This window comes from Staurois parvus, unplaced genomic scaffold (genome assembly GCF_062004578.1).
Source record: "Staurois parvus isolate SC_StPar_1 unplaced genomic scaffold, SC_StPar_1.0 ptg000746l, whole genome shotgun sequence".
In the NCBI taxonomy this organism is placed as follows: domain Eukaryota; kingdom Metazoa; phylum Chordata; class Amphibia; order Anura; family Ranidae; genus Staurois; species Staurois parvus.
This window is the reverse complement of record NW_028318542.1, coordinates 5,060,449-5,185,831: the sequence shown is the minus strand read 5'-3', so window position 1 is coordinate 5,185,831 and position 125,383 is coordinate 5,060,449. Positions and strand designations below refer to the sequence as shown.

The following is a 125,383-nucleotide window of genomic DNA, read 5'->3' as shown; positions in this document are numbered from 1 at the left end:
TCTTTCTCTCTCTCTTCCCTCTCTCCCTCCCCCCCTCTCTCTCTCCCTCCCTCCTCTCCACCTTTCCTCTCTTTTTCTCTCTCTCCTCTCTCTTCCCTATCTCTCTCTTCCCTATCTCGCTCCCCCCCTCTCTCTCTCTCTCTCTCTCTCTCTTCCCTCTCTCTCTCCCTCTCTTCCCCCTCTCTCTCTCTCCTCTCCGTCTTCCCTCTCTTTTTCTCTCTTCCCTCTTTCTCTCTTTTTCCTCTCTATTCCCCCACACCTCTCTCTCTCTCTCTCTCTCTCTCTCAGTGGGAGTAAGTCAGTAAGTTGGGGAGTGGGGGGTCAGTTTCTCTTTAATGCCTGAAATTGATTAACAAAAAAAATCAATACTTTTATAACTATTTTCCAAAAAGTATTTCCTCTATTTCTCCTGATAAAAGGGACCACAAGGCAGTACACGTTTTGGCACTGTAACAGGATGTGTGAATGGACACAAGGTCAGACAGATGGTAGAATTAAAGAGGAACTTCTCCTTAAGAAATGTGTAGTACAGGCAATCACAGACAGAATGGCAAAAACAGATACTCAGATATTTGCTTTTTTTTTTTTTCTTTGTAAACCTTATTTTTCTTTTCCTCCCATTCACAAGGGTCATTTTCACTAAGGGAAGATAAATCCATCTAACATTACTTTTTAGGACTGAGCCCAGAAGTCTGAGGCTACCTCCTGGAACATGTGACACCAACTTCCAAGGATGCAGCTTTGAGGCCCTGGTGACATCACCTATGTCTCAAAAAACTGGGAAGTGAAAAACGTCCATTTTATCTTGAAGTTTAGTAAATATATGAACCCCTTCTGCGCTGCCCTATAGCAGAAATACTATATTATATACACGTGATTTTGCAGTTCTGGGCAGGGGAGCACGTGTGCTGCTCATGCGCCCTTCTTGCGCCTCCATTCGTGACCTCAGGTGGCAATCACTGGGTCCTGGCCGGTGATTACTCGCCGGCAACCGGTGATCACCGAGTATCTCCAACGGGAGAGAAACCTGTGTATAAACAACACAGATCTCTCCACTGTAAACTCTTGCACACTGCTTTGTAAGGCTCTGCATAGCAGAGCAATACAAAGCAGTGTGCTTACAGTGGAAAGCACTCACACAGCACACTGTGAAACAGCACACAGCACACAGTTAACCCTTTGATCGCACATGTTAACCCCACATGACTCAACACTCTAGACACAGTTGGCATAATGGTCTATGCAGTGATTAGGTCTTCCCAGGAGCTGCATGCTATCATTCTCAAACTCAACGTCCACTGTCCATTACAAGTATTTCATCAGATGTGATCTGTATTAGCTTTTGAGAGCGGAAGAAAAAACAACTTATACCTCTGGGTCATGTCCAGGAATCCAAGGGCTTGAAGGAGTCCAAGGGTTTGTGGGAAACCTGAAGATTGTAGGAAAATCAGTTAAAGGGGTCCCCTGCATCTGAGCATGGTAGGAAAAGGGCCACTCTGGTACAGTACTAATGAAAACAATGCAAGCACAGTGTGAAAAGCAAAAGCTATGCATACAGTACATAACAGTGTGAAAAAAGTAATGTATCTGTTGCAAAAGAGGAGCCACTAGGAGTGACCAAAAACAGGTCAGTAGGTCTCAGCACAGTACAGTCTATGAGAAACCCAATAGAGACAGATTACAGAGAGGGATGACTAATATAATAAACCAAGCAATAAATTGCAAATAGCAACTTGCACTTCTTTTATGACAGCATCCCTGCCACGACAAGGTAGATTGGATCAGGAAATCAAGGTGAGCAGCTGGAGGAATCCCAGGGCCGGCTACCCAGGCAAGGGGGAAAAAAGTTTCTGATCTGGACAAACAGACAAATGGATGTAGGCACAGGACCACCCAACATTTGGCTCAACACTCTAGACACAGTTGGTGTTCTATGAAGTGATTAGGTATTCTACAGGAGCTGCATGCTATTGTTCTCAAACTCAACTTCCACGTCAATTACTAGTGTTTCATCAGATGTGATCTCTACTAGCTTTTGAGAGTGGGAGAAAAAGCAGCTTATATCTCTAGGTCATGTCCAGGAGTCCAAGGGCTTGAAGGAGTACAGGGGTTCCTGGGGAACCAGAAGATTGTAGGAAAAGTAGTTAAAGGGGCATGGTAGGAAAAGGGGCACTCTGCTACAGTACTGATGAAAATTACCATATGTTTATAAGACAAATATACATATTTTAAAAACTCAAGGCTTAGGCATGTTTGCATGCCATGTCCAAGTTTGATGTCACTAATTCACAGAGGACTAACTCTATTGCCACCACCACCATATGCCATACGTTGGTAGCAGTGGGGGTGTTTACATACACTCCTAGTAGCTGAAGCTGCCAGGGGTGTGTGCAGGGTTGGGACAAGGGGCATGAGCACCGGGAGCAACAATTCACTGCACAGGGGTGCGCAGATGAAATGCAGTGATGACACAGTACAGTGCTAGCTAAAGTCAGCCTGACAGAGGGCGGCTGTTCATTGAAGGTGCATGGCAGTGCACACATCACGGCTGCTACCTAGAACAGACTTGTTGAGCTGTAGTGGGGTGCCGAGTGCTGGAGTGGTCCCTATACCCAGCCGGCACTATGCTAGAAGCCACACATTCACACTTCTCTCTCTGTCTGGTAGAGTGATCCACCCAACTGATGATTTCTAGTCCTGGCCTCTGACATGACGTCCAGGACAGGAAGAAAGAGTGGTGCTGTGAGGGACTGTATGTTAGTCGGATTGAGTAAGTGAGCAACTAAGCAAAGCTTAAAGTGTTACTAAACCCACAACAGTACAATCAGTCTGTATATGCAGTAAATCATGCTTGGTATACTCACTGTGGAACCTAAGGGGTTAATCCTCTGCATTGTGTAAAAAGACTGTTTGATCCTGTCTTCTCTGATCCCTCCCTTTTTCCAAATTCCCTAATCCATCTGCTGATAGAACAGAGCCTTGGGGACACTTTGCATATGCTCAGTTTGGTGTGTATTGCTAGAGTGTTTTTTTTTTTATCTTGGGAGGGTGCATGTGATCAGCACAAAGCCAATCAGCACTGTCCAGAAAGAGGGTCAGAGGTCCTGCAGCCTCAAAGGACAATCAGGGGAGAATGAAAACTCCTCCTACAAGCTTTACCCAGTGCTCTTCAGGACACTGGTAGAAGTCACAGGACTGCTATAAACTGCTGATGAGAAAAGTTATTCATCAGTTTATATTTACTAAAATAATTGAATTTCCATGTTCTATGTTCTGTGGGAGACCAGATATAGTGAATGCAGGATCCTGGGTTTAGTAACACTTCAATAAAAGCAGCAGGCAGTGGAGGATAAATAAATGCAATTTTATGTAAACTTTGAGGAGGAACTGTGAACTTGAGGAGGAACTGAGAACTGGATTGGTTAACTGCTTGGGGAGTCTGGGGGCTCAGTAATGTGCAGCACAAAGGGGTTAATCTACTGCAAATGGTCACTGCAGCATTAGTGCTTGGTGGTAGTGTTAATGAACCTATTTGTGCTGCAGCATGAAGGGGTTAATAAATGCTCCCACTGTCCACTAATGCCGCACAAAGAGGTTAATTAACAATGGCCACCAATCACTAATGGGGAGAAATGTCTAAATAGCACTGCCACACTGCCCATCTGTGTAGAAAGAACAAAGTGGAATTCTAACATAAACCCCTAACCAGCCTTAAAAATGCCCCCTCACCCATCTAATACCTATACTGACTAACCTATTTTCAGGCCACTCCCATCCAGTCATGTGATCTCCCCTATGTGAGCAGGCAGCGTATGCAGGGGAGAGGAGAGCTGGGCTATGGGTGATGTCACCACTCCAGGTTTACCAGTCATTGTCAAACGCTCTTTCCTCTCCCCTGCAGCTGCTGCTGGTTGATACAGGGAAGGTCATGTGACTGGACCAGAGCAGTATGACAATAGGTAAGTATATACAGTGCTCAGCATACATGAGTCCACCCCTTTTGAAAAGTAAGATTTTACTCAATATCTCAATGAACACAAGAACAATTTCCAAAATTTTGACAAAACTGAGTTTTATAGAACATTTGTTTAGCTCATTACATGAAAGTGTAAAAATATAACTTACATTACAAAATCTTCAGTTTTACTCAAATTAGTTGATGCAAAAATGAATATACCCCACAACAAAAACTACTCCATCTAGTATTTTTATGACCTCCACAATTGTATGACCTCCAAGTAAGGACAGCATCAAGTCTTCTAGGAATGGAATGAACAAGTTAGTGATATATTGCAACATTGATGTTTTTCCATTCTTCAAAAACAACCTCTTTTAGAGCCTGGATGCTGGATTAAGAGCGATGCTCAACTTGCCTCTTCAGAATTCCTCATAGGTGTTCTATTGGGTTCAGATCAGGAGACATACTTGGCCATGGAATCACTTGTTCTTCTTCAGAAATGCAGCAGTGGCCTTAGATATGTGTTTTGGATTATTGTCATGTTGGAAAAGTGCACAAAGACCAAGGGCACGGAGTGATGGCAGCACCTCCTCTTTCAATATAGAGCAGTACATCTGTGAATTCATGATACCATCAATGAAATACAGCTCCCCGACACCAGCAGCACTCACGCGGCTGCACCAAAGGACACTGCAGTTTTGAATCCATCAGTTCCAAACACATTGATCTTGTATGCCATTCCTCTGCAGTGTATGCCGTATTGTGTCATGGGAAACAATCACCCCAGTTTGGCTTTCTACTAGCTAACTGCACTGAATTTGCATGGTGATTTTCTTCAACCCTTCTTATCAGAAGACATTCCTGTCGAGGTGTTAACGTCCGTGGATGGCGTGGACGTCTCTGTGAGATGGCTGCAGTTTCATCTTTCTTAAATTTTTTGTATAGCTTTTGCTACAGTATTCTGACTGATAAGTAAAGTTTTGCTGATCTTCTTGTAGCCTTCACCTTTCTTGTGTAAAGAAATTATTTTCTTTCTCAGACCTTGTGACATTTCTCTTCCATGCAGTGCCCTTGCTGACAGCATGAAAAGGGAGGGGTTTTCTTTGTTAAGTAACGCACTATTATAATCAATTGTCTGCTGGACACCTGTTTAATGAATAATTAGCCTCACCTGTAGTTGAATTCTTGTTACTTAGAATTTTGCTGTCAAAAATTTAGCTTTGCTCTTAAGACTTTAATTGGGGTATATTCATTTTTGCAACATGTTGTTAAATTAATTTGTTAGGAAAAATACTTTTTTTCTGTGTGCAAATTAACAAATCTTGTTTGCAATGAATGGCCCGCATTTGTAGGAGTATTTTGTAGTATAGAGAGACAAATCTGTTGAGGTGTACTCATTTATGCTGAGCACTGTACATCTTTTTTCAGTATAGGTGTTGGTGGGGGGTGGGGGAATTTTAAGGCCAGTTAGGTTTAAGCTGGAATTCCACTTTAAGAGGCCACCAATGAAGGGGGGTTTAAATAGCATAAAGCCACTGGCTACCATTGCCATGGGTTATTATTGCTGCTACTGATACCAATGCTGCGGATTATTATTGTAGAAATTGGCACCGATGTTGGGGGGTTTTATTGCAGAAAATACTTTGGAAAATATGCTGACTCTTTCATAATAAAGAAGGAAGGGGTGGGGGTTGCACTTTGCCATTTTTGCACTGGGTACCAGGTGACCTTGTCCAGTGTGTGCAAATCTGACAAGCTGACTGTCGGCTGTCAGATGGAAGCCATCCAGTGGCTGCACAACCCCTGGATCACTTTCACACACCCGTAACTGCTAGTTACCCTCCTACAGCACCTCCACAATATTTGCCCATCAGCGGACTTACATGGCAGGTGCCATCACATAAAAGGGAGGAAGATCAGTGAATGTCTGTTTGCTGACCTTCCCTTCCTGCTAATGACCCAGAAATGACATGTAAGATACCACATCCGGGTCCTGGTGTCTTTCAAACCTTTGATGTCTCATCAAAGAGAACATGAGTTGGGGGTACCTACACATGAAAGCGTTCATTGCAATACACGTCAGAGTGAAAGCAGTAATTCTAGGCCCATTATTCATGGTTAACTGATGACCTGTAGGGGCTTTCTAAAATCGCCATTTCATGGCTGCACACAATTTTAAGCCTTGACATGTTGGGTAAATATTTAATTGGTGCAACCTCATCTTTATTATGTTACGAGAAACAATATTGTATACTGCATTTGTGCTCCCTAAAATTACCTTTAGTGTATTTTTAACCAAAATTTTGCATTTCATAAACTGTTGCACTTATATTGTGTGATAACAAATTGGAACTATCATTATTTTATTCTCTAAGGTGTCTGCTTTCTGAAAAGATATACCGCTTGGGGTGTTTAACTAATCTTCAGGTCTTAAATGATTGTTTAATCATGTGTGCAAAAATCAAATGGCTCTGGCAGCAAAAGGTTAAATAAAAATAATCATAACAACATTATTGCAAATACAAATGTAGGCACTGTAGGTCTTTGACACGTTTCATATTATAAAACTGCCTTTTTATTGTTTCTTTCAAACACTACTGAACAATAACTAAAAAAAAAAGCAATTTTCTCAAAGATGCCATTGTGGTAATCATTGATGACGCACAGCATACAATGGAGGAAAAGTGTGGCTAGACTTATAGAACCTCTGCTGATTACAAGGATACTCAATGTACATGCAATCAATAAATAAAAACAAAAAACGAGCAATAAAGTGCAATAATCAATATAAGCTGCAACCACAAAAAGAGGATATCCTCTCTAGTATACAAATCAATAATATGTGTTGCACTAGCGAACAAATAAATACAATGCAACAAATTCAAGCCCCAGAAGACGTCTGTTATGACGAAACACGTAGGACGGAGCATTCCCTGTGATGTCATCGCATACCAATTTACCAGAAGTACAGTGTGCCACATTGTCTGGTGACTATATTACAACGCTTATGTTTTTATATTTGCTTGTAAGTATGATTATTTTTAAATAAATGATGGTTCTGGCATCTACACTATTCTAGACATATGCTTTGCTTTCTTATGATTGTATGTACACCTACAGTTGCAAGAAAAAGTATGTGAACCCCTTGGGATTACGTGGAGTTTTGCATGAATTGGGCATAAAATGTGCTCTGAACGTCATCTAAGTCACAACAATAGAAGAACACAGTCTGCTGAACATAATACTACACAAACATTAGATGTTGCCATGGTTTAATTGCACATAACATGTAAACATTCACAGTGCAGGGAGGAAAAAGTATGTGAGGCCCTAGCTTAAAGACTTCTCCCAGAGCTAATTGAGCCAGGAGTGAGCCAACCTTGACTCCAATCAGTGTGATGATATTGGACGTGTTGCTGACAGCTGTCCTGCCCTTAAAAAACACACACCTGTTTTGGGTTTATTGGTTTCAAGAAGCACTGTCTGATGTGAACCATGCCTCACAGAAAAGAGCTCTCAGAAGACCTACCATGAAGAATTGTTGACTTGCATGAAGCTGGAAAGGGTTACAAAAGTATCTCCAAAAGCCTTGATGTTCATGTGTCCACAGTAAGACAGACTGTCTACAAATGGAGAAAGTTTAGCACTGTTGCTACTCTCCCTAGGCGTGGTCGTCCTGTAAAAATGACTGCAAAAGCACAGCACAGAATGCTGCATGAGGTAAAGAAGAATCCCAGAGTGTCAGCTAAAGACCTACCGAAATCTTTGGCACATGCTAACATTTTTGTTGACACATCTACAATAAGGAAAACATTAAACAAGAATGGAGTACATGGGAGGACACCACGGAGGAAGCCATTGCTGTCCAAAAAGAATATTGCAGCACGTTTGAAGTTTGCAAAAGAGCACCTGGATGTTCCACAGCACTACTGGAAAAATATACTGTGGACAGATGAAACCAAGATTGAGTTGTTTGGGAAGAACACACAACACTATGTGTGGAGAAAAAAAGGCACAGCACACCAACATCAAAACCTCATCCCCACTGTAAAACATGGCGGAGGGAGTATCATGGTTTGGGGCTGCTTTGCTGCCTCAGGGCCTGGACGGATTGTTGTCATTGATGGGAAAATGAATTCCAAAGTTTATCGAGACATTTTGCAGGAAAACGTACGACCATCTGTCCGCCAACTGAAGCTCCGCAGAGGATGGGTGATGCAACAGGACAATGACCCAAAGCATACAAGTAATTCAACAAAACAATGGCTGCAACAGCAGCCTTCTGGAGTGGCCCAGTCAGAGTACTGACCTCAAGCCGATTGAAATGCTGTGGCATGACCTTAAGAGAGCGATTCACACCAGACGTCCCAAGAATATTGCTACACTGAAACAGTTTTGTGAAGAGGAGTGGTCCAAAATTACTCCAGATCATTGTGCAGGTCTGATCTGCAACTACAGGAAACGTTGGGTTGAGGTTATTGCTGCCAAAGGAGGGTCAACCAGTTATTAAGTCCAAAGGTTCACATACTTTTTCCTCCCTGCACTGTGAATGTTTACATGTTATGTGCAATTAAACCATGGCAACATCTAATGTTTGTGTAGTATTATGTTCAGCAGACTGTGTTCTTCTATTGTTGTGACTTAGATGATGTTCAGAGCACATTTTATGCCCAACTCATGCAAAACTCCACGTAATCCCAAGGGGTTCACATACTTTTTCTTGCAACTGTATATCCGTGGCCATCTGGGGAGCGGTCTGAGATGCTGATGTCTGGCTTGATATGATATCTCCATTTTGGTGTATTAATAAAGCGATGGCTGACCTCTCTGGTTAAGGGGTCAGTACATCTAATAAACACCCATCTTGTGTGCATGGAGGTGTGGGTGACACTGGTGATCACTGAAGATAGACAGATACCTTTGGAATGCACATCTTAAAGGAGACTTATATAAATCTACACTGGGAATACTATTTTCACACACTTTTGCACTTGGGACATTTATTTCATATTATAATTCAGCACTTGTTCACTTTATGCGTAGTATTTGTTATTCACTGAATTTATTGTTTATATGATATTCATTTGAATGTATTGCATTGTATTATGTATTTGCATTGTGTGTATTTTTCCACTAGCACAACACATATTATTGATTAATATAAGTGCATTACTTGCTCTTTGGGTATCTTATTGGACCTAGATTGAACTTAAATTAAAAAATTGCAATACATTCAGAGTGTTATCACAAAATAGCATCACATAAACAGCACATAGTACACAGAAAATCCATTACAATGTAGAAAGTCAAATAAATCAAAGGTCTAAAATCAACATAAACTTCAGTGATCTCGAAGTGCATATAATATAAAGCATCTGCACCACCTTCTGGACAAACATGGCATGTCCAATGGTGAGCGGGTCATTGACCCATTGTTGTCTCATTTGTTGACTTTTGTTGACTTTGTTCATATCCTTTGGAAATATAATCACCATTTGCCCTTTCATTATTACTTTGCATCTGCCCACTGTTGAGTATCACCAGTCCTGTTGGCCAGAGTCTATACCTCCAGACCTTAGTCCTTTTACATAGCCCCTCCTACTTCAGTGCTCTAAGAAATCCATTGTTTCCTGAGACTATCTCACTGAGAGCAGGAACACTTTACATCCTTAAGCGCTCCAATGCCTTCAAGGCCCCCAATGTAGTCAGCAGAAGGCTAAATTTAAAGACTATACATAGTTCACTAACTGGCAACCACAGTTCTCAGTATAATGCCAACCCTCTTTTACAAAGGCCTAGGCTTATCTCTCTTATTCCAAGAGCCCATTAACAACTTAGCCCTTAGCTGTGCTGGTACATGTTCTGGTTGCCTTTTGCTGTTCATTTAGTGAGGAGAGCTACAGTTTTTGCTGGTCTGGTTTGAGTTTACAGTAGTACTTTAAATATTTCAAGTGAAGCATCAGTGTATCGTTTATGCTGCTTTTTACTGATATACCCTGTGTTACCTGATCACCTCTTGCCAATATACATTCATGTAACCTATTGAGGTGTTATTACTTGTAATACATTAAAACAGAAATTAGATGGCAGTGGTCTGCTATTCAGGATTATTCACATTGATAGAAAAGCTCTCTGGAACTTGTATTTCTGAACAGCAGAACTTGGCTGATAGGTAGAGTGCCTAAGACTAAATTTCCCAGGAGAGGTAACATGTGAGCGGGGGCATATAATTATCAAAGCCTGGAAGATTGGCCAGGAGAGATTGAAAGAGAGATTGAAGGGGAAGGAGGTGTGCTGACAACTGAAGTGCTGAACTAGGCCGCAGAGCCTGGATTGGAGAGAGCGGAAAGAACTTACTGACCATCTGGCCTGCTACGCTGCAAAGCAGGTCACTCTGACAGCAGGAGCAGGAGCGGAACGCCAAGTCTGATCCAGAGGGCCTGTGGACCACATTGATTGGGTGAGGGAGACTCATGCATGCACAAAGTGAACATTGATAGCTTGTCACCTCAGTTATCTGCTTGCACATAGTTGTGAATATCACATACTGTTGCCCAAATTTGTGACAGTTATACCAGCAGCACTGATGGAATATATCTCCATTACAGTTATCACTCAAGCTGACCGCAGGAAATACAGTCACAGATCAAGACACAGCAGTGCAAACTAAATTATCAAGTCCATGTCCCTCTCTGCATATCAGGATTCCTACTATTGTTCATCGTTTCCCTTTGATATTTAGAGGGAATTGTTTTTGTAGACCTTTATGTCAGCTGATGCTATTTACTACTTCATTTCAATATTAGAGCTCCTAAAGGGAACCTTGCACTAATTTTTTACCATCAATCGGGGAAGTGTTAAATCTTCTTCTTTTCCTTCACTATCCTAGATGTGACCACTCTAAGGAACTACCATAACCCTTTGATGCAACTTCACACCCACTGGGCCCCAAAAAGCACACAGAAGACATTATAGAGCTCTTAAATGGGACACTACCAACTATAATTGAAAATCCTCTTCATATCAAATTTAATCCTTGTTATCTGGTTCTGAGGATCCACAGTGAGCTTATTTGTTATTGATAGTCATTCCTGCTCACTGGGGATTCAACAGTTCCCTCAAACTGGAGGAAGTGGATTATTTCTGCAAGTCTGTTAACATATACTGTTGTTTTATTGTGAATTTTGTTGCTTTTGCTCACAGTTGCCAAGAGTGACCACATTTGCTGCAAAAGCCTGTGTTATTTTGTTATTTTTGACTCAGGTACCTCCGTATCCAATACAAACTTCATTTTGATTTATGCTACTCTGTGTGAGTCCATTTTACAGGGGAGATTTATTTGGGTCACCAGAGCACAATGGCATCAGAAAAGGTTGGGCTTTCAAAGAGAGGTCCAGATTGACAAGGAGCCCAAAAATTACTAAGCAACCCTTAAGGGGGTAGTGCTACATTCGCTACAAAGCCTTGAGTCTAATTTCAGGGTGACCCTAAGGTACTGAAAAAGAACTAACTTTCCTCTGTTAACAAGATAGCAAAAAAAATTGGGATTTTAAAGGCACCACACAAAAACTAGACAACATTCTCAAAAAAATCATGTATTGCTAACTCTGTTAACGTACTGTTTAAAGAATTGGTCCTCTGCTTCCCATTAAGGATTGGCACCTTTGGGAAGCGGGTACCCAAATTTAACAGGTACCTGCTCCCACTTCCGCTGCGATCGCCTAGGTGATTGGAAGCGGACGTTGTCCTCCCCTCCTCCCTCCCTGTAGTCTTCTGGGACATTTGACAGGTCCCAGAAGACTACGGGACCATTCAGAGGGCGGCACTACTCAGGCATGCGCAGTGGGCACCCGGCTGTGAAGCTGCAAGCCGTCACAGCCGGGTTCCCACACCGAAGATGCCGGTGCTCTGAACAAAGGGAGGCTGGTGAAACGGGCTGCGGGGAGGACACCAAGGTATCGTGGGACAGGTGAGTGGCTGTTTTTTAAAAGTCAGCAGCTACAGTTTTTGTAGCTGCTGACTTTTATTTTTTTTTATTTTAACTGGAACACTGCTTTGAAGTCAAGGTGAGTAAGAACAGAGGTAAGAAGAAAGAGTCTGCTACAACTATATGAAGCTGGCCCTAGTGCTATATGGACTTTATTCCTACATTGGACTTGATGTCATTACATTTTTCTGTTTTAGTAGTGTGCTCCTTATATACAGGAGCTGGGGGTTTGCTTATTGCGCTGATTTTCCTCTGTACAGAGTTTCTTGTTTTTTCAAGTAAGAACAGAGGACCTGACATAATCAGCAGCTCCTGCAGGGGTGTGACTACAGAAGTCATTTCGGATTCAAGATTTTCACGTTTGACTAGAGTGTCCCTCAAAAGGTCCTAAAACCTAAGCCAGTCTACAAAGCAATTAGAAGGCTTGGCAGTCATCCAGATACAAAATAATATTAATTTACATATTATCCAGTGGAAGCGTCACCTGATAGAAGAAACCAAACAAGTTCATTATATTTAATCCTATTAGTACTGTAAAATGAGTCAGCTTTTTATCAGTCAAAATCCCATATCAGCAATAGGATGGGAGATTTCAGTGGACAAAGAACTCCGCTCATATTTCAGAAATGCAAACAAATAGTTTGAGTAATCCATTGAGTGTGCCAATTTCAGCCCTCCCGGGTTTTTTTCTTTATATATAGGCCTGTACAAGATCATAATATTATTACCTCCATTGCAGGAGCGGCATTGTGCCGATATGGAGATCTTTAGTACCACCACGCTGTTATTAATTGTCTGTTTGATCTTCCTGATCTTAAGTATCACACATGCCAGGAAGCACCAGAACAAAGGTAGACTGCCACCGGGGCCCACCCCACTGCCCATTATTGGAAACATTCTCCAACTAAATGGAAAAGAGGTCTTCAAGTCGCTCAATAAGGTAAGTTTACTCAAGACTGATTAAAGGTTTCAGTTACAAGTTGGAAGCTATAAAGCATTAGTTTAACCCCTTCACGCCTAAGGGTAAAACAAATCTTAAAGCCTAAGTAAAATTTTACAACATGTGTTAGTAAAACCGTACATATCTTCACAACTACTTCGTGTATCCAGATGTATTATGCCTTGTTTTTTGCAGGACAAAGTGGGTTTTCATTTGATGGTAAATGGTAATGGATATCACCTGATTTTCTTTTTATTATTAAAGGAAAACTGGTCCAAAATTGGAAAAACAAAATAATAATTTTTCTAAATTTAGCTGTGTGTTTCTTGTTACTACCATAACCTACCACCAAAGAACAACCCAAAATACATTTTCCAGCTCTTGATGATCGCAGCGATATCATATATATGTATGTTATTTGTTACCTGTACTACAGCTCAGAAACAATAGTGCGCATTTTGTTTTTAGTTTTTTACCTAAAACACACTGACACTGATACCAATTTATAAAAAAAATGAAAAACCCTTACCTTTGACCTTGACCCAAACACTAACCCTGGCACTGAACTAGATCAGACCTTGGTTTGAACTGGCACTGAACTAGATCTAGGTATTTTTTTTTTTATTTTTAAAATTTTTAGTTTTTTGTCTCTCTCTCTGCAAGTAGAGAGAGAGATGCAATGTATCTCTCTCCTCCATTCAAAGAGAAAAAAAAACAAGGGGGGCGGGCTTCACAGTGACTGATCACTTGGGGCAGCACAGTGGCTAAATGGTTAGCACTTCCGCCTGGCAGTACTAGGGTCCTTGGTTCGAATCCCAGCCACGGCTCCACCTGCCTGGAGTTTGCATGTTCTCCCTGTGCCTGCGTGGGTTTCCTCTCGGTACTCTGGTTTCCTCCCACACTCCAAAAACATGCTGGTAGGTTAATTGTCTAAATTGGCCCTAATATGTATATGAATGTAAGTTAGGGATCTTAGATTGTTCACCCCTTGAGGGTTAGGGACTGATGTGAATGTTCAATATATATGTGTAAAGCGCTGCGTAAATTGACGGCGCTATATAAGTACCTGTAATAAGTAATAAATAAATAAATCACTGTGATAGCATATCAGAGGCTATCACAGTGATCATGCGATCCAGAATTGGGAGTCCCAGGCCCTGATCATTAGAATGGGACACAGAGCTCTCAGTGACACCCTGGTCTTTGTGCTGGGAGTGCGCTGTGTGGCACACTCCCAGCACAAAGACAGGTACGCAAATATGCGACCCCATGGAAAAAAAGGCCAGCTCTGTGAGCCCGCATATTTGTGTGACGTCGGCATCAAGGGGTTAAATAAAACAAGTTGTCACTCTGCAGTCTATTAAGTCACAATATAACATGTTGCAGTGACCACATTTTGGCTTTTAATTCATGTATATACTTACCTATTTTCAGCCCACTCTGGTCCGATCATGTGATCTAGCTCCCCTGTGTCAGCCTGTGATGGCTGCAGGGGAGAGGAGGGACCACCAACAATGGCTGCATCATATGAGCCTATGAGTGGTATCACCACTTCCATCTTTCACAGTCATTGTTCAGCACTGTCTTCATTCCCCTGACTGACACAGGGGAGTCAGATCACATGACTGGACTGGAGTGGGCTGAAAATAGGTAAGTATATAGAGTACATCTATTTTCACAGGTTAGTTAGTATAGGTTTTAGGAGGGGGAGGGAGCATTTTTAAAACTAATTAGGTTTGAGCTGGAAGTCCACTTTAAGGGGAGCAAAGGATATTTCCTAAATATGTTCCATGATTTTGAATGGGTTTTTTTTTCAGAACACAACCCTCTCCTAGGAGTATATTTATACAACATTTGTCAGACGAATTTCATAAGCCTTGGCCCAGCCTGCACATATTTTCCCTGCATTTCCTCTAATAAGTTCATTTCCTATGATTGTCAGCTTTATCCAATGACCAAAATACTGTAATTTTCCTGATTGAGATGTTTCAGTAAAAATAATTGCATTTTGGCCACTGGATCATCCTGACAATCATGGAAATTATCGTATTAGAGGAAATACAGGAAAATATGTGCAGGCTGGGCAAATGCTTGAGACATTCATCTAACTAATATTTTACAACTTTTTAACTATGATGGCCTTCTGTAGCTAATTATGAACAGTCAAACTTTCTGCTGAAAATCAGGTTCGGTTCAGAAAATGTAAAACAAAAATGTGGGCTAAAAAAAGTTGTCTAAATACAAGAGGCAAGCGTATTCTTACTTTAAAGTGTTACTAAACCCTGCAATCACTGTTTTTGGTCTCCCACAGTACACACAACATGGAAATGCAATTATTTTAGTAAATATAAACTGCTGAATACCTTTTCTCATCAGCAGTATATAGCAGTCTTTTGACTTCTATCAGTATGCAGCTGAGCACTGGTTAAAGCTCGTAGAAGCAGTTTTAGTTATGCTCTAACTGTCCTATGGGGCTGCATGACCCCTGACCTTCTGTCTGGACAGTACTGATTGGCCTCCCAAAGAAAAAAAAAACTCTCCAGCAATACACACTAAACTGAGCATATGCAGAGTGACTCCTACAGCTCCGTACTATCAGCAAATGGATTGGGGACAGTAGAAGAAGGGGAGGATCAGGGAAGACAAGATCAAACAGCCTTTTTACACAATGCAGAGGATTAACTCCTTAGGATTTACACCGAGTAAAACAAGCATACGTTACTGCATATACAGTCTTATTTTACAGTTGCAGGTTTAGTAACATTTTAATCTTGGTGTGCTTTGAGAATTTCTTCCACTTTTGAGCAGTAATATCACATTAAAAAACTCAGCACTTTGCTCCTGTATAGGAGCTTCATATAATAAAGACCTGTCAGTGCAGGTCCCTCTCCTTGTGCAGGCTGACTGGTCTCGACTCCGCCCCCTCCTGTAGTTTTCAGCCAGCCGCCTGTAGTGGGTGGTCCTGTTAGGCCCCTTCCGTAGATCTACTCTTGGCACAGACTATGTGCAGCACAGTGATGATGTAACTGCTATTTCTTCAAGGTGTTATATGGGGTTGCAAAGGGATTTGGTGCACAAGAAATGGGTGTATTTCCTTTATGGCTGGAGGAATATATTTTATTGATCATTTTTGTGCCCAAAGTTAGGCTTTAAAGTTTAAATAAAGCCTTTTTTATCATTTTGGATGGTGTAGGGAAGGGTTAATACCTATGTAGGTTTCTGGTGTTTGTTTCTCTGCTGAGGAGATCCACTCCCTCTGTGTATTCTGGGGATCAAGGGCTAGGAATAGGAATAAAGGGAAATTTTCCAGTGGGGGCATTTTTTTTTGATGTAGTTAACTGATTTATTTTAGAGAGATCTCCTCTGACTTTTGCTGTGTCTCTAAATAGAAAGTGAAAGAAAATCTCTTATATGGAACACAGACATCAAAAAAAAAAAAGAAAACACTCATCAGGGATTTTACCAGAGGGATTTCTCCTCACTTAAAACCTCATAGGACAGTTGATATCATTATGGTTTTTAATATTATTTTTGCTACTATAAATATGTTTTACCCATAGCTCCAGTCTATTGCAATGTACAAATTATTCAAATAGCACTCTTTCTACTTGTCTGTGATTAAGGCTGGCCATACATTATACAATTATCTTCCAATTTTCTGCCCAATTTCCTTTAGATTTACCTTCAACTGTGTAGTGCAAGGGCCTGCCTAATTGGATACAACTGAAAGTGTTGTTTAGGTTTGTCCTCCTATTGTAAGTTTTTTGGTAAATCTAAACCAAAAATCTCCAGATAATTGTATAATGTATGGCCAGCCTTACAGTGCATTTAGAAAGTATTCGGACTACCTTCACTTTTTTCAATTTTGTTATCTTGTAGCCTGATACTACGGTTGTTTAAATTAATTTTTTTTCTCATTAATCTAGACTTAGTACCCCATAATGACAAAGTGAAACAGAATTTTAGAAATGTTTGCAAATTAATGAAAAAGGAAAAACTGAAATATCACATTGGCATTATTATTCAGACCCTTTCCAACAGGGACTTTCAAGCACCACAGTTAAACAATTGTTACATTGTGGCCCTTAGAAAGTCCCTGTTTCCAAAATGTGTGCTCTCTAACGTTCTGAAAATTGGGATAAAAGCACCATCATTTTTTTTCATTATGCTTGACCCGTAACAAATATACTCATTTGCAACAACACCTGAAATTTAGATCAGGTGTCTACCATTTCTCTTGATCGTTGCTGAGATGTTTATACACCTTGATGGGAGTCCACCTGGGGTAAATTAAATTGATTGGATGTGATTTGGAAAGGCAGGCTTCACAGCTGACAATGCATACTGTATCAGGAAAAAAGAAAAAAAAAGCCATGAGGTCAATGAAACTGCCTGCAGAGCTCAGAGACAAGATTATTGCAAGACACAGATCTGGGGAAGGCTACAATAAAATGTCTGCTGCACTGAAGGTTCTCCTAGAGCACAGAGGCCTCCATAATTTAATCAAATGGAAGTTTGGCACAACCATGACTCTTTCAAGAGCTGGTCGCCCAGCCAAAATGAGCAATCGGGGGAGAAGGACCTTAGTAGGAGAGGTGATCAAGAACCTGTTGGTCACTTTGACTGAGCTCCAGAGATCCTGTGTGGAGATGGGACAAAGTTCCAGAAGGACAGCCATCACTGCAGCCCTCCACCTATCTGGATTTTATGGCAGAATAGCTAAATGGAAGCCTCTACTTAGTACAAAACTCGTAAAAACCCACCGAGAGTCCTTTGGGTGCTTTTTTTTGCAAACTCCAAGAGGGCTTTTTTATATGTTTTACACTGAGGAGAGGCATCCGTCTAGCCACTCTGCCATACAGCCCAGATCGGTGTCTTCAATAGACACAAAGTATATAGCCCCCCTCTGTGTGTACCAAATGCCTCTACAAAGTAGCAGTCACATCATCACTGTGCTGTCTATAGCCTGTGCAGAGAGCAGAACTATAGGAGGGGGGCAGCTAGATCCACCCACTGCAGGCTGCCTGCAGAAAAGTACAGAATGGGGGCGGAGACAAGACCAGTCACCCTGCACAAGGAGAGAGAACAGAAGTGACCGGTCTTTATCACAGGAAGCTCTTGAACAGAGGCAACATTTCCCACTGGATTACTGCACAGATCTGGAGGAAATACAAAAGAAAAACACACCAAGATTACACACCGAGACTACATATGACTCTTGCATTTATTATTATTATTATTATTATTATTATACAGGATTTATATAGCGCCAACAGTTTGCTCAGCGCTTTACAATATAACGGGAGACAATACAGCAACAATACAGTTCAATACAAGAGGGTTAGGAGGGCCCTGATCCTGGGAGCTTACAATCTAGGATTTAGACATCATTTGCTTATTCTGGAGTTCCACTTGAAGGGAGAAGCCTTATTGCACACCTTAAAGTCAAACACGTACTTTAGTTCTGCTGGCAAAGGATCAGTTCTGTGTGAGGCAAAGGCTTTGATTGGTTTCCTCTGCCTCAGCAACCAGTTTCTTCCTTCCTTATGTAGAACACAGCATTGGCTGAGGCTAATATATTGAAGGGAAAATGGGGCAGAAACTCTGGAGGAACCTAGAAAAGGTAAATATTGAGGGAGGGGGTTGGGCGTAGGAAGTCAATGCTGTAAGCACAACCAGTGGACCCAAAGTCAATTTTTTGCTTTAAACTTCAGTAGCAAAACACTGATCACATTTCTATGCAAAGGAAAATTCTTCGAAATGTTGGACTGGCATTGGAAAAATGGAACAGCTGTCAAATAGTGCCGCAGTTTGTGATTTGCCAGGGTATTAAAAGCCACCAGTGTGGCTCTGATGGGAGATCTTATATGGAATGTGTTGCACTGTAAGCACCTTTTTGATATTTTAGTATACTGATTTCATAACATTTCAAGACAGAAATTAGGCACTTATGATCTTGTTTGTCCTGCAGCTGAGTGAGAAGTATGGCCCGGTATATACCATTCATATGGGCATGGAAACAGTTGTCGTGCTCTGCAGCTGTGATGCAGTCAAGGAGGCCCTCATTGATAACGCAGATGATTTTGGTGCTCGAGGACACATGCCTCTACTGGAAAGGATAAGCTCAGGAGGACATGGTAAGAACTAACTTAATTATGTAGCTGTCATTTTTGACAGTGCCTTCTTCAGACAGGAACTGCCTAACACCAGGGATTCCATTTCAGTTTACTACTTGTAACTAATAAAGTTAGGAACCCTTGCTCAATCTCCTACATAATTATTATTAATATTATTATACAGTATTTATACAGCGCCAAAGGGTATGCTCAGCGCTGTACAGTAGCAAGGGGGACAGAACATGAACAATACACGAATGGTTCGAGGGCCCTGCTCTTTCGAGCTTACAATCTAGGACCAAGTAACCACTTTCAGTACTCTCCGAGGAAGTCACGTGGGTGTGATGCAAGCATCAGAGTGGAGCTAGTGACGTCATCACGTTCAGACCTAGAAGTAAGAGAGTTTTGTCCAAAGCATGGCTGCTGAGCCAGGTTCTTAAAGGGGAAGTAAGTGCACATGATTTTACCTGTAGTGCACCATACATTGTAAGTGTATATTTTTAATTTTTTTTTTTAATAAAAATAATATTTTAGCATAAAGCACTATGATTCCTTTCATTTTTTTATGAGCACCTTCTTGTAGGGAATAAAAATATACAGGAAAAATCAGTTACCTTTGGAATAAACATTAAAAGCCAAAAAAAATAGGAGAGGAGAGTTAAAATGGTGATCCGTAATTTCAGCAGAAGATTGTAGAGACTAACCTGGTATCTATCTGCCTCTTAAAGGGGAAGGTGCATTTTAACTTATTGTATCTATAGGTCAAATGATAAGATGAGAGCTTAATGTAGCTGAGGGTGGATCACACAGGGAATCACGTTTATGACTTTGAAGTGATTGTGAAGCACAAAAGACCAGCATAACAATGTGGGTGAAATGGGACTTTTATTAGTGCACAATTACAGTATTTTATCCATATGCATATGGTGGTGCTGTATATGGAGGTTATACACATTGTATAAAATTTCAAGCACGCAGATTGATTTTTATATGACTGCTAATAATATTCATTTAAAAGACCAAGTGGTCCCTTGAGATTTCCCCTTTTATTATTTATATATTTTTTTATTTGTATCTATTAATAGATGGACCAGCTGGGTTAAAGTCATAGTATTTCTGGAGTTAGGCTTTAATGCATCTCTCAAACATGTAATTTGAAGGTCTGTGTATTTTTAATGTTATCCTTTTTTTCTTTTTTTGCATTTGTACATGTCCCCATGGCCCAGTTACCTATGACCTTTTTTTCCACCAATATTGTTATTGTATTTTTCAACGTACACGAAGAATAAGCACAAAGTTGTTCAGTTTAAGAGGTGGAATAATTAACAAAAAATAATAAATTCCTCATCAAGTGTGTAACATATCATGTGAGTTTAGGGTGAGAAAGGAGGAATGTATAATGTAGAAGAAAGGCACCTAAAGATCTGCAGTGCTGAGTCCTGTGATAATCGTGTAGATAAAGTTTGGTTCTTTTATCATCCAGGCCTAGGGCAGATGGGTCTTCAAACAACCTAGAATTTAGCTTTAAGTAGCTGTGGCTACATTGGCTCTCATTAGCCCCTTGCCAATGTATTCTACTTCTCTTGGTTCTGTTTGGTTTGGCATACCTGCCCAACCAAAAAAATAGTAATGTAGCCATAGACAGACAGACAAGTTATAAGAACTTGCTGAAAAGCTCCTAGTTAAAGCAGTATGTGGTTCCCTAATTCTGTAGTAAAGATGGTTCCCAGTCAAAAGGAAATATGTAGGACGTTGTATCTCATTTGTTCCATACAACATTTTCAGGAGTGGTCGCCAGTAATGGGGAACGATGGAAACAGCTACGACGATTTTCTCTGATGACCCTCAGAAATTTTGGAATGGGTAAAAAAAGTATTGAAGAGAGAATCCAGGAAGAGGCCTACTTCCTTATAGAAGAATTTAGGAAAACCAGCTGTAAGTAAAACACATGGGGGTCCAGTTATAAAGCGGTTGTATGACCCCAAAACACTAAACATTATTAAAACTGTTTTTTTTTAAATACAAAAGTGTGGTTAGCGCTTTCTTGCTTCATTACATCAAAGCAAGTGTAGCCCTATTCATGTACATAAAAGAGAGGAGTTTGGTTAGATAGAGAGTCTGGTCATGTGACCAGCTTGGGTTAGCATTGTCACCCTAACACGGAAAGTATGTTACTGTCACTACTTCCGGTAGAAAAAAAATAGACAAATGAAATGAATGCAACCACCACATCTAAGGACTGATAAGCTGCAACATACACTGTATTACATATCTGTTTTGGGGTTTATAAACACTTTAAATCTCAAACATTTGCAATAAATTGAAATATCAGCTTTGGTGGGAGAATCCCTCTAATGTTGTATATAGTAAATTAATTGTAATGATTTTTTTTTTTTAAATCTGTACTATCTCTCTCTTACAGGTAAGTCTCTGGATCCAACTTTCTATTTCTCCAAGGCAGTTTCAAACGTCATCTGCTCAGTGGTGTTTGGAAGTCGGTTTGAGTATGAGGACAAAACTTTTCTCAAGCTTTTGGGTTTTTTACATGAAATTTTTAAAGGTTTTAGCTCTGTCTGGGGACAGGTAAGTAGAGAGCTTTAGACCAAAAAGTAAATGTTTGTGTTAATCCAATTATATACAGTATATGTTGGGAGAATTTAGCAAAAACTGGCACATATGGAAAAGTGCTCCTGTTTTTAAATGAATATTGCATACACCTACGTGAAAAGCGCCAAATTGTTACATAAATATATTGGTAATTTGGCACACAGAAATTGAGATTTAGAAGAAATAGAGATCATAGAGATTTAGAAGAAATATAGCAATTAAGGGGTTTGAGTGCAAAGTAATAATATTTAAATAATTCTTGGACCCCAAAGTGGTTTTGTGAGAAAAAAAGTGGCACAAAATTTTTTTTGTCATTTGTGGACAAAAATATATAGTTGATACTAATGGGCTGTCTTACTAAAGGCACTGTGCACGTTGGAAGAGCATAGTAAATGAGGTGAAGCATCACTATACATAGAATACCCAATCACATGCAAGGAAAATTTAAAAAAAAACCCAGCATTTATGCTTGGATGATGGAAGTTAGCAGAGCATCTCCTCATTTATTAAGCTCTGGAGCAATTGCACTTGCAACTTGTACAGTCTATTTGCCTTTAGTAAATCCATCCCAATGCAACATTTTTTGGAATTGGTATGCTAGGCTTACTATGTAATTTCTCTCAGATAGGCTTATTGGTTTATTCATTTGGTGCACATATTTCCATTCTTGTTTCTGTGCATTAATTCTGATGGATGCAAGAATGTTCATTAACCCCATTGTTTATGTATCTTGGTCTTATTCTGAAAATATCTTTTAGATGTACAACGTGTTTCCCAAAGTGGTTGGAAAGATTCCGGGACCTCACCAAAAAATGTTTAAAGCTATTGATGGCATTCAGAAATTTATTGAAGAAAGGGTGAAAATGCATAAAGAAACCCTGGATCCAAGTTCTCCTCGAGACTTCATTGATTGCTTCCTCTTAAAGATGGAGCAGGTAAGGCAATTTATTCTGCTGGGGTTTACTTGGAAATTTTATTTTATGCTTGCAGAAAGATGGCAGATTGACAGTTGGAGTCTCCGAAAAATGATCATTTGATATCCGGTACCTGTTCTTTGAAAACTTAAAGTCACCATTAAATTAGGAAATGGACAATCTAAAATGTTGTTCCTAAACTCTATTTTTACATAGGGAATGTTAATATACTGTATGTGTAAAATATATATAACCAACAGCAAAACTAAAAAGTTTATCTTGCAACTAAGAGATAAGACATGATTAAAATGTGTATCTGAAGCCAAAGCTTTTTATTCAAGTAAAAAGAACCCCGTGCTATTAAAGGCATAGGATATAAAATCAATATATAGAAATTGAAAGCAGCTCCCACCGAACCCTGCAATCACTACACTGATAAATAAATAAAATAAAAGATAAAACAGGTGAAGTGCTTCTCACAAATATTATAACCCTAAAGTGTCACTGCTAAATAAATCAATATATATTGTAAGTGAAAAATCCAAATATAAGAGAATATATATATATATATACACCCACTCATTCACCTGCCACTTTATTAGGTACACCTGTTCAATTGCTTGGTAACACAAATTGCTAATCAGCCAATCACATGGCAACAACTCAATGCATGTACATATCTAGATGTGGTGAAGATGACTTGTTAAAGTTCAAAATGAGCATTAGAATGGGGGAAAAAGGGGATTTAAGTGACTATGAAAGTGGCATGGTTGTTGGTGCCAGACAAGCTGGTCTGAGGATTTAAAAAACTGCTGATCTACTGGGATTTTCACGCGCAGCCATCTCTATGGTTTACAGAGAATGGTCCAAAAAAGATAAAATATGCAGGGAGTGGCTGTTGTGAGGACAAAAATGCCTTGTTGATGTCAGAGGTCAGAGGAGAATGGGCAGACTGGTTGTTGCGACATTCAGATGGTTGGGTCAGAATTTGGCGTAAACAACATGAAAGCATGGATCCATCCTGCCTTGTATCAATGGTTCAGGCTGGTGGTGGTGTAATGGTGTGGGGGATATTTTCTTGGCACTAGCAAGGTGTACCTAATACAGAGGCCGGTGAGTGTATATTATAGATATATGAACACATTAAAACAAATATAAATCATATAAAAAGCTTAAGGATGTTTTTATCTATCTATATTCCTTTTACAAAGTTCAATGGCTACATCTGTGTATTGTTTATAGGCTGTGTAGTAGCAAAGAGCTGATTGTCTGCCTGTTTTCCTGACATCCCATGAGTCATCAGGAGGGAGGAGGGATTTTCTCAGCTAAGCACACCCTCTTCCCTGCATGCTTCAGCTAAGGTCAGATGGATTCCGAGATGTAAATTCTACAGAATCATCTACCATTATTCAAAATGGTCATGGCTAGAAATGCTAGCGGGGTGTTTTTCAGGGGGATCTCTCGGCAAACTAAAACATGGAGACATGGATGGATGGGGGAGATTGCTTTGAACATTAAAAATGAATTAAATAGCATTTTGGGTTTGGCTGCCCTGTCTGAATGGTCCCGTAGTCTTCTGCAACCTGTCAAATGTCCCAGAAGACTACAGGGAGGGAGAGGGGAGAACAACTTCCGATCACCTAGGTCATCGCACTGGAAGTGAGAGTGGGTACCTCTCAGTTTTGGGTACCCACCCCCCAAAGGTGCTAATCCTTAACGGGGAGTGGGGGGGACCAGTTCTTAAAGCAGAATGTCCCCTTTGAAGAGATTAAAGCGGAGCTCCACCCAAAGATTGGGTGGGTACCAACTGCCAGGGGAACGATGAGCAAGGTAAGTATTCCTGCTTATCTGGAGCATAAGAGATTGGGGAAGGGTACCAACTGTCAGGGAAACGATTAGCAAGGTAAGTATTCCTGCTTATCTGGAGCATAAGAGATCGGGGAAGGGTATCAAATGTCAGGGGAACGATGAGCAAGGTAAGTATTCCTGCTTATCTGGAGCATGAGAGATCGGGGAAGGGTACCAACTGTCAGGGGAACGATGAGCAAGGTAAGTATTCCTGCTTATCTGGAGCATGAGAGATCGGGGAAGGGTACCAACTGTCAGGGGAACGATCAGCAAGGTAAGTATTCCTGCTTATCCTTCCACCCCTACAAGTATTTAAGCCTTGTAGAGTGGATAGGACCCACTGCAAGGATTTATTTTCGTCTTCTCTGGTGTCCACTTAATAAAAATAATTTTTGTTTAACCCCTTCATTTCAAAAAAATCTTTTCCAAGCTTTGTAAAAGGTGATGTTTATCTTATTATAAATTACACAAAATTCCCTGCATAAAATATTACTTTTTTTTAATCTAACAAAAGTGGAGTTCCAGCAGTTTTAGTGTTCATTAAAATTCATCAGCTGCAGAAACTGTAGCTGCTGACTTTTAATAAACACACACTTACCTGTCCCGGAGTCCAGCGATGTTCTCACCCGCACCGGCCCTTCTCAGCTTCTCTCCACCACGGCGCCGGCATCTCAACTGTGGGCACCAGGCTGTGACAGCTTGCGGCTTCACAGCCTAGTGCCCACTGCGCATGTACGAGTCGTGCTGTGAATGTTCCCAGGAGACTGCCGGAGGGAGGAGGGGACCGAACGTCCGGCTCAATTCACCGCGGCAAAAGGTGCCAAATATGGCAGTGGAGAGGCGGGAGGAGGCAAACAAGCAGAGCTTCCACTTTTGAGTGGAACTCCGCTTTAAGGGCTAATTCAAACTAGATGCAGTCCAGTGCTTTTTTTCTGCATCAAAAATGCATGCATAGTGTTTTCCATGTATTCCAATGGCACTGGTTCAGACCAGTGCAGTCAGTTCCAGTCAGTTTCCAGTGCAGAAAAAAAAAGTAGAATGTGCTGCATTTTTTCTTCACAGAACCATACTGGAACATGGCAAACTGCATCAAAACTGCACCGGAGCTGTGTGTGGTGTGAACTGTAAGCAAAAATGTATCCGGCAGGGGCGGACTGACCATTTGTAAACTCGGGCACTGCCCGAGGGCCCGGGGCCAGTAGGGGGCCCCATGAGATGCCCCTGGTACCTTTTTCATAGGCTTTTTTGAGTTTGGGCAAAGACACAGGGGCCCCATGATCCCCTATTGCCCGGGGGCCCCATCAGTTGTCAGTCTGCCCCTGGTATCCGGAATGCATCTGGAGTGCATTTTTGTAGTGTGAACTGGCCCTAAAACTAATACTGGTCGGACTGGAAAGCAAAAACATATTTTTGACTTTTTCTGACTTTGACTTTGTTCTTAGAATGCATAGAATGGAATGGTGCAGGGCACCATTGCAAAACAAAGCCATGTTTTTCCTGTTATAATACTATGGGGAGTATTTACAAAGCAGTGAATGTGCCATTCATCAAGGTGAATTTAGGTGAATTGTTCCCTGTAAGTTAAACCATATGCACCTGGGAGATTCATTTAGAGTGAATGTCTGGTGAATGGCACATTCACTATTTTTTAAATATACCCATATGCTGTATGTGTTAATTTGGCATCTTTAATAATAGCACATTTTATGCTGAACAAAAAGGAACAAAGCTGCAATAATACCATTTCTGTGGGGTATACCGGGGCGAGAGTTAAAGTGATCAATAAAGACAAGTGAATACAGGATTTTGCCCAGCTCTTAACTTTGTTGCCATTTTTTCAACTACTATTCCTTATTAATTCTTTAGGAAAAAGATGTGCCACAAACTGAATTTCACAAGAAAGGCATTGTGAATACCACATTCGATTTGTTTGGTGCTGGTACAGAAACTGTCAGTACAACGTTGCGTTACGGACTGTTGATTCTGCTCAAACATGCAGATGTTGAAGGTTTGTCGTGTTTCTAAATTAAAATATTAATTTAAATTAGAAATAAAATTATATGACTAACAAAAAAATAGCACTTTTGTCAAGTAAATATGATTTTTATTTTTAACCAAGCAGTACATTGAGTAACATTGAGTATAGACGATAACACTAAGCGGTACATAATGATGTAGTATGGCAGTTCCTAAGGTCCCAAAGTTACAAAAAAAAGCTAAAGTAGACTGTACGGTGCGTTAAGACTTCAGTTTCTTGAAGTGGTGTCAGGGCTCCGGGAATGACCAGAGGTGTGTGGACCGACACAGGGAAACACAGACTTCAGGTATAGCGTGTAAACAAGATAATTTATTAAGGACAACACAAACATAAACGCAGTGCAACAACCAAACCCAAAACTAACACAAATACATACAACAAGGTGAAACAAACCCAAACCTAAACTGATATATATATATATATGTATATATATGGAGCACAGCGTAGTCAGGCGGGCTGGGTCGGTAGCTAACGGGCAAACAGGGTACCAGGAGCGAGCGGAAGAGTGGTCAGGAATAGCCGAGGTCAGGACAGGCGGAGATCGTTCAGAGTCAGGTTCAGAGTCAGGATCAAAGCAGGATCAGGCAGGAAGCAGACAGGATGCAGGTACAGGGGTGCATGGGAAACATACACCAAGGCACTGATCACAGGCCTGGTCCTGCTTAAATACACCTGCAATCAGCCTCAGGTGATGGCCTGACTGCAGGAGTGAGATTCTGGCTGCTGAGAGCACCCGCTGGTCAGCCTTGGTACTGCAGCCCACAAGGCAGGTGAGTCCCACCACCATTGGCGAGTCCATTCTTGACAAGTGGTACCATTATGAGATGGAGATAAAACTTGAGTATCTGTTTCGTTCTTACCAGGACCTTCAGAAGGGATCAACCCAAGTTAGAGGGTTGATGTTCATTCTGTCTGAGAGTCTGTTAAGGAAGATCAGGATTCTGCCAAGAAAGAAGGGGAATGAAAAGGGAAGAGATTTGGGGATTTGAAGAATGTGGAAGTAGAAAGAGTGCTGAATGGGAAATCAGTGGCAATAAAGGGTATGTGTTTGGTATGTGTGGAAAAAAGGTAGTGGAGAGTGAGAAGAGTGGGAAGGAGGAGGTGGGTGGAATATGGAATCTCAGAGAACGTAAGGGTAGCAAAATGTAAGGAGCACAAATTGAAGCTAATGAAGGGATGGGTAAGGAGGGGGGAAGGGTGTAGGTACTCCAAGCTGAAGAAAGGGCCCAAAACTTCAGCAGGAACCACCCTGTACACCCAAGCAAGCATTTAGCAAATGCTCATGTCCAGATTTTGAGTTGTGATCAGCCTCATGTGTCAAATAAGAAATATTTTACAACATATATTAATGTTTGGTATTCTGGTTTTGAGCCAGTGGGTAGAGCTTTGGATTTTTTTGTTGCTGTATTTTTAAGGTAAAACCCCATGATTACAGAACTTGAAGGCTATGTTCACCTTTTGTGAAAAAACATTTGCAGTTATTATTTTTATTAATGTTCGGGTAGACAGTTACTGAATGGCAAAAAGAATCACTGAACTACGAGAGCCTACAAAAGTTCTAATTATTTGCTGCTCTATCCAAACCTAGAATTAAATGTATTTGGCTTGACATACATTTTGGAGCACATATATGAGCAATAAGAGAAACCCTTAATGATGAACTCCAAACAGCTAAGTGCCCAGATAAATACTTATATGGTAGCTGTCTTACCTGCTAAAGGATTTATATTTATGTTCACCCGGTCTTGAGATTTACAACGCTCTGCTGCACAGCCAGGTTGGTGACTTCAGTTTTCTCTTCAGCTATGCACAGCTAGGTCACTTTCCTGCCTCCACCCTGGGATTGGTCAGTTAAGGAGCAGCAACAAACTGATGAACTCATCTCCTATTATCTTCTACTGTCACCATGTTCTTTGTCAGCATATATGAATGCAGCACACCTCAATGGTACCTCCAATTCCAATTAGTTAGCCAATCCATTGGTGATCCATCACTCTGGAAATGCTCTCACCTCCTTGATTTTCCAGCTGCTATTGGGTTCCTCCCCATGAGCACATCCCCATGCTGCAAACTTGTTTCAAGGGAAGTAAATTAGCTGGACATCAATTAAATCACGAATGCTAAAATTGTATAATTCAATAAGACAGGTTCACAGCGTGACCTCCCACCGGTCATCCACCTGCTCCAATGCGTTTCACCCAAAGTGCTAAATCATTGAGATATTGGTGTGTGGCCTGTTTATTTCCCTTGACACAGGTTTAGATAGTCAGTTCAGGCATTTATACTAGCTGTATTAAAAAAAACAAAGCTTTTACTTTTCTAATAATAGGGAACTACATTCATTTAATCTAGCAACATTTAGTTCTCATGTTATAAAACATTATCACAATAGCATAATTAGAGGGAACACACCACATAGATGTAGCACTACCCTCTTGAGAGCCGCAGGTTTTGGATCCCCTTTTACTTCCTGCACAGCCAGGCAACACACACTTTCCAGACACAATAAAAGTCCATGGGATTGGCTTTTAAGTTTTATTAGGGAATTTAACTTGGATAGGGTAAAGGGGTTATGGGATGCCCAACTTAATTGCAGAATAATAATTGAGGACAATGCTCTTCTCTAGATTACTACAAAAATGGAAATAATTTGACAGGAATTCTAGACAGAACAATGCGAGTCTTCAGCACAGTGGTAGCTTGCAGGAGCTCAGAGTACCTTTGAGAATATTTTTTTTAGCAAAGTCCCAACTCATAGGAGCTCTTAGTCCTAAAAGTGAACAAAATGCCAGCCCACCTGGCTTTGGTATATGATCCCAGGACAAGGGGCTGGGTAAGTTATAAACCTCCCCCAGAAGACTTGCCAAGAACTTACATCCAGCAGACTTCTCCCTTATAGGCCCTGGCAGGGACGGACTGACAACTCATGGGGCCCTGGGCAATAAGAGATCATGGGGCCCCTATGTCCTTGCTCACACTCAATCCACTCCCAAAAAAGCCTATAAAAGGTACCAGGGGCATCTCATGGGGCCCCCTACTGACCCCGGGCCCTCCGGCAGTGCCCAAGTGCTCGAATGGTCAGTCCGCCCCTGGGCCCTGGGGATGTAGAGGTACTCACACTGTTTTTGTCTTGCAGCTGTGGATAGAACTGCTTGGAGCTCCCTCCTTCAGCTCTCATCTTTCCTCCTTCAGCTTCCAGTCTCCAACCTCCAGTCTGGAGGCCAACCCCCCCCTTCTCTGGGGCCCCCTCCTAGGCTACACTGAATAACTTCTAAGCACTCCATCTTCCACCCGACTCCCTTGCTGGCCAGGGTCTGTAAAATATATGGGCTGGTCTACCACATCACCAGGCCTCCTGCCTGGAATTGGTCAGATTCCCAAAAATATGCAGATCAGCCCCTCCTCACCTCCGCCTTCTGACTTCTAAAAGCATCCCTAAGCTTCTAGAGCAGGGGGAGGTACCAGAGGACTGACCTGTAGAGCCCTCCAGCATAACCTGAAGCAGGGGCAGACTGACAACTCCTGGCAATAGGGGATCATGGGGCCCCTGTGTCCTTGCCCATACTCAAACCACACCCAAAAAAGCCTATGAAAGGTACCAGGGGCATCTCATGGGGTCCCCTACTGACCCCGGGCCCTCGGGCAGTGCCTGAGTTCCCAAATGGTCAGTCTGCCCCTGACCTGAAGTAACCCTCTGTCTAAACCCAGGCTTCTAGCAAAGTTCTAGATACTCTCAACAACTATGTACACTAGATGGCGGTACATAGATCAACCACATCTACTGGTATGCTAACAGAGGATTCAGCTACAGTACCCACATCTCAGCCGTACTGATACATTTCACCCTGATTGAGCTTAGTTGAAGAGGTAAGATCAAGGAATGTGGCTAAGATGTGGGGACTGTAGCCAAAGCCTTTGTTAGCTTACCAGTGGATTGTTGATCTATGTGGTGTGCGCCCCATAATTTTCCTATTGTGATTGTTTTATGGAGTGAGATATGATTCTGAGCAGCTCTATTTTTGACATGTAGTTACTGTAAAAACATTAGATAATTAGATATAACTGGCTGCCAAGCTAGCCATTCATTATTGTATAATTATAAACTTTTCAACTTTTTAGACTTTTTTATTTTTAAACTTTTAAAAATAATTTCAGAAGCTTCAGTGACCAAATCGAATAATCAATATTAACAATATTTTAGCTTTAAATTACTGCCATTGTTTTTCTTATTTACAGAACGCATCCACAAAGAGATAGACCAAGTCATTGGTCGGAACCGGGCTCCTTGTATTGAAGATCGATCTCGTATGCCATATATGGATGCTGTGATCCATGAGATTCAGAGATTCATTGATCTCATCCCAATGGGAATCCCACACAAAGTGACTCGTGACGTGCACTTCCGAGATTTCATCATTCCAAAGGTGAAACGACAAGCGACATCCTAGTTTCTTTGGCTAGTTTAACTAGACAGTACAAACAGCAAGGATAATATGCGAAGTTCAGTAATTCATAGCAACCAATCAGATTTCACTTTACTGAAGATAGATCAATAAAAAGGTGATTGTGCATGGTCTTTATTGGTTACTGCTTTTTGCTTTTTATCCTTAATAAGTAAACAAACCCATATTTACTAACTGTGCTCACGTTGGGATTTAACTAGGATGGGTCTTAGGGCCAAGATCAAGTTTGTCTAGCTGTTGTAAAATGCAAATAAATGCAAACTGGTGACAATACAGTCATTAACTAACTATATTTATATTTCTAAATGTCTAAATGAATTATTAATACAAAGACTTAGAGTATGCCGCTTTATATTCTGTCCTAATCGGGTTATACTAGTATGATCTTTTTGTAAATAAAACCCTACTGATTTATTAGGTTTTCCACTTAGTATATGGACACACATTTTCTTGGCATGAAATATTATGATCCCAATAATAATCAAATGAGACGTACTGGCTTAGGTTAAAACTCAAACTGAACAAAGCAAGAACAAACCAGTATTTATCTTATTGATATCCAGTATGAAGTATGCAGGTGTCTGAACTCATTGATCAATAGCAATCCTGTACTATGAATATGGGTCTGATTATATAGTTCTCAATCTTTAGAACAGAAACTACGTCAATGACTGACCTTACTAAATGTGCACTCACAGGACACTTTATTAGGAACACCTGTTCAATTGCATGGTACCACAAATTGCTAATCATCCAATCACATGGCAGCAACTCAATGCATTTAAGCATCTAGATATGTTGAAGATGACTTGCTGAAGTCCAAACCGAGCCTCAGAATAGGGAAGAAAGGGGATTTAAGTGACTTTAAATGTGACATGGTTCTTGGTGCAAAATGGGCTGGTCTGAGGATTTCAAAAACTGCTGATCTAGTGGGATTTTACACAACCATCTCTAGGGTTTACAGAGAATGGTCCGAAAAAGAGAAAATATCTAGTGAGCGGCAGTTGGGTGGACGAAAATGTCTTGTTGATGTCAGAGGAGAATGGGCAAACTGGTTGCTGTGATATTCAGATGGTAAGGTCAGAATTTGACCTAAACAACTTGAAAGCATGGATCCATCCTGCCTTGTATCAACGGTTCAGGCTGGTGGTGGTGTAATGGCGTGGTTGATATTTTCTTGGCACTAGCAAGGTGTACCTAATAAAGTGGCCGGTGAGTGTATATTATAATGATTCTTCTTTTCTAGGACACCACTGTATATACCATGCTCAGCTCTGTTCTCCAAGACCCCAAGCAGTTCAAATACCCCAATGAATTTAATCCTGGACATTTCTTGGATGAAAGTGGGAAGTTCCGTCGGAACGATGGGTACATGCCCTTCTCTTCAGGTATGCATCACTATATGGGATCAACATACCTACCTGTGTGCCTTCTACAGTACTACACACATACTATTACCTGTATCGTTGCACCTTGCAGAAAATGTTATGGCACCCAGGATGGATAGATGTTCAGAAAATTCAGGAATTAGTACAATGATGGAAACAAAAAGCAATTTTAAACAACCAGGTAACAGACATCATAGAGAAAGGAGAAAGATGAGCTGTACTGAACTATAATCTTTCAGGCACATTGGCTTCTAGATTTGTTTGGCCTTGATGACACTTTTGCAGTGGTGTCCGTTTGTTGTGTGTCACAATTGTAGGACTGGATCTCTAGTTTGAGCACCCAAATCTTTCATATTACAAAAAAGAGTCAGAGCAAGCTCTTACAGATACAAATTCACTGAATAGCCCCCCAAAAACAAAAATTGAGACAAAGCTGAAGATAGACTAACTAAAGAGCCCAGAAAGGGAACACACACCAGACTGGAAATCACTCAACACGTGTCATCATATACTGCCAAAGGAGCAACATTTTTTTTAAAAGTATCATCATCTGCTAGTGGATGGTCAGTTTCTAGGTGAAGTATCAACAAGCTACTGAAAATATGCATCTGGGAAGCTTCAGTTAGAAGGGTGCATTTTTGTCTCATAGGTCACTAGTTCACTGACCCCACTTACAACTAAATAGGTACAACATTACTGTACTGCCTGTAATTTAGATAATAAAAATTTACTTTAGCTAGCTTTTCAGAAGGATATTGCATTTGTGACCTGCTCCCTTTGATCCTTGAAAGATTTAAAACTTCTATGTCAACATGTGGAATTTTTTAAAAAAGAGCAAGTGCATTGCAAAAATAAGATGTTAATTCATTTCTTAAAGGTGCTTTCTGGCAGCCCTTTAGGTGGGCTTTAATGCCTGGGGGGGGTAGTGACTTTTACATCATGTAACCACTGTGAATGGTTCTCACACCAGTCAAAAGATTGGGAGCCTGTCTTGATGGCTCCTGACCAGAAGCCTTCACAGAGAGCATGTATGTGTTACGCCACTGGCAAGGGTAGAGTAAAGTAACAGTGTACCCATAAAAGGTGTTTTGTTGAATGTCACTGGGCAGAACTCTGGTTAAATCTCCCTGCCTACATTTTTTTTCTTCTGTCCCCTTAATCCATTTACTTTCTCTATATTTATTATAATGTATGCTAAGAAGAAATTCAGCAATGATGGTAAGGCCAGCACCACTATTAAATAAATACAAAACAATAAAAACAGCGCTTATTAATTACAAATCATTCAACCATATATAAAATGTATACAAAGCCCACACACAGTCCATGTGTTTAATAGAGTCCACTGTGTTTAAAGTGATTGCAGTTACTCCACAAAATAAAATAGGTGCAAAAAGAATATATGTGACTCCTCCATTAATATAAGTGCACTCTTATGTATTCAACGTGCATCAACAATGATAGAGGCCTCTTGCCAAATATGTTGGACCATAAAGTTAGAAATGGTCAAGATCGCTTTTGAGGAATGCACCTTCCACAACTCTCCTTATAGGGTCTGCAGGCCAAGGCACTTCCATTCACCATGATCAGTATTAAAAAAGAAGAATGTACGCCTTCATAATGTAGTATGTAAAAAAGGTCCTTCAAAGAGTGTAGGGTGTCCTGGCCCATTTTTCACATCTGGTCTTTAAAAGGATGGTTAGTGTCCTCAAGTTGTTGCTAAAATTACTGGAGTGTCTCACGGTTACCATAAACCTGTCCAAGTTCTAAAGGGACCTTAAACAGTGAGTTCCTGTGGGATTGAGAGCTACATTTATGATAAAGAGATCTTGTATTTCTCTTACGTCAAAAAATACTTTCACTATTTTCTAGCATTTGTTTTTATGTGGTGAATGCTGAGAACAGGGCTAGATGCCAGGATGATTTAACACCAGCTTGCATGCACAGAAGGTACATCATACCTGGGTTCTCAATGGCCAAATAAGAACAGGATCAGATGGCAGCAACAGCAAGTGGGGACCTGAAGGAGGGCAAGTCTGCCATATTGTACAAAAATGCTAAGAATAATTGAACATTATGACATGAGCTCCCCTGTACCTGAAGCATAGTTTCACACTAAACTGGGGGTAGGCAACCTTGGTATTCCAGCTGTAGTGAAAATGCAAATCCAACGAGGCAATGCAAGACTGAGAAAGCTACAGGCATGATGGGATTTGTAGTTTCACAAAAGCTGGAGTGCCAGGGTATCCGACCCCTGCTCTAAACTGACAATATCTACCTCATTTTAAAATATCAATTTTAGAAGGACTAATTTGGTCTCTTTCACAATCTGAGAAGAATTGAAAGGATGTCACTTTTGCTGTATTTAAAACTGGACCTTTCTGGAGCTATATTAGATCTATGGGCGGTCAGATGTGAAACAAACGTTTACTTTTGCATCTGTTTACATCATATTACCTCCCATCCACCATGTTTAGATCCAGCAAAAAAAAAACAGAAAAGGATTCAGACCTTTTCCATTTTTTTGGACAAGTTCTCAGAGGTAATCAGATGTAAATGGATGCAAATGTGGCTGCCTATAGATTTACAGTACATGGAGCTTCCAATCAGGTCCACCTGAAAATTTGATGGACAGGCCTGATCAGACTGCCCATTGGAAAGGGTCCTAAATGAAGTAACTAATCTGCTTCTATCCATGCAGTGAACTTGTGTTTTCCAATTGCTTGCTTCAGATTAACTGTACTTTGCATGTTAGTGTTTCATTACACTTGATGTGGAAAGTGTAATGAAACACTTGATGTCTAAATGTCGTCACTAACTGTCTCTTAGTCATTTATAATTCTCTTTCACTTCACAGGGAAGAGGATCTGTGTGGGTGAAGGTCTTGCAAAAATGGAGCTCTTCCTGTTTTTCACCACAATTTTACAGAACTTCACCTTGAGATCCCCGGTAGACCCCGAAGACCTAGACCTTACACCACAAATGAGTGGATTTGGAAACATGCCATGTACCTATGAACTATGCTTCATCCCACGCTAATCAATTGGACTAGGGAACTTTATATTGAACTTGTTATTTTGGGAGTTCAATCAGAAAATGCTCCCTAATACTGTGAAAACAACATAAGGTTATATACTGTATATACATGAACTGTATCTTCCACCGACAGCTTGCGTAGAGCATTCTGTAATGTAGAAATGTTTTAAACTGTAAATATAAATCTTATTTTTAGAGCTGAATTCCAGGCAGATTTAAAGTGGTAGTAAACTTGATCATTAAAGAAAAAAAAAAAAATTCCCCTGCACGGTAATGTCATAATGTGCTTGTATGCATCGCATACTAGCACATCATGTGAAACTTACCTTAAAACGAAGTCCAATGGTGCGCTGTCACCTCTGACAGGTCTTCCATCTTCACTTGGTCCTTCTTCCTGGCTCATGGGCTCCAGCAGCTCTAATGGCCAAGCCGCAATGACGTCATTACTGCACTTGCGCGTCGGAGTCACTGTTTACGGCACACAGCTCTGAAAGAACGGCGTAGCCGTTCGCATGCACATGCGTCGGTGCTCTACACAAGTAAATATCTCCTAAACGGTGCACATTTAGGAGATATTTACAGTACCTAAAGGTAAATCTTATTAAAGGCTTACCTGTACCCATATGGAAGAAAAATATATTTTAAAAATATTCTTCCCAAATATATTGACATATTTGAAATACTACAATTTTGGCCATATTCAATATATTTCAAAATTTATTTCAATAAATATATATCTTTCCCCTGTCCTGCCCTGACCTGGCCACTGCTGTCTATAACAGTTTGCTTACATCCGCATTAGACTCGCTTGCTCCTCTAACAACACGAAGCATTAGGCCCTGACCATTACAACCTTGGCAGACTGACCACACCAGAAATCATAGTCGTGCGCTGGAGCGATTGTGGTGTAAAACCAAATCCCAGCAAGCATTCACCTGATATAAATCTGCTCTCCTAACATACAATTCCTCCCTTCACACTGCCAAACAAGCCTACTTTGTCACTCTTATTAATACCTTGTCATCCAGTCCTCGTCGTCTCTTCTCTACTTTTACCTCTCTACTTTCTCCACCTCTACCTCCACCCAGTACCTCACTCACTGCTCACGAGATTGCAAATCACTTCAAAAACAAGATTAACGCAATTCGTAGGGGCATCGCCACTGCACAGACATCCATCCCACTTAGCATGCCTTATACTAAACCTCCCTCAACATTTTCCTCTTTTGACCTCGCTACTACCGAAGAGGTCACTAAGGTTTTCTCAGAAGCCCATCTCACTACCTGCCCCCTGGATCCTGTCCCCTCACAACTACTACGGTCACCCTCTTCTTCCATCCTATGCTCCGTCACTCACATCTTCAATCTTTCCCTCTCTACTGGTGCCTTCCCCTCCCCTCTAAAGCATGTGCACATCACTCCCATACTTAAAAAGCCCTCCCTGGACCCCACCAACCTGAGCAACTTAAAACCCATCTCCCTGCTGCCATTTACCTCTAAACTCCTAGAATGTTTAGTCTACAATCGCCTGTGCTCCCACCTCACCAATGACAACCTTCTTGACCCTTTAAAGTCTGGCTTTCGCTCTCTACACTCCACTGAAACTGCCCTACTAAAACTCACTAATCAACTACTAACTGCTAAAACCAAAGGCCACTACTCCGTACTCTTACTACTTGACCTCTCTGCGGCTTTTGATACGGTTGACCATCCCCTCCTCCTCAAAAAACTCCACTCTCTTGGCCTCAGAGACTCTGCTCTCTCCTGGTTCTCCTCCTACCTATAGCAGCGCTCCTTCAGCGTTACCCATAACGCTGCCTCCTCCTCTTCACTCCCTCTTTCTGTAGGGGTCCCTCAAGGTTCTGTCCTTGGACCCCTTCTCTTCTCCATCTACACCTCCTCCCTTCCTCCTTGGTCACTTGATAAACTCCCACGGCTTTAAGTACCATCTCTATGCTGATGACACACAAATCTATCTTTCTACCCCTCACCTCACCCCTTCAGTCTCCACTCGCATTACTAACCTACTAAGTGACATATCGGCATGGATGTCACTCCACTTCCTCAAACTCAATCTTTCCAAAACTGAGCTCTTAGTATTCCCTCCAGCCCGTGCCCCCTCCACTGACTTCTCCATCAAGATCAATACCACAATCATAAGTCCCTCCCCTCAGACCAGGGTACTAGGTATAATCCTTGAGTCCCATCTGTCCCTTCAGCCCCAAATCCAATCACTGTCCAAATCTTGTAGACTTCACCTCCGCAACATCTCCAAGATACGCCCATTCCTAACCTCGGAAACCAGTAAGCAACTTATTCACTCCCTTGTTATATCTCGCCTTGACTTTTGTAACTCCCCCCTCATTGGCCAACCTCATCCCAGGCTATCCCCTCTTCAGTCTATCATGAGTGCTGCTGCCAGACTTATCCACCTTACTAACCGTTCTGTATCTGCCACCCCTCTCTGCCAATCCCTCCACTGGCTTCCCGTTGCCCAACGGATAAAATTCAAAACATCAACAATAACGTATAAAGCCATTTATAACTCTGCCCCAAATTACATCACCGATCTTGTCTCTAAATATCACCCAAACTGTACTCTCCGCTCCTCGCAAGACCTCCTACTATCTAGCTCCCTTGTCTCCTCCTCCCATGCTCGTCTCCAGGATTTCTCCAGAGCTTCCCCCATCCTCTGGAACTCTCTATCCCAATTTATCAGACTATCGCCTACTCTGCTCACTTTTAGGCGATCTCTGAAAACCTATCTCTTCAGGGAAGCCTATCCTGCCCTCAGCTAATACTGAAATCTTCTACTCTTCCAACCAGTCCACCCCCCACAGTTACTACCTTTTGTACAACTAGCACCTCCCTCCTAGATTGTAAGCTCCAAGGAGCAGGGCCCTCAAATCCCTCTTGTATTGAACTGTATTGTTACTGTATTGTCTCCGGTTATATTGTAAAGCACTGAGCAAACTGTTGGCGCTATATAAATCCTGTATAATATATATATATATATATATATACACACAGTATATATACATATACAGTTGTAAATATAGCAGTGTGTTGAAAAAAAGTGAATAAAGCTCAAAATCATTCTAATAGCTTTTATTTCCATACACACAAATGCATTGGGAACACTACACATTCTATTCCAAATCAAAACCTATCAAATTTGTGTTGTTCCTCTAAAAAAAAAATGAAGAAAAGTGAATATTAGACTGTTCAAAAAAATAGCAGTGTTTGTATTCTTCTTTACAAACTCAAACATTCACTATATAAACTGAAAAATGTTTGAAGATTTTGCTTTCCTTTGAATCACTTAATGAATATTTTGTTGTATAAGCACTGTTTCTGAGAACTGCTGTACATCTGTGTTGCATGGAGTCAACCAACTTCTGGCCCCTGTGAACAGGTATTCCAGCCCAGGATGATTGGACTACATTCCACAGTTCTTCTCTATTTCTTGGTTTTGCCTCAGAAACTGCATTTTTGATGTCACCCCACAAGTTTTCTATTGGATTAAGATCCGGGGATTGGGCTGGCCACTCCATAACGTCAGTCTTGTTGGTCTGGAACCAAGATGTTGCACGTTTACTGGTGTGTTTGGGGTCGTTGTCTTGTTGGAACACCCATTTCAAGGGCATTTCCTCTTCAGCATAAGGCAGCATGATCTCTTCAAGTATTCTGATGTATTCAAACTGATCCATGATCCCTGGTATGCGATAAATAGGTCCAACACCGTAGTATGAGAAACATCCCCATATCATGATGCTTGCGCAACCATGCTTCACTGTCTTCACAGTGTACTGTGGCTTGAATTCAGTGTTTGGGGGTCGTCTGACAAACTGTCTCCGGCCACTAGACCCAAAAAGAACAATCTTACTTTCATCAGTCCACAAAATGTTGCGCCATTTCTCTTTTTTAAATATATTTCAAATATATTTTTCTTCCATGTGGGTAGGTACAAGTACACAAATAGACTTTACTACCACTTTAAACTGTAATAAAATAATATCTGTAGAATCTGATGTTGGTAACTCTTGTACAGTGGAAGATTGAGACTCTGTGCCATGCACATGTGATGACAAGTGACATGCCGATAGGAGTATGAAGAGCCCATCAGTATGCAGTTGCTTTTTCATTGTCCAAGGATGGGAGCAGTGAGGTGTCCAAGCTGTATTATCCACTAGCAGTAGATAAATGTGAAATCAACAATCAGACTATTCTGAATAGCAGGGTTTTTACATCTCTGTACTAGCTGGATAAAATTAAAAATGGTTTAGCAAGTAAAGCAGAGTCCATATATGTATTTAAGACGTGTATTTAGTTTATTGATTGAAGGTCAGCTTCAGTTTTTTTCTATTACAAATAACTTGGATAATATTGAGTAATAAAATGTATAGACATATAAGGAGGTTTGTGTCATTGCTTTTTTCTTCCTTTAATAAACTATTATATTTTATATAGACTCTCATTGAGTTTCAGTGTTTAACAATGTTTGTTAAGGTCGTAGAAAAAACTTTATGAAGTTTTTTGGTATAAATTAAAAAAATAAATCTTTGGTAGTTCTGACTCCAAAATGTGGTACCAAGGAGAATTTCACTCTATCTTCACCTGAGTACTAAACAGTGGGGAGAAGAAGGAAAAGGAAAAGAGCATATTGGGCCAGCAGTGGGGGAAGCAACAGCAGGTGGCAAGAAATTTTAACCAGGCATAGAAGTATCACAAATGTATCTCCACCTCTACTCCATCTATTGTTGTGGGGGTCTATTGTTGCTGGTGGGATATCTACTGTTGCTAGGAGGGTCTTTTGTTGATGTGGGGGTCCATTGCTCCTCGGAGGGATTTACTGTTGTGGGAGGGGTCTCTTATTTCTGACTGCTGGAGGTGATGCTTGCTGCTGGGAGATCTATTGTTTCTGGCAGGGGCTATTGTTGGAGTGGATCTATGGTTGCTGGAGAGTAATTTGCTTTGAATGTCTATTGTTGCTGGGGGATCTATGATTGCTGGGAGGATCTGGCATTGCTTGGCAGGATCTATTGTTGGTGGGGGTTATTAATCGTTGCTGGGATTTTGGGTCTATTTTTCTGCTTTTTTTCTTTTCATCATTAGCAAAGTCTATACAAATTGCTTAGCACCACAAAATGATACTTGGTTTTGAATTCTCTAAAAGGGGCATTACTGGGAGGTGGGTAGGGGGTGGTACCAAAGGGTGGTGTTCGGTAGTGGATAGGGGGCAGAGACAAGGGGTGACTCACAAGGGGGAAGGACTTGCACCTTTTCACTGAGAAAAAAAGCCCTGATCATAGCTATGACTACGGCTTTGGCTGAAATTTATTACAGTTCTGCTGGGATTGTTTGGATGTCCTTGATTGCTGATCTTTTACCAAATAAAATATTGTGAAGGATTGTTATTGAACTCCAGTATTCTCTTTGAAATATATTCTAATCTTCCCAATTGCTACTTTCTCCCTTCTCTCAGCTGACAGTGTTGGTTTAATCTACATAGCGATAAGATTTTCATAGATGTAGCCCAAAATGACCAGATCAGCCAGTGCACAGAAAACACCAGCCATTCATAAACAATAAAGATGCCAAAATATATTCCGATAAACCCAATATAAAGTTATGTATCACTACCCCCTTAGGAGCTGCTGATTTTGGGTCCCCCTATAGTCTGGCACAGCCAAGCAACACGCATTTTCCACATTTGCATTCTAGAGGCAGTAAAACAGTCCTTGAGCTTTTTGTTGTTTGTTTTATTAACCCCTTCACGCCGGCGCCTCCCGGCCCTTTAAGGGTTCCAGAAGCCGGGAGGCGGAGCAGGGTTTAGGGTCATGTGACCACCGTGATGCGCCGTCACAGCGGTCACATGATCGAGAAAGGTCCCAATCGAAAGAGGAGATCGGGACCTTTCTATGAGTACTGGGCATGTGTGCTGGGAGCGTGCAGGGCGCGTGCTCTCGGCACATATGTCCTTTTTTAATAGAACGCAAATGTGTGTTTAGGCCCAGACGTCGGGAGGCCACACTTCTGCTGGGCTGGCTCCTTTCCTGGCTCCACAGGTGGTCCTTGCTCTGGGGGCCAGTGAGGCTGAGCAATCCTCCTGTCCAAATTCCAGCCTGTAGGTAGGCCCTTTCCCTCTTGGGTCCCCTCCCAGGCTCCTGCATCTCAGCCTTCCTCATATCTTCCACTTGAACTCTCCTGTTACTGAGCAGGCTCAGTCATACTTAAGGGCTGCTCTGTCCCCATGACAAGCCTGCTTGGGGATTGGCTAGAGTCCCTTGAGTATGCAGACCAGTCCCTCCTCACCCCCATCCACTGCTTCTAGAATCTTCTCCAAAATTCTAGAGCAGAGGGAGGTATCAAGGAACTGATCTGCAGAGCCTCTCAGCCCTGACCCAAATTTGACCCTGCTGACTATTCCCTAGGATTCTGTTCAGCCTCTCTATCTCAAACAATAATCAGCTAGCTCCCCCTTGCTAACTAGGAGAGTGCTACAGTTAAATTTGAAAGGGCACTGTTCCCTCGGGGTTCTCTTCAACTTCCAGATGTAAACTATATGAATATGATGGACATTCACTACAGTACTACAGAGTATTTATTTTTTCACAAAACATTCTTCATTCATTCATAGGAACCATTGATGAATTACTGTTTGAGTATCTACTAATTTACAGAACAATTCCAGCTAATACCACGGTGCTTTAAAACAACAGAGAAAATAGCAAAGTTGCCTAATTGCAATAATATAAATGTTGTCTTAATTTTGTAATAAGTAAAAAATATATAGAAACCTACCAGTTTAAAATCTTTGAGATCAGGTCGATTTGTTTGCTGCAAACTATTCGTTTAGATTACAGCAATTTTTTTGGGAGTTCTCCAACTTTTACCGCAGTTATGTAAGTAAATACTTTAGAGATATAGTACATTCACAGATGAAATAGACACACTCCAGTGAATCCAACAAGTAAAATATTTTTTTGGCAAGCAGTATTCATATCACACACCCTGTCTCATCTGCGCCCTTATGTGCATACTTTTAAAAATGTGCTATTTAGATTTGCCTAATGCCCAAATGTACAAAAATATGCTCATGCATGGAGCGAACATGATACAACGTGCCCTACATTTTGGAACTTCAGTAGAGTAGGCTCGACAATTCCTTCCAGGGTGCCACAGTTCTCTGTTAACTGTGTTTAAGTATTTTGATGTTGTGCCAGTCCTGATGGAGTGTTCCTAAAAGAGCACATATTGGCTAAAATAGGATGACATGATAAGAACTCATTAGGAGAAGTTTACTAAAACTGGTGCACACAAACTCTGGGGCAGCTGTATAGCACAGTGGCTAAGTGGTTAGCACTTCTGCCTATCAGCACCAGGGTTGTCGGATCAAATCCCAAGCACGTTGCTACTTGCCTGGAGATTACATGTTCTCCCTGCTTGTGTGGGTGTCTGCTGAGTACTATGGTTTCCTCCCAAACACATACTGATAGGTTATTTGCACCTGTCAAAATTGACCCTAGTATGTATGAATGTGTGTTGGCCCCAGGGGTGGACTGACAACTCATGGGGCCCCTGGGCAATAGGGGATCATAGGGCCCCTGTGTCCTTGCCCAAACTCAAAAAGCTTATGAAAAAGGTACCAGTGGCATCCCATGGGGCCCCCACTGATCCTGGGTCCTCGGGCAGTGCCTGAGTTTGCAAATGGTCAGTCTGCCCTTGGTTGGCCCTTAGGTTGAAAGTTCCTTGAGGGCAGTGTGAGTGTATACCATATGTAAAGTGCTGCATAAGTTGTTCTAAGTTACGTACCTGTAATAATTAAACAAACATATTTAACTTCAGCTTGTTCAAATAAGCTTTGTCAATTATAACTTATACAATGATTGGTTATTATGCACAATTGCACCCGTTTTAGTACTCCCATTACGTATTAATGAGATCACATGACCCAGTCCAGTTGTTAGATATTTACAACTAGGGCTGTCTTAAACGCAGGGCAAAAGGGGCAGTTGCCCCAGGCCCAGCCATTGTTGTGGGGGCCAATGCAGCTGTCCCTTGAGCTCGCACTGGCCGTAAATTGGAGCCCCAGGATGGCACTGCAGAGCGCACCAGATGCACGAGATGCAGTGCTGTATTCCTCAGCCAATAGGGAGGGGGCAGGAGCTCCATTTAAAACGGTCGTGAGAACCACAATCGGGTTCAGGGTTGGATGTCTGCTGATGTTCCTAATTTTGAGAAATAGATTGCACGTGCACGCCAGAAAATGATCACACTGACAACTGTCTAGTTTAACCACTTCCTCATTTCTGTTTATTGCAGGGCGGTGCTTAACCTTTTATACACAGAGAACAATAGGGTATACATCACTGTTATGTAAATGTGATCATAGTCTAAAAAGGCATATCTTGATTGGCTGATTGCTTGTCGCCCGTTACCTTTTCACTCCCTCACATATTCAAGGCCTAGGTACAAGACCCTCACAGCTCAACAGGAGGGGTTGAAAACATCGCTGAACAAACATTTTCTGAGTTAAGGAGAACTACAAAGCCCAGCAGACAAAAGATATACGCACAACACATATATTTAGAAATATGAAAGTATAAAAGTAGATATGTATAAAATGTATAGAAAAATGTATATATTCAACAGGAAACCGAATAGGAATTTTACCATATCCATCAAACATTGATGCTCTGATCCCACTCCATGCAGCCTGTGTGCTCTGGAGCAGGGGCGGACTGACCATTTGGAAACTCGGGCACTGCCCGAGGGCCTGGGGTCAGTAGGGGGCCCCATGAGATGCCCCTGGTACCTTTTTCATAGGCTTTTTTGAGTTTGGGCAAGGACACAGGGGCCCTATGATCCCCTATTGCCCGGGGGCCCCATGAGTTGTCAGTCCGCCCCTGCTCCAGAGGGAGCAGCTGCAGTAGCAGCTGAGATTAGAGTGGGAGCGCTGAGAGCCTTGAACCTCTGAGAGTGGATGCTGAGCCTGACTGGCCACATAGGTCCTTCTTCCCTATAAACTGTCAGGAGCAGACACAGCTGACACTGGCAACTTTTTACTGTTCCCTGCATAGACAAAGTACTGCAAGTTCCCTGACATCTTCTGTCCTGTGCTTACTCACTCACTTTAGCAACCAATCAGTGAGCAGTAATATTGTGCAGTAACCACTAGCAACCAATCAGTGAGTGGTAATGATTTTCAGTAACCTCTAGCAACCAATCAGTGAGCAGTAATGCTGTGCAGTAACCTCTAGCAACCAATCAGTGAGCTTAAACCATTCAGTGAGTGTGGACCAGTGCTTTAAGTTTACATTGTTAAAGTTTCTATGTGTTTGCTTGTTTGCTTTTTGGGACCTTGGGGTGGAGAACACAATTTAAATGGGGTTCGTAAAGAAAATATTTCCCCACAGTCCAATCAATATTAAAGATTCCCCTGTTTACAATTATCAGGAATTGGTGGCTAATGATGGAGGAACCTAAGGATGTAAGAGAACGGATACTGTTAATAAAAATGGGAAGATTTTGGGGTGCCTAGGTGAAAGTGTAGTATAAAAACATATCCTGGAAAACTGGAAAATAAAAATGGTATCAGCTAACTATTCTTAGAATACAATAATAAATGCAAAGTCTTTTTCCAAGTATTTGCAAATTTAAAAAATATATCTTTAAAAATTACCAACAAAATTTAAAATGTGCTTATCATAAGGTAGCGCATATGCATTTTTTAAAGTCACGAATAAAAAAAACAGCCTGGGTCGAATTCTGGTAGTGCAGAGAGGAGATGACTGTGAGCTGACACATATATCACCTGAGATGACCCTTACCTGAGATGACCATTACCTGAGATGACATGCTGTGTTTGCTACATTTATTGCAGCATCAATTTTTTATGAGTGTCCTCTTCATGAGGTGGTGGTGTATGGTGATATATGCCCATAAACTGAAGAATCTGGCAGCAGACTAGAATGGTGAGTGAAGGCTTCATGATTTACAAGCGATTACTCAGACTGTGATTAAAAAGACTTGTATGCACTTTCTATGTATACTGGCACTGTGGTACTTGTATGTCACATGGGATTTTGATAACAGCAGCTTTCTATGCTGCACTTTATATGGATACTGATATGTAGCAACTTTATGCACTTCATATGAATATTGTTATGTGGTAATCGAGGTGGCCCCCCTCTGAAGACGTGCGTGGCACGAAACGTGTAAGGAAGAGCCAATACGCCATGACGTCACGCCCCCAGAACATTGTGAAGGTCCAGTGGCCATCTTACTAAAGGGCAGTTAGTTTGTGTTTACCTGACAATATACCCACTGTTTTAATGGTTTCTATTTGATTTCTGGCAACACTTCTGGAATAAAGCTTTGAATAACTACACTATGGGCACCTTTTTTATGTCTCCCTTGTGGAGTCATTGATTCCCTAGAGCCCACCCCGAATCAAGATCCAGCATACTATACAGAGGAGGGAGTTCCTGCTACACAGGCTGTTACACCCACTCATCCCTTTAAGGGGACCTCTGGTTACTGGATCCATATGTCACCCAGAAGTGCCTGACATACCACCTATCCAGAGGGGATATCTCCATACCTGGCTTAATCCACTACCTTAAAGGGACCTCTGATGATTGATGTATATTCGTAATATCTTTACGGATCTGGTGAGTGCGTATTCTTACCCCACCTTTAAAAGCACAAGCACTGAAGTACAGCCATAGTGGGCACTCTACGCACGGATTTTCACCATATGAAAGTTTATCTATACAGACATTATCATCATTTGTTTACCTATTCATAGCGCTGCACTTTACTTATTTTATTCCTATGGGAAACCGCGTTTTGGTTTACGAATTTTGCGCAATACAAAAAGTCCCACAGAATGCATTAAATTCGTAAACCAAGGTATGTATGCCTGTATGTGTGGTAAATCCCAGCTGCTGCTCTCAATGTGCTTCCCACTTAGTGCACATACAAACAGGATCAAATTTTAGAGGGAGCTTGCACCAGCTTGCGGATTTCAGCTTAAATTTAGCTAGCAGAGGAGATAGGTTTAATTCCAGGTAGCTCCAGCAAACTTTATTCATATGATGTGAAAGTGCACAAACCTCCATTGATGTTGGCAAAAGATTCTATCCCTTATATCCTCTGCTTAGAAGGTCACCATTCCAGTAGAACCTAAAATATGTCTTCTTAACATGTTTGATGATTCTATGATGCCCGAAGAGGCAGTGGTCCCTATCAGTAGATTACTGTACATAGCGCGAAAATTAATTGTACAAAAATAGATGTCCGCTAGACACCCCCCCTCCCCCTCCATGGTAACGGAGTAGAAAAATCAAGTCAACACTGTAATTTTCCAAGTATAAAATAATATATCAACATAGAAATTGTATTCGATAACTTATGGAATCCCTGGTTGGCAACACATGGACTAGTTCCCTTCCATTTGATTGCAGATAGGCTATCCTCTTTATGAGTGTCAGAGTTGTACCCACAATTACAATCTTAACATCAACGTACTGGAGCAGGCACAAATATTGAAACAGAACACGGAGTCAGGTCGACTTGTGCAGGTTTAGTTTTCATTTTATTGTCTACACATATGCTCATACAGTGTATATGTTTATTTGGAATGACTTTCCACCTTTATTTACAATGCAAATGAAAATTGTAATGGAAAGACTATTAATATTATTATTATATAATACAGGATTTATATAACGCCAACAGTTTGCTCAGCGCTTTACAATATAACAGGAGACAATACAGCAACAATACAGTTCAATACAAGAGGGAAAAGAGGGCCTGATCCTTGCAGACTAATTTTTGATATCCTAAGATGCTGTGATGAGTTCATATCTGTATGATTATGGACTGTACTTAATGAATGTCATAATGTCACTATATGATTAATAACATTGGTTTTGTTTGTTGTTTGCTCTGCACTGCTCGTGGGGTTGTTTGTCAAAAACACAAAAACTTAATAATAAAGATTTGAAAGATTAAAAAAAAATAAAGATAGATAATATTTAAAGTGAACTGTGCTAATGTGATATGCCTTGAAGAAATCCAAATATGTGTAATTAATAACTTTCTACTGTCCATTCAGTGGAAATAAACTACTCAAATTATATATATACTGTATATAAAGTAAATGAAAATTAAACAAAAATGTAAAAAAAATGTATATATCACTTTATATGCACAATTTATTATCAATGTGCAAAGTCCACAATCTAATGTTCTACAGCAAAACAGTCCATGCATTTTTTTAAGTACTGGAGCATGGACTGTTTTGCTGTGGAACATTCATTTGTGGATTTTTTTCTTATCTTTGTTTCATTTTAATTTACTTTACGTATAATTTGAGTTTGAGGATACAAAAAAACTCAGTGAGGTGTGTCAAGGTGTTTTTCGGCATATCGTAACCAGGCTTTTTTGTGGCATTGACACTATAAAGGCCTCTTTCTGGCAACTTAACCATGCAGCTAATATTTGTTCAAGTATCATCGCATTGTGCTCCTTGAAACAACCACACTATCTTTTTCCAGAGCAGCCTGTATTTCTCTTGAGATTACCTGTGGGTTGTTCTTTGTATCTTGAACAATTCTACTGGCAGTTGTGGGTGCAGTCTTTCTTGCTCTACCTGACCTTGGTTTGGTATCAGGAGATTCCCGAACTATCCACTTTAATAAGTGATTGTGCTGACTGGCATATTCAAGGCTTGAGATATTTTTTATATCCTTTTTCCATCTTTATAAAGTTCGATTACCTTGTTATGCAGGTCTTTTGACAGTTTGTTTCTGCTCCCCATGGCTTAGTATCTAACCTATTCAGTGCATCCACATGAGAGCTAACAAACTAATTTACTATTGAACACTAAATGTAATTTAAAAATCCACAGATGTGGGAAATTTACCTTTATTTGCCATTTTAACCTGTGTGAGTCTTGTGTGTGTGTGTGTGTGTGTGTGTGTGTGTGTGCCAAGGCCAAACATTTCAGAGTATGTAAACTTTGGATCATGGCTATTTGAGTGATTTCTGTTATAATTTAAAAAGGAGCCAAACAACTATGTGATAATAAATGGCTTCATATAATCACCACCCTTAAATAAAAGTTTTTGGCATGACCAGTCATATTTTCAGTATAAATGCCAAAAATTCACAATTTACGCCAGGGTATGCAAACTTTTGAGCAGATCTGTACTTTATGCCAATTGTCATCCTTTATGGAGCTCTATACTAGTTGTCTACACTCTGTACACTAGTGGCATTGCACCAAGTCTGATGACACAGTGGCATCTGTAATTTTAAACTATGTTTGCTGAACACCAGTGTTGACACGGCTAGGTTGCATAAGTCATAAACTTTTCCTGGAATTAGAGTATATAGAGTTCTTTTCATTTGCTCATCCAGCCTTGCTGGTTTCCTCAGCTCTGGGCCATCATCATGGATGTCAGTGGGGCTCTCTGTCTCATTCTCATCATCATCATAACCAGCATCCTATTTCGGTCAAGATGGAAGGTCAGAGGAAGGCTGCCACCTGGTCCCATGCCTCTTCCCTTCATAGGAAACATGCATCAAGTCAAGATGAACGATCTGATCAAGTCTCTGGTTGAGGTGAGCTGGTCTTTTAAGCAGTGTGTTGACGTTTGTAGCATTGTGCAGAGTGAATCCTGTTGAACATTAATTCTAGAATTTGAGATGTATGATAAATGTAGTCTCATGTTGGCTGGTTCTGGCAAAGGTCATGGTTCCCTAAAGCGTAAATGAAAGCCCAGATTCTTTGGGATAAATTGGTACATTCTTTCTGCCTGAGACAATAAAGCTTTACGAACTATATTGTGGAATGCAAGCATGGTGTTTATTTCATTAGTAGAAAGTTAATACCAGTGTTATGGGTGATAAGTATCTCATTGTTGTTTATGAGGAAGTTCAGGAGAGATCAAAATTCTATAATACTACATGGAGGGTTCCAAGGCTGTTCAGGATCTAAAAAAATACCCCTTTAAACAATGACGTTGATTTATTAAAGGCAAATAGAATGTTCAGAAGGTAATTTCCCTAGAGCTTAGTGAATGCGGTGAAATTTTTCTTTACAAAGAATACCCAATAACATGCAGAGATACTAAAAACCAGCATTTTTGCTTTGCTTGAGACTCAAAGAGGATCTGTAGAGGTTGGAATGTAGGATGTGACAACCCGTTATATAACGTGCTTCCCAGATGTGCATGATAACCAATCAGCTTCAAACTTCAGCTTGTTCACTAAAAGCGGAGTTCCACCCAGAAGTGCCTCAAAATTTCCCTCCTCTGCTGTCACATTTGGCACCTTTTGGAGGGGATGGGGGAACGGGTACCTGGTTTCTCCTCTTTGCATTTATCTGCAGCTCAAAGGGGGACTTTGATCTGCATACAAAATCAGTTAAACCTGAAGAGTAAAGTGTTTTTAACCCTTTACTTTACCCTGATCAGCCCTTTTCCCCTTCTCCCCTAAACTAATATTTTCATGCTAATTTGTTCTTCTTTCTCTTGTCATAACCATGAATATATTTTTTTTCCATGTTTATGTATTCATTTGTTAAAGTTTGTATTAAAAAAATAGCCTTAATTCTATTTGTAAATTAATTTTAAACTAACATGTGGTGAAGGGTAGTCACATACAGATGTAATACTAAAATGCAAAAGACCTGTGTTGGCAATGTTACTAACCAGTACAATGGTTGTAATGGCTGCTGGACCTCTGTGATCCGGCGGCTTGGCGTCTCTGGGTGGTGGGGCTCCTCCTTAACGCGTTTCATATAAACATATATCATCAGAAGGGGTGATGCCTGACCCCCCTGGACGTCTGGTGCTTCTATAAATATTATGGCGGATGGCGCGCGCTCGTTAGCAGGCGTCATCTTGCCGGGGGACATGACGGACTGCGCATGTGCGAAGTTGTGGGCACCATCTTGCCGAAGGTCAAGATGGACTGCGCAGGCGTGAAGCCACAAACTCCATGTTCTTGTAGTACACTGTAGGCGGATTGCGAGTGTGCAGATACCACCATGCTGATGAAGAAATACACTTTTAAGGGCAAAGGACTGAAGGTCCTGCCTGTGATGTGACAGGCAGTTACCTTTAGTGTAAATTGCCAATATTATAGGTCAAAAATGCTAAAGAACGGGAAGTAAAAAATGCTAATATGTAGCACATTCTCTCTACCATATTAAAAACTACAGTGTTCTGAAGTAAAGCACTAAGAGTATATATATGTAAGTCATTATTCTAATGACTCAGATAAGAGAATCATAAAATATGCTGACTGGGGTTTAACATGCAGCACAGGTAATGAAAAACAAATTCAGTTAAAAAAACATCAAACATAAAAGCATATATATATATATCCATACACACATAAAAATAAAAATGTATAATATCATGATTTACTATCCAAGGATATATACAGTATATGTATAAAATGCATATTAAACAACGTATTAAAAAATATAATTAAGAAAAAGAAAAATACCACATATGGGAAAGTGTCAAAATGTATACAAATGTGTAAGAATGATACTCAAGGATACAACTGTTAGCTGTTATCTATATAGCAGTTTATTTCGATGTCAATGTTGTGGCCTGCTGGAGTAAGGGTCCTCATTTCATAAATCTATCGTGTTTCCATTGTTATTGGACCATGTCAATCCCTGTGAACTTAAGAGTTGATGGGTCACAGTTATGATGATACCTAAAATGTTTGGATACAGAGTGCTCTCTAAACCCTCTTTTTAGATTATAGAAGTGTCCGCGCAGCCTACGGGTTGTAAGGCCAATATACTGCTTTCGGCAGGGGCATTCCAGAAGATAAACCACGTATTTGGTATTACATGTTATAAAATGCGTTATATCAAATGTTCTGCCTGTGACAGTGGATGTAAACTTATTAATTCGTTTTCTGGTTATTTCGGTCAGAACACATATTGGACATTTCTTGCAGGGAAAAAAACCTTTTATGTTTGTGAAATAACTCGATCTGAGCAGAGGTTCAATCACATTAGGTAAAATCTTTGTCCTAAAAGTGGGCGCTTTTCTAAAAACCACTTCCGGTTTATCTGGTAGCGCTTTAGCTAAAACTGGGTCCGCTCGTAAGATATTCCAATTTTTCTTGATAATCTTATTGATAGCTTTATACTGTATAGAAAAAGAGATAACTAGCGGACAAAACATAGTTTTCTTCTGTGTGGTTATATTGGACAGCATATCATCTCTATTCGTATCTGCTACATTGGTAATTTCGATATCAAGAGTCTTTTCCTCATAGCCCTTTTGGATAAATCTTTGTTTAAGTATATTAACTTTGGTGCGATATGACTCGATATCAGTACAGTTACATCTGATTCTCATAAACTGTCCCCTAGGCACGTTAGCCAACCAAGATGGATGGTGGCAACTGTCTATGGGGATGTAGCTATTCCTATCCGTTTGTTTAAAGAATGCTTCAGAAGTGAAGTGGCCGCCTTTATTAAATAGTTTAATATCCAGAAAATTGATATCGGTAGTGTTATACATATATGTGAGTTGTATATTTAGGTCATTATGGTTGAGCGTACCAAAAAAAGTAACTAAAGATGATTCTTCACCTTGCCATAATAGTAAAACATCATCAATGTAGCGTTTATAAAATAATAGCTCAGGCCAATCACGAGAGTATATGACGTCTTCCTCCCACCTGGTCATGAATAAATTAGCCAGGCTGGGAGCAAATTTGGCGCCCATTGCGACACCTCTTGTTTGTAAGTAAAAAGTATGATTATATCAAAAATAATTTTTCCTCATAGCAAAATCCAGAAGGTCTGGTATGACATTTTTATGCTCTAAAGATAGGTTATCTACCAGATCTAAATAATATTGGACAGCTGTCATCCTGTCATCATGGCCAGTATTGCTATACAGCGAGGCCACGTCCGCCATGACCAAAAAGGTTAAGCATTCTGGATTCCAACTAAGAGATTTAATTTCATTTAACACCTGTTTGGTATCCTTAATATAAGCAGGGGTGGAAAGCACGAGGGGTTGCAGATAGTGATCTATATACTCCCCAATGCGGGAGCACAAAGATCCGATGCCGCTGATTATGGGCCTCCCCGGTGGTTGAACCGGATTTTTATGTACTTTCGGTAAGCAGTACAAAATGGGCAGCCTAGGGGCTTTAGGGCAGAGATACTCCTTTTCTTTTCTGCTGATCACATTTTTCTTATATCCTTTTTCAATCAGATCCTTAAGAGAGCGTTTAAAAGTTATCAGAGTATTTCTGGGTAGGATAGTGTAGGTATCTTCTAAAATTTTCTGGACTTCGGCCATATAATCTTTTTTGTCCAGAACCACTACACCTCCTCCTTTATCGGCTGGCCTGATGACTAGATCTTTATTTTTAAGCAAAGAATTCAATCCAATTGCAATAACTCTGGGGTTGTTTGGTCGTTTTACTTTGATGGCTTCTATGTCTTTGAGTACCAGATCTATAAAAAAATTAAAATATGTCTGTGTTTGAGGAGGGGGATTAAACAACGAGGCATTTCTAAGATTGGAATGCGTGTCATTGGTTATGCCAGTGTTCCTTCAACCAGGTTTACTCAGGAAATATTTCTTGATTGCTAATTTCCTGGCAAATCTGTGGACATCCACATATGTCTGGAATTTATTAGCTTTAGGTGCATATTTAAGTCCTCTATCAAGGACTTGCAACTCTTGTTGTGATAATGGAGCTTTATTAAGATTAAAAATGCCCTTCCCAGTCAGACCCTCGTCTTTTTTGGGTCTATTGACCCTTTTCCCTCCTCTTGTTCCTCTATTCTTACACTTCTTTTCCGTGTGTGTCCTGTTCCTAAAAAATGGGACTGTAGGTGTGATCCAGTTTGATAGTCTCTTGGTCTATGGTCAGGGTTGTTATCCCGAGTTGTGTCATATCCTGATTGTGGGTGAGACCGCATATCGTCTCCGGCGTAATTGTTAAAATTGGTATTGGGATTCCGAGGTGTTCCCTATCTCCTCTTAGGGTTGCTATGGGACTGATTATAATTAGATTGTTGATGGGGATGGTTATTGTTGATTGGTCGCCTTTTCTTTTTAGGGCGTACCGGGTGCTACCTCATGTCTCTATGACCTATATTTTCAACTGTCATGTACTGTAAGGGAACAAAATGGTTTTGTAAATTGATAGGACTACTATCTCTAGGATGTGTCCTCCTGGGGGATCTAAAATCCTACTTATAGTTGGACACACTACGTGGTCTTGGCCTATTTGGTAAGGTTTTGGTTAACTCCCTTGGGTTAGAGCACACTAAATTATTGTCACCCCCCAATTCTGTCTTGGGAATCTGCCACTTAAAAACCATATTCTCTTGGTAGTCCTTAGAGTCCCTTAGATATTTTTTCTTTATCTTTTGGTTTCTTTCAACTCCATCTAAATGGATTTTTAGCCTATTAGATTTGTTGTTATATTCCTCCGAACCTTTATAAGGGTTCAATTTCTCTCTAATTTTATTGATCTCCTCATCTAAATAAATGAGTTTTCTCTTTTTCCTCTCTATGAGAAAACTAATCAACTCAAGGCCTTTGTTGTTAAAAAACTGGTACCAGTCTTTGATGCTGTTAACATCCCCGGTTTCTGGGGGGACATCCCATCTAAGAGACCTTCTCCTGCCAATGCTAGGGTATTATCTAATCCCACTCATCACAGTCTGGCCCCCCATTGGTATTTCCACACAAAAAATGTAGACAGATTCCATTGCAATACAGTATCTGCATATATATATATATATATATTCATAATTTTTTACATTCCCTATTGTGACGTTGGTGGCCCAGAAGGAACTGATAAGTCAACAAGACTTTTCTTCCCCCTCCTGATGCTGGTGTTGCAGTTACACAGTTACAATGTATCATTTATGACTGTATATTCTGTTAACCATTGCTATGTGGTTAATTCCATTTTATCAGTGTTTTGCTTTTATGCGTTAACTGGGGGATATACCTCCTAAACCTTCATTCTCTGGTCTACCCTTTTGAATGAGCCTAATATAGACCTGTTACTATAAAATTGTGTCTCTTGCATTGTTATCCTACACTGTTGAAATATGTCTGAACCCAGATGTCAGAGGTGTTGGGAAGCTTGCAAGGTCAGGGCAACCACTGGGGACAAGCATTATCAAGCGGCCCCTGCAGGGGTAGCTCTGCACTATCATCTGGTAATTCTGCCAGTAACACAATTCCTATCCTAAGGACTCTAGGACACCCTAGGTTCCATAGCACAGGGGCCCACCGAGACAGCTGGTAACAATCTTTACTGATAATAGTCAACACAGCCATAGAGCATGGAAAGTTGTAAGATCACAAAGTTTTTAGCAGAATCAACAGGTATTTTTTTGTACTTATCAAACATACAGTATACTGTATAACAAAATGCTTTTAATAATAAATTTAACAAACCAAAAGGAAATTAATAAGAGAAGTTCATTGTTCAATACACTTTAAATCCTCATGTAGTTGTACAGGATTGAAAATCAGACATAAGACGTTCCATGTGATCTTGACTACTGGGCCCAGCAACAGTCACATGGCTGCTGCACCAATAGATACAACTTTACAGTTGATAACTAAAAAGGAGAGACATGATTGATTATGCTGAAAAATTACCAATTTTACTGCTGGAAAAACCACACGTTAAATTTTGCTTATTTTGTATAAAATAAAATCAACTTTTGATAGGGTGTGGGTTTTGGTGGGTGTATTTAGGGTGGTTTAGGTTATTTGTAGCAATATTGTTGATCTGTAACTTTAAATAATTTGTAATTACAAATACACAACTAGGACAACATAAAAATCTGTTAACACCATGTGTAAATGTATATGTACAGTATATGAATAAAAAAGACCCAATGAATCCATCCAAACAAATAATTATTTTTAAATGCTTTAAATGGTGCCAAATTCTGCCACCATATCACCCACAGCCTCTTAACAGATCATAAGACCCCAAATTATGGGTGGTCAGTGAAATCACTGAGGTGTGTGGACCTTGTTGTAATCAGTAATCCAACCATAGGGAGCCATAGGGCACATACAGTCAAGTCTCCTGTTGATGTGCTCTGTGGTTCCCTGTGGTTGGATTACTGATTACAACAAGGTCCACATACCTAAAAACTTTCACTGACCACCTATAAAGACCTGTGTACACTTGAATGACACTACCGTGTCACAATTTTTGGGCTTTTTTTCACTTTTTAGCACATTTTTTGAGCAGCACTATTTATTTGAATGGGCTTCCCTCTACTCTAAAAACATGCTAAAGAATCTCTAGTACAAAATTTTGTACATGAGTCAAGCGCATTTTTCTTTGTTTTGAGTGTGAAAAAAACACACGACTGCCACCCATGTATGGGTACCATTAAGAAATAATGGCACCACAAGGGAATTTTGCACTGTAGTGAATTTTTTGGGCTTTTGCAGAAACGCAGGCAGAAATGCACATATCTTCCTGCGTTTCCTCTATGCCCAAGTGTGAACAGAGCCTAAGAGAAATCCTAGTGAATTGTAACAAACAAACAACCAGAGCCACCATTGGGGGGACAGCCCAAAGCCACGTGGCTGTGCTGGCTTTCTCTGTGGGTGCATTACAGAAGAGGAGTCGGCAGCTGCTGCTGCTCTGTGTCATTGAGCTTGCAGCGGACTCATTACTGCTACCACTGGCTACTTTCTGTATGTGCCCTCCTTGGGTGTGTGCTGCCTTTACTGTATTCTGGACTGTGCTTGGCTCCAGCTCATCTCTGTGTCTCAGCGACATACGTCAGCTTTGTGTAAACAACAGCTGGGAATAGGAAGACCACCTTTATAAGTAGGGTCTGTGAGTACAAGTGAAGGGAGGGGGCTGTTTGTAAACAGAAAGGGCCAAAGCTGTGTGTGTTTACAGATGTGTGTGTGTTGGGGGCTGAGAGCGTACAGGTGTGGTAGGGCTGAGTGTGTACAGGTGTGGGGGGGCTAAGTGTGTACAGGTGTGGTAGGGCTGAGTGTGTACAGGTGTGGGGGGGCTAAGTGTGTACAGGTGTGGGGGGGGGCTGAGTGTGTACAGGTGTGTGGGAGGGGCTAAGTGTGCACAGATGTGATGTGGGGGCTGAGTGTGTACAAGAGTGAGGGGTGGTTGAGTGTGTATAGGTATGGGAGGGCTGAGTATGTAAATGTGTGAGGGGGGGGTTGAGTGTGTACAAGTGTGGAGAGACCTGTGTGTACAGGTGTGCGGGGACCTGGGTGTGTACAAGTGTGAGGGGGGGGGGCAGAGTGTGTACAGGTGTGGGGGGAGCTATATGGGGATGTTTCTTTGATGGATCAGGATGTCTCTTTGCTAAATATATGGGGATGTTTCTGCTGGATTAGGACAACTTTTTGCTGGATTGGACTGTCTCTTTGCTGATTATATGGGGATGTCTCTTTGCTGGATTGGGATGTCTTCTTGCTGAATATATGGGACATCTCTTTGCTGGATTGGGATATCTCTTTGCTGGAGTGGGATGTTTCTTAGCTAAATATTTTTTTATTTTTTTTTTGGTTTTGGAGTTTTTGTTTCGTTCGATCTGCTAGAGGAGGATAAATTTGGGGGGGGGGGGGCATTGAAAAGATAGTGCAGTCAGTGTAGGGTCCTGCTCAAAAAAGTCTACCTTGTTGTAGTGGCAGGGTTCCCTTTTTTTGGCCAAAATATACTTTGTTACAGTTAAATCTTGAAAACGCTGATTACTCGAAATACACTTTTCATTTTCATATATTACATTGTAAGAGTGTAAAATTCTATGTGGATACACCGATGGAGTCAGGGGGATGGCTAGTGGGCAGATTCGATCCTAAATCAGCAGATTACTGATATCTGTTGATATAGCTGGAAGAAAAATTGCAATCCTAAACATGTAGGCTGTGCTCTGTATGCATCCCAAGGCATCATTTATAATCTTTACGATCTTACTTTCAGATAAACTTATCCTCTTCAATAATTTAGTGTTTATCCTTCACAAAAGCTAATTTTTTCAAATTATTGTGGTCAGAAACTGGTATTTTTTAGGCATGCCAACTCCAGTACACCATATATATTAAAACATATAATTTATTGTCAACAGGAAAACATTAAAACATGATATTATAAAGATTACTAGCTGATACAAATTTTTGTCATACTATTCTACTATCACCCCACATTCTCAAATAAAAAAATAAACAGTATATATATATATATATATATATATATATATATATATATATATATATATATACAGTTGCAAGAAAAAGTATATGAACCCCTTGGGATTATGTGGAGATTTGCATGAATTGGGCATAAAATGTGCTCTGAACGTCATCTAAGTCACAACAATAGAAGAACACAGTCTGCTGAACATAATACTACACACACATTAGATGTTGCCATGGTTTAATTGCACATAACATGTAAACATTCACAGTGCAGGGAGGAAAAAGTATGTGAGGCCCTAGCTTAATGACTTCTCCCAGAGCTAATTGGAGCCAGGAGTGAGCCAACCTTGACTCCAATCAGTGTGATGATATTGGATGTGTTGCTGACAGCTGTCCTGCCCTTATAAAACACACACCTGTTTTGGGTTTACTGGTTTCAAGAAGCACTGTCTGATGTGAACCATGCCTCGCAGAAAAGAGCTCTCAGAAGACCTACCATCAAGAATTGTTGACTTGCATGAAGCTGGAAAGGGTTACAAAAGTATCTCCAAAAGCCTTGATGTTCATGTGTCCACGGTAAGACTGACTGTCTACAAATGGAGAAAGTTTAGCACTGTTGCTACTTTCCCTAGGGGTGGTCGTCCTGTAAAAATGACTGCAAGAGCACAGCGCAGAATGCTGCATGAGGTAAAGAAGAATCCCAGAGTGTCAGCTAAAGACCTACAGAAATCTCTGGCACATGCTAACATTTTTGTTGACACATCTACAATAAGGAAAACATTAAACAAGAATGGAGTACATGGGAGGACACCACGGAGGAAGCCATTGCTGTCCAAAAAGAATATTGCAGCATGTTTGAAGTTTGCAAAAGATCACCTGGATGTTCCACAGCACTACTGGCAAAATATACTGTGGACAGATGAAACCAAGATTGAGTTGTTTGGGAAGAACACACAACACTATGTGTGGAGAAAAAAAGGCACAGCACACCAACATCAAAACCTCATCCCCACTGTAAAACATGGTGGAGGGAGCATCATGGTTTGGGGTTGCTTTGCTGCCTCAGGGCCTGGACAAATTGTTGTAATTGATTGGAAAATTAATTTCAGAGTTTATCAGGACACATTGCAGGAAAACCTACGACCATCTGTCCGCCAACTGAAGCTCCGCAGAGGACGGGTGATGCAACAGGACAATGACCCAAAGCATACAAGTAATTCAACAAAACAATGGCTGCAACAGCACATAATACGCCTTCTGGAGTTGCCCAGTCAGAGTCCTGACCTCAACCCAATTGAAATGCTGTGGCATGACCTTAAGAGAGCAATTCACACCAGACATCCCAAGAATATTGCTACACTGAAACAGTTTTGTGAAGAGGAGTGGTCCAAAATTACTCCAGATCGTTGTGCAGGTCTGATCTGCAACTACAGGAAATGTTTGGTTGAGGTTATTACTGCCAAAGGAGGGTCAACCAGTTATTAAGTCCAAAGGTTCACATACTTTTTCCTCCCTGCACTGTGAATGTTTACATGTTACATGCAATTAAACCATGGCAATATCTAATGTTTGTGTAGTATTATGTTCAGCAGACTGTGTTCTTCTATTGTTGTGACTTAGATGACGTTCAGAGGACATTTTATGCCCAATTCATGCAAAACTCCATGCAATCCCAAGGGGTTCACATACTTTTTCTTGCAACTGTATATATATACACTCTGGCATAAATAGGTATAGCCACACTAATTTGAATAACAATGGCTTAGTTGAGGAGAAGTCCCTTTAACTAGAAATAACAACTTGAGTCCTGAGATGTTTAAAGTTCCTGATGTGATAGAAGCCTTTGTCTTCTGCTAGCCATGGTGGGGCCCATATACAGTATTGATTAGTGGTAATTCAATGAAGATAACAGGCTGTGGTAAATGCTGAAAGCAAAAATATCTTGGTACTGAGGTGTAAAGGTGTCTCTGCATGCTGAGTCTGTAGAGTGTTGTCAGAAAGAGGTTAGGCATCAGCCCACTCACCAATCCCATGGATAGTACGGCCTAATAGGAACAGGGCTCTTGCACAGGCTCTTGGCTGTTTTCATGGATGTGCAGATTTACTGCCTGACAGCTTGTCAGTGCAGCGAGCAGAGATGACTGGCTGAAGACTGGATAGTGGTCCATTGCAGAGAAGCTGATGCAAACCCGGTGTGGCGATTGGTGTCACCGCTGTGCTGAACTAGTATGTAGAGTCCTGCAGAAGGAGCCAGCAATCTGTATGTGGAGAACAGCACTCCGCCTGTACCATATGGAAGAAAAATATATTTGAAATATATTTTTAAAATATTCTTCCCAAATATATTGCCATGTATTTGAAATGCAAAAATTTTGGCCATATTCAATATATTTCAAAATATATTTCTATAAATATATATATATATATATATATATATATATATATGTATATATGCTGCATGTTGAAATGCGGTTTTATTACAAAATATATGTAAAATATGTTAAAATATGTTTTTTAAAATAGATTTCAAATATACTGTGTGTCTTTAAAAATACAAATCTACATTTTTGGAATGCATTTACAAATATATGTAAGAATATATGTTAAAATTACTTTTTTATATGTTAAAAAAAATCTGAAGAATATATTTAAAAAATATATATTTGTAAAAATATGTTTTTTAATATATTCTTCATATTTTGTTTAAATATATTGTTTAGATTTATTGAAATATATTTTGAAATATATTGAATATGGCCGAAATTGTAGCATTTCAAATATATGGCAATATATTTGGGAAGAATATTTTTTCAATATATTTGAAATGTATTTTTCTTCCATGTGGGGTGTTCAGTTCTGAATCCTGCACTAAGTGCGCCAGCCAGTTCTTTGCTGTATAATATATCTGCTCTCCCAGCAACCTTCTGGTTTCCCAGCTCTCTGGTAGTTGTAGTTCAATCAACGATCAGGAATACAGGATGGATTGGCTATAAAACTACAGGTGATGTGATGTGATGTAGCAGTCCCAGTACTGGGTACTAGGGGGAAAGAGGATCAACCATAGTCTCATCTGTAAACGTCCCTGAATGGCACAATGATATAGCTGGCATCTGGCTACAATAATAAAGGAATAAAAGTCTACAAAAACCTAATGCAGCCACTACATCTAAGGACTGGTGAGCATCAATATGCTGTATTTTTGTTTTTAGGTTTAGGCACACTTTAACCAGTCGGCAATGACCTTACAATGCATTTATGCATCAGGAATTCCAAATTATATCACCATACAGAAGGCACGGGACTGATCCTGCAATGCAGAAGGGCGTATGTTACCATAACTTAACCTCCTTGGCGGTATTCCCGAGTGTAGCTCAGGGTTAACTTTCAGTACCAGAAGCGGTAACCCCGAGCTACACTTGGGATTACCCTTGCTCTGGGATCCTTCCAGCACTTAACTTGTCCTGCGCTCCCGCGATGTCCCCCCTGCAGCGTCCCCAGCCATGTCCTCCCGCCTGATGACGGCATCCGTCTTCCGGGTTCTGTTCCCTGCGAGCGTCGGGACATATGGGGGATGGAACCGGCGGGAAATTCAAAAATGTAAAAATTTGACATTCACTCAATACACTAAAATTTGGAAGTATCACGTTACTGTATCAAACTATTTCACATATTTTGTCCCGAGTGCTTTGTCCTGTGCCCTGCTGCATTTTTAATGTTCTGTTTGCCTGGAAACTGAGAAACGTCCATGGTGGCCAAAAAGCGTCCCTTTAGGTCAAAAGTGGTTTTAGACTGGCTAGAGAACAGCGATAGTAAATCAGAACCACTTGCAGAATTGAGTGACAATGATTTGTGGGGAAACAAATGAAAATGATTTTGTGACTAAGCTCAGTGATGTGCGAACTTGGCGCTATATTTCAAATTTCAGTGTTTTTGGTTTGATTATATTATTGAATTAAATGTATTATTATTATATTATTATTTTTATGTTTATTTATTATATTATAATTTATGATTTTGTGTTACAAGTTTTAACATACCCGGGATGTTTACTAGACTCTTGTTCGGACAGATTTCAGTGAGTTATTCCTAAAAATTACAGGCCTACAATAAAAAAACAACATATTTCCATTGAAAACAATGTCCCGTTTTTGAGCACAGATATACAGACATATACAGAACCACTTGCAGAACTGAGTGATAATGATTCGTGGGGAAATTCATCATCAGACACTGAAAACAATTTTGCGTCTGAGCTCAGTGATGTGAGAACTTGGCGCTATATTTCAAATTTCAGTGTTTTTGGTTTGATTACACTATTGAATTAAATTTATTATTATTATATTATTATTTTTTATGACTATTTAGTATATTACAATTTATGATTTCGTGTTTCAAGTTTTATCATACCCGGGATGTTTACTAGACTCTTGTTCGGACAGATTTCAGTGAGTTATTCCTAAGAATTACAGGCCTACAATAAAAAACCGACATATTTCCATGCAAAAAAATGTACCGCTTTGAACACAGAAATATGGACATAATCATACCGCTAAGGAGGTTAAAGTAGCATTCTGGAATATACCTAACTAATCTTAAAACTACTCCCTCTCCCTCCTAACATCTATGCTAATTAACCCGTGTAGGAAAAAATGTATAAACGTACCTATTTTCAGCCCGTTCCGGTCCGGTCACTTGATCCGGCTCCCCTGTGTCAGCCAGCGGCAACTTCAGGGAAGAGGAGGGAGTGCTGACAATGGATGGGCCATAGTAAGCCTATGAGTGACGTCACCACTCCCAGGCTTTGCAGCTGTCGTCAAGCACTCTCCCCTGCAGCCGGTGCTGGCTGACACAGAGGAGATCATGTGATTTGTGATTTGACCGGAACAGCTTGAAAATAGGTAAGTATACCGAGCTTTCTTCCACAGGTTAGTTATCATAGGTGTTAGGAGGGGGAGGGAGCAGTTTTAAGATTAGTTATATCCCAGAATTCTACTGTTCTTGTACAAGATACAGTTTTCAGTACTGCCCATTTGTACAAAAAAATAGTAGCCAATAAACAGTTAATATTTCTGACTTCATTTCTATGTTCATTTTCAAAAGCTTAGCAAACAGTATGGACCCATGTACACGTTTTATCTCGGTTCTCGCCCCACTGTGGTGCTGTGCGGATATGAGATTTTGAAGGAAGCTCTAATAGACCATGCTGAAGAATTCAGTGGGAGGGGAGAATTTCCGGCAGTCCAACAATACAGCAAGGGAAATGGTAAGTGAATCAATGATTAAGGACAATGCCATGAACATGCACTAAAACTCTCCTTACTATATGTATGTCTGCCTTCAAAGCTTTACAATTTTTTCATCCAACACCATTTTATAAAATATCTCCTCATACATACTTGCCACATGCCAGCTCAAAGTTTGAATCGAGCTTGCAATGGGAGTGCATATTCATTTAGCATGTGGACAATAGGGATGAGCTCCCGGACCAAAATCCACTTGGATGTGGAGAAGAGGTCCTTGTCCTCATCAACATGGGAACTTGTCAAGGTCCCTTCCATGTTGAGGGTATGTGGCCTAGTGTGACTCAGGGGAGGGGCCTACATGCTCAGATAAGGGTCTTGTGTGGATTTTTTTTAGGGAGACCTTTTTTTTTCTTGTATTTTGCATTGGGCTTTCCTCTAAAATCCATACCAAAGAGTCTGATGGAGTTGGGGGGTCCCACACAGGGCCGGATCTAGCCCATCTAATCTGGGGGTGCATAAAAAAGTCAGGAGGCATAATGTCAATAGTTTGACAGATATGCATGGAACTGGTATTCCCTATTCACTTGGCATGCTTCTGTACCACGGAGTCACAACCCAGAAGTAACGTCTGACAGGTAGTGCAGAGGCGGTGCAGGTGTAAAACGCTAGTATGTATTAGGGTGATTAAACAGAACCTGTGCCTCTTTATATCAGGTGTCCCATTCAGAATCCCACCTTACATCAGGAGTACTCCTCAATTCCCCCTCTCAAAGTGTTCGCTTACATCAACTGTCCTTATCAGAGTGCCCCCTTACATCAACTGTCCCTATCAGAGTGCCCCCTTACATCAACTGTCCCCATTAGATTGCCCCCTTACATCAACTGTCCCCATCAGATTGCCCCCTTACATCAACTGTCCCCATCAGATTGCCCCCTTACATCAACTGTCCCCATCAGATTGCCCCCTTACATCAACTGTCCCCATCAGATTGCCCCCTTACATCAACTGTCCCCATTAAAGTGCCCCCTTACATCGCCCCCTTACATCAACTGTCCCCATCAGAGTGCCCACTTACATCAACTGTCCCCATTAAAGTGCCCCCTTACATCGCCCCCTTACATCAACTGTCCCCATCAGAGTGTCCCCTTACATCAACTGTCCCCATTAAAGTGCCCCCTTACATCGACTGTCCCTATCAAAGTGCCCACTTACATCAACTGTCCCTATCAGAGTGCCTCCTTACATCAACTGTCCCCATCACAATGCCCCCTCACATCAACTGTCCTCATCAGAGTGCCCCTTTATTTCAACTGTCCCCATCAGAGTGCCCCCTTATTTCAACTGTCCCCATTAAAGTGCCCCCTTACATCGACTGTCCCTATCAGAGTGCCTCCTTACATCAAGTGTCCCCATCACAATGCCCCCTCACATCAACTGTCCCCATCAGAGTACCCCTTTATTTCATCTGTCCCCATCAGAGTGCCCCCTTATTTCAACTGTCCCCATTAAAGTGCCCCCTTACATCGACTGTCCCTATCAGAGGGCCCCCTTACATCAACTGTTCCTATCAGAGTGCCTCCTTACATCAAGTGTCCCCATCACAATGCCCCCTCACATCAACTGTCCCCATCAGAGTGCCCCCTTATTTCAACTGTCCCCATTAAAGTGCCCCTTTTCATTGACTGTCCCCATCAGAGTACCCCTTACATACATTTTCACTATCAAGTCTCATGGATCAGTTGGATGATGAGCTGGGGGGAGCACAACTAAAATCTGGGGGGGGGGGGGCATAGCCCACACCAGCATCACCCTAGATCCCACATCCTTTTTTATTTTTATATGGTCTGGTATAGATGAAGGGAATCTTTGAATGCTTTGTTTACAAACAAAGCAAATGGTAGCTGTCATTAAGCCCTGGTTCACAGTGAATGCAGCTTTGAAATCGCGCTACTTCATCTGATTTCAAAGACGTCAGTCAGTGCTTCATGTGCAGCTTGCAGACATCTGTGTGGCCCTCATGCACAGATGTCAATGTAAGTCTCTCATGTAATCGCCAAAAATAGCGCAGGAACCTTTTTCAAAATCAGTGGAAGCAGGGGTGGACTGACAACTCATGGGGCCTCTGGGCAATAGGGGATCATGGGGCCCCTGTGTTCTTGCCCAAACTCAAAAAAGCCTATGCAAAAGGTACCAGGGGCATCTCATGGTGCCCCCTACTGATCCCGGGCCCTCGGGCAGTTTCCAAATGGTCAGTCCGCCCCTGGGTGGAAGTCAGAGACACACTGATTTTAACTCTTCCATAGACACAAAAAGGGTGCGACCAGGGGCGGACTGACAACTCATCAGGCCCCCGGGCAATAGGGGATCTTGGGGCCCCTGTGTCCTTGCCCAAACTCAAAAAAGCCTATGAAAATAGTACCAGGGGCATCTCATGGGGCCCCTTACTGACCCCAGGCCCTCGGGCAGTGCCTGAGTTTCCAAATGGTCAGTCCGCCCCTGGGTGCGACTTGTCATGCAATTTGAACTGTCAAATCGCATGAAAAATCGCATTGGTGTGAACTGCTATAGTACAGATGCGCCACTTCACAGGCAGGTTAGGGGCATCCCTCAGACATGTTATTTGAAGGAACTTTACATTTTTAATGTTTCAATTTAACCAATTTTCTGCAATCACTGCTTATAAGTGACCAGGATTTTAAAAACATTGCTATAGCACCGAGAACGTTGTTGAAATTTGTCCAACTAGCAATGGCCTATTTCAGGTGAAAGTGGAAGCAGCTGGAAAGTGACTTTGAATGGTGACCATCATTCATGGCTAATACTAAAATGAAAACCTGTAAAGGTTTTTAAAGCAATGGCTATGGACAATTTTGGGTATCAAAGTGTGTTTACAAATGTGCCTGGATACGTTGGGTATCTGTTTACTCATCACAAACGCACTTTTTATATTTTGCCAAACATTTTGTGTTATATGTTTATATTATATAGACGCATTTAGACGCGTTTTTGCCTTATTTAGCATTTTTTGCCCAAAACATTCCTCTTCTGAACGCAATTCTTCTGCGTTCAGGAGAGGAACGTTTAACTGCTCCTAAACTCTGGTAAGAGCCTATATGTACATGGACACACAGGCTTTTATTAAGCTGAGTTCAGGGGCTTTAGCAAAAAAAACACCAAAAACTCCTAAACTCACTGCAGCTGATAAACTGACATTCGGGACCTGTTCAGCGTTTTTTTCAGCAGCCCCTGAACTCTCCCTAATGTTTTCTTATGTGTCCATGTACACATCGTCCTTTACAGGCAATTGAGCTTACAGTCGTATTTTTGAACGCACCAAACTTGCTTTCAGGAGTAGATTTCACCGGCATTTCAAATGCCAAATGCTTGTAAATGTGTGTAAGCGCTTGTAAATGCGGTTAACTGCGTTTATAAGCGTTTGCGTTTAGAAGCGTTTTTTAACTGTACCATATCCAGACGCTGTCCAGAGCCTTTTTTCATCATCAGAAATGCATGCAAAGCGTTTTCCATGTATTCAAATGGACCCGGTACACCAGTCAGTTCCAGGTTTCATGTGAAGGAAGAAATGGAAGAACTTGCCGCATTATGCTCATGATGGGATCCATAGTGAATACAACCAGAAAAGACAGCTAATCTCAACACATACTGCTCTCTCTGCTACTGCTCTCTCTATTTCTCTCAAAATGTCTGAAATAGTTAATTATTTACTATTTTTCAGTGCATTCTGGGCATTTGGGAGGGTCTCCCTGGTATGCAAACGCGGCTAAACTGATGTTTTTTAACCTACATTTTCCGGTAGGCAGTTTCCATTATTCAGAAGAGTTTTCCAAATGTCCCGTGTACATGAGCCCTTAGGAGCATCAGTCTGTGCACCCTGAAATAAATATTTATCTGTAAATTACGATGTTATAGAAACATTATAAAAATATATCAAGATTATATAACATAAATACTGTACATTTAACTGACCAACATATCATCCTAAATTACAAACTTGTAAATGCAAAATAAAGTTTTTCTTTTCTAAAGCAAGAATTTCAATCGATAATGTTAACAGATGGTGCTTTTTGTCTTTAGGGATTGTATACGGGACAGGAGAAAGATGGAGGCAGCTTCGACGCTTTGCTATCCATACTTTGAAGAATTTTGGAATGGGGAAGAGGAGCCTGGAGGAAAGGGTGAAAGAAGAGGCCCAATATCTAATAGCGGAGTTCCGAAAAAGTGAAGGTAAAGCAGGCAAGGGCATCTCTGTGCCTTCAGTGAAGCTACATTTACCACCTCGTTCCTCCAGCCAGCAGATACTCTGAGACTGGAATTTTTTCTTTATAGATGGACAGCTTTTGAATACCCTTACCTGGCTGTAAAATTTGGAGAAAAGTACATTAGAACAGGCCTGCCTGACATCACGTCACCATTTATGATTGGTGTCTTTAGTGCTGCATTTCAAATTTTAAGGCTGAAAAACAGGCAAAAAGCTTAATTAATATTTTAAATACAAACAAGAACATTGTTCTATCTGCCAGAAGGTTTGTATTTCTGTCTGTACAGTCCTGAAAGTTATACACTCTGTCAGGCAGCAGAGCCAGGTCTGTCACTTGTCCTTGTTCCACTGTAGTTAAGCAATACAGCTAGGTCACCTCTCCGCCCCCAAGCTCGGATTGGATTGGAAAGGATGGGTTTGTCTTTCTGTTCACTGTGCTCTCTCCTTCTGTCAGCATGTACCTTGTTAACCCATGTGCATCCACCACACCTGATTGGCCCCTAGTGCTGCCCCTCCTTCCCTTCCTTCTAGTTGGCTTGTTCACACCCTGTCTGTACTTTTTTTCCGCAAACCGCCACTCATGAATGTGAACAGGGCACATAGAAAACAATTACACTAGCTGGAATTTTTTCAAATCATAATTATGAATGACTACCTAACTGCATGCATTAATATTGTTTTATCATCTGCCTAAAGTACCTTTAACAAAGTTTAAAGCGATATTAAAGCTTCACATTGTATTTATGTAAAACAGCAAACGTGTTATGTTTACCTGCTCTTTTTTGTGCAATGTGTATTTAGAAGAGAATAGAATAAAATATAGCCATTTTCCAAAATTCGGATTTAGAAAAGAATAGAACAGAATAAAATAGAACAGAAAAGAATAGAACAGAGCAGAAAAGAATAGAATACCATAGAAAAAATAGAATAGAATAAATATAGCCCTGTTCTGAAATTAAAATTTCAAAATAGAATAAAACAGAATAGCATAGAAAACAAAAAAAAATCAAAAAGAACAGAATACAAAAAAATAGAATAGAATAAAATAGAATAGAATAAATATAGCTGTCTTCTGAGTTTCAAATTTCAAAAAGAATAGAATAAAATAGAAAGAATGTAGCTGTCTTTCAAAATTCGAATGTCAAATAGAATAGAAAAGAATAGAGTAAAATAGAATAGAATAGAAAATACAAGAATAGAATAAAAAATAAAGGAATCGAACAGAATAGAAAATAAAGGGATTGAATAGAATATAATGAATAGAATAAAAATGAATAGAATAGAAAAAATAAAATAGACTTGAATAAAATAGAAAGAAAGAATATAGCCGTCTTCTGAAATAAAAATTTTGAATTTTGAATAGAGTAGAACCAGCTTTTCTTCACAATGAATCTGGACAGATATTTTCCATTTCAAATCAGAAAACTAATATATGAAACAAAATTAATTTAGCTAAGAATGCAATCAAACAAAATGAGTAACTTAACAAATCGATCCGAAAAGAAAAATTTTTTTCGTTCTGCACATGTTTATGAAATACACATAAGAGAACTGCTTTACCTGCCAGGTAATTCTCTGCATCCAGTTCTGAGATTTACACATCTCAGCTACACAGTGCAGCCGTGTCTGCCAGACCAGGGGACCTGATTTTCCCTGCTCAGTAATATTTCCAAATATTTTCCCTCCCCCAGCCTGTGATTGAACAGTAATAGGGCAAGCAGAAGACTGATAGGCTAGTCTCTCTATCACACTGGTATCAATATGTTCCTTTGTGCTGTAGCACAACTGATTGGCTCTTTGTGCTACTTCTGCCTCTCCCAGTCTAAGCTATACTGTAGAGGGGCTACAAGAGGTTGACACCAAATGCAGGTTCTTAATGTGTTATTTTTTTTTATTTACACGTAGTTTAGCATTAGAAGCCCTAACAGGTTGTATTGCTGACTTGGTTACCGCTGGGGAGATTCAGCCTCTCTGTGATAACTGTGACCAGGGCCAGTGCTTCCACAAGGCAAACTAGGCAGCTGCCTGGGGCACACTGCCACCTAGGGGCACCTGGGCGCAGCACAGGCCGGCACTCTCTCTGTGTGGGATGCCGCCATGTCAAGGATAATCCTTCAGCTGGGGGGAGGGGTGGCAGAGGGGAGGAAGAAAGGATAGAGGAAAATGCCGGGTGTCTGGGGCCAGTGTAGCAGCTGAGCTGCTGCCCCTTCCAGTGTTCCTCTCAGACTCAGTCCCTTACTGCAAGCCGGCTGGCGGCTGCTGATCACTGTGGAGTTCCAGCCCCTCTCTTCTCATTCATTAGCTGAGCCTACGGAGGAAAGTAATGTCTGACTCTGATGTCTCGTTTCTGTGTGAGTGTGACCCAGCCGGCCATTAATCACATGTTCAATGTGTCAGTGAGTGATGACATCATTATGATCCCACAGCCTGCTCTTCTAGTGCCTGCTGGGCCTTCTGATCTGTGTCAGTGTTGGTGGTGGTGTGTTGTGTCAGATCTGTCACTGTGTTGGACCGCTCAGTTCAGCTGCTTGCTTTAACCCAACCCCCCCCCCCAATTGCCTGGGGGATTCCAGCCTGGGATCTGTCAAAGTGTGGATCCATCATCCTCCACTCACTGCAACTGTCACCCTGCCACTGCCAGCCACAGATGCAGTCCGTCCGTGACACTGATTTTGTCTTTAATATTGGTGCTGGTGGCATCTTATGGCACTTATTTTTGCAAATTAAAAAAAATAGCAGTTTCTTGTATTGTTGATTTAATATTTTCTACTGTTTTTTAAATTATTTATTTATTGGGGGGCGCAAGTAGCTGGTCTTGCCTAGGGCGCAAAATAGTCTAGCACAGCCCCTGACTGTGACCATTGTGATTGAGAAGTGATTGGTAGGAATGAGCCAAAGTTCTCATGGTTTGGTTTGAGCAGAGTCTGGTGAACTTCAGAGCCGAATCTGCTGAACTTAAAATACCCATTTTCTAGGGCAGGGGTGTCAAACTGGTGGCCCTCCAGCTGTTGCGAAACTACAAGTCCCATCATGCCTCTATCTTTGGGGGTCATGCTTGTAACTGTCAAGCTTGCAATGCCTCATGGGACTTGTAGTTTGGCAACAGCTGGAGGGCCACCAGTTTGACACCCGTGTTCTAGGGTAATAGGCAAGAGGTTGTACAAAAATGAGATGGGGCGGCACTGCACTGGGGAACTTTCAAACAAACTCCCAAACAGCTAAAGTTCAGATTAAACCTTGAGTTCATACCTAGCAATGTGGAGTTTTATATTTTTAACATTCATAGTACACGATGTGCAGAAACAATTTCCAATAAGGCCTCTGTTCTGGTGACAACTGCCCATGAGGGTAATTTCTTCAAAAATTTCCCCAAAGGGGCATGGACTGCAAAAAAAAAGAAAAGAAACTGAGTTCCACCTATAATTATTCCTCACTCTATCCCAAATAAAAATGTCTGGAGATATTCTTTGAATGATAAAAAGGTCAAGTCTCAGAATAGATTTTGTTGTCTAGCCAATTTCATATATTTTTCTTTTCAGGAAAGCCGCTTGATCCTACCTTTGGATTCAGCTCGGCCGGCTCCAACATAATCTGCTCTCTGGTGTTTGGAGACCGATTTGACTACAGAGATGACGAATTTATGAATTTGCTTTACCTGATCAACAACAGTTGGCACCTTATGAGCTCCACGTGGGGACAGGTGAGGGTTTCATTTGATGGGATGATGTATAACATTTCTAATAAAATATGCCCATGATGATTGTGGTGATACCTCGCATGTGTGGCACGATCGCTGTTTGCATGCATGCGGAGCCACTACGTGTCTTCATCTTTGCGCGCAAGCATGGGGAGGGTGGGGGCACTTTGATTTTTTTATGTTTTCATTCTTTTTTTTGTTATGGCTGCCTTCCGTGGCTCTCTCAGGATCCACCACCCCACTGGGAGTCCCGAGCGACCAGCCGCCACATTTGCCAACTAATCAGACAGCCAAACAAAGCCAGGATCAGCTTTGAACGGCTCTCCCTTATGATGATCTAACATCACTTCCAGTTGACTCGTAAATGATTGGCACCATTTTTAAGAATCTGAAAGCATTCAAAAACACTGATCTTGGTGTTGTGAATGCTTTCAAGTGCAGAGGAGAGATTTGGAGTCTTACATTTATTTATTATTCTACGTACTTATATTGCACCATCAATTTTTGCAGCACTTTCCTTTATACAGGTGTGCTTAAAAGTTTGCATACCCTGGCAGAAATTGTGAAATTTTGGCATTGATACTGAAAATATAACTGATCATTCCAAAAAATGCACTTTTATTGAAGGATGACAATCATATGAAGCCATTTATTATCAAATAGTTGCTTGGCTCCTTTTTAAATCATAATGATAACAGAAATCACAAAAATGGCCAGGATCAAAAGAGCATTTGTTGGCATGATCTGTCATATTTTCAATATCAATGCCAAAATTTCACAATTTCTGCCAGGGTATGCAAACTTTTGAGCACAACTGTATTTTCTACATTCACATCAGTCCTTAACCTTCAAGGGGCGTACAATATAAGGTCCCTAACTCACATTCATACATACACATATCAGTGCCAATTTACACAGGAGCCAATTAACCTACCAGCATGTGTTTGGAGTGTGGGAGGAAACTGGAGTACCCGGAGGAAACCCACGCAGGCACAAGGAGAACATGCAAACTCCAGGCAGGTGGCGCTGTGGTTGGGATTCAAACCAATGACTCTAGTATTGCCAGGCAGAAGTGCTAATTTAGCCACTGTGCTGCCTGTATAGACCCCAGATCCCTTCTTAAAGAGTACCTGTCACATGTCTATTGCTGGCACAAGGGATGATTACATGTGTGATGCATACTAGCACATTATACCTTTGCCTTGCAGCATGAAACCTTTTTTTTAAAACAAGTTTACTACCACTTAAGCTTTTAAAATGCATTGGAAATGCTTGTTGTATAGGGAGTAACCATCCATCCATCCAATCAGCTGGTAGCTGTCTCTTTCTACCCTAAATGAAATTTGATTGGCTGATAGGTGCAGCACCAACATTTTTTGTGCCTCTAATCCCTGTCATGGAAAGCGTTCCCATGTGACATATCAACAGTTCCTCGATAAAGATGAAAAAACAGAGAAGGATAAACCTGAATTGAAAGGTGCTGAAAAATATAGTGAAGACTGTTATAAAATCAGCAATTTTTATCTGAAATCCATGTATCAGCACATGTACCATCTTCTGTTTGAAATATAATTTTTTTTTTAAAGTAATTTGAGTGTGTTTATTAATTTTTCTTATATGGGGTCAATATTGACTTCATTATACAAGTGTATATATGCACTGATGTATTGTTGTTTCTTTCTGTTGCGATCCGTGGTCACATGACCAGGGGCGGACTGACAACTCATGAGGCCCTCGGGTAATAGGGGATCATGGGGCCCCTGTGTCCTTGCCCAAACTCAAAAAAGCCTGTGAAAAAGATACCAGGGGCATCTCATGGGGCCCCCTACTGACCCCGGGCCCTCGGGCAGTGCCCGAGTTTCCAAATGGTCAGTCCGCCCCTGCACATGACTAACATTACGCATGCGATAACCTTTAGCGAATTGTCCCCACTATATTATATGGAGTATAATGTAATTCAGGAAAGGTGTATTAGGGTTGCTGTATTTATTATTTATGCCAAAACATCTAGCCTATGGTTTTTATGGGGATTACACCCCGCTTCTTCTATTATGGTTTGCCAAAAAAAATTGATGATTTTATAACTGTCTTCAGGTTATTTTTTCCTGTGGGTGAAGCTATCAGCACCTTTAACCCCTTCACGCCTAAGGGTAAAACAAATCTAAATGCCTAAGCACAATTTTGCAACATTGACATGTGTTATAAAAACCGTCCATATCATCACAACTACTTTGTACATGCAGATGAATTATACTGTTTTTTTCAGGATAAATTGGGCTTTCATTTGGTGGTAAATGGTAATGGATATTTCCAGATTTTTTTTTTATTATCAAAGGAAAACTGGCCCAAAATAGTAAAAAAAAAATCATTTTTTTAATTTAGCTGTGTGTTTCTTGTTACTACCATAACCTATCACCAAAGAACAACCCAAAATAAATTCTCCAGCTCTTGACGATCACAGCGATACTATATATGTGTAAGTTATTTGTTGTTTGTACCTGTAGTACAGCCCAGAAACAGAAGCATTTTGTTTTTGCCTTTTTTTTATTACCTAAAACACACTATTGACACTAACTGACACTGATACCAATTTTGTTTTAAATCATGACCTTTGACCCTGACCTTTCAACCTTTGACCCTGACTTTGACCCAAACAATAACCCGTGCACTGAACTAGATCAAACTTTGATCTAGGAATTTTTTCTTTATTTTTTAATATTAATTTATTTATCTTTTTTTTTTTTTTTTACAAACATTTTTTTCCCTCTATGCCAGGAGTTAGAGAGATACAATGTATCTCTCTTCCCATTCATAGAGAGAGAAAAAAACAAGGGGCCAGGCAGCACAGTGACTGATCACTGTGATAGCCAATCAGAGGCTATCACGGCGATCATGTGACCCGGAATAGAGAGTCTCAGGTCCCGATCCTTAGAACAGGACTTGGAGCTCTCAGTGACACTGCGGTCTTTGTGCTGGGAGCGCGCAATGCGGCGCTCTCCCGGCACAAAGACAGGTACGCAAATATGCGGCCCCACGGAAAAAAGCCCAGTTCCGTGAGGCTGCATATTTGTGTGACGTTGGCGTCAAGGGGTTAAAGTCCCATCTATCCTTCTTCTTTTCATTTTTGTATTTTGGGGATGTGGTGCTGAGGGATCAGTTGTACACATTATCTTTTGTTTTGGAGTTCCTTGATTAAGAAATGTACGTATTTTAAGCTCCTTCTCATGCTTTTATTCTTCTTTTAGCTACTTTTCGTGTTTCCAAAAATCATGCGGTATATTCCAGGCCCACATAAAAAGATTTACAAAAACTATCTGAAGCTTGGAGCCTTTGTGGGTAAGAGACTTCGGATGAACAAAGAGACGTTGGACCCAAACAATCTCCGTGATTTCATAGACTGCTTTCTCATAAAGATTGAACAGGTGTGTATTCGGCCCTTTAGTTTGGTTTATTAGACAATGTTCTTGTTGATGTATTGTAAAATAAATTGCAGAACACAGTAATTACAGGCTGGAACAGAGTCCTAAATGTTTGTTTATGATTCCTAACATTATAGGTCATGTGTTCAACTAGACTTGGTGCCAACGTCACAGTGAAATGTGTATACCAAGCACTGTTAAAGCCCAAATCTGGGCACTATTTTTTGTATGTAGCTCTTTAACTTCATAGTCATTTAGATGCTGGCTTGCTTCCAACAGTTGGAAAAGTTTTCTCCCAGTTCTCCCAGTTACAACTCCCACTGTACCTCCAGTCCACCACAGAGGTCATTGCTGCGATTTTGTTGGAAACCAGTGCTGGTGTCTGTCTCTGCATCCCCTCCACTCGACCATCCTAAAATTACTGCCTGCCGCTGTGTGAATTGAGGGGGGGGGGGAAGACACAACACCAGCATGAGTGTCTTACATTTAAGGGCCCACAGTAGAAGGCTTTTACTTGGCACTCTGTTTTAACCACTTTGGACCACCCAGAAAGATTTGACCCCCTTCGTGTCCATGCCGTTTTTTTTACATTTGGCACTGCTCTACTTTGCACGGTCTGCAACATTGTACCCAAACAAAATTTCTATATTTTTTTTTTCAGACAAATAGTTTTATTTTGGTGGCATTTGATCACCATTGGGCTTTTTATATTTCATTATGTAAACTAAAAGATTTTTGAAAAAAGAAACAATATTTTTTTACTTTCTGCTATAAAACATATCCAATAAAATTTTTTAATCAAATTTCATCATACATTTAGGCAAAAATGCAACATGTTACGAAATGTCTTTGGATAAATAAATCCCAATAAGTGTATACTGATTGGTTGGCATGAAGGTTATAGCACCTACAAACAATGGTATATACTGGAATTTTGTTTTAATACTAGCAATGGTGGCAAATGGCAACTTGTAGTGAGACTGCGATAGTGCGACAGGCAATCTAACACTAACTGACGCTGGGTGGGAACTGACTAAATGACATCACCAGTGAAACTAATACAATGATCATTGCTAATAATACACTGTCACTGTACTAATGACAGTAGCTGGGAAGAGGTTAACACTTAGGAGCAATCAAAGGGTTAAAAAGGTGCCTAACAATGTTTATTGTGTCAGGAAGCAATGTGCCAGTTTTTACTCCCCACTTTGCAGGGAGAAAAAAAAATGGCACATCACCACTGTCTGTAGAGAGCCCTGTGTTGTTTACCAACACAAGGCTCTTTTCTTTCATTTACTCAGCAGATCAGTGGGTCCCGGTCATAAACCATTGGCTGGGACTTGCTGATCAGCATGTTCTAGAGTGAATGGCAGCCTAGCAGGGGCAGTGACACATGCATGCACACCCCCTAACCGGAAGAGCAGGATCACTACATGTACTTGATCCAGTGCAGTGGGGCTACTCTGCAGCAGTATATCTTATCTGCAGAATGTTTTAAAATCAATTTTTGTAGGCTAACCAATATGCAAAAAAAAAAAAAAATGCGTTTTGCTTCCTATTTTTTATTAGTAATATTTTTTTTAATACACTAATTGCATTTGACATTTACAGTAATAACAGATAAACCTTGTCACTTTATGGATGCAGTGACAGAAAGCTGTGCAGTGAAGAGCAGCTGTTTTGCCTAATAATGAATATACCCCTGAATATCCTGACATGTGCTTAACATTTCAGTCTAAACAAGATCTTTACCATTCTTCAAATATATGTAAAGCCAAAATGTGTTTTCTTTGTTTTAGAGTGGGGAAGGTTTTTATTGATGCCTGTGTCCCCACTGTGAAAAGAAACAAGAGCTGATGGGAATCTTCTAATGGGGACACTTGTTCATGTAACAACTAAAGGGTTATGTCCACTCACTTTGGAGAGATTTCCTCTGACTTCCTGTTGTGTTTTTGAAACCCAAAGGGACATACTATTTGTAATGAGCTTGGGTTTGTTTGGATACTCTTCCAAACCCAGGTGGCCGAGCCCTCCAGGAAGCTGTAGCCCAAAAGGCCAAGCACCTTCGGTTGGGGCATTCTCCATCCCACAGCCACACATATACAAGGGGTATGTATACATGGTGCTGCAGGCCAGGTAATGCCCCCACTGCAGATAATTGTTCCATTACAGGTGACAGCTTCCTAGTGGGCTTAAGCCAAACTTACATGGTCGAATTCCGAAAGAATTTTCTTTCCAAATTCTTTTCTAAGAATTTTTGTTTGAATTTCGCACCATTATCGGGTCACAAAAACAGCCGATTTTCATGTGACCATCGAATTTAAGTGATCGGGCATCTTGGAAATTTTTTGAAAGATGAACTAATTTCGAATCAGTGATGGGGGAATCGTGCGAGAAATATAAATGAAAAAGAAATGAGCTGTGACCTGGAAAGAAAAGAGCATTCTTGGCCACAAAAATTCTTTTCTGTAGCAACATGAGGAGAAATTGAAGGTTTAGTTGGTTGAATTTTGAAATAATGGAGGCGTCATCGGGTTACAAAAAACATGAAATTTCAGATTTTCTAAAGAAAATGAATTTGAAATGCGACCCGTGTATGGCCTGCATTAGTCTTGAGAGTTTGGAAGAGCATCCAAATAGGTCCATGCTCACTGTAGACAACACCAAAAATGCACGGGGGTTTAAAGTCTTCTCTATTTCATTAAAAAAACTAAAAATGGTCCATAGCTATACTTTTTGGTCTAATAAATCTTTATTTATCATTAGGAGAAGAAAAACCCAAATAGCCACTTCAACTATGAGACAATGTTGAAAACTACAGTGAACGTGTTCTTTGCTGGCACTGAAACGGTGGGCTCTACCTTGAGATATGGTTTTCTGATCATGCTGAAGCACCCAGAAGTGAGAGGTATTGTACTGTAATTGTGGTAGCCAAACAAACATTATAAATTGCTCTCTTCATAGTCCAAAACAAAGGCAAGGAATTCTTGCCATGAAACAAGGTAAGAATCTTGTATTGGATAGTCGTAAATACATTTCTTCTAAAACCCAACTGAACTTTAAATTATCTAAATACGTTCAAGGTCCATCAGAAGAAATTAGCTAAGTACATTGAAGGTACATCAAAACAAAAGCCCTGGAATTCAAACATTGTTTTAGAAACTCATTAAAAATCTGTTTCTTGTCCGTACAACAAAAGACACAACTTGGGACCGATTCATGTAAATGTTGGTAAGGTGTATTGAATCTGTTGCAGAACGGTCTCAGGCTGCATTTTGTCTGAGACACAATTGACTCCAACATGAAAGAGGCCTTATATACCTACATCACCAGTTTGTTTGTATTTCTTAAAGAATTTGGTAGTCATAGAGCCAAATTGTAAAAAAAACTACCCAAATTAGTTGTAATTAGCAAGAAAACAGTTGCAAAACGATCATGAATTTGGCACAGGAATTTCTAATACGCCCATAATGCCCCAATAATATCAAAAATGCTTTACTGAATCACCTCCCAAGGTGTGCAACCTCTTACAATGAATTTCCTTTAGAAAGCATCCACAGCCTATGTAAAAGATGCATGCTACAGAGAAGGACCATCACTCTCGGTGGAAACAGTGGTCTCTCTGCCATGGTATGACATGGCCCCTGCTGAGTCAGAGGTAGAGCATTTCAATCAGTGGGGAGTATGAACTTTGCTGCTTAGAGAGCTTTAGGTTTAGCTCAGCAGGGGGCATGCCAGACCTCTGCAAAGAAACCACCGCTTCTCCTCAGAAAGCAAGATTCTTTCTTCAGTTTGCTGGCAGGTTGAGGCTTTTCTACTCCGGCTGTGGCTGTTTTCTAAAATACAATCTGTAAGACTTTGCACACCTTTTGTTTTGCACACTTAACATTTATTTAGCTGATTTAAACTAATAGTTGAACCAGACATTAACCACTTCATGCAGAGTATTGAGATAAAATAATGGTCTTTGGGATAAAAAAAAAACAAAAAAAAAACACTTTTTCAAATCTGACCATAATTAGCCATGTGTAGAGCTAACCTTATACCACTTTTCAAATATTTGTATTTTGTTTGAGATGATATGAAATATAATTTTATGTTTTGCTGTAAGAGTAGATTAGCCATGAGTGGACCTATTTATAAAGCCTGCAGAAAATCCTCCGGGCATTTTATTGATAAAATGCCAGGCTCGGTGTGGATCCATTGTTACCCTGCAATGGACTCTCTGCATAACAGATAGGAGCTGAGTCACTTGACTTTTGAAAGGTCATCAGCAGGGGTGGACTGACCATTTGGAAACTCGGGCACTGCCCGAGGGCCCGGGGTCAGTAGGGGGCCCCATGAGATGCCCCTGGTGCCTTTTTCATAGGCTTTTTTGAGTGTGGGCAAGGACACAGGGGCCCCACAATCCCCTATTGCCCGGGGGCCCCATGAGTTGTCAGTCCCCCCTGGTCCTCAGTGAAACCTCGTTTCTTAGAATCATGAAGCAAGAGGAACACAAACCACATTTCCAAAGTACGCAGTAGTACATTATACATTTGCGGGAGAGGCATTTTCAAAGTCCAATTGAACCTTGGCCCCTTTCACCTGAAGGCTGCAATCAGATCCACCTGTCAGTTTTTTGTACGGTCTGAGCGGAAGGTCTATTCACCCCTATGGGCCAGAAGGTGTAAATGGACAGCAGAGTCTGTTTACTCCTGTTTACTCCCGGCCGTCCATAGAGCAGAGCAAGCTTTGTCCATATCCGCTCTGCATTGACTGAGCGGACACGGACCTGTCATCTACCCACTCTGCTCTGATCAGCAAAGGATCAGTGGACAGATCTGGTCCAGAAGAATCGCGTTCAGGATAGAAACGTTTTGACCGCAGGTCACAGGAAAATGTAAAACGCGGCAAAACGTGGCCAACGCAGTACCAGGTCAGGGTTAGGGTAGGCTCGTGTGCATGAAGCCTAAGCCATTAGTCTAATTGGGTACAGCCATTATGTGATTGAAGGCCATCCAAGGCTTCCGGTCACATATTTACATTAGGTTCACACCTAAGCATTTTCCGCAGCATTTTGCATTTTGCAGAAATGCAGTACAATCCATTTAACATGATTTCCTATGGGGCATATTCACATCTCTGCGTTTTCACCTGGTCAGTTTTTTGGAAAGGGTCAGGGACCCAAAAGTTGCATTTTTGGTTCTGTAGACTTCAATGGAAATGCTGCAGAAAAAGCATGTAGTGTGTTTTTGATGCAATTTGCATTTTACATCTGCCTAGCCAACAAGAAAAATAATAAAAATTAAAAAAAGCATCAAAAATGCGTCAAAAACACAAAATGCATTGCAATACGCAATGCAGAAAGTGCTCAAACGTAACCTGCATAGGTGTGAACCTAGCCTAAGGACCAGTTCACACTCCATGCGTTTCAGTGTTTTTTTTCTGCATCCAAAATGCACAGAAAGTAGGTAATATGGTTGTCAATGTCATAGTTCACATCAGTGCTTGCAGTTCCAGTGCATTCCAGATGCAGAAAAAAAGTAGAACAGGCTGCATTTTTCCTGCAGAGAACTGTATTGGAACGTGGTAAAATGCATCAAAAACGCACTGGAACACAACAAAACGCACCAAAAACATAGTGGAACGCAAATGTCCCTATTTAAATTGAAGAAAAAAAAGAGGGGAAATCATAAAAAACGCACTGGAACACATCAAAAATGCATTAAAAATTACACCGGAACGCATCTGTAGTGTGAACCGGCCCTTTGGCTTTATCCAGTATATTCCCAGCTTACACCAAACAGTGTACAGGAAATGTGCAATCCCCTCATTCAGCCACGTGTCTGGCCTGTCCTATGTGGGGGATATTATAGAGGTGCTCTGACTCTAATGCCAACACTCACATGGGATACATTTGGAAATAATGATTTATAATTTCAGTAATCAATTTTCTCACCAGAGAAAGTTCAAGAGGAAATAGACCGTGTGATTGGTCGAGACAGAAGTCCGTGCATGGATGATCGCAGCAATATGCCCTACACTGAAGCAGTGATTTATGAAATCCAGAGATATGCAGACATAGTGCCCATGAGTGTCCCTCATACCGTGACCCGGGACATCACATTCCGTGGCTACGACCTGCCCGAGGTATTTGTGTAAGAAGAGTGGAAAGATTCATGGCAGAGCCAGGCTGATTGTAATGGCCGATATCTGATTGGTGAGGCCAGCTTCTACTAAATGGAGATAGAACACAATATGGAAACAACTCTAGATGTCTTCAACACACTGGTGCAGGAATTTAAAGTGATAGCAAACTTTTCTACTTTTTTTTTTTAATTTTACCTACAGGTAAGCTTATAAATCTTACAAAAAAGGAGGGTTGTGAAAAGAGATTCACAGAAAAGCGGCTACATAATGAACAGAACGTGACACTAAGGGAATAATTTCCAAAAATTATGCTTTATTACACACAAATGAATATGACATATGGGCATTCGCCCTGGTTTACCATCACCACAGTATGAGACAATACACACAGACCTAAAACCATTTAAAATGACACAAAAACCGGTCTAAATGTATGTGTAGCAGGGAAAATGGCTACATGAGTCTAGTGTCCCTGCAACACAAACACACAGGTGAACACTTCCCTAGGGAGGTGTATCCAAAAATTATGCCATGGGCATACCATAATAGAGGATATAAGGGATTAAACAGTAACCATAATGGCAAATCCCTATCAAGAAATCCAGAAAATTATGCTGTAAATATATATATCTCACATGTATGCAATGGAGCAAGCACAATATGCGTCAAAAAGGAGAGTAGCAGGCCTCAGGCCTGTATGAAGGAAGACATAAATGTCAAATATATTGTACAATACATTCCTGTGCCGGCACAAGTGGTTGGGGCCCATTCATCTGTAATATAGATAGCTGTTTCCTAGAGCTCTTGGATGGAAAAATGCCCCATTTATTTCCAGGATGGAAGAAAAGATGCACACAGCAGCACTCTGCTTGAAATGGTTTCTTCACCACTACATGTGGACTATACACCACTTTTTGTAGGAAAAAACAAGACACATCCCAAAGACTCTTCTGCCTGTTGAAATATATATGGTATATCTTGTTTCCTATACAAAGCACCATGATGTCCCCATCCTGTAGTGAAACAAACAATATGTGGGAAGTCACTGACAGAGCTCACACTCTATAGAAGATATATAGGTCATGTAGATCACAGAGGACCATATATCTAATGTCCTGCAACAATCCACTCACCACCTGTGCTATGGATAACGGGAATGAAAGAGAAATCCTTCATAGGTACTGCCATACAGGGCCAAGGCGGCCAAGGAACCACCGCTGACATCCGCCGATATACCGTGGGTTCCAGCCCCTTCTCGGCGCTTGTGCTGCTTAGGCTTGCCTCATGGCTTGTGAAGATGGCTTCCTCCCTATGGGTCAGCGTGCGTTCCACCTAGTGCGCATGACCGGAAGTGACGTATCTGACGTATGACGCACGCTGACCCATAGGGAGGAAGCCATCTTCACAAGCCATGAGGCAAGCCTAAGCAGCACAAGCGCCGAGAAGGGGCTGGAACCCGCGGTATATCGGCGGATGTCAGCGGTGGTTCCTTGGCCGCCTTGGCCCTGTATGGCAGTACCTATGAAGGATTTCTCTTTCATTCCCGTTATCCATAGCACAGGTGGTGAGTGGATTGTTGCAGGACATTAGATATATGGTCCTCTGTGATCTACATGACCTATATATCTTCTATAGAGTGTGAGCTCTGTCAGTGACTTCCCACATATTGTTTGTTTCACTACAGGATGGGGACATCATGGTGCTTTGTATAGGAAACAAGATATACCATATATATTTCAACAGGCAGAAGAGTCTTTGGGATGTGTCTTGTTTTTTCCTACAAAAAGTGGTGTATAGTCCACATGTAGTGGTGAAGAAACCATTTCAAGCAGAGTGCTGCTGTGTGCATCTTTTCTTCCATCCTGGAAATAAATGGGGCATTTTTCCATCCAAGAGCTCTAGGAAACAGCTATCTATATTACAGATGAATGGGCCCCAACCACTTGTGCCGGCACAGGAATGTATTGTACAATATATTTGACATTTATGTCTTCCTTCATACAGGCCTGAGGCCTGCTACTCTCCTTTTTGACGCATATTGTGCTTGCTCCATTGCATACATGTGAGATATATATATTTACAGCATAATTTTCTGGATTTCTTGATAGGGATTTGCCATTATGGTTACTGTTTAATCCCTTATATCCTCTATTATGGTATGCCCATGGCATAATTTTTGGATACACCTCCCTAGGGAAGTGTTCACCTGTGTGTTTGTGTTGCAGGGACACTAGACTCATGTAGCCATTTTCCCTGCTACACATACATTTAGACCGGTTTTTGTGTCATTTTAAATGGTTTTAGGTCTGTGTGTATTGTCTCATACTGAGGTGATGGTAAACCAGGGCAAATGCCCATATGTCATATTCATTTGTGTGTAATAAAGCATAATTTTTGGAAATTATTCCCTTAGTGTCACGTTCTGTTCATTATGTAGCCGCTTTTCTGTGAATCTCTTTTCACAACCCTCCTTTTTTGTATGCCTCTTTTGGCTACTGAATGGAGACCATACATTGGGTGACACGTTAATGTATTTAATAACCTCTTTAATAACTTTCTAAGCTTATAAATCTTACCTGTAGGTCAAATGAAGGTCTATTAAATGTGCGCCGTTTAGGAGATATTCTCTCTTCTTTAAAGCCTGCACTCTGAAGGAACGGCATGCCTGTGGCTGTACCTTCAGAGCTGTGTGCCATGGCTCGGGACTCCCATGGGTAGAAGTGACGTCATTGTGTCCCGGCCTTTCAGATGGAAAGAGCTTGTGTGCTCAGAAGGAAGACCTGGTGAAGATGGAAGCCTCTGCAGCGGTGACAGCGTGCCGCTGGAGAGCTTAGTATTTTGCTTTTTTTATTTTTTTTTTATAATTTACTTTTTATTCATTTTTAAAGAGTGTACAACAAACAGAGTTGCATAGAATTGCAAAATAACAATCATAAGGTCATGAAAGAACAAAGAAACATGCTCATCGATGAGAGGCATATAGGTACATACAATGTCAGTGCATAACAGTGAATTATTATTATTATTATTATTATAATACAGGATTTATATAGTGCCAACAGTTTGCTCAGCGCTTTACAATATAACGGGAGACAATACAGCAACAATACAGTTCAATACAAGAGGGATAGGAGAGCCTGATCCTGGGAGCTTACAATCTAAGAGGGAGGGGTTAGTGGTACAAAAGGTAGTAACTGTGGGGGATGGACCGGTAGGAGGAGTAGAAGATTCCATTATTAGCTGAGGGCAGGATAGGCTTCCCTGAAGAGATAGGTTTTCAGAGATCGCCTAAAAGTGAGCAGAGTAGACGATAGTCTCATAAATTGGAGTAGAGAGTTCCAGAGGATGGGGGAAGCTCTGGAGAAGTCCTGGAGATGAGCATGAGAGGAGGAGACAAGGGAGCTAGAGAGCAGGAAGTCATGCGAGGAGTGGAGAGTACGGTTTGGGTGATATTTGGGATTAGCCATCATTTTCAGACAACTGAGTAGGCAAATCGGAAAAGGAAAGATCCCACAGTTCCCAAACTGCCTCAAAAATGGGGACAGAGTCAGCATGCAAGGCACTGAAGTACTCCATTCTTCTAATCTCTACTATAACCTTCACCAATTCCGATCATGTAGGAGGCATAGTAGAAAGCCAATGCATGGGAATGGTTCTCCTGGCCGCTGTTAAAACATGGGGGGATAGTTTTCTGGGGAATTTGGAGAGGCCTGGAATAGGTAGGCCCAGCAAAAAGTGCTGCAATGCTTACTAGCACATTATTGCATTACCTTGCAGGGGACTTGTTTTTTTTCTTTTTGTGTGGTTTACTACCACTTTAAAGTATATGTAAACCCTCACCTTGTAAAACAACCCATTCGGTTTAAAATGGAAATTAAAAGCAAAACATTTGTGTATACTGTACAGGGTTATATTCCTCACAAAAAAAGGTGCAGGAACTCTCCATTCTGAGTCACTACTTGTCTCTACCCCACCAATCCCCCCCCCCCCCCACCACCACCACCACCACCACTCACTTCCCGGTACCTCTCCTTTTGGAGAATACAGAGCCAAGTATAATTTTGTGGTACTGAATGATGTGTATGGAATTTGTTAATGATAATAAGAAAAGCAGAAAAATAGATCACTGGCAGCCAGCAACAATATATCCCCCCCAGTAACCATAGATTCCTCCAGCAAAAATGAACCTCCAAAACGAAATACCACCCCACAACCAACAATAGACCCTCAGCAAATACAACAGATCTACCAGCAGTCAGCATCAAAAGTCTCTCCAACAGCCAGCAACAATTGACAATAAACACCTCCCTCAACAGTAGATCCATTACAGCAACAATTGAACCCCATCTACAATAGATCCCCTAGCAGCAGCAATAGACCACCACACAAGTGACCCTTCAGTGACAATAGATTCCCCCTGCAGCTAGAGATGAGCGAAGTATTCAAAAATTCGATTCGGCGAATTCGAGGAATAAATTCGATTCGATGCGAATATATTCGCTGCAAATTTAACTTATAAAAAGGGTGTTTCTAGGCTTCAGAGAGCCTTTATATTAGTGCAGAACACTGTACCTTTAATTTAAATGCCCTTGGAGTCTGCTGGGGAAGAGAAATAATACTGTCAGTCAGTATGACATGCAGATGAGTGCCGTCGATCTTAGAATCACCGCACACTTCACTCATTTGGGCAGTCACGGGGCCAAAACCAGAGTGTGGAGCCACAGTGTGGCGGTGGAGGCAGCAGCAATGGGAGGCCATACAGCACCCTATGACAAAATGGAACCCACCAGCAGTGTGAGGAGACCTGAAAGTGGCACATGGCAGAGTGTGGCGATAGAGACAGCAGCAATGGGAGGCCGTACAGGGACCCATGAGACACTCTGGACCTGGCAGCAGCATGAGGAGGCGGTACGGGGGCCCATGGCAGATTACGGGCCTGGCAGCAGCAATGGGAGGCCCGTAATCTGCCAGCACCCTATGACAAAATGGAACCCACCAGCAGTGTGAGGAGACCTGAAAGTGGCACATGGCAGAGTGTGGCGATGGAGACAGCAGCAATGGGAGGCCGTACAGGGACCCATGAGACACTCTGGACCTGGCAGCAGCATGAGGAGGCGGTATATAGGGGCCTATGGCAGATTACGGGCCTGGCAGCAACAATGGGAGGCCCGTAATCTGCCAGCACCCTATGACAAAATGGAACCCACCAGCAGTGTGAGGAGACCTGAAAGTGGCACATGGCAGAGTGTGGCGATGGAGACAGCAGCAATGGGAGGCCGTACAGGGACCCATGAGACAATCTGGACCTGGCAGCAGCATGAGGAGGCGGTACAGGGGCCCATGGCAGATTACGGGCCTGGCAGCAGCAATGGGAGGCCCGTAATCTGCCAGCACCCTATGACAAAATGGAACCCACCAACAGTGTAAGGAGACCTGAAAGTGGCACATGGCAGAGTCTGGCGATGAAGTCAGCAGCAATGGGAGGCCGTACAGGGACCCATGACACACTCTGGACCTGGCAGCAGCAAGAGGAGGCGGTACAGGGGCCCATGGCAGAGTGGCGAAGCGTAAGCAGCTTAAATTGAAGGCCATACAGAGGCCTATGTTAAAAATAATAACATGTTTGGGGCATGATTCATGGCGGATTTAGTCAGTTGTGTCAGGAACTGGTGGTTTGAAATCCAGACTAATCCACGCCTGATTCATTTTCACAAACGTGAGTCTCTCCACACTTTGGGTGGACAGTCGTGTCCTCCGCGGAGTTACAATACATCCTGCCGCACTAAACACGCGCTCCGATGCCACGCTACTGGCCGGGCATGACAGCCTTTCAAGGGCAAATTCAGCTAGTTGGGGCCAAAGGTCAAGTTTCGTTGCCCAGTAGTCAAGGGGATTGTCAACCTCGGTTGGCAGGGTGCTGTCCAAGTAGGCCCGAGCCTGTTGTTTGAGGTCCTGCTCCAGGTCCACCTGATGCTGCTGCTGCTGCTGCTGCTGCTGCTGCTGCTGCGGCTGGTTAGTAGTTTCCTCACTGCGCTGGTGAAGAAAGCTACTCATCATCGACTGCAGACTGAGGCAGCTGCTGCTGGTGGAGCTGCCACTGCTCCTACCACCCCACCCCTCCCCTGCTGCCATGGCAGCGGAACGCGAGCGCACAGGGCCCACAGTGTCTGAGGATGGACGTTGGCGCAGAAAGGCAGAGACCAACTGACTACATAGGTGGTTTTTATAGTACGTTATTTTGGCCTCCCTCTCAGCAGGTGTGAAAAAGGCCACCATTTTTGAACGGTAGCGAGGGTCCAACAAGGTGGACAGCCAAAAGTCATCCCTCTGTCTGATGGTTATTATTCGGCTGTCGCTACGCAAGCAACCGAGCATGCTATGGGCCATTTGTGCCAAGGAATGCGAGGGACTCCCTGCCTCCATCTCCACAGCATACTGCCACGGTGCGTCTGGGTCCTCTGTCTCCTCCTCCTCCTCTACCAGATGCTCCTGCTCCTCCACTCCTGTCCGCTGAGTGGAAAAACCACCCATTTCACTCAATAATTCCTGAGCACCAATGTCCTCCTCTACCTCCTCCTCTTCTTCCTGTCCTGCCCCCACAGGGGTCATGTGGCGTTGAGATCTGTGTGCCACGTCTACCACACCCTGACCAGCCATTGTTAACAGCATTTGTTCCAGGACGTGCAACAGAGGAATGACGTTGTTCATCCCATAGTCCTGCCGACTCACGAATAGCGTGGCCTCCTCAAAGGGCCTGAGCAAGCGGCAGGTGTCACGCATGAGCTGCCAATGGCTGACATCTAAGTTACACAGGGGAGTACCTTTATCCGCTTGTAACATCAGGAAATCGGTGATGGCCTTTCGCTGTTCGTAAAGGCGGTCTAACATATGTAGGGTTGAATTCCACCTTGTTGCAACGTCACAGCATGAGGAGTCGGTACGGGGGCCCATGGCAGATTACGGGCCTGGCAGCAGCAATGGGAGGCCCGTAATCTGCCAGCACCCTATGACAAAATGGAACAAACCAGCAGTGTGAGGAGACCTGAAAGTGGCACATGGCAGAGTGTGGCGATGGAGACAGCAGCAATGGGAGGCCGTACAGGGACCCATGACAGATTACGGGCCTGGCAGCAGCATGAGGAGGCGGTACAGGGGCCCATGACAGATTACGGGCCTGGCAGCAGCAATGGGAGGCCCGTAATCTGCCAGCACCCTATGACAAAATGGAACACACCAGCAGTGTGAGGAGACCTGAAAGTGGCACATGGCAGAGTGTGGCGATGGAGACAGCAGCAATGGGAGGCCGTACAGGGACCCATGAGAGACTCTGGACCTGGCAGCAGCATGAGGAGGCGGTACGGGGGCCCATGGCAGATTACGGGCCTGGCAGCAGCAATGGGAGGCCCGTAATCTGCCAGCACCCTATGACAAAATGGAACACACCAGCAGTGTGAGGAGACCTGAAAGTGGCACATGGCAGAGTGTGGCGATGGAGACAGCAGCAATGGGAGGCCGTACAGGGACCCATGAGAGACTCTGGACCTGGCAGCAGCATGAGGAGGCGGTACGGGGGCCCATGGCAGATTACGGGCCTGGCAGCAGCAATGGGAGGCCCGTAATCTGCCAGCACCCTATGACAAAATGGAACACACCAGCAGTGTGAGGAGACCTGAAAGTGGCACATGGCAGAGTGTGGCGATGGAGACAGCAGCAATGGGAGGCCGTACAGGGACCCATGAGAGACTCTGGACCTGGCAGCAGCATGAGGAGGCGGTACGGGGGCCCATGGCAGATTACGGGCCTGGCAGCAGCAATGGGAGGCCCGTAATCTGCCAGCACCCTATGACAAAATGGAACACACCAGCAGTGTGAGGAGACCTGAAAGTGGCACATGGCAGAGTGTGGCGATGGAGACAGCAGCAATGGGAGGCCGTACAGGGACCCATGAGAGACTCTGGACCTGGCAGCAGCATGAGGAGGCGGTACGGGGGCCCATGGCAGATTACGGGCCTGGCAGCAGCAATGGGAGGCCCGTAATCTGCCAGCACCCTATGACAAAATGAAACACACCAGCAGTGTGAGGAGACCTGAAAGTGGCACATGGCAGAGTGTGGCGATGGAGACAGCAGCAATGGGAGGCCGTACAGGGACCCATGAGAGACTCTGGACCTGGCAGCAGCATGAGGAGGCGGTACGGGTGCCCATGGCAGATTACGGGCCTGGCAGCAGCAATGGGAGGCCCGTAATCTGCCAGCACCCTATGACAAAATGGAACACACCAGCAGTGTGAGGAGACCTGAAAGTGGCACATGGCAGAGTGTGGCGATGGAGACAGCAGCAATGGGAGGCCGTACAGGGACTCATGAGAGACTCTGGACCTGGCAGCAGCATGAGGAGGCGGTATGGGGGCCCATGGCAGATTACGGGCCTGGCAGCAGCAATGGGAGGCCCGTAATCTGCCAGCACCCTATGACAAAATGGAACCCACCAGCAGTGTGTGGAGACCTGAAAGTGGCACATGGCAGAGTGCGGCGATGGAGACAGCAGCAATGGGAGGCCTTACAGGGACCCATGAGAGACTCTGGACCTGGCAGCAGCATGAGGAGGCGGTACGGGGGCCCATGGCAGATTACGGGCCTGGCAGCAGCAATGGGAGGCCCGTAATCTGCCAGCACCCTATGACAAAATTGAACCCACCAGCAGTGTGAGGAGACCTGAAAGTGGCACATGGCAGAGTGTGGCGATGGAGACAGCAGCAATGGGAGGCCGTACAGGGACCCATGACAGATTACGGGCCTGGCAGCAGCATGAGGAGGCGGTACAGGGGCCCATGACAGATTACGGGCCTGGCAGCAGCAATGGGAGGCCCGTAATCTGCCAGCACCCTATGACAAAATGGAACACACCAGCAGTGTGAGGAGACCTGAAAGTGGCACATGGCAGAGTGTGGCGATGGAGACAGCAGCAATGGGAGGCCGTACAAGGACCCATGAGACACTCTGGACCTGGCAGCAGCATGAGGAGGCAGGCAGAACCGCCGTATCTTTATCACGGTTTTCCCAGGCCACCAAATGGCGACGCTGCATATGCTGACGCAACGCTGTAGTCCCAACATGGGCCCCCTGGCCACGCTTGACTTTCTGGCCACATAGTCGACATACGGCTACGTTTACTTCCTCGGGCGGCTTGACGAAAAATTGCCACACCGCCGAGTAGGAAACTTTGCCCCCGCTACTCCTCACTGGCTGACTGCTACTTCCTCCGTGCACACCGGCACCACTACTGGCCGTGGTGGTAGGCTGCAGTGGAGCTGGTGCTCTACTCCGTGGCCGTTTGCCTCCACTGACACTGCTGCGACCCTGCTGCCTCCTGGGCAACCCACCGACTGTTTTGGTCGCTGCCAAGCTGGCACCCTCTTCTCCTGATGATGCGGAAGCAATAGCCTGATGACGACGAGGCTGCCAAGTGCGATCAGCCTCATCATCATCAATTAGGGTCTCCGCCTTACTACTAGCCCCCTCGGCTGCGTGTGGGTCAGGAGACAGACCTGTCTCTAGACCGGCTACCGAGCCACTCTCCTCGCCAGTACTTCTTCGCCTGGCTGCTGAAGAGGCGGATGTCTCCCCCCGTTCCTGACCGCCCTCTGTTAGCTCTTCCTCACTGTACAGTGGGGCTGAGCCCACAGCATGCGATACTTCGCTTGGTGAGGGAACACCAAAGGACAGGGGCAGGTAGAGGACACGTGATTTCAGTGGGCTTGCTCCCGGGCCATGCCAACTAACGGTTGTGTCTGACGTACCCACCGACCGTTGGCTGTAGGTGTCAGAGGTGACCTGGGAAGAGGAAGACGACCAAGCCAACCAATCGATGACGGCAGGGTTGTCGGTGGAGACAAGACCGCTGGATGACACCGGGAGCACTGGCCTCTGGCTGCGACTAGTGCTGCCTCGACCCCTTCCTCTGCTGCCACGTCTGCTCGTTCCTAAAACATTGCCTCCTCTGCCACTCCTCTGCGTGTTGTCTGACATACTCTTTAATTCAACGATTCTGTGTCCCTGAGTAACAATTCTGTGTCCCTCAGTAACAATTCTGTGTCCCTGAGTAACAATTCTGTGTCCCTGAGTAACAATTCTGTGTCCCTCAGTAACAATTCTGTGTCCCTCAGTAACAATTCTGTGTCCCTCAGTAACAATTCTGTGTCTGTCCCTGAGTAACAATTCTGTGTCCCTGAGTAACAATTCTGTGTCCCTCAGTAACAATTCTGTGTCTGTCCCTGAGTAACAATTCTGTGTCCCTCAGTAACAATTCTGTGTCCCTCAGTAACAATTCTGTGTCCCCCAGTAACAATTCTGTGTCTGTCCCTGAGTAACAATTCTGTGTCCCTCAGTAACAATTCTGTGTCGCTCAGTAACAATTCTGTGTCCCTGAGTAACAATTCTGTGTCCCTGAGTAACAATTCTGTGTCCCTCAGTAACAATTCTGTGTCCCTCAGTAACAATTCTGTGTCTGTCCCTGAGTAACAATTATGTGTCCCTCAGTAACAATTCTGTGTCCCTGAGTAACAATTCTGTGTCCCTGAGTAACAATTCTGTGTCCCTCAGTAACAATTCTGTTTCCCTCAGTAACAATTCTGTGTCCCTCAGTAACAATTCTGTGTCTGTCCCTGAGTAACAATTCTGTGTCCCTCAGTAACAATTCTGTGTCTGTCCCTGAGTAACAATTCTGTGTCCCTGAGTAACAATTCTGTGTCCCTCAGTAACAATTCTGTGTCCCTCAGTAACAATTCTGTGTCTGTCCCTGAGTAACAATTCTGTGTCCCTGAGTAACAATTCTGTGTCCCTGAGTAACAATTCTGTGTCCCTGAGTAACAATTCTGTGTCCCTCAGTAACAATTCTGTGTCGCTCAGTAACAATTCTGTGTCCCTCAGTAACAATTCTGTGTCCCTCAGTAACAATTCTGTGTCTGTCCCTCAGTAACAATTCTGTGTCCCTCAGTAACAATTCTGTGTCCCTCAGTAACAATTCTGTGTCCCTCAGTAACAATTCTGTGTCTGTCCCTGAGTAACAATTCTGTGTTCCTCAGTAACAATTCTGTGTCCCTCAGTAACAATTCTGTGTCCCTCAGTAACAATTCTGTGTCTGTCCCTGAGTAACAATTCTGTGTCCCTCAGTAACAATTCTGTGTCCCTCAGTAACAATTCTGTGTCTGTCCCTGAGTAACAATTCTGTGTCCCTGAGTAACAATTCTGTGTCCCTGAGTAACAATCCTGTGTCCCTCAGTAACAATTCTGTGTCCCTCAGTAACAATTCTGTGTCCCTCAGTAATAATTCTGTGTCTGTCCCTGAGTAACAATTCTGTGTCCCTCAGTAACAATTCTGTGTCCCTCAGTAACAATTCTGTGTCTGTCCCTGAGTAACAATTCTGTGTCCCTGAGTAACAATTCTGTGTCCCTCAGTAACAATTCTGTGTCCCTCAGTAAGAATTCTGTGTCCCTCAGTAACAATTCTGTGTCCCTCAGTAACAATTCTGTGTCCCTCAGTAACAATTCTGTGTCTGTCCCTGAGTAACAATTCTGTGTCTGTCCCTGAGTTTACAATTCTGTGTCCCTCAGTAACAATTCTGTGTCCCTCAGTAACAATTCTGTGTCCCTCAGTAAAAATTCTGTGTCTGTCCCTGAGTAACAATTCTGTGTCTGTCCCTGAGTAACAATTCTGTGTCTGTCCCTGAGTAACAATTCTGTGTCCCTCAGTAACAATTCTGTGTCCCTCAGTAACAATTCTGTGTCCCTCAGTAACAATTCTGTGTCTGTCCCTGAGTAACAATTCTGTGTCTGTCCCTGAGTAACAATTCTGTGTCTGTCCCTGAGTAACAATTCTGTGTCCCTAAGTAACGGTTCTGTGTCCCTAAGTAACGGTTCTGTGTCCCTAAGTAACGATTGTGTGTCCCTAAGTAACGGTTCTGTGTCCCTAAGTAACGGTTCTGTGTCCCTAAGTAACGATTCTGTGGCCCTAACTCTCTCCCTGCATACAGCCAGGTCTGTCTCTCTTGAATGACTGGAGGCTAATGGAGAATTCTAAAATGGCCGCAATTTATAGCTCGACCATTACACAGTGCTGGCTGGCTGGCTGCTGATTGGCTAATGCGATCACATGTCATGAATGAATGCATTATGGGTCAGCGCGCCTTGTCTGCGCGCCTTCCCACAGATCCCCGCTCCGTCGCCGCACATGTCGCCGCCATTTTTGGAAAAATTTCGATTCGCGCATCCGAAGTCTGCTAATTTTCCTAATATTCGAAACGAATTCCACTTCGCCAAGTTCGATTCGCTCATCTCTACCTGCAGCCATAAACATTAGATCTCCCAGCACACCCCAGCACCCCTTGCCATTGCATACATTCAGTGCTGGAGGTGGCAGAACTGCGTTCCTCCGCGTTCCCGCCAAAAGAAGCCCTGATACTGTGTGTGTGTATATATATATATATATATATATATATATAGCTTTATTCCCCTTTTTAATAAGTGATCATATACCTTCTGTTCTCAGCTGCATAAGGAGCTCAGAGACCTGTGGGAGAAGAAACAGCAGAACACTGGTCTTCCCAGTGAATGGCTGTGCATGGGGGTATGGGGGGCGTGTTAGGAGGAGAGCAGATTGAGTTCCCAGCTCAGCTACAGAACTGTTGATACTGTGCTCTCATGCCTGGTGTGGTCATTTTTTAATAGGAAAGTAAGGGGACTGGCGGGCTACTTTTTGATACAGGTACATGGTACAGCAGACACATATCAGGAATATGAAATGTTAGAATTTACATATTCTTTAACTTGCAAGGTCATGAATCACAGACTACAGTTCCTGTAATGTTGCTGACTTTAGCAATTAATAGAGGGGAACTCCAGGCACACAACTAGATACAGTTGTACTACAGACGCAGTATGTGTAGCATTTACTCTGTAAGGAGTAGTGATGGGCTAAAGCCCTTCAGGTCTGGAATGGATTTTGAGGGGAACCCCCATGCCAGAATTTAAAAAAATGGTGTTGGGGTCCCCCCCAAATCCATACCAGATCCTTATCCGAGCATTCAGCCCAGCAGGCCAGGAAAGGTGGGGGGAGAGCAAGTGCCCCACCCCAAACCATACCAGGCCACATGCCCTCAACATGGGGGGGTGATTTGGAGTGGGAGGGCTCCCCCCCAAAGCACCTTGTCCCCATGTTGATGGGGACAAGGGCCTCTTCCCCACAACCATGGACGGTGGTTGTGGGGGTCTGCGGGTGGGGGGCTTATCGAAATCTGGAAGCCCCCTTTAGCAAAGGGGCCCCCAGATCCTGCCCCCCCATGTGAATGAGTATACGGTTCATGGTACTACTACCCATTCACAAAAAAAAGTGTAGTCTTTGACAAGTCCTTTATTAAAAATAAAAGTAAAAAAAATGTCCCCTGAAATAGATCCAACATCAATGACGATGCCCTCCGTCGCCGCTACCCAAAAAAAGAAATAAAAACCCCCGCTCCACTAGCAACGCTGGCTCCTGGCCGTCTGACAGCTGCACCCCAATGACAGTTCTTAAATACTGTCATGACGTCACAAGGTGGTGGGATTCACCCTACCCCCTTGTGATGTCATCCTGTGCTGTGATTGGCCAAAACATTGCACCTTACCTGTGGTTGATCAATCACAATGCACTGTGCCCTGACAGTGATTGGCCAAACTTATCTCACATAATTTTTCTTTATTTGCACACATTCCCTGTATTAACATTGAGATACAGTGCCTTGAAAAGGTATTCACACCCCTTGAAATTTTCCACATTTTGTCATGTTACAACCAACAACGTCTTGAAAAAGGTTCCAGGGGCATCTCATGGGGCCCCCTACTGACCCCGGGCCCTCTGGTAGTGCCTGAGTTTCCAAATGGTCAGTCTGCCCTTGAGACCAACACAAAGTGGCACATAATTGTGAAGTGGAAGGAAAATGATAAATGGTTTTACAAATGTTTTACAAATGTTTTACAAATAAATATCTGAAAAGTGTGGCACGCATTTGTTTTCAGCCCCCTTTACTCTGATACTCCTAACTAAAATCTAGTGGAACCAATTGCCTTCAGAAGTCACCTAATTAGTAGTGTACATCTGTGTGTAATTTAATCTCAGTATAAATACAGCTGTTCTGTGAAACCCTCATAGGTTTGTTAGAGAGCATTAGTGAACAAACAGCATTATGAAGGCCAAGGAACACACCAGACAGGTCAGGGATAAAGTTGTGGAGAAGTTTAAAGCAGGGTTAGGTTATAAAATTATCCCAAGCTTTGAACATCTCACGGAGCACTGTTCAATCCATCATCTGAAAATGGTAAGAGTATGGAACAACTGCAAACCAGCCAAGACATGGCTGATCACCTAAACTGACAGGCCAAGAAAGGAGAGCATTAATCAGAGAAGCAGCCAAGAGGCCCATGGGAACTCTGGAGGAGTTGCAGAGATCCACAGCTCAGGTGAGAGAATCTGTCCACAGGAAAAGTATTATTTGTGCACTCCACAAATCTGGCCTTTATGGAAGTGGCAAGAAGAAAGCCATTGTTGAAAGAAAGCCATAAGAAGTCCCATTTGCAGTTTGCACAAAGCCATGTGGGGGACAAAGCAAACATGTGGAAGAAGGTGCTCTGGTCAGATGGGACCAAAATTTAACTTTTTGGCCTAAAAGCAAAACTAACACTGCACATCACCCTGAACACACCATCCCCACTGTGAAACATGGTGGTGGCAGCATCATGTTGTGTGGATGCTTGTCTTCAGCAGGGACAGGGAAGCTGGTCAGAGTTGATGGGAAGATGGATGGAGCCAAATACAGGGCAATCTTGAAAGAAAACCTGTTAGAGTCTGCAGAAGACTTGAGACTGGGCGAAGGTTCTCCTTTCAGCAGGACGATGACCCTAAACATACAGCCAGAGCTACAATGGGATGGGCAAAGAATGGGCAAAAATGTTCCTCTCTAGATGTGCAAAGCTGGTAGATACATCCCTAAAAAGACTTGCAGCTGTAATTGCAGCGAAAGGGGGTCCTACAAAGTATTGACTCAGGGGGACTGAGTCAGCCCCCCTGAGTCAATACTTTGTAGGACCCCCTTTCGCTGCAATTACAGCTGCAAGTCTTTTCAGATATTTATTTGTAAAAAAAAATTGTAAAACAATCATTTTCCTTCCACTTCACAATTATGTGCCACTTTGTGTTGGTCTATCACATAAAATCCCAATAAAATACATTTACATTTTTGGTTGTAACATGACAAAATGTGGAACATTTCAAGGGGTATGAATACTTTTTCAAGGCACTGTAGCTACAAGTAGTGATGATCAGAACATACCAGGGTTCAGTTCAAGTTTGAGGCACCATGAACATAACAAATCAAAGTTTGGATGCCAAATTCAAACCCAATTAACCATCCAGAACCAGGACTCCCAGTTCCTGGTCACCTGATCACTGTCATAGCCTCTGATTGGCTATCCCAGTGATCAGTCACTGTGCAGCTGGCCCATGTGTTTTTTTATCCTCTGAATAGAGAGAAAGATATATTGTATCTTTCTCTCCTTGCAGGAGAGTGTGTTAAAAAGAGTGTGTTAAAAATCTGTAAAAAATAAAGAAAAAATAAATAGCTAGATGAAGGTTTGACCTAGGTCACTGCCAGGGTTAGTGTTAGGGTCAAGGTCAGGGTCAACATTTGGGGTCAACATATTTTGTGTAGGATTTTCTAAAACAACATGTTTTTTAATTAGTATCAGTGTCATTTAGTGTCAGTAGTAGTTTGTTTTAGGTAGGATGAAAAAGGAAAATGAGCACTACTGTTTCAGGACCTGACTACGGGTACACACAACAAATAATATACATATATGTGGTATCACTGCGATCATCAGGAGTAGGACAATGTATTTTGGGTTAAGATCTTTGGTGGTAAATTATGGTAATAGCAAGAAATATACAGCTAGGTTTAAAAAAAAAAATTTTTTTTGGGTCAGGGGTATGAATACTTCTTCAAGGCACTGTATACACTCATTGGCCACTTGTTAGGTACACCTGTTGAACTGCTTAGTAATACAAATTGTTAATCAGCCAATCACATGGCAGCAACTCAATGCATTTAGGCATCTAGACGTGGTGAAGATGACTTTCTGAAGTTCAAACTGAGCAACAGAATGGGAAGAAAGGGGATTTAAGTGACTGAACGTGGCATGGTTGTTGGTGCCAGACGGGCTAGTCTGAGTATTTCAAAAACTGCTGATCTACTGGGATTTTCACACACAACCATCTCTAAGGTTTACAGAGAATGGTCTGAAAAAGAGAAAATATTCAGTGAGCGGCAGTTGCGTGGACGAAAATGCCTTGCTGATGTCAGTGGTCAAAGGAGAATGGGCAGATTGGTTTGAGATGATAGAAAGGAAACAGAAACTCAAATAACCACTTGTTCCAACCAAAGTATGCAGAATACCATTTTTGAATGAACAACATGTTGAACCTCAAAGCATATGGGCTACAACAGCAGAAGACCACACCGGGTTGCAAGGTGTACCTAATAAAGTGGCTGGTGAGTGTAACTCTGAACACTTTCATTTACGTGAAAGCACTTAAGTTTCCATCTCGTGCCAAGTCACTATATGAGAAATCTTTCCCCGTAAACAAGGATTAGAACAGTCTGTACTTCTTATATTATTTACAAGCACACCCGGCGCTACCATGAACAATGCTGTAATGGGATTATTCCACCTGTCAGGTAACTTTCACGTGCTTTCAATTACAACAGTAGTAAATGCATATCACAGGATTGGGAATTTACAATGTAAATCTCTGTGTCAACAGGGAGCTACAAAGTTTTGGATAAACAACTCTTTAAAGGGAAAGCATAGTGCCTCTTCAATTAGAAGAGCTTTGGGTTCTCACTATAGTGTTTTCCCTAAAGTACCGTATTTTTCGCTCCATAAGACGCACCTAGGTTTTAGAGGAGAAAAACAGGAAAAAAAATATTCTGAACCAATGGACTGCAGACAGAGTACAGGAGATGACCAGAGACTGCGGACACAGTACAGGAGATGACCAGAGACTGCGGACACGGTACAGGGGATGACCAGAGACTGCGGACACAGTACAGGAGATGACCAGAGACTGCGAACATAGTACAGGGAATGACCAGAGACTGCAGACACAGTACAGGAGATGACCAGAGACTGCGGACATAGTACAGGAGATGACCAGAGACTGCGGACATAGTACAGGAGATGACCAGAGACTGCGGACATAGTACAGGGGATGACCAGAGACTGCGGACATAGTACAGGGAATGACCAGAGACTGAATATTTCTGTGGTCAATCACTGGAGCAATGTATGATTATCTTGGGCTATTCTAGGCTTCACTGGCTGCAGACTCCACTGCTTCCACCTGCCATCTAGTGAATTCTAAGATGTAGTAGGCTATAAGAGGCAAATCCACAGGCTGAATATTTATGTGGTCTATGACAATCCCTAGGGGTATGCCCAGTAGGTGGCTGGGGAGTGCATAAGTAGTCAGGGGCCTGAGGCAAACCTGTTCTTTTCCAGGAGGAGAAGTTCCCACCTGAAGGGCTGCTGCCCTTCTGAGCAATACATCTGAAGTTCACAGGAGCTCATCGAGGTCCCAGCTCAGCTAGATCTGGACGGCCTATATTCGAAGAAAAGCTGGAACTGACCAAGAGATTTTACTGAGGATCTGGTCTGGGAGTTCATGGGAGAAATGTTTGTCTTATATTGGAAGAAGGCATCCAAGTATCCAGGGACATTGTGAGTAAAGACCTGAGTGTAGAATCCTAGTGACTGTTTGCTGCAACTATCCTTTGTGGATCAGTGCCAGTGCTTGCTTGGGTTTGGGACATTACTTTTTTTGGAATCTCATTACTGTTCATTCCCTTAGTGGCTGATAAAGGAACTACACCAAGAAGCTAGACAAAGTGAAGAGTGTCCTCTGATTGTTGTATTGTGTTACTGTAGTATCCTACAGATCCCTGCACCCTAACCAGGATCAACTTTTAATAAAGCATCATAAGACCCCTGTCTATACACAAATGTTTTGCCTTTCTAATTTCAACTGAATAGGTTGTTTTACAAGGTGAGGGTTTACATATAATTTAAGGACCCATTCATGGCATTGTACTGTAATGCATGCAACATTGTTATCTTTAAACAGCTCATTCAAAATGACTCCAATGCATGAGAATCTGCAGCGCGTGCATTTTGAAGGTGCTTTGGGGTGCCATTCACAATGAATTACACATTGACATATACAGTACGTAACATAGGCATTGTTTTCAGCTAAAGTTTCTAGCCAAAATAAGGAAAACAATCAAAACTGTAAAGAGTATTTATTACCTACTTTGTAGAAGTGTTAGATTTGAATGTGTCCACTGTGCCCTCTTGAGAACATGAATATTCTAGCTGACATTTGTCAGGTGAGAAACATTGTAATGTTGTGTCTACTTGATTGTTCTACAGTCAGCTACCGTGATCACCACACTGGTAGTCCATTACACTTCATCCAAAATAATATTCCATACTACGTATGGACATTGAGGTGGAGGAAGAGTCTGCAGGAGCCTGGTATTGCACCAGCATCTTCTGATCATGGTTGCAATGCTTTGCAGATTCATTTGCAAAATATAATAATTGCATTTTTTATAAATATATTTGCATTTATGAATTTTTTGCAAACAGTGTTCCTTTAACCCCTTTCTGCCGATTGTATGCATATATGCAGCCTCAGTGATCTGGACTTTTTTTTTCATAGGGCCACATATATACATATCTGTCTCTGTGCTGGGAGCTCACTGCACAGCACTCTCTCAGCACAGAGTCTGGGATCTCAGTGGGAGCTCTGGGTCCCATGTCCAGCCTCACCAACAATTCAGCAGTACAAAAAATGGCCACTGACCCAGTCTATAACTGGCCTTCACAGCAAGGAGAACATGGAAGGGAGATGCATGTCAAACAACAAAGAAGAAAGATTCCCAGCCGTGATGAGGTTCTGTAGCCAGTGGTGTATTTAGGATTTGTGCTGCCCTAGGCAAAACATAAAAATTGTCTCCCCCCCATTGACCAACAACAACCCAGCACCCCCCACCCATACCCGAGAGAGCCTTCCACTACCACCACCCCCCATACACTGGACACCCCCTCCACCCCGACAAGAGATAAGACACTCACCTTCACAGCTCCGGACATCCCCGGGAACAAGAGTCAGGCTCTGCATACACTATCAAGCAGCCCGGAGCCTCTCTCAGATCCCACCTGGTCCCCGTGCTGCGTGTGTCCCTTCTTCCTTTCCTTCTTTTGGGGGACAGCGCTACCCCCCTGCAAAATGCTGCTGCCCCCCTGAAAAATGCCGCCCTAGGCAAATGCCTTGTTTGCCTTGTGGTAATTACACCTCTGTCTGTAGCTTATGCATGTATTTGCAAATGTGCTAACTAAACCCCTGTTTTTAATGCATACTGTTAGATTAATTTGGTTTGTTTGCAAGGTGGTTGGCAAGCTGAGCTGGGAATTTTTCTTTTTTTGTTGTTGTTTGATGTCACCCTTCCATGTGCTCCTTGCTGTGAAGGCCAGTTATAGACTTGGACAGTGGCCTTGTTTTGTAAAGGTTATGGTAGTAGCAAAAATATACAGCTAAATTTAAAAAAATATATATATTTTTTACTATTTTGGCCCAGTTTTCCTTTGATAATAATAAAAAAAAAACAGTATCCATTACCATTTACCACCAAAAGAAAGTCCAAGTTGTCCTGAAAAAAAAGGTTTAATCAACCTGGATGGATAGTGATATATTGCGATATGTACGGTTTTACTAACACATGTCAAAGTTGCAAAATTGTGTTCAGGCATTAACAGGCATTATCTCTTGTCGAGGTGGAGGGGGGGTTGCCAGTGGGTAATGAAAGGCTCTCTCGGGTAGGGGTGGGGGGTGCTGGGGTGTTGTTGGTCAATGGGGGGAGCACTTTTTTTGTGTTGCCTAGGGCAGCACGAATCCTAAATATGCCACTGGCTACAGAGCCTCATCATGGCTGGGAATCTTTTTTCTTTTTTTTTGTTGTTTGACATGCATCTCCCTTCCATGTGCTCCTTGCTGTGAAGGCCGTTATAGACTGGGTCAGTCATTAAAGAGGTTAAAAAAAATTCTTATTGATTTGATATTCAGAGAATAGAGTCCATTTCAAATATTGTTCACCACGAAGGGGCAGGAACCAAAGAGCTCCCATCTGGGAGCCATCTGCTGGTCCTTAGGTGGTCTCACCATGACAAAAGTAGCGTGCGATGCTGCATATTTCTAAGCGACTACTGCTACGTGGTTCATTTAATAGCAGTATAGAAGTCTAACGATTGAATAACCTTTCAGGTGCATGACTAAATCCTAACAGTTTTCAGCTTGACTCCTCTGTGGTTTGCTCATAGATCCTCATAATCATTATATAAGAAGAAAGCGTATTCTGCTAGGTGTTAGGATACAGCATTTCTCATATTCCTTATCCTAAAAGAAGATTGGTGTTCAGTTCCTTAAGAGAAAGTGAGAACTTAATGCCAAACACTCATATTCCACTAAGTAATAATCAAGAAAAATCAGTACAAAGGGACAGATGGGGACCAGCAGGGGACAAAGACAAACACACCTGTAACTAGTAAGTAATACAACGCTGCAAAAAAAAACTAGAGAAGGTAGGTACTAAACATTCAATAATAAAACTTTGAGTGTGTATAGGCAATGGTATGTGTAGGCATATTTCAATGGCAAGCTTGGGAAGTTAGATTATGGGAAAATTAGAAGAGGTTCTAACACAAGTAATTAGTAATAAAGGTCTGCACCAGGGGCGGCCTGACCATTTGGAAACTCAGGCACTGCCCGAGGGCCTGGGGTCAGTAGGGGTCCCCATGAGATGCCCCTGGTACCTTTTTCATAGGCTTTTTTGAGTTTGGGCAAGGACACAGGGGCCCCATGATCCCCTATTGCCCGGGGGCCCCATGAGTTGTCAGTCCGCCCCTGGTCTGCACGCCACTATTATCTGCACTATCTTGTAACCAACAATAAATGATATTTAGAAAGTGTAAAGGGTTAGTTCACCTATGCAGAAAAAATTGAACACAAGCACCCCTCACTCCTCGATGTACTTACCTCTGATGATCCTGATCTGATCTTCTTCTCTGTGCAGGGTTTCCAGGATGAACCAGATCGTTTTACTGTGACAGTGCCGACCATTCAGAATCAATCTGGTCCATCCTGGAGGCAGGGCCGTTGATAGGGGGGAACATCAGTCCTCCTGTTAGGGGCCCCGGGCACACAGGGGACACAGACAGTAGGGGGAATCAGTGCAGCAGGGCGGAGGGGCAATTACAGAAGGATTCCCTGTGCAGCAGCTGAAAGACGGTTTCTCTCCCAGCCACTGGCTTTCAGCTGCTGCTGAGAGAGGCACAGACACAGGGCATTCTTCTGTAATTGCTTCTCCCTGCACCGATCCCCCCTGTTCTGTCAGCTTCTGATTTCCCAGTGTGCCCCCTCCTCACTGTGCCGCCTCCAACCCCCCTCCACCTTTCCACAGCACTGCCGACATCCTGCATACCTGCCGGCAGCTGCGAATACGGGGTAACATGTCACGATGGAGAGCGGAGGAAGGGGCTGGTAAATACAGGCGTACCTCGGTTTACCAACGCCTCGGTTAACGTAATTTTCGGTTTACAAATGAAATTCCATTGAAAATAATGGCTCGGTTTACAAATTTTTTTTCGCAACAGGAACAGATTAATTGGTTTTCAATGCATTTACGATTTTTTTTTCAATCATGTCCCTGTACAGTATTTATGCCTTTAAAGTGCACTTTATAAAGAGTTTTGAACAGATAACACTTTTTTTGACTATTTTTCTGACCTCCGGAACGGATTAATTGGTTTTCAATGCATTTACGATTTTTTTTTCAATCATGTTCCTGTACAGTATTGATGCCTTTAAAGTGCAGTTTATAAAGAGTTTTGAACAGATAACACTTTTTTTGACTATTTTTCTGACCTCCGGAACGGATTAATTGTTTTTCAAAGCATTTATAAAGTTTTTTTTTAAATCATGTCCTTTTATGCCTTTAAAGTGCACTTCATAAAGAGTTTTGAACAGATAAAACTTTTTTTGACTGTTTTCTTACCTCCGAAATGGATTAATTGGTTTTCAATGCATTTACAAATTCATTTTTAATCATGTCCCTGTACAGTATTTATGCCTTTAAAGTGCACTTTTTAAAGAGTTTTGAACAGATAAAATACTTTTTTTTTAACTTTTTTATGACCTCCGGAATGGATTAATTGGTTTACACTGCATTCCTATGGGAAACCGCGTTTTGGTTTACGAATTTTTCGCAATACGAAAAGTCCAGCAGAACGAATTAAATTCATAAACCGAGGTACACCTGTCAATTACTGGCCACTTCCTTTTTTGAATGGACAAAGTGAGTGATCAGTGTTGATCACTTCTGTGTCCATAGATAACTGAAGTATAGTAAACTGTGTTTATAATGCTTTAGTTTAGAAATGAACAGGAGCCTCTGTCTCCTGTTCATTCATCTTCAGTGCGGCTGAGGCTACAGAGAAAGGAATTGAAGAAACTGTGTCCTCAACTCTTTTCTCTGTTTCAAAGGTGAGGTGTCAGGGATCTGTTTAGACTCCTGATATCTCACCAAAGCTCCCCCCCAAAGAGTAACAAAAAAGTAACCAAAATGTAAAAATCTAATTTAAAAATGTAAAAAATAATTTTTAAATATTGTAAAAAATTATTTAAAAATTGAAGGGCTCATTCACACTGGTCCTCTGGCCCATGCATGTCTGTGCTCTATTATTATACAGCAGCTATATGAACACTGCCGCAAACTCTAATTTGATACAGTAGGTATGCAGGTGTGGGTGAGTGGCCCCGAATGCACACTGTCAATGTTCGGGGTCCATACACCTGCATCCACACTCCGGTCAAAGGAGGACTTGAGGTTGCATTTTTACAGCTGCTGCATCTCCATAACGTAACATAGGCTGCCTACACACAGCAATAGCCACATTTAAAAAACAAACCACTGATTCACACCATACAGACCTCAGCACCTATGTGAATGACCCCCAAGAATTCATTTACACACAGAAATTTGTATCAACTCAATACAGTTGTATTTTTTATATTTAGCATGAATTTAGTTATGTTATGTTTGTGTCCACTAATTATGATTTTGGTGTATTTTTAGTTAAAATATCATTTTGATATGTTTGGGGGAAGGGGTGTGCTGTCAGGTAGGCTGTTCGGAGACCCGTGATTTCTAACAGCTGCCCTGCCTGGAAGAGTTGCACAGGGAAATGTAGAAGAGTAGGGATTTTAAATCCCTGGAGTTGCTTTTTGAGATCTTTTAGTGTGCTTCACTTTATCAGCCGACTTCTATTTAGGTAATTTCTTGATTCAACAGATCTGGCAGTAATCAGGCCTGGGTGTGACAAGTGAAATTTAAGTCAGCTTTTCAAAAAATATGGTTAATCACAGTTCATTCATGATTTAGCAAGGGGGGGGGGGTATTACTTTTTCACATAGGGCTAGGCAGGCTTGGACATCTTGTTTCCTTTAATAAATGAATCATCATTTAAAAACTGCATTTTGTATTTATTCGGGTTATCTTTGTAATATTAAAATGTGTTTGATGATCTGAATCATTTCAGTGTGACAAATTTGCAAAACAAAAATAAGGATACAGTGCTGTAAAAAAAATACTTTTTCACAGCACTGTACATGTATGGTTTTTTTTACAAATGGATTGAAATTAATAGTGAAGAAAATACCTTTGCTGTATTATGCTTGGTGTCATTTGACACACCTGAATATTTGCATCTATTATATAATAGTGCTTATACGCTGAATGCAATGTTATTGTAAAATCATTTTTGTGTGTTTATTCTATATATAATCAGGAACTGGTTACAGTGGTTCCTCCTCCTCCTCTCCTCCTGTTATATAATTTTACAGTGGTTCAATTTGTAAAATAATTACTAGCAGGACGTACTGAGGACTCCAACAAAATAGGCCTTCAGCCTTCAGATGTTACTGCAGATGCCATTGCAGTATGAAGGTGGCAGTGTTCATCTGTTTAATACTGTAATTGTCAGATAGAATTATAGTGCTAAACAATTAATTTAAAAATGTAAAATATAAAAAAAGCAGTTTTATTTTAATTTAATTGTGGTCTAAGTAAAACCTATTTAGGTATGCAAATTAGTCAAAGAGTTTCTGTCAATCTAATTGTTGCATGCTAACATTTGGCAACATTTTGTCTGGGCATCTAGCCATTAATGACCTCTGTTCTCCAAGACACCGCTATTTTTTGGAATCAAACCATCATTCAGACTACATATCCACTTTAAAGATCCTTCATAATATGAATAAATGAAATGGAAGGTGGAGTAAATGAAAGGAGGTGGAGCATATTCTGTCTGTGTTGATTTTATAGAGATTTCCCCTCACTTCCTGTCTTCATAACAGCTATTGTACCAAACAAGATATAGTGGAAACTCTCCAACTGAGCCTCAGATTGCAGTAAAACCTAATAGGAATTGCAATCTTTCCACACTCTACTCCATACAGAAAAAAAGTTTTGGCAATAGATAGTTTGGTCTCCTGTGATTCATAACACACTAGTGGCTGATCAGACGGTATTTAACACATAGGGAGAGATTTACTAAAACTGTGCATGGTAGCTAATCAGCTTCTAACTTCACTTGTTCAATTAAGCATTGACAATAAAACTTGGAAGCTGATTGGTTTCTGTGCACAGTTGCACCAGACTTTGCACCTTGCAGTTTTAGCAAATAACCCCCATAAGGTGTATATAAAGTTGTGTTCAAAATAATGGCAGTGTGTTGAAAAAAGCTTAAAATCCTTCTAATAACTTTTATTTCCATACACACAAATGCATTGGGAACACTACACATTCTATTCCAAATCAAAACATGAAGAAAAATATATCAAAATTGTGTTGTTCCTCTAAAAAAATTGACGAAAAGTGAATCTCCTAGATTGTAAGCTCGAAAGAGCAGGGCCCTCGAACCCCTCGTGTATTGTTACTGTATTGTCTCATGTACTGTCCCCCACTATATTGTATGGCACTGAGCAAACCTTCTGGCGCTATATAAATACTGTATAATAATAATAATAATAGACTGTTCAAAAAAATAGTGTTTGTATTCTTCTTTACAAACTCAAACATTCACTATATAAACTGAAAAATGTTTGAAGATTTTGCTTTCCTTTGAATCACTTAATGAATATTTGGTTGTAGTCGCACTGTTTCTGAGAACTGCTCTACATCTGTGTTGCATGGAGTCTCCCAACTTCTGGCCCCTGTGAACGGGTATTCCAGCCCAGGATGATTGGACTACATTCCACAGTTCTTCTCTATTTCTTGGTTTTGCCTCAGAAACTGCATTTTTGATGTCCCCCCACAAGTTTTCTATTGGATTAAGATCCGGGGATTGGGCTGGCCACTCCATAACGTCAATCTTGTTGGTCTGGAACCAAGATGTGGCACGTTTACTGGTGTGTTTGGGGTCGTTGTCTAGTTGGAACACCCATTTCAAGGGCATTTCCTCTTCAGCATAAGGCAGCATGACCTCTTCAAGTATTCTGATCCATGATCCCTGGTATGCGATAAATAGGCCCAACACCGTAGTATGAGAAACATCCCCATATCATGATGCTTGCACCACCATGCTTCACTGTCTTCACAGTGTACTGTGGCTTGAATTCAGTGTTTGGGGGTCGTCTGACAAACTGTCTCCGGCCACTAGACCCAAAAAGAACAATCTTACTTTCATCAGTCCACAAAATGTTGCGCCATTTCTCTTTAGGCCAGTCAATGTGCTCTTTGGCAAATTGTAACCTCTTCAGCACATGTCTTTTTTTCAACAGTGGGACTTTGCGGGGGCTTCTTGCAGATAGCTTGGCTTCACATAGGCGTCTTCTAATTGTAACAGTACTCACAGGGAACTTTACACCTTCTTTCATCTTCCTGGAGCTGATTGTTGGCTGAGTCCTTGCCATTTTGGCTATTCTTCTATCCATTCAAATGGTAGTTTTTTGCTTTCTTCCACGTCTTTCAGGTTTTGGTTGCGATTTTAAAGCATTTGCAATAATTTTAGCTGAGCAGCCTATCATTTTCTGCACTTCTTTATATGTTTTCCCCTCTCCAGTCAACTTTTTAATCAAGGTACGCTGTTCTTCTGAACAATGTCTGGAACGACCCATTTTCCTCAGAATTTCAGAGAGAAATGCACTGTAACCAGCATGTACAACATTTGCTGCCTTCTTTCCTTAAATAAGGGCAATAATTGCCACCTGTTTTTCAAAGAATGAATGACCTCACTAATAGAACTCCACACTGCTATTATTTTGAACATGCCCCTTTCAATTAGTGATTCAATTACACAGAATCAGCAGCATGGATGTCATGACTGTTGGGTCTGTTGGATTTCTATTACTCTACTACACCTGCTAGGAAATTATTTGCCATGTAGAAATATCATTTCTACCAAAAACAGTGATTGATCAGGTTAGTGATGTCTGACTTCGATTATTTTGAACACAACTGTATATAACATTTGTTGCACGTTAGTCAGAAGCATTTGTACAGACTGAACAAAATGTCTTGTAAATTTTGTACATGATTAATGCCTGTATCTTTTGCTCCATCTAATGACCAAAATGCAGTATAGTTTTCTGAAACCCCTCAGTGAGAAACCTCATGTTGGCCCCTAGACAGAGCTGAAGATACAGGCATTGATCTCTTACAAAAATTACAGGACATTTAATTCAGTGTGCACAATTACTGCTGTCATTTGTACAATGAATGTTTTAAGAATAAACCCCAAAGTATTTAGTCAATTTTCCATTTCATTACGACCAACCATGAAGGGAGACGTAGTGTAAACTAACAATAGAGCTGGTGGGTATAGGAGGTAGAATGGGATTTGATCAGAGAGTACTGGCAGAAGAGGCAGAGCAGAAGATAATTATGGACCATAAGGAAAGAAAAGGAAGGAAGAATGGCATCTGCACTTGGATTTGAAAGGAGAAATAATAAAGAGAGGATGTCAACTGTTTTTTAGCCAAAGGGGCAGGCAGAGTAGATTTTGTTCATTGCAGGAGGTTAAAGGTACAGCAATAGATGAACATGGAACACTGGGAAAGTAGATGCTGACTGTGTAGAGGTTTGTGAGAAGGCAAAACATTTGAGCTGAATAAAGAGAAGGTGAAGTAAAATAAAGAAGGTATGCAGTGTAGTGATACCGCTGTAGCAGCCAGCAGTTTCATAGGTCCCTGCATTCCTTTCCTGAATTTGCCCAACAGCCAGGCACACAGTCAAAGTCACTCTTTGGCTCAGTAAACAGTCCAGGAAAGTTATTTTTGATATTTTTATTTTTAGGGATAACATGGATAGGGATGAGTGAGATACTCCAAAAAGAACTATGTATAAGTTGAAGACACTAAACTTTCTTTTACAGAACTGAAAGCTCAGTCGCTTTAGGAGGAAGTAGAGGACTAGGCTTAACTGAAGTAGATGAAGGAACTAAATATCCTTCTTTAAGCAGCTTGAGCAGAGCCAGTAACCCCTTTGCACAGCTGACTCTTTATCACCCCAGGGGTGGCAGCAGCCCACAGTCTTTAGGATCTTTCACACCAGTGTGTACTCACTAATGTCTTCAGACAAATGGATTCTTCCTTCCAATGTCTTCCAGACATCTTTACCAGTGACCTCAAACTAGATCCTCAGATGACAGCCCCTTGGTCTGCTTTCAGCAACTTTCAGCATCCAGGCCTCTCAGCTAGCCCAGCTGAGGCCTCACAAACAAGCAGCACATGGCAAGACTGTCCAGGACAAGACAGGAATTTCCCAGATGTCAGACTAATTGTACCCATTTCCCAGCAGCCACCTGTGCAGGGCTCACAAAGATTGGCTGGGACAATATAAATATTCCTGCTGCCAATTTACACTACTCCACACCTATGTTCTAGAACTAACCAGGAGGTTCTGAAGATACAGATTGAGAGCAATTAAATCTGCAGCCTGTGAGAAACAGAACAGATCTAGCCAATCATATACAGCTGCACTGACTACAGTGAGCTAGAGCTAAATTTGCCTAACCAAAAAATTGGAGCCACACTGATTACAGTGAGACAAGTTAAATTTACCTACCGTAATAAAAATACAGCTCCACTGCATACAGTGAGCCAGAACTAAATCAACCTAATTCTAGTACCTATCCAAGAGGGTGCTGTAGGAGGAAATTACTATATACTGTAGAAAAGACAGGGGAATCTGGCCATGGATGAGAATGGTGGAGGCTGAGCATGATCTGATCATGGTCCATTGTTAACAAACATGTGGTAGGGCTGACCATGTCTGGGTAGTTGGGGGGAAGATTACCATGGCTGAGGGAAATAAAGTATAATATGAGCTGAATGTGGATAGGGGAGAAAACTGAACGTTGACCAGTGCTTAACAGAAATTGGAAGAAGAGAGAGGATACAGAAGAGGACCTGGTCATGGGCTAAAGAGTAAAGAGAAGGCAAAGAAGGTGGTGATTATCAACTAAAGGAAGAAGTCATGCATGTGCAATAATTTCTTCCTCCTGGGTCAGTTCATACCCTTTTTCTGATGTATAAAACTATGATGCAGCTGTTTGCATCCACTAAGATACACTTCTGACTAGGGGTAGGACATAACCAAATGGAAAAGCTTAGTGGGAAAGAGTAGGGCTTGAATACTTTTATAATGTCAAGTGGTATTAAGTATCTGCTTTGGGTTTGTCACCACAATGGCAGCTGGGGACAGTGGAGACAGTATTTAAAGACAACGTAATACAGAAGGTAATAATTTTAGAGAATGGGAAGTGCAGAATGGCAGGTACACTGGAGCAAAAATGCATTGGGGGAGGGTTGAGGGACTGTCTGAGAACATAGTGTACATAAGGGGGGAGATTTCAGAGAAGCAGATAGTGTGGGGGTAGCAGCGACAGAAGCTAGACAAAATACTGGGGACTCTGGGGTATAGAGAGTGTCTAATGCTGTAGACACTGCGGAGGGAACAACATGTGGTAGGATGATATCCTTGATGTACTGTTGGCTCTTAGTACTCAATTATCAGGCTGGAGGTAAGGAGGTGACCAAATTGGAATACAGAAAACTGGGGCCATCCAACTGGCTATGCTGTCTGGCAGGGAAGATATAAATTACAAGACTGTTTGACTAGAACTGAAAGTCTTTGGTTCAACCAATATCTTTTACTAACTAATAATATGTTTAATTTACAGGGTCTCAACATCATGCCCCTGATTTGCACATCCCAGTATGACCCTACAAAGTTTAAGAATCCACACTCTTTTGACCCAACACACTTCTTGGATGCAAATGGATCCTTCAAGAAAAATGAGGCATTCATGGCATTTTCAGCAGGTATCTAATGATTTTTTATTGCCAAGTTAAAATAAACACCAGAAAATTGTCATTGTTTTATACAGCAGCAAAAAATATTGATCCTTATCTGGTTTAGTTTAGTTCAAAATGTATCATGACTTTCTCATAGTCAGAGGAATTTGGACTTTAAAGCCCAACTCTGGGAGATCTGAAAATTCTTCCTTGCAGTGGGGATGCACGAGCACTGCAAGGGTTAACTGTTCATTTAAGTTTAGGGGAGAATAAAATGCTCCAGTAGTGGACTGTCCCTTGGTATCATAATGATCAGGGCTATGGACTTTGCTATGGCCTTGATGACGTCAGGACCTTAGACCTCTGCAACATGGAGGAGAAAATGTTGCATAGACTGTTATAGCAGCATGGAGGAGTGGAGGATTGGATAAAGAAATCTACTAAAGCTATAACAGTTAACCCTTGCAGTGTGGGCACAGCACCATTTTCAGCTTTCCCAGAGTTGGGCTTTAATGCAGTTTATGGAAGCAGAACTAAAAAAGATAAATAATGTTGTTAACAACCAGCAATGTACAAACTCCATTTTTGGGGAAATGTGCAGTTATGACTGTATTAAGGCTGAATTCAAAAATAACTTCAATTACTGCAACAGCTGTCTTTTGGATTTCTGGTTTTATGCTGCCCTTTACTCAATGTTTCTTCCTTTCTTGAAAATAAAACCTAAAATTTACTAATTATACTGAATCATTCCCTCTTTTTCTGCTAACAAGACCAGTCACTGCTGCTCATTGATCTTGAGTAGGTCAACTGATGAAGTAATGGGCCCTTGTAGTTTTCACTCTGGACAAGGCAGACATTCTTTTGTCAAGCACTGGCAATGTGGAGGTGCCTTCTAATGGCCTCTGGAGATTGCTGGAAATTGTGGAAGTGCGCTGTAATATCATCGGTCCTATTTTTTATTTATTTTTATCTTTTAATAAGTGAATAAAAATGTATACAAAGCAGCTGTACATAAGAAAAGGGAGATGGAGGTAAAATTAGGATTGATCCCAGAGTTCATCTTTAATTTGGCCTTGCTATTGAATATCAACATTGGCTCTTTCACTGTAGACCAGAACATTAACTGGTGCCACGCCGGTCACTAGGAGGGAAAAGTACAAGGTCTTCTCCTAGACACTGATGCCTTCCCAATGATAACCCTACCACCACTGTGCAACAAGAGAAACAAATTACAGCAAATTAAAAAGGGAAACTAGGGTTCTGTTCAGGGGGATCACACAAGGCATACATGTATATTTGTTTTATCCATCTGTGAAGGTTCTCATTTATCCAGGTCATGGTGTAGCTATTAGTACTTAGTTACATTCAATTGCACTTGCTTGGTAATGTTGAAGACTTTTCATAGTTTGTCCAAGCCACTTCTTCAGTTCTAATGAGTGTCAGAAAAATACCCTGGCTTTAAATACATATAGGTGGCACTGAACCCTAAACCAATCACCATGAAAAGGTAGATGTTATTGTCAAAGAACAGGATGGGAAGTATGAAAATGTTAGAACCATCCCATTCTAGTTATACTATATAATCCCATCCTTTGTGTTGGGAAGGCTTCATAGGTGTTAATCCTTCAGCTCGGGTTCACACTATGCAGTGCGGGACACCACATGTAATTCGCACAGGAATCGCACCGCATTCCTGTGCGAGTTAAATGCAAATGTCTGTGCGGTGTGATTTGAGCCATATAGTCTGTATCAAGCATCACATCCGCACCAAAAAGGTGCAGGACCCTATTTTAAATCTGCACCCGAATCACATCGCATTTATCATTGACTCCCACACCAGATCACATGAACGGGATGCGATTGCAATGCGGCGTGGGAAACACAGGATTCACAGCATTTCTCACACTGCATTGGTGTGAACCCGGCCTCAATGTTGTTTCCTGACACTCAGTTCAGTAAACTCTACAGAGAACCATATGTTCAGTCCCATTTTGCAGGTGCCCATCAGAAAGTATGTGATGAAAGAGACCGGTGGGCTTTGTAGATTACGTTACTTGAGGAAAAACATTCTCCTTAGAGCAGGGGAGAGATAGAACCTCTCTAAATGCCACTGCCATCTTTGACCACTCTTAGGAGAGTTCTTCTCACTTCCTGATCTAGAGACCACCTAGGACTGGAAGGAGAGATTTCCTCGATGGAAAGGCACACAATGTCAAAATTCCCACCTAAGGCCAAATACTTTCCTACTTTGTCAAAGCTAAAAATGTTTTAATTTAAAGAAAACCCTATGTGGACAGAAATATAAGAGTTGCCATTCCTGACCTGTTTTTCTAAATCAGCTGTCAGCCTAATCCTTGCTTGTCTACTTAGAAAAGAAAATACTTTGAAAAAGTATTTAGGACAGGAGTTCAGGCTTTCCTGGGTGCATGCTTGTGCCAAGTCAGTAACTCACTAACAGGGATAAGCTTTCGGTTTGTGTTGTCCAAACCTGAGCTATTTGCAGTTTGAACTTAATGATCACTAATGAAGCTACCACCCACCGGATTGTTTTAAATTGTAAATAATGAATGTCACCACAGGGTGGCACTGTGGACATATGTTATAAAAATGTGCCACGTCCTATTGCAGACCAAAAACATGAATACCAAGGAAGAAATTGACTTTTTAAGCACCAAAGCTACATTAATATTAAAATTCCATGCTTTATTCACAAATATGAGGCATAACCACATAGTTAAAAAGAGCATACATATACTTCACAATTAGCATATTATTTATGCCTCCCCAAAGGTTGTTGTGGCCTCCAATCATTATTGGTAGTAGTGTTCCATAGATGAGAGCTTTCTTTATAGTATTCTATGGTTGGGAGTTGCCACAACTCGTGGTACTAAAATTTTGCTCAACATGTTTTGTGACTTTGAGCTTCTTCAGGAGCTTTAGAAAGGGTATCTAGGTGAGTAAAAGTACACAATCAGTATATTCCAAAAACAAATACATATATTATATATGCATATATGGATCATCATACAAAAATATTTGCTCATTTCACTTACGAAATATACATGTATGCATAATACAGGTAAGTGGAGGTGGAGACAATGTGCAAGGGACCAAGTCTTAGTGCGAAAGTGGGGGCACATCTAGAGGCAAAATACAGAGAGGCATTCAGGGTTCAGCCCTATTAACCATCAATTATAGTCGGAAACGTAAGGGATATAATGGATGCCTTACTCCCTTATGAGCAGTCATCCTGCAATAAACCTTCAATGCTTCACAGTATTGGAGAAGGCTCAATCTATCAAGACTTGATCTATCAAAAAAGCACAACCCCTATATTCGTTATGTACCAAAGATATGTAATAATATGTAATGTAATAGTATCTGCTGTAATATTAGTAGTGGGTTTAGCCATCCTGGTATGTAACTCACCTGAGTACTGATAGCAATAACTCCAGTCAATCATTTACTATCTTGTTTAGGGAGCTAAGGTCAAAGATAACCCAGTCTGGGTTGTTAGTTCCCGCTGCTTTGTAGTGCAAATGCTGTAGTAAAGTGCCTTAGCACTGAAATCCTTAGATGTGGATATCAAATCTGTAAACAATTCATCCATTGTCAGTAAATATACTGGCAAGAAATCCATATGGTACATGTTCACCACAATGGCAGTATTTTAGCTTACCGGTATTACTACTGGGTATCCGGGATCCCTCTGTCATCCATTCCCAAGGCTTAGTATGCTTGTCCTCCTCCTGGCCCACCTTAATGTGTCCTCATCTCCGCCTCCATAAATATGCCCTGGTCAAAGCCAGCGTGTGATGTTATCCGAACCAGCCAAACTGGCTGCACATGTGCCCCCACCCGCCTGCATGTGTGGCATCACGTGGTGCTGACAAATGCACATCACACCACAGAGCCAGAAGTCGTGTGGGTAGCCAGGGAGAAACATCCAGGAGTGCTAATGAACACCCCCTAACTGGTCCTCCATGTGTCGTGTCTCCCTGACACACACAGCGTGAGTAACCACTGCGCACAGTATGGGGGAAACCTTGCACATCTGCCCAAAGTAAGGCTCATTACCTGCCAGTCTACTCCCCCATTTTCCACCTGTGTGTACAATACAAAATGTAGTTAAATAAAGACATCTAGCAAAAACTGTATGCTTTTTCACAATAGTACATGTCATAATGACATATTTGGCATTTTGTACTGGTCAGGCTGGGAGTAATATATATGCCAGTTCGTCATCATCTAGTTAAGGAACCCTCCCATTCTCAAACACTAAATTTGTATCTGACGAAAAAAAATAACCAATTTACATGACTATAGATCTTACAGTTTTGAAAACCAGTTGTACAGTATATACACATCTACTATAGGAAGGGTTTATAGGATAGGACTTCATTCAAACCTGGTGGGTGTGTGGCATTTAATTTTTCAATCCACAAGGTATCTTTTTGTAGGATTTTTTTGTCCCAATTGCTTTCTCTGGGATCCCTGGGGATTACTTCCAACACTCCAAATGAGACAAGCTGGAAAGGGGGGGAGGGGAAAACCTATCACAGACTCCTGGAAAGTGATCCTATTTTAAGATTTTAAAAAGTCTGTAATAAATTAAACACAACAATACTTGCTATTAACTTCATTAGCCCAAAAAACTCATATGTGCTCCTCTTTCTGATTTAATCTCACATTGTTAAATTCACATTGTTACCTTGCACCTGATTTTTCCTGACATCATAGGCTTATCACAGCTTATAGGTGTTCCCTTATTAGTCAACCTTTTTAACAGCAGAATGGAATTTGCAAGACCTCACCTGTGCCCATCTGTGAATTTCAGTTTGCTACTAAGGCGGGACATCATGGTTATATCCTGCCAACTTTTTTGCCATTGTGAAATGAGCTGCCTTCATGATTGGTAGGGAAATGTACATGTGGAAGGAGAATTGCAGTTGGTAAAGCATAGCCATGAGGTCAGGGAAGTCTATATCATGGAGTGACATAGATGGTGTCCTGCCAACTACTATGCCACTGTCAAATGAGTGCCAAAGAAGGGGAACAGGTGATGCTTTCCTAGATAATAAAGGCATCTTTTGGACTTTCATTTTTTAAAGTAAAGATTCACTTGAATGTTTAACAGACAAAGAGGAGTTATTTTAGGCCATGAAGAATGTATACTTTGCACTATGCATTTTTTTTTTTCACAATGGTTTTTGAACATTCCTCTAGGAAAGCGGATCTGCCTTGGAGAGGGTCTGGCCCAAATGGAGTTGTTTATTTTCTTTACCACCATCCTCCAAAACTTCACTCCAAAGCCTCTAGTGGATCCAAAGAATATTGATATCACTCCAGAAAGCAGCGGATTAGGAAATATACCACGACCTTACAAAATGTGTCTTGTTCCTCGTTGAAAATGGGAGTAATTTGATGGTCTTTAGCTAGAACATTAAAGTAAAATTGTTTTAAAAATTGTTTTGTTCAGAACTTAGAAACACTAGGCAATTGTTGCTGTAGCACTTATTTTTCTCCAAAGGTTCTCTTTCTGCTCTTTACTTTCCTATTTGATATTTCACAATCATCTCCCAATCAGTATCTATTGCTCCCAACTCACTAGCACTGCCATACACCCTTCAAGTGTTCAACATCCAGCTTAAATTCTGCACTGGATTCCTAAGTAATAAGTTCTTCCATGACAATTTTACCTGCGTACCCCAGCTCTAACCATGGCTATTGGACTAACTGGATAAGGCAAGGGAAGCGCCAAATTATTATGTAATGTACAGAAATTTAAAATGGTACTAATCTTCAGATGTCCACAATAAACAATGATTGCCCTCCTGGAAATGAGACTACTTGATGTATTGCTTGCTGGACTAATGTAAGCTGCTTTTGTTGACACCCCATGGTTAGAATAATCATTTACAATGTGTTGTATGATTAATAAAAATATATTTAATCATATCAGTATTTTCTTCTCATTGATTATACTAAAATTAACAATGATTTAGACTTGAAAATATAGTCTGTCATTGGATAATGCTATACTACAGCCTCTCAACTTATTTACTATGGAGGAACCCTTAAACAACTTTCCAGTCTCTGAGAGCCCCTGCTAACAATTAAAAATACTTTGTCTACAACTCATGGCACATTAGTGCAATGGTCACTGGGAAGAATGCACATTTCATCTGTAGTCACTGGGAATAATCCTTCCTTTACAGTATCTCCCAGAAGTGAGTACACCCCTCACATTTTTGTAAATATTTTATTCTATCTTTTCATGTGACAACACTGAAGAAATTACACTTTGCTACAATGTGACGTAGTGACTGTACAGCTCGTATAACATGTAAATTTGCTGTCCCCTCAAAATAACTCAACACACAACCATTAATGTGTAAACCGCTGGCAACAAAAGTGAGTACACCCCTAAGTGAAAATGTCAAAATTGGGCACAATTAGCCATTTTCCCTCCCCGGTGTCATGTGACTCGTTAGTGTTACAAGGTCTCAGGTGTGAATGGGGAGCAGGTGTGTTACATTTAGTGTTATCGCTCTCACTCTCTCATACTGGTCACTGGAAGTTCAACGTGGCACCTCATGGCAAATAACTCTATGGATCTGAAAAAAAGAACTGTTGCTCTACACAAAGATGGCCTAGTCTATAAGAAGATTGCCAAGACCCTGAAACTGAGCTGCAGCATGGTGGCCAAGACCATACATCGGTTTAACAGGTCAGGTTCCACTGCATCATAGTTGTCTGCATGGCTGTCTTCCCAGAAGGAAGCCTCTTCTAAAAATGATGCACAAGAAAGCCCGCAAACAGTTTGCTGAAGACAAGCAGACTAAGGACATGGATTACTGGAACCATGTCCTGCGGTCTGATGAAAAAGATAAACTGATTTGGTTCAGATGGTGTCAAGCGTGTGTGGCGGTAACCAGGTGAGGAGTACAAAGACAAGTGTGTCTTGCCTACAGTCATGCATGTTGGTGGGAGTGTCATGGTCTGGGGCTGCATGAGTGCTGCCGGAACTGGGGAGCTACAGTTCATTGAGGGAACCATGAATGCCAACATGTGACATACTGAAGTAGAGCATGATCCCCCTCCCTTAGGAGACTGGGCCCCAGGGCAGTATTACAACATGATATTGATCCCAAACACACCTCCAAGACGACCACTGCCTTGCTAAAGAAGCTGAGGGTAAAGGTGATGGACTGGCCAAGCATGTCTCCAGACCTAAATCCTATTGAGCATTTGTGGGGCATCCTCAAATGGAAGGTGGAGGAGCACAAGGTCTCTAACTTCCACCAGCTCCGTGATATCATCATGGAGGAGTGGAAGAGGACTCCAGTGGCAACCTGTGAAGCTCTGGGGAACTCCATGCCCAAGAAGGTTAAGGCAGTGGTGGAAAATAATGGTGGCCACACAAAATATTGACACTTTGGGCCCAATTTGGACATTTTCACTTAGGGGTATACTCACTTTTGTTGCCAGCAGTTTAGACATTAACCACTTGCCTACTGGGCATTTCTACTCCCTTCCCTCCCAGGCCAATTTTCAGCTTTCAGCGCTGTCGCACTTTGAATGACAATTGCGCGGTCATGAAACATTGTACCCATATGAAATTTTTATAATTTTTTTCACACAAATAGAGATTTTGGTGGTATTTAATCACCATTGAGTGTTTTATTTTTTGTGCTATATACAAAAAAAGAGCAAAAAATATGAAAAAAAAGTTTTTGTTTCTACTATATAATTTTGCAAACAGGTAATTTTTCTCCTTCACTGGTGTGCGTTGATGAGGCTGCACTGATGGGCACTGATAGGCAGCACAGATGTGCACTGATGAGGTGGCACGGATAGGCGGCACTGATAGGCAGCACTGATGAGCTGGCACCGATGATGCTGCACTGCTGGGCACTGATGGGCAGCAATGCTGGGCACTGATGATGCTGAACTGATAGGTGGCATTGCTGGGCACTGATGGGCAGCACTGATGGGTGGCACTGCAGGGCATGGGTGGGTGGCACTGCAGGGCATGGGTGGGTGGCACTGATGGGCACAGGTGGACGGCACTGATGGGCACAGGTGGATGGAACTGCTGGCCACTGATCATCAGTGCCCTGATGATCAGTGCCGATCCCTTCGCTGACAATTGCCAGTTCTCAGCAGTACTTTCCTCACACTATGACAGCATGAGGAAAGTGCAGCTGATAACTGGCAACTGTATTTACCCAGTGATCTGCTGTGTCATTGGACACAGCTGATCACGTGGTAAAAGACCGTTATGATTGGCCGTTTACCATACGATGTGATCAGCTGCATTCATAGGACACAGTGATCACCGGAGGAGCTGGAGGCATGTTCTGAAATGACGTCCATGTATGTCGTCCCAGAACAAGACAACCGCACTGTAGCTGTCCTTCGGTTATAGTGCAGTTGGGAACTGGTTAATGGCTGTGTGTTGAATCATTTTGAGGGGACAGCAAATTTATATTGATATACAAGCTGTATACTCACTACTTTACATCATAGCAAAGTGTCATTTCTTCAGTGTTGTCACATGAAAAGATATAATAAAATATTTACAAAAATGTGAGGGGTGTACTCACTTCTGGGAGATACTGTAAATTGCTAAAGAAGATCAATGCTGTCAATGGTTACTTATCTGAGAGGCAGAAATTGCTCATTGCTTAGGGAACCCCTAGCAACCTCTGGAGGAACCCTAGGGTTCCACAGAACCCTGATTGAGAAAGGCTGCTATACTAGATGAATGATTATTATTATACAGGATTTATATAGCGCCAACAGTTTGCTCCACGCTTTACAATATAACGGGAGACAATACAGCAACAATACAGTTCAATACAAGAGGGTTAGGAGGGACCTGCTCATTGGAGCTTACAATCTAGGAGGGAGGGGCTAGTGGTACAAAAGGTAGTAACTGTGGGGGATGGACTGGTAGGAAGAGTAGAAGATTCCATTATTAGCTGAGGGCAGGATAGGCTTCCCTGAAGAGATAGGTTTTCAGAGATCGCCTTAAACTGAGTAGAGTAGGCGATAGTCTGATAAATTGGGGTAGAGAGTTCCAGAGGATGGGGCAAGCTCTGGAGAAATTCTGGAGATGAACATGGGAGGAGGAGACAAGGGAGCTAGAGAGCAGAAGGTTGTGCGAGGAGCAGAGAGTACAGTTTAGGTGATATTTGGAGACAAGATCGGTGATTTAATTTGGGGCAGAGTTATAAATGGCTTTATATGTTATTGTTAATGTTTTGAATTATATTCATTGGGCAATGGCAAGCCAGTGGAGGGATTGGCAGAGAGGGGTGGCAGATACAGAACGATTAGTAAGGTGGATGAGTCTGGCAGCAGCATTCATGATAGACTGAAGAGGGGATAGCCTGCGATGAGGTAGGCCAATGAGGAGGGAGTTACAATAGTCAAGGCGAGAGATAACAAGGGAGTGAATAAGTTGCTTAGTGGTTTCAGAGGTTAGGAACAGGAGTATCTTGGAGATGTTGCGGAGTTGAAGTCTACAAGATTTGGACAGCGATTGGATTTGGGGGTAAAAGGACAGACGGGAGTCTAGGATTACACCTAGTACCCTGGCATGAGGGGAGTGACTGATGGTTGTATTATTGATTTTGATGGAGAAGTCAGGGGAGGGGGCACAGGCTGGAGGGCATACTAAGAGCTCAGTTTTGGAAAGATTGAGTTTGAGGAAGTGGAGTGACATCCATGCTGATATGTCACTTAGTAGGTTAGTAATACGAGAGGAGATTGAAGGGGTGAGGTGAGGGGTAGAAAGATAGATTTGTGTGTCATCAGCATAGAGATTAGAAATTCTGAGGACCCTCTGCACACTGGTATATACCCTTTCAAGCAGACTATGCAATAAATAGGGATATTTTGTTCACACATATTGCAATACATGCTTTATCATGTTTATCAGCATAGAGATGGTACTTAAAGCCATGGGAGTTTATCAAGTGACCAAGGGAGGAGATGTAGATGGAGAAGAGTAAGGGTCCAAGGACTAAGGAAAGAACATAAATACAGAAGTGTAGCCTTTGCAATTAGTAAGAAAAAAGAAGTACAAGAGAAGACCTACCTTGCGGTCAGGGTTCCAATTCATTACAATTTAGAAAGGTCTTCAGCAGGCTTGAGGTCAGGACTCCGTGAAGGCCCCCAAAATTCCACCATGCCTTTATGGACTTGGCTTTGTGCACAGAGGTACAGTCATGCTTATGAGCCTCCTCAAGCTGTTTCCACAAGACATATTTGGGTCAAACTCACAAATGCACTTATTTCTGTGAATACAGTATCTCTGTTGAGGGACAATTAAGTCAACACTGAATATTAAGAGAAACCTGGACTTCACACAGCAATCCAAAAAGTTAATCTTGACTATGATCTCTGCAGCATTATTTTTACTCCTCCTCCACACTATTTGGCCACTGAGAGAAAAGAAAAAGCCCTAGAACTTCCATATATGCAGAAGCATGTGACTTGTTCCCAAAACCTAATGTTAGGGCTTGGTGATTAGCCCAATGGTGTCATAAGTGGGCAGGGTTGAGGGTCCTAAAACCTGTGTAGTTTACTTACACAGGGCTTCCAGGCTTTTCTTCCAGAAGCCAAATGGAATGACAGGAGAGTGAAGGGAATTTGAGTATATGCAGGTGGTGGAGCTATCAATAAAGTGAACCTGTTGCTTTTCCCCTGGAGCACATGGTACCTGTCTGCTACCTCTTTGGTAGTTCAGTTTTTCTATGCAGACATTGCCATGGTGCTCTAGGCACCTTTTCCCATCAATCTAACAGTCCATGAACCCTGCTTTTAAGGCAAGTGAGAAATTCGCAAACAAAAAGAATAAGTTACACAGCACACGCTTCATAAATGTGGAGCAGCATAGTGGCTAAATGGTTAGCACTTCTGGCTGGAAGTGTTAGGGTAGTCCGTTCTAATCCCAACCATGGCACCATCTGCTTGGAGTTTGCATGTTCTCCATGTGCCTGCGTTGGTTTCCTCTGGGTACTCCAGTTTCCTCCCACACCCCAAAGCTATGCTGGCAGGTTAATTGACTCCTGTCTAAAATTGGCCCTTGTATGTGTATGTATGAATGTGAGTTTGTGTGACCTTAGATTGTACGGGACTGATGTGAATGTAATTATATATATATATATATATATATATGCTTAAATTGAAGGCATTATATAAGTACCTGTGATAAAATAAAAGTAAATAACAAACCAACTTTCCACCAAACACATCAGAAGCTCTATGAACTCTGTTTCTGGTTGATGGTAAAAAAAAAAATTAAGAATAAGGTAAATTGTGTTTTCTGACCTAAGCACAGTTTCAGTGGTTGCTAGATAGCATGAGTAGCATACTAATTGGTTAAATTTGTTATCTGGAATTGATCTTTAAGCAACAGCCATTTATAAGATTTTAAAGCAGACCACAAAAACCCACATATTGTACAGGTGAAACTTAAAAAATTAAAATATCGTGCAAAAGTTAATTTATTTCAGTAATGCAACTTAAAAGGTGAAACTAATATATGAGATAGACTCATAACATGCAAAGCAAGATAGTTCAAGCCGTGATTTGTCATAATTGTGATGATTATGGCTTACAGCTCATGAAAACCCCAAATCCACAATCTCAGAAAATTAGAATATTACATGCAATCAATAAAACAAGGATTGTACATAGAACAATATCGGACCTCTGAAAAGTATAAGCATGCATATGTACTCAGTACTTGGTTTGGGCCCCTTTTGCAGCAATTACTGCCTCAATGCGGCGTGGCATGGAGGCTATCAGCCTGTAGCACTGCTGTGGTGTTATGGAAGACCAGGATGCTTCAATAGCGGCCTTCAGCTCTTCTGCATTGTTCGGTCTCATGTCTCATCTTTCTCTTAGCAATGCTCCATAGATTCTCTATTGGGTTCAGGTCAGGCGAGTTTGCTGGCCAATCAAGCACAGTAGTCCCATGGTAATTGAATCAGGTTTTGGTGCTTTTGGCAGTGTGGGCAGGTGCCAAGTCCTGCTGGAAAATGAAGTCAGCATCCCCATAAAGCTCGTCTGCGGAAGGAAGCATGAAGTGCTCCAAAATCTCCTGGTAGATGGCTGCGTTGACCCTGGACTTAATGAAGCACAGTGGACCAACTCCAGGAGATGACATGGCTCCCCAAATCAACACAGACTGTGGAAACTTCACACTGGACTTCAAGCATCTTCCAGTGTGTGCCTCTCCATTCTTCCTCCATACTCTGGGTCCTTGGTTTCCAAATGAGATGCAAAAGTTGCTCTCATCAGAAAAGAGGACTTTGGACCACTGAGCAACAGACCAGGTCTGTTTTTCTTTAGCCCAGGTAAGACGCTTCTGATGTTGTTTGTTGTTTAGGAGCGGCTTGACAAGAGGAATAAGACATTTGAAGCCCATGTCCAGAATCCGTCTGTGTGTGGTGGCTCTTGATGCACTGACTCCAGCCTCAGTCCACTCCTTGTGAAAGTCCAACACTTTTGAATAGACTTTTCCTGACAATCCTCTCCAGGCTGCGGTCATCCCTGCTGCTTGTGCACCTTTTTCTTCCACACTTTTCCCTTCCACATAACTTTCTATTAATGTGCTTTGATACAGCACTTTGGGAACATCCAACTTCTTTTGCAACTACCTTTTGAGACGTTCCCTCCTTATGAAGGGTGTCAATGATGATTTTCTGCACAACTGTCAGGTCAGCAGTCTTTCCCATGATTGTGATTCCTACTGAACCAGATCGAGAGACCATTTAAAGTCTCAGGAACCCTTTGCAGGTGTTATGGCTTAATTAGCTGATTAGAGTGGGACACTTTGAGCCGAGAATATTGCACCTTTTCACAATATTCTCATTTTCTGAGATTGTGGATTTGGGGTTTTCATGATCTGTAAGCCATAATCATCACAATTATGACAAATCACGGCTTGAACTATCTTGCTTTGCATGTAATGAGTCTATCTCATATATTAGCTTCACCTTTTAAGTTGCTTACTGAAATAAATGAACTTTTGCATGATATTCTAATTTTTTGAGTTTCACCTGTATATACCAGCTCTTCTGGCATTTGCCATGGTTGGTAAGTTTTTAGTCTAAATTAGTTGGACTCTGACTTGGATTCCACAAACATCTATAAAGAACAGTGTACATGTTGTTTCTGTCCTATAAACTTTTATAGCAAATGCAAATTTACTGTGGGTAATAAAGCCATGGGAGCATCATCTGCTAGTCTTTTACTGTACACAGTTCTTGGCCCTTCGAAGAAGTGACCTGAGGACTTAGATGTCAGAAGTAAATTATTATTCAGCCTCTCAGTGCCAAAACCAACAGACAAAATCACCAGCAATTCACCTCAAACGTCCTCCTTCATTATCCCTCACTCATTTTGCCTCATTCCCCTCTCAGCACTTCTGAGTTGTCTACCACACTCAACTGTCCACTTTTTCCAGTCCATCCACTCAACTTTCTCTCAATTCACAACCTACCTTGTGTGGCTTCTTCTCCGCATAAAACCATAGCCTTCTTTAATGACATACAGCCACATACCTTCCTGTCAATATGCTCTACACAGACATTTCAAAAAGTTCTCCACATGGACATTAAATCTTCCCCACTTCAGCCTTATTCCTCATACAGTATCTCTTACTTCCCTACTGATTTCCCCCACATCATCATCCTCACTCCTTCCTCCCCTTCCTAACCTCAAGGTTTATGTTTGTTTTGCCTTCTACAGCACAATTTAGCCCTAAACCATTGGAGTGGCTTTTGTCTAGTTTTAATTATATATGTATGTATTTTACACACACACTCACCGGCCACTTTATTAGGTACACCTGTTCAATTGCTTGGTAACACAAATTGCTAATTAGTCAATCAAATGGCAGCAACTCAATGCATTTAGGCATGCTGACATGGGGAAGACGAGTTGCTGATGATCAAACGGAGCATCAAAATGGAGAAGAAAGGGGATTTAAGTGAATTTGAACATGGCATGGTTGTCGGTACCAGATGGGCTGGTCTGCTGATCTATTGGGATATTCATGCACAACCATCTCTAGGATTTACAGAGAATGGTCTGAAAAAGAGAAAATATCCAGTGAGCAGCAGTTTTGTGGCTGAAAATGCCTTGTTGATGTCAGTTTGCTTTAACTGTCTGCAACTATAGAATCATTAGCAAACACTCAGTTTATTGCAATTTGGTGTCTTTGAAATCATGACTTCTTGTGCATTATGTCTGAACCCAAGGTGTCAGAGGTGTTAGGAAATTTGCAAGGTCAGGGCAACCTTTGAGGACCATCATCTTGCAGCGGCCCTCATGAAGGTAATACTACAGAGGCATAAAGACAGCAGTACACTGATCTACCTAGAGAAGAGTTTGTCAGGGGCCAATTCAACAGGAGCAGTACACTGATTTTCCATGAATGTCTATGGGGGGAGAGGGGGCATGTCTGGCTCGCAGTCTCCGCTCTAATTTATCCCAAAGGTGTTCTATCAAGTTGAGGTCAGGACTGCGAAGGCCAGTCAAGTTCCTTTGCCCCATACTTGCTCATCCATGTCTTTATGGGCCATGCTTTGTGCACTGGTGCGCAGTCATGTTGAAATAAGAAAGGGCCTTCCTCAAACTGTGCCCACAAAGTTGGGAGCATGAAATTGTCCAAAATGTCTTGGTATGCTGATGTCTTAAGAGTTCCCTTTACTGGACCTAAGGGGCCAAGCCCAACCCCTGAAGAGAACAACCCCACACCTTAACCCCCCTCCACCAAACTTTACACTTGGCACAATGCAATCAGGCAAGTACCGTTCTCCTGGCAACCCCCAACCCAGATATGTCCATCGGATTGCTAGACAGCTGTGTTTCTGCTTATCTGACACCCGCACTCCCAAATTCAAGTCAACAATTTCAGATTTCTGGCACCTGTGCCCTTCCAGTTCCAATCTCAAACTCTAGGGAAGTGCGGACAGGAATTGTGCAAGAGACCACCCTTATCTCAGGTTCCTCATACAGGTATGTGGCACAGGACTTCCTCTCTTCTGTTCCAGCAGCCAAATGGATTGACAGGAGAGTGAAAAGAAGGTGGATATATGCAGCTTGCAGAGCCAGGCGTTTCTGCTTACCTAACACCAGCACTCCTAAATTCAAGTGCATAGTTCCAGCTTTCTGAGACCTGTGCCTTTCCATTGCCCTAGCAAACTTAGTCTCAAACTCCAGGGGTGCTCAGACTGGAATTGTGCAAGAAGACACCCTTATCTCAGGCTCCTCATACAAGTTTGTAGCACAGGGCTTCACCTCTTCTTTTACAGCAGCCAAATGGAATGGCAGGAGAGTGAAGGGAAGGTAAATATTTTCAGCTTGAGGAGCCATCATTGAACCTGTTGCTTTTCCCCTACATGTGCAATGTCCATGATACCTTTAAGGCCTGAAATACCTACAGGAAGAACAGCGTACCTGCCCAGTACTTATGTTTTAAATCCAGACATTGCCATAGTGCACTAAACTGACCCCCTTTTGTCATCAGTCTAATAATCTACGAGGAAGGCAAGTGAAAAGCAAAAAGA

General features: G+C 41.9%; 2 protein-coding genes across 2 annotated transcripts; both read left to right on the top strand.

Moving 5' to 3' along the window:
* Nucleotides 1-12,672: 12,672 nt before the first annotated feature.
* LOC149445145 (cytochrome P450 2G1-like) lies at nucleotides 12,673-39,759 on the top strand. Its single transcript, XM_089654202.1, has 9 exons — nucleotides 12,673-12,885; nucleotides 18,857-19,022; nucleotides 20,787-20,936; nucleotides 21,424-21,584; nucleotides 22,367-22,543; nucleotides 26,237-26,378; nucleotides 30,645-30,832; nucleotides 32,118-32,259; nucleotides 35,117-39,759. Exons 1-9 carry the CDS (start codon nucleotides 12,703-12,705, stop codon nucleotides 35,296-35,298), a joined length of 1,491 nt encoding a protein of 496 aa, XP_089510328.1. The 5' UTR covers nucleotides 12,673-12,702; the 3' UTR covers nucleotides 35,299-39,759.
* An 8,971-nt stretch (nucleotides 39,760-48,730) lies between these two features.
* On the top strand, nucleotides 48,731-115,748 carry LOC149445144 (cytochrome P450 2F3-like). The gene is made up of 9 exons (XM_089654201.1): nucleotides 48,731-48,929; nucleotides 62,624-62,786; nucleotides 66,863-67,012; nucleotides 70,586-70,746; nucleotides 73,989-74,165; nucleotides 76,929-77,070; nucleotides 80,107-80,294; nucleotides 109,676-109,817; nucleotides 115,017-115,748. Exons 1-9 carry the CDS (start codon nucleotides 48,759-48,761, stop codon nucleotides 115,196-115,198), a joined length of 1,476 nt encoding a protein of 491 aa, XP_089510327.1. The 5' UTR covers nucleotides 48,731-48,758; the 3' UTR covers nucleotides 115,199-115,748.
* The last annotated feature ends 9,635 nt before the right edge of the window (nucleotides 115,749-125,383 follow it).

Coding starts and splice junctions, on each gene's coding strand:
- LOC149445145 (XM_089654202.1), top strand. CDS start 12,703: ATGGAGATCTTTAGTACCACCACGCTGTTATTAATTGTCTGTTTGATC. Junction 20,937..21,423: donor AGAATTTAGGAAAACCAGCT/GTAAGTAAAACA, acceptor TCTCTCTTACAG/GTAAGTCTCTGGATCCAACT. Junction 22,544..26,236: donor TCCTCTTAAAGATGGAGCAG/GTAAGGCAATTT, acceptor TTAATTCTTTAG/GAAAAAGATGTGCCACAAAC.
- LOC149445144 (XM_089654201.1), top strand. CDS start 48,759: ATGGATGTCAGTGGGGCTCTCTGTCTCATTCTCATCATCATCATAACC. Junction 62,787..66,862: donor ACAATACAGCAAGGGAAATG/GTAAGTGAATCA, acceptor TTTTGTCTTTAG/GGATTGTATACGGGACAGGA. Junction 109,818..115,016: donor ATTCATGGCATTTTCAGCAG/GTATCTAATGAT, acceptor ACATTCCTCTAG/GAAAGCGGATCTGCCTTGGA.